This window comes from Ursus americanus, chromosome 17 (assembly GCF_024610735.1).
Source record: "Ursus americanus isolate L20-20 chromosome 17, mUrsAme1.1.p, whole genome shotgun sequence".
Lineage (NCBI taxonomy): Eukaryota > Metazoa > Chordata > Mammalia > Carnivora > Ursidae > Ursus > Ursus americanus.
The window spans coordinates 8713-148660 of NC_142143.1; the positions used below are offsets into that span (position 1 = coordinate 8713).

The 139948-nt window shown below is 51.7% G+C and overlaps 5 protein-coding genes across 18 annotated transcripts in view; 2 read left to right on the plus strand and 3 right to left on the minus strand.

Annotated features, from left to right (window-relative positions):
• The first annotated feature begins 3129 nt into the window (after positions 1 to 3129).
• On the plus strand, positions 3130 to 26966 carry RABL2B (RAB, member of RAS oncogene family like 2B). 8 transcript variants are annotated; one of them, XM_045815470.2, is made up of 9 exons: positions 3153 to 3193; positions 4516 to 4636; positions 4785 to 4947; positions 19939 to 19968; positions 21068 to 21147; positions 21848 to 21927; positions 24885 to 24996; positions 25319 to 25416; positions 25762 to 26966. In XM_045815470.2, exons 3-9 carry the CDS (start codon positions 4841 to 4843, stop codon positions 26116 to 26118), a joined length of 864 nt encoding a protein of 287 aa, XP_045671426.1. In that variant the 5' UTR covers positions 3153 to 3193; positions 4516 to 4636; positions 4785 to 4840; the 3' UTR covers positions 26119 to 26966. The 8 variants fall into 8 exon arrangements, with proteins under 8 accessions (XP_045671424.1, XP_045671427.1, XP_045671426.1 ...); XM_045815467.2 differs by having other exon boundaries at positions 3160 to 3216; XM_045815469.2 differs by lacking the exon at positions 3153 to 3193 and adding an exon at positions 3319 to 3586.
• A 19408-nt stretch (positions 26967 to 46374) lies between these two features.
• ACR (acrosin) lies at positions 46375 to 51920 on the minus strand. Its single transcript, XM_045815522.2, has 5 exons — positions 51844 to 51920; positions 50653 to 50859; positions 50146 to 50429; positions 47400 to 47545; positions 46375 to 46902 (listed from the first exon to the last, which is right to left on the minus strand). The coding sequence occupies exons 1-5, from the start codon at positions 51918 to 51920 to the stop codon at positions 46375 to 46377; spliced, it is 1242 nt and encodes a 413-aa protein (XP_045671478.2).
• Positions 51921 to 57915: 5995 nt separating this feature from the next.
• SHANK3 (SH3 and multiple ankyrin repeat domains 3) lies at positions 57916 to 106642 on the minus strand. 4 transcript variants are annotated; one of them, XM_087868570.1, is made up of 23 exons: positions 106504 to 106642; positions 104554 to 105216; positions 103988 to 104191; positions 103049 to 103120; positions 100890 to 100998; positions 100664 to 100815; positions 100401 to 100568; positions 100119 to 100235; positions 99650 to 99727; positions 98609 to 98675; positions 92775 to 93048; positions 89599 to 89801; positions 88361 to 88474; positions 83108 to 83183; positions 82729 to 82811; positions 82095 to 82219; positions 81867 to 81999; positions 80845 to 80925; positions 73151 to 73281; positions 72466 to 72550; positions 68609 to 70862; positions 61289 to 61316; positions 59861 to 60015 (listed from the first exon to the last, which is right to left on the minus strand). In XM_087868570.1, exons 2-23 carry the CDS (start codon positions 104845 to 104847, stop codon positions 59995 to 59997), a joined length of 4869 nt encoding a protein of 1622 aa, XP_087724696.1. In that variant the 5' UTR covers positions 104848 to 105216; positions 106504 to 106642; the 3' UTR covers positions 59861 to 59994. The 4 variants fall into 4 exon arrangements, with proteins under 4 accessions (XP_087724694.1, XP_087724696.1, XP_087724695.1 ...); XM_087868568.1 differs by lacking the exon at positions 61289 to 61316 and having other exon boundaries at positions 57916 to 60015; XM_087868569.1 differs by lacking the exon at positions 59861 to 60015 and having other exon boundaries at positions 60379 to 61316.
• Positions 106643 to 126089: 19447 nt separating this feature from the next.
• ARSA (arylsulfatase A) lies at positions 126090 to 129731 on the plus strand. 4 transcript variants are annotated; one of them, XM_045815502.2, is made up of 9 exons: positions 126090 to 126351; positions 126969 to 127222; positions 127416 to 127656; positions 127774 to 127992; positions 128067 to 128236; positions 128526 to 128650; positions 128743 to 128870; positions 129083 to 129185; positions 129286 to 129731. In XM_045815502.2, the coding sequence occupies exons 2-9, from the start codon at positions 127005 to 127007 to the stop codon at positions 129603 to 129605; spliced, it is 1524 nt and encodes a 507-aa protein (XP_045671458.1). In that variant the 5' UTR covers positions 126090 to 126351; positions 126969 to 127004; the 3' UTR covers positions 129606 to 129731. The 4 variants fall into 4 exon arrangements, with proteins under 4 accessions (XP_045671458.1, XP_045671456.1, XP_045671457.1 ...); XM_045815500.2 differs by having other exon boundaries at positions 126090 to 126284; XM_045815501.2 differs by having other exon boundaries at positions 126090 to 126254.
• Positions 129732 to 139105: 9374 nt separating this feature from the next.
• The window catches only part of MAPK8IP2 (mitogen-activated protein kinase 8 interacting protein 2), a 10737-nt gene continuing 9894 nt past the window's right edge, over positions 139106 to 139948 (minus strand). The window contains exon 12 of the mRNA XM_045815516.2: positions 139106 to 139859. Coding sequence (XP_045671472.2) covers positions 139787 to 139859 — 73 coding nt within the window. The 3' untranslated portion in view covers positions 139106 to 139786. The remainder of the gene's footprint in view (positions 139860 to 139948) is intronic.

Here is a 139948-nt window from a genome sequence, read left to right on the forward strand (position 1 = left end):
CAACCTTACAGAAAGGAAATGTGCCTTTTGGTCTCTGGAAAATACCCAGGACAAGAGAAATCAGAGGCCTCCTAACCCTATCCCAACGAACCCCCCCTTTCATCGGCTCCCTGGACCCAAAGCCAAGCCTGATACTCACCCTAACCCGTGCCCTCAACTCAGCTCTCCGGGAACTTTGACACAAGGCTTTTATATCAATCCTTCCAGCACCTGGGCCTGAAACCTTACCTGGGGTTTTGCTCTGAGAGGACCACCTCCAGCAGCCTGCCTCCAATTCCCCATTGACTGGGGACACCTGAGCAATACCACAGTACTCAGCCTGAGAACAGAAGGAATCGAAGCCATTTGCAAGTCTGGAAAATAATTAGAGCAGGAGAAATCTTAATGCCAATCTGAGTAATCTCAGCAAAACCACACTTTCAGTGACACCCAGGATACAAATACTAGTCACACTCACCCTAACCCACGACCTCAACTCAGTCCTCTGGGAAGCTCGCCACAATGCCCTCGGACCTGACCTACCATGCTTCTGGGCCTTAACTCTAACCCTAGGTTGGGTTCTGAGAGGACAACCCCCAGAAGCCTGGCTCTAAATCCCCAATTATTTGACACACCTGAGCCCAACAACAGGCCTCCGCCTGAAACCCCGCAGGAAACCGTGCGGTTTGGGGCACTGCAAGGGGTGCAGGGCAGGAGAAATAGGGCACCCCCCCCCCCGGAGGCCCTCCCAGCAAACCCGGACTATCAGTGGCCGCCCACGCCTAAACCCTGAGGCTGACGCGGGGCTCCCGGGGCCTAACCCTAACCCTAGGTCAGCTTCTGAGGGGCCCCTCCCCAGGGGCCTGGTTCCAAAGCCCCACGGACTGGGGACACTTGAGCCCCACCACAGGACTCAGCCTGCCACTCCGCAGGAAACCGTGTCGATTGGGGCGCCACAGAGCTTTCAGTGCAGGAGAAATCTGAGGGCCCCCCGAGCCCATCTTGGTGAATCCCTACTTTCAGTGGCCCCTTTGACCCACACCCGAACCCCAAACACCAACCCTAACCCTTAACCTGAACTCTAACCCCTAACCCTATCCAGTACCAGAATCCAACGGCTAACCTGAACCCTAAACCTATCCAAACCCTAAACCCTAACCTTAAACCAAACCCTGAAGTATACTTTGATACCGTAAACCGTACACCCTAACCTCTACCCTATTCGTCCTTGTGTGTGGAGTTCCCTTGTTTCAAACCACGTTCATAGCCTCCAGGCCAGTATAAGATCACTACCCTAAAATCTTTTTGAGTCACAAGCTTTAACCCAGCAGAGTTCAGTCCCCACTCGGAATGGATGCCTTGTGTTCTAGGGCCTACCTGTAATGACGGCTTCCACGTGTCCCAGTGAGGTATACTCCTGCAGCCCAAGTCGGCTGTGTCCTGGAAAGGCAGTCCAACTTCCTTCAGTGATAACTTCGGAGAGGTATGCACATTTTTGTAAGATATGGCAGGGGTCTCACAGGCCCAACAGCCTACACCCAAGACCCAGCTTTTCGAGATTCTTGCCCTATTCCAGGTTCCTGCCTACCTGGACCTCCATATTTTGTGCATACACAGTATGTACCTCTCCAGCCTGCTGGGGCCCTTCAGGCCTGTGGAGGGCAAACTTGTCCAAAACCACCTGCTTGGTCACCTGGCTGTTGGGATCGACTGCAACTGTTTCTATGGCTGCAGTTTTGATCTGGTGCGAATCAGTCCCAGGACTGGCTGCCTGATTCAATCCCCAGCTTCTTCAGCCCTCACAGGTGCCTTTTATAGGAAGATAACAAGTTATCTACTATTTAATCCAGCTGCACCCAGCAAGGAGGTCCATTCTCCTCCAGCTCAGCCTCCAAAGGAAACAGGTACACTTGTGTTGATTCCGGCTTAGAAATGGGTAGTTTCCACATACCCCCAAAAGCCCACTCCTGAGACCAAGCTTCTCCTGGCCTTTTCGCTCTACAGAGCCCTGGCTACATCAACCTGTGTGGGACCTGAGTGTGCAGTAGCGCTGATCAGCCAGCCTGTGTGTGCAGAGCCCTACAAGCCTCTGGAGTTCCAACTACCCCCCAACAACGTGTATGACTTTTTGAAAGTAGGGAGCCCGCCCCTGAAAATCTTCCCGCGCTGCCAGATTTAAACTGGCACCGGTCAGTCCACAATCGGAACCGCATGCTGGGCATGCTGACTTGCACAGCCATCAGTTTACTGGAGGGTCCCCCAGCAAGTCTGCGGAGCCCCGCCCTGGCAAGGCCGTGCGGCTTCCTCCAGCTCTGCCTTCGGGGGGAACATGTGCGTTTGAAAAGAGTAAGTCTTGGAATGAGGAAGATATCAGGGGCTCCAGGAGCCTGCTCCTAGGACAGGGCCTGTCCCTAGAGCTGTCCTACTCCAGCTCCCTGGCTCCCCGGATCTGCCCAGCTGGTGCGCGCGCACCACGCACCCTCTCAGCCTGCAGAGGGCGGCCCGAGTCCTACAGGTGCGCGGAATCAGGGCAAGTTTGAGCCACCTGCATACCTCCCGGGGAGAAGCTTACACCCCCGCAAGTCTCTCTCACGCAGCACCTGTAGACTGACAACAGTCAGACCCCGTTTGGACTGGGACACAGTGACCCAGCAAGACAGCACATTGTAAAAGAGAGTCTCGGCTAGTTAACAAAACGGAAAGTGACAACGAAATAATGCAGCACGGGACTTGGACTCGGCCTGCTTGATGAGGACGTAATCAGCAGCAAGTTATTCAAACAAACAAATGCAAATTTGTTTTTACACTTTTCATGTTTACTTTTAGTCTTTGCTTCATAAAACCACTGATAATTGAGGCATCTTTCTTTGGAGTACGGGATTTCTAAATATTTTGATAAAGAAGAAATGAAAAAGCCACAAACTACTTGGTTTGCCACAAATTCCTACACCAAAAAGGAAAACACAAGCGAGCTGCTTTTACCCGTGCCCCCGCCCCGCACACCCCCGCCCCGCGGGCCCTGCGGCAACAAGCCCGACCCAGCACCGGGCGACCGCGGGCACATCCGGCACTCCCTCCCGGCACCGCGCTAGACAGCCCGCGCCCCGGAGGGGTCCTTCAGGCCTCCGGCCGGGCAGCCCTCCTCCGGGTCCTTGCGCGGTTGCGTAGCAGCTGCGAGGACGCGGACCCAGCCGGAAGCGGAGTGCGGCGCCGAGTGAGCTACGGCTGGCCCGTGGGGTCCGAGGCGGGACAGGGGCGGAACCGGACCGGGGCGGGACGGGGACCGGGGCGGGACGGGGGACGGGGCGGAACGGGGACCGGGGCGGAAGGGGGTCCGGGGTGGGGAGGAACGGGCGCCGACTGGGGAGTGGCTGGCCGCGGGTGGGCCCACCTGCGGAGTCTGGGGTCGTACCTCGTTTCCCGCAGGTGGCAGGTCTAGCGTTGGGATCCACCATGCTTGGGCCCTGGGCGGGAGAAGTACGGGTCGTTGGGTTCGCGCAGCAGTGTGGAGGCGAGGGCAGTCCAGCCTGACGCGGAAGATTGCTTCCCAGATGTGTTGGGTGCCCAAAAAATGTTGGTTGAATGAAGAGAGCTTACGCAGTGAATGGTGAGGACAGCGACAGCCGTTAAATGTCTTGGCTTTGGAACAGGTCACCCTGCTCCAGGGGGGAGGCGGAAGGGCAGCCCCTCGCTATGCTCACCAAGCATCCGCCACTTCCCAGACACTGGTCATGAGACTGAGGGTACCTGGGTACGCAAAGTTCAGTCCCTACCTGAGCAGTGGTACAGTCAGGGAACTCTGGGTCCTGTTGGCAGTTTCCACCCCAACGGTGTGCCCACCCCTGCCCTAGCTCTTGCCACAGAAGGACCCCTGTCCTAGCTCTTGCCGACATTGTGTCTCCTTTCCTCTGAACCCAGCACAAGGTCTGCTCATGGTGAATACTCTAGGAGCCTGAAGGCATCGTTTCTGTGTGCCTCATTGACTCAGAACCTGTGCTATTGCTCCTTCCTAGTACAGTTTGAAAAGTTCTATTTGACAGTGAGGAGAGAAGAACACAGCTAGAGATGATGTCACAGCTAGGTGTTGGCAGTGGGTGGCTGGTGATGTCTTGTACAGACAAGGAATGTAAGGACTGGTGTTTGGGATGGGAAAGAATTAAGTATTTGTTTTTCACATGTTCTTTGTCCGTGCAAGGGAAGCAGCCTCGGTGGAGGTACAGATTTGGCATCATCACTATTTAGAAGATACTTGAAACTAGTAGAGATTGAAGTAAGCCTAGAGGAGAGGGTCTTGAGATGCCCACACTGAGAGAGAAAGAGGCAGCTACTGATTGCAGCAGGGTGAAATGTGAAGGGGAGGTGGAGGCATGAGGTAGGTGATCACATTAGACGTCTTTGGCTGTGTGGTCTGTCACTCAGTGCTAAGAGCTCGGGCCTACAGGGCACTGTCTCTGTGTCACATTGATTGTTTTTTTGTCCTGTTTTACTGGTGAGAAAGCTTGCCCGTGTACAACTTGTAAAATACTGTCTCTCCAGGTGGGAGTGGAAGATGTGGCCCTGAACATAGCTGCCATAAGGAGATGACATAGAGTAAACCACCCAGGGAGGATTTGGGTGGGGACAAGATTACAACCTCAGTTCAGCAAGTGGCAGCCAGGTTGGTAGTGAATAGAGAAGGATGAAAGTGTGTTCTTGGGCCTGTCTCTCATCAGCTCCTTCTCTCTCTTGTCCAGGAAGAGAAAAAGTAGATATGATCGAGGAAACTTCTCATCTCTTTAACAATAGCCTCTTCTTGATCTTCCCAGACAGCGACAAGACCCCACACACACGCAGCTACCCTGGGCTGAACAGCCAGGAGCCAATGGCCAGCGACAAAGCCCAACCCTGTGAGCTGGACCAAGAGAAATACGATGCTGATGACAATGTGAAGATCATCTGCTTAGGGGACAGCGCCGTGGGCAAGTCCAAGTATGTTGGGAGATGAGGGAAGAAAGACCAGGCCCAGAGCAGGTCGGGGTGACCGAGGAGCATGGCTTCTATAGGGGCAATAAGGGAGTAGTCTTAGCTGGAGCCCAGGTGTGGGGGCGGAGGGGGAGCAAGTCATAAGGACCGAGTAAATAGAGCTTTCTCCAAGAGTCTTGGCAGCAGATATGGGACGGGTCACCCTGGAGACTACTGAAGCAGTCCAGGGTGAGGCAGTGAGAGCTGAGGGATCCTGCATGTTCTGTGTGGCCCAAGAGCCTGCGAGTGGGAATGGATACCGATGACAGATTGATTGGAGGTAGTGCAGATGCCTTCTTGAAGGAACTCCCCAAGATGAAGCAGAGTGGAAGGAAATGAGGACTGACTATGGTCACCCTGGAGACTGGCTGACTCTTAACTGACTGTCCTGGCCATGTGCACAGTTTGGGACTTCCCACCTGGAGAGTTGAAGGGGGCTCTGCAGTGCTGGCACCTGACCCTTTCTGCCTTCACGGCAGGAGGGTAGACCAGACATCTGCTTGAGTCCTGTCTCCCAGGTGCTCCAGATCCACCTTGTCTCCAAGCTTCATCATTGATTCCAGGGGCTTTGCTGGTTTTTAGGCCATCTTCGTGAATTCGCATTCTCTCTGCCCCACCCCATATACACACACTGCAAATCTAGTTTAGTGTTTTACGGCTGCTTTGACCATCCTCAAGAACATGTCTGCACAAGGAAAATGAGAGTGAGTGTTGCACTTTGGGGAGATTGCACGGGAAAGAACACCCCCTATTTCCCAGCGAAGTGTAGTGTTTCTCAGCAAACAGCAGGATTGGCAGGCAGAGGAAGAGCAGAGGGGGGGCTTTGGAGAGCATAGCTGGCTGTGAGGCCCAAGGTGGTCTGCCTTGCTTCCTCAGCACTGCCCAACCCTAGGTTCAGTGCTGGTTTTTTACAAGCCTCGCTTCGGACAACAAAAAGTAAGAATCCGGGAGGTTAGCAGGACTCAAAGAGTGCCACAGCATTGGCCTCTACGGCCACGGCATCTGGAAACAAGCAGGGCTGTGGGGCAGAAGCACCAGGCTTTCTCTGAGGTGCTGTTGTTTCTCATGTAGCAGGTTCTTGCCTCTTGATTCCATTTCCTCTTTGTGTCTGTGTTTCCGGCCCCCCAAGCCTTTGTTGAGGATGGGTTCTAATGACCTAGCTCTCTCACTGCCTTCACTCCTGCACGTACCCCCTTCCTGAGTTGGATGCTACTACAAGATGTTCTCTCCTAACGACATCTGACCTGGCCAGTTCATGATCTGATTGTCTGGCCTAGGTCCACTTTCATGGACATTCACTCTACAAGTGCTGAGTACTACCAGGGTCACCTAGACCCTGCTCTAGGTGGTCAGTAAGAGCCCCTCTCTGTGTGCCCACTTATAACCATGTCATGTGGAGACCCTGCCAGTCCTCCATACATTTTCTTTATGTTTTCTGTACCTGTGGGCATTGCTGACCAGTACTGAGAGGAACCCATGCTCCCACTGTAGCTTCTCTTTCTGCAACTCAAGAAGCTATCGTCCCCTCGTGGGGGCGGGGGGAGGGGGGGCTTCAGGCTATTTTGGGCCTTGCCTTTCCTTTATGGTGTTTTTTTTAAGATCTTATTTATTTATTTGAGAGAGAGAGAGAGCAAGAGCAGGGGGAGAGGCGGAGGGAGAAACAGGCTCCCCGCTGAGCAGGGAGCCCGATGCAGGGCTCATGACCTGAGCCAAAGGCAGATGCTTAACGGACTGAGCCACCCAGGCGCCCCTCGGGCCTTGCCCTTCTTAAAGATTTCTTTTAACCCAGATGCTCCCTCTGCTTAATAACAAGACATGGCCTTTCTGTATTTGCTCTTTAAGAGATGTTAACTCCAGACATGGTTTGCCGCCTGACTCAACCACTTAAGCTCCTGGCCTCCCTTTGTGTGTGGGGTGGGTGGGGGGTGGAAGGAGAACAAGGCTTACTTTACAATGTTTCCTAAGTGACTAGCCCAAGATTTGACACGTGGTGGGTCTTCAGTGGGTCTTAGTTTTATCTTCCCATCTGCCACTAGTTTGACCTGATGAAGAAAATAAATAAATACAAATCTTTGTTCAAAAGCAGAATGGTTAGCTCCAGATGCATTGCCTTTTTTGAGTGCTGGCTTTTAGGATGTCGTTTTCCCCTTGGTCACTGTCCCCCATTGTGCAAAGAGGGCAAAGATGCACCCCCTGCTAGGGCCGTGTGGGATAAGCAGAGACTGGAGTTGAATAGGGGAGATTAGTAAGAGGGGAAATACACAGCCTGACCCCTGTCCCATGCCTTGTTATCCCCAAGGGCCAGGAGGAGATGGGCTGGATGCCTGGTGGAAGGGGCCTCCAGAGAGGGGCCTAGCGTCTATGGTACTGAACATGCTTCTGGGACAGGAGGGTAGGGACCATCACTCTTTCACGGCCCACTCTGATGAGACGAGTCTCTCGAGCTCTTCTTTACTCCTTCACTTCATGAGCACATGATCTCTCAAGGCAGTGTCTGAGTGCAGCTCTGTCTCAGGGCCCTTGGAACCTCTGGTGATGGTAATTTCATTGGGTGATTTTCCTACTTCCGCGTAAGAAAGTGGTGTATTTTCTTTTTTTTTTTTTTTTTTTTAAGATTTTATTTATTTATTTGACAGAGAGAGACAGCCAGCGAGAGAGGGAACACAAGCAGGGGGAGTGGGAGAGGAAGAAGCAGGCTCCATGGAGGAGCCTGATGTGGGGCTCGATCCCAGAACGCTGGGATCACGCCCTGAGTCGAAGGCAGACGCTTAACCACTGCGCTACCCAGGCGCCCCGAAAGTGGTGTATTTTCTTTATGATATGGATGCTGTGTCTTTTCAATTATAAACAGAATCTACCACCCTTCTACAAGAGAAGTTACAGTTTAAATCTTAGAAATACAAAGTCATGGCTAGAATGTATTCAATTTATACACAGATAAGGAGTGGCCCCTAATATGTGGGGGAAATGCGCAGTCGTAGTCTAAGGAGAGTGGTTAGGGCAGGCCTGTTTGTGAAGGCGACATTTGAGCAAAGGTTTGAAGAAGGCAGGGGAGCAAGCCATGTGTGGGGAGGAGCGTTTCAGCTAGAGGGACTTGACTAGTGGCTGGAACAGAGGGAGCAGTGGGAAGGCAATGGGAGAGAACCGAGCAAACAGGAGAGTCGGGGTGGGACTTGGGCTCTGAGCAGGGTTTGGACTGAAAGAAACGGAAAAACACGGGGTAGTTTGAGCAGAGGAGTGCCAAGTCTGAATAATTTCTTACCTGGATGACTGACCAAGTTCAGAATAGGTGTTCCTCAATCATCAGTAGATGAAGCAGGGGAAAAAGTAGAAAGGAGATATTTTGACAGCACGTTTATCAAGGTTGATTATTCATAAAGAGAGACTATATTTAAGACTTTCTAGAATGATGACTAATTATGAAGCGCACCTTTTCACTTCTTGGTGCTTATTGATGCTTATTGGTCATTGGAAATCCTCCTTTGTGAAATGTTTGTTTAAGCCAGTTGCCCATTTTTGTTGGGTTGTTTGTCTTTTTATTACTGACTTGTAGGAGTATCTTCAGACATTCTGAACCTTCTTCAGTCTGTGGCTTTTTACTCTATTACTGGTGTATTTTGATGAACAGAAACACTTAATTTTAATAAATTAAATTGTTAAAAAATTAAAGAAGATTTTTGAGATATGATTGATATTTAAGATTGTACGAATTGATGATTTCACACACGTATGTACTGCAGAATGATTGCCACAGTAAGGGTTGTTAACACATCCGTCACTTCACATAGTTACCCTTTTTTGGTGTGTGATAAAGACGCTGAGGATTTACTCTCTCAAGTATATGAGGCAGTGCTGTTAACTGTAGTCACCGTGCTGTACGCTAGACCCTCAGAACTTACCCGTCTTACAACTACAAGTGTACCCTTTGACCAACACCTCTCATTTCTCTGTGCCATGGAATATTACTGGACCATTTAAAAAGAAGGAAATCTTGTCATTTGTGACAATGTGGATGGACCTTAAGGCCATTATTCTAAGTGAAATAAGTCAGAGAAAGACAAATACTGTATGATCTTACATATATGTGGAATCTAAAAAAAAAAAAAAAAAGATGCAAGCTCATAGATACAACAGATTGGTGGCTGCCAGAGGTGATGGGTAGTGGCAGGGGTGAAGGGTGTCAAAGGTACAAACTTCCAGTTTCAAATATATAAGTCAAAGGGATGTCATGTATGACCAGGTGACTATAGTTAATAGCACTGTACTGCATATCTGAAAGCCGCTAAGAGAGTAATCTGGAAATTCTCATCACAGGAAAAAAAATTCTGGGGCACCTGGGTGGCTCAGTCATCAAGCATCTGCCTTCGCCTCAGGTCATGATCCTGGAGCCCCGGGATCAAATCCCATATTGGGCTCCCTGCTTAGCAGGGGATCTGCTTCTCCCTCTGACCCTCACCCCACTTGTGCTCTCTGTCTCTCAAATAAATAAATAAAATCTTTTAAAGAAAAATTCTGTAGCTGTGTGTGGTGATGGATGTTAACTAGGCTTTTGGTGATCATTTTGCAGTTTGAAAAAAGTCTTTAACTCATTTCGAGTTAGTTTTTGGTGAATAGTGTAAGAGATCCAGTTTCATTCTTTTGTCAGTGGATTTCTGTTTTTCTTAGCGCCACTTATGGAAGAGACCATCCTTTCTCCCTTGTATATTCTTGGCTCCGTGGTCAAGTATTTGACCATACGTGTGTGGGCCTTTTTCTGGGCTCTCTATTCTGTTCCATTGGTCTATGTATCTGTTCTTATGGGAGAATCATGAAGATTTCGTCCTATGTTTTCTTCTAAAAGTTTTTTAGTTTCCGCTCTTAAGTTTAGGTCTTTGATCCATTCGGAGTTAACTTCTGTATATGGTGTGAGGGTCGTGGTGCCCACCTTCATTCTTTGGCATGGGGATATCCCATTTTTCCCAGCATCATGGAAGAGACTCTTCTTTTCCCATTGAATGGTCTTTGGCAACTTGTCAGAAATCGACTGACCATACATGTGAGGGTTTCTTTCTGAGCTGTCTGTTCAGTTGGTATGTCCATATCTATGCCAGTACCATACTGTTTTGATTATTATAGCTTTGAATGAAGTTTTGACCTCAGGGAAATGTGCGTTCCTCGATTTTGTTATTCTTTCACAAGATTGGGCTACTTGGGATCCCTTGAAATTCTGTATGAATTTTGGGATGTGTTCTTTTATTTCTGCAAAAATGTCACTGGGATTTGGTTAGGGATTGCATTGAATCTGTGGGTTGCTTTTGGTAAAATTATCTACCTCGCAGCAGTAAGCCTTCAAATCCATGAGCACTGCTGTCTTTGCATTTATTTAGGTCTTGCTTGATTTCTTTCAGCAGCGTTTTATAGTTTTAGTGTACAAGTGTTACGTCGTCTTGGTTAAATTTCCTTTTCATATTGCTCATTGCTGGTGTATAGAAATACAATTTATTTTTGTGTGTGGATTTTATATCTTCCAACTTTGCTGAATTTATTAGCTCTATTACTTTTCTGATGGATTCTTTAGACTTTTCTATGTATAAAATTGTGTTACCTTTGAAGAGAAATAATTTTACTTCCATCTTTCCAATTTGGATGCCTTTCGTTTGCTTTTCTTGCCTAGGTGCTTGTGTTGAGGGCTTCTTGTAGCTGGTGTATTGAATTAAGAGTATGCAGGACCCTGATGGATGAGAAACAGGACCCACCCACACGGGGTCAGCAGGTAGTTCCCTCAGCATCTGAGCACCCACTCTGGAGAAGTGAAAACCTTGCGGTGGTTTTGACTGAAGGTGCACTCTCAGTATACCCACACGAAGGAGGTCAAGTCCCAAGATTCATTACTTTCAGATCCCAGAAGTGGGAGGGAAGTGAGCCAGGCAAGAGCAGTCTTCCATCCTGGGTCACAAGCAGGACTTACAGGGTGGTTGGGGTGGAGGTCACTAACTATTTGCAGGCTCAAATCTAAGTGGTTATTTTTTTTTTTTTAATTATTTCCTTAAGTAGGCTCACGGGGCTTGAACTCACGACCCTGAGATTAAGAGTCACATGCTCTACTGACTGAGCCAGCCAGGCATGCCCCCGAAGTGGTTATTTTAAAAGGTGCCAAGGAAAAGCAAAGTAGGGACTTGGGGCGGGCATCCTAAGCTCAGGTTCTTATCCGAATGTCCAGACTCAGTGTGAGCAGGGTGGTCGTGCTTGTCAGATGCCTGAGGAGCAGGCTTTCATTCTTCCACAGCTGAGTATGCGGTTAATTGTGTTTTCATATATGGCCTTTATCCTGCTGAGGAAACTACCTTCTGCTAGTTCGTTGAGGGTTTTTGTCATGGGATGGTGTTGGTTTTGTCAAATGCTTTTTGTGCATTTGTTGAGACGAGTACGTAGGGTTTTCCTTTCGCTCTGTCAATATGGTGTGTTTGATTAATTTTCTGAAATTGAGCCACCCTTTAAATCTCCCTTGGTCATGGTGTATAATCCTTTTAGTATGAACGTGGTTTGCTATTATCGTGTTGAAGATTTTGACATCTGTATTTGGAGATATAGTTTGCTCGTACAGCATTGTCTGCCTTTGGAATCAGGGTAATGTTGGCTTCGTAGAAAGAATTAGGAAATGCCGCCTCCTCTTCAATTTTTTGGACAAGTTTGAGAAGTATTGATGTTTGTTCATTAAATGCTTGGTAGAACTCTCCAGTGAAGCTACCTAGTCCTGGGCTTTTCTTTATGGGAGGTTTGGATTACTCCTTCTTTGGTATTGATCTATTCAGATTTTCTTCTACTTCTTCAATCTGTTTGGTAGTTTATAGAGATGTGTGCATTTCATCTGGATTACCCAGTTTGTTGGCATGCAGTCGTTCATGCTGTTCTGTTTAATGCTTTCTGTTTCTGCAAAATCGACGTTAGTGTCCACAGTTTCAGTTCTGATTTTGACCCTTCATGTCTCCTCTCTCTTCCCTTGGCCTAGCTAAAGGGTTGTTGCTTTGTTGATCTCTTCAGAGAGCTAACTTTTTGTTTCATTGGTGTTCTCCCTGGTCTTTCTAGCCTCTATTTTATCTCCACTAAAGTCTTCGTTACTACCTCCCTCTCACAAGCTCACGTTTATTTTGCTCTTTTGTGTCTAGTACCTTAAGATGTATATTTGTTACTGATTTAAGATCTTCATTTTTAAGGTATATGCTTATAGCTATGATATTTGCTCTGGGCACATCTTTGGTTTCATCCTTAAGTTTTGGTTTGCTGTGTTTTCATTTTCATTCATCTCAAAGCATTTTCTAAATGTCCTTGTGATTTCTTCTTTGACCCATTCGTTGTTTAATACTGTGTTGTTTAATTTCCACACAGTTGTGAACTTTCTGGTTTTCCTTCTGTTATGCATTTCTGGTGTCATTCCATATTTTTTTGGAAAAGATACTTGGTATGATCTCAGTCTTTTTAGTTTTATTACGACTTGCTTTACGCTCTCACCTGTGTTCACTCGAGAAGCATGTGTTCCCTGTTCGTCTGTTAGGCCTGACTGGTGTTAGTGCTGTACGAGTTCTTGGCGCCCTTACTGGTCTGTGTCAGTCGGTCTGCGCGTTACTGACGGTGGGTTTGAAATCTGCGTTCTCGTGCGGCTCCCTTAGCTTCTGTCGGTGTTTGCGTCCTTTCTTTGGGGCTCTGTTTCGGGTGCATATATGCTCATCACTTTTATATATTCTGGATAGATTGAAACTTTTATCAATGTGTAGTATCCTTTCTTTCACAACTTGTGACTGAAAGTTTGTTTTGTCTGACTGTACTAGAGCTGCCCCAGCTCCTTTTTGGATACTGTTTGCATGGATAATCTTCCTCTTTTATTTACAATCTTTTTGTGACTTTGTATCTAAAGTGAGTCCCTTAAAGATAGCGCATACGTGGGTCATGTATTTTAACGTATTCTGCCAGTCTCTCATTTCTAATGGGAGAGTTTTATCCATTGACATTTGAGACAATGATACTAAAAGTAATAATCAGTAAAGAAGGACTTATTTCTGCCATTTAGCTATTTGTTTTCTGTCATTCCTCAATTACCTCACTACTGCCTATTTGGTTTTTTATTTTTTTGAAGTGTGCTATTTTGATTCTCTTCTTCCTTTTTTGTATAATTCTTTATTGTTTCTTAGTGGTTACCTTAGAGATTACAATTAACATCTTAAACTTATAACGACCTATTTGAATAATACCAATGTGTTCTAACAGCACACAAACTCTGCTCCTAGATATCTTCATCCCACACCTTTGTTTTGTCTCGGCACAGACTGCATCTTTATACATTAAGTGCTCAATAACATAGATTTATAATTATTGTTTTATGTATTTGCCTTTTAAATCATATAGAAAAAAGGGGAGTTACAAACCAGAATTACAAGAATACTGGCTTTTATACTTACCTACGTAGCTACCTTTACTGAAGATCTTTACTTCTTCGCACAGCTTCAGATTGCCATCTCTAACGTCCTTTCATTTTAACCTAAAAAAGACTCCCTTGAGCATTTCTTACAGGGCAGGTCCACTGGTTATGAGCCTCCTCAGCTGTGTTTATCTGCGATGTCCTAACTTCATTCTTGAAGGGTCATTTGCTGGGTGTAGAAATCCTGGTTGACAGCTTTTTAAATGTGTCATCCCCCTGCCTTCTGACTTTAGTGGTATCTGATGAGAAAGTGCTTGTCTGTCTTAGTGAGGGTATTATCTTTAGGTTTCAACAGTTTGCCTATGCTGTGTCTCAGTGTGGATCTCTGGGTTTATCCTGCTTGGAGTTTATTAAGCTTGCTAGGTGTGTGTCCTCATGTCTTGCATCAAGTTTGGGAAGTTTGTTTGTTTGGTTTTTTTTTTTAAAGATTTATTTATTTGAGAGAGAGAGCCTGTGCGCACATGTGTATGTGTGTGCAAGGGGAAAGGGGCAGAGGTGGAGGGAGAGGGACAGCAGACTCCACACTGTGCACAGAGCCTGATGTGGGGCTCAATCTCATAACCCTGAGATCATGACCTGAGCTGAAATCAAGAGTTGGAGGCCCAATCGACTGAGCCATCCAGATACCCCAAGTTTGGGAATTTTTTAGGCATTATTTTTTCAAATCTCTCTCTTTTCTTTATGATGCATATGTTAGTATGCATTATGTTGTCCCACACATTCCTTAGGCCCCATTCATTTTCAATCTTTTTTTCTTCCGCCTTCTCCAATGGGTAATTTCAATTGCCTTATCTCAAGTTTGCTGATCCTTTCTTCTGCCTGCTCAAGTATGTTGTTGAAACCCTCTAGAGACGGTTTTGTTTTGTTTTTTTCATTTTAATTAATGTGCTTTTCAGATCCAGAAGTTTTGTTGGGTTCCTTTTCATAATTTCTATCTCTGTATTAATATTCTCATTTTGTTCATACATCATTTCCTGATTTCTTTTAATTCTTTAATTCTTTAGCTGTTATTACTTAAGCTAGTTACAATGTCTATATTTTTTCTGGGATTGTTTCTGTCCAGTTCTTTATTTGTGTGTGAGAATGGGCCATATCTTCTCATTTCTTTGTTTGCTTTGGCATTTTTTTGATGAGAATTAGACATTCTGAGTATTTTAATGTGGTAACTTTAGAAATCAGACCCTCCTACTCCTCAGGGGTTGCTGATTTCTGCTTGTTTGGGGCTAGAGTTACCTATTTGTAACTTTGCCAAACGATTTTTGCAAGGTGTGTCTTCCTTGTGTGGAAGGAAGTGTGGTCACTTATGTTTCTCTTGTACTATCTGTGGTCATACCACAGTGACCTGACAAAGATTTCCTTAAGTCTCTGGCTCCAAAAAAGGAAAGGAAAAAGCAAAGGTGTTCCTAGCCCTTGAAATCTCCAATGGATGCCAGCAAGGTTACCCTGAAGCCTGAGACAGCTGAGACCTAAATGTGCAAAACGTGCAACCCAGACTTTTTGAGGGCAGTATTTCTACTGTCACCCCTGACCCAAGCCTGACACTTGGAGCACAGGCCGCGAGGTGAGTGCAGTGGGCCTGAGGAGCGGGTGGCGGCAGCTGCTTGGCATGTGTTGCTCTTCCCCCCAGGATCAGCCTTCTGCTTTCACGTAGTGCCCTCCTGCTTGTTGTGTGTCCAGTCAGATTCCAGGGTTAGGAAATGGTTGGTTCTTATCAATTTTTCCAGTTTACTGGAAATATCAGTTGGGGGTTGACCCCCTAGAACTTCCTGCTCCACCATTTCATTAACAGCCTCAAGGTTCATTTTTTCCCATACAGATAGTCAGTTGCTTGGACACCATTGATTGACGAGAGTGCTTGACCCCGCTGAACCGTAGTGACGCCTTTGTCCTCACTGCAGTGAACGCACGTGTGGCGGCACGTATTTTAAGGGCTTGTCTGTGGTCTGTCCTCATCCACTATGGTGTAAGCTCCATGAAGACAGGGCTCTTCACCTGTTTTGTTCAGTGTTATGTCCTGGCGCCTAGCACAGTGTCTGGCAAGTGGTAAGCAATCAGTAAATTTGTTTTAGCGAGTTTGTACTAAAATTATTTGTCTGTTCTTCTGTTGAAGAACATTTATGATGTTACCCTCGTTATGATACTAAACCCAGTACTGCAGTGAGCATTTCTGTGCCTGCCGCCTGGGTGCACACGAGGCCTGGGGGGAATAGCTCCAACTTCGGGGTACCCAAATTGCTCTCCAAAGTAGTTAGGGTACATTTACACTGCTTCCAGCGCAGTATAAGACTTTCTGTGCTTCACAAAATCCCCAGCATTTGGTGTCACATGACTTTCTGAATTTTGCCCGTCTACAGGGATGTGAATGCTCTTTCATTTTGTTTTAATTTGTATTAAAATTATTAAATCATTAAATTAAAACACGGAGCATCTTTTTATATATTTGTTACCCATTCATCTGTTCATATTCTTGGTACACGGGTCGTTCGTGTGTTCTCTTACCAGAGCTGTTTATATTTTCTGTATATTAATTCTTGTCAGCTGCTGGCATTGCATAGATCTTCTCCCTGTCTGTGTGGGTTTTGTTTGCTTTTTTTCCTTAACTTTTCATTTTGAAATAATACCGATTCACAGGATGTTGCAAAGAGTGGGTGCGGAGAGGGCTTGTGCGCCCTTCCTGCGGCTGCCGCAGTGACAGTAACTTAGGTAACTAGAGCAACACCGAAGTCGGGCACGTTGGTATCGGTTCTGCGTGTGTATAATTCTGCGTCGTTTTATCACAAGTGCAGATTTCTGTAACCATCATCAGAATCAAGGTGCAAAACTTCGGTCATGCTTCCCATTTCTGGTCACACCCACCCCACCTCACTTCCCACCACCATTAACCCCGGTAAGCACCAGTCTATTCTCCATCTCTACAATCATGTCATCTTGGCAACATTGTGGAAGTGGAAGTATACAGCCTGTGACCTTTTTCACTCCACACAGTACCCTTAAGACCCATCTAGGTTGTTGCACTATCAATACTTTGTTCCTTTTTGTTGCTGAGTAGTATTCCATGGTGTAGACGGCCACAGTGTGGTTTTCTAGACTGTTCGAGTTACCTGTTACGTGACATTTGAGTTGATTCTGGGTCTTGGCTATTACAGATGAAACTGCTGTGAACACGTGCGTGGGTTTTTGTATGGACATGAGTTTTCATTTCATGGCTTGATCGTATAGTGAGTATATGTTTCATTTGTTAAGACTCTCAAATTTTTTTTCTAGAATGTCTGTTTTCCCACCGGCAATGTATGAAAGACATGATTTTCCTGCACCCTTGCCAACATTGAGGCTTGTTGCTATTTTTTATCCTGCCTGTTGTGACAGGCGTGTAAGGATCGTTCATCGTGGTCTCGGTTTCTGTTTCCCAGGTGCTTGGTGACGCGGAACACCTTCTCCTTGGCTTATTTGCCGTGTGTGTATTCCTCTTTGGTTAAATGGCTCTTCGTGTCTTCTGTGCATTTTCTAATTGAATTATTTTTAATTGTAAAGTTTTGGTGTTCCTTATTTTCCCAGAAACTGGTCTTTGTTGGATGTGCTCTTTGCAGACATGTTCTTCCCATCGAGAGCTTGTCTTCCCGCTGTCTCATGACAGGCTTTCTCATGAAGCAGAGGGTTTAGTTTTCATGAAGTCCAGTTTGCCACTTGTTTCTTTTACAGATCATGCTTTTGGTGTTACCAAAGTCATGGCTTTGATCTTCGCCAAGCCCTGGCTCCAAAGGATCTTTTTACTATGTTTTCTTCTAAAAGTTTTCTATTTTTACATTTTATACTTAAGTCTGTGATCAGTTTTGAACTAACTTTTGTTTAAGGTGTGAGGGTTTAGGGTAAAAGTTTATTTTTTTCCTTATAGATATTCAGTTGGCATCGTCTGTTGAAAAGGCTATCATTCCTCCATCGAATAGCTTTTGCAACACTGTTGAAAATCAGTTGGCTCTACTTCTGTGAGGCTATTTCTGGATTCTTTCTTTTGTTCCATTCATCTATGTGTCTGTCCCTCTTCCAGCGCCACAGTCTTGACGAAGGGAGCCATAGCAAGTCTTAAAGTTGGATAGAATGATTCTTCCCACTCTATTCGTTTTCAAGTTTGTTTTAGCTTTCCTAATTCCTTTGCCTGTCTACATAAACTTTCCATAATCTTGACAATACCTATAAAACATCTTGCTGGAATTTTAGTAACCCTTGTGTGTATCTGGGTATCACTTTGGGAGAATCGACATCAGTTTTATATGGGGCTTTCAGTCCATACGCATTTATTCAGCCCTTCTTTAATATTTTTCACCAGTATTTTGTATTTTCCAGCGTACTGGTTCCCCTCTATTCCTGTTTGTTTGCGTGTTTTATTGTGAATGGTGTTCTCTTTTTCATATGTATTTTCTCCATTGTTGATATGATCCTGTGATTTTCTTCTTTAGCCAGTTAATGATAGACGACATTGATTGATTCTCAAATACTGAACTAGCCTTGCACCCCTGAAATAAATCATGCTTGGTCATGGTGTACGGCTTCTGTTATATGTTCCCAAGTTCTGTTTGCTAATATTTTGTTCATGCCGTGTGTCTATATTCATGAGGGGTATTGGTCTGTAGGGTTGTTTCTCCTTTTCTGTACTGTCTTTGACAGGTTTCGATATCAGGATAAACTGACTTCATAAAATGAATTCCCTCTTCTTCTCTTCTCTGGAAGAGGTTGTGCAAAATTGATATTAATTCTTAACAGTGTTTGGTAGAATTCTACCCTGAAACCCTCTGGACCTAGAGATTTATAATACTAGGGCTATTCAAATGATCTGTTTCATATTAGGTTAGTTTTGCTTATTTGTGCTTTTAGGAATTGGCCCATTATTAAAACTTTCTGTATTTTCATTTATTTCAAGCACATTGTAGTTGTTCATTTATTTATTTTTTAAACATATTTATTTATTAGAGAGCATGCGTGCACACAGTGCAGGGGGCCGGTGCAGAGGGAGAGGAAGAGAGAAACTGCAAGCAGACTCCACGCTGAGCACTGAGCACAGAGCCCAGTGCAGGGCTTCATGTCACGACCCTGAGATCACAACCTGAGCCAGAACCGAGAGTCGGCCACGTCATTGATCGAGCCACCCAGGCACCCGTACTTACTTGCTCACTTATGACAGCTGCTCTAGAAGCTTCTGTTGATTGTCTGTTTTCATTCATTTTGAGGTCTTCCTGATTCGTAATACAATAAATTATTTTTGGTTGAAACTTGGACATTTTGAATATCATGTTATGAGACTCTGGATCTCATCTAACCCTTCTGTTTTAGCTGCCTCCCTGTGGTATTGCTTCAGCGGAAGAAGGGGGAGAGACAGCACTTGTGGTCTCCACAGGCACCATGCAGTGGGGGCAGGGGTCTCGTTGCCATCTGGCATGGTAGAAAGTTCCAGCTCCCTGTGTGGCCTTCTTTGACCCCAGTGCAGCTCGGGGCTGTTGTTGAGGCGCTCGTTATGTTCTCAGAGGGTGGAAATCTAAGCTCCCACTGAGGCTGCAGTTTTTTGTATGTGTTTGCATGCTGGTGATGGTCTAGATGTTCTTGTCCTAGGCACTGGTGTGCAGCAACAAACTGAAATTCCCTAAACTGCTCTCATGGGCAACCCATTCTGGTTGAGAGGAATGGACTGTCGATAAGTAAAATACTGAATATTTCTGTTGGGATTACCCTCAGGGCAGAGATCGAGTACAAGGTGAGATAGAACTTGCCTGTTACAAATAAGATCATCAGGGAAGGTCTCATTGCTCAGGTGACATTTGAGCAAAGCCCTGTAGGACCTGCAGAATATTAGGGAAATGGTTTTTGGGCGGAAGGCACAGCCCCCCCCCCCCCCAGCATCAGTTTCCCAGGGAGAAGCAGGAGCAGCTGTGTTTGTCAGCACTATGCAGCGGGTCAGAGGCCCTCACATGGACTGTTGTATATACGTGTAGTCACGTAGGCTGTTCTGTTCTCAGGGGCTAGTAATTCCGATTCCAGGTTCCAGGCTTGGAGAATGGGGTGATGCCCCAATTCAGGGGCAGGGACAGGGTCCGGGGTTAAAGAAACTCACTTTTAGATTTGTTGACTTTGTGGTTCACACAGACTTCTCCAGTGTAGATACATGGCAGCACTCCAAAAACAGGTCTTTATTTCTTCAACTAATATTAGTGCCCAGCTGTCTGTCGTGGTGCCCAGAAAGGAGCAAGGTGGAGTCCCTGCCCTCAGGCAAAGCAAGCTGTGAGTGCTGGATCAGTGTTACAGCTCAGGGGTGCCAGGAACTTAAGGGGGGTCAGGAAGAGAGCAGGTGCGCAGTTCCTGAGCATTGTCCTAAAAGGAAACTCTGTGGCTGTGGAGTGAATGGGGGAGGGCGTCACATGTGGCCCTAGGCTGTCCGCCTGGACAGGGGTGATGCTGTGGGGCGAGGAGGAGGGGAGGTTGGAGGGTGAACCTGACCACCTTGCACACTGTCCTTTCAGACTTATGGAGAGGTTTCTCATGGATGGATTGTATCCTTCAAGGTTTGCAGTGTTCCTTGTTCCTGTGGCCCTTTCCCCCTCACGCCAGCTCAGCCTCACTGTTCACCCCTTGCTGCAGTGGTCCAGAGAGGAGGGATAGGTGAGTGAACGCACAGGTTTCCTTCATGCTTGTTTCCTACCATCTGGCAGCATTCGTTACATGTGCTTACTCATATCTGCATCTGCTTTCTACCAGGAAGTCAGTAGAATGGCTAATAGCACCTGGTCATATGCCTGGATTCCAATGCCACCTCCCCCTTACAAGCTCTGGTAACCTCTCTGACCTCAACCCTTGGGCTGACATTTTACAGTCCTCTGGTATGAACGAACTTCGTAAAACAAGACCCGCTCCCTCCCGCCGGGGGTTGTCCACATTGTCTAGGTTTGGAGTGAGACACTCCCTGGCAACCGGGATGGTTTTAGAAAGCTTCCCAGGTGAATCTACTGAGAACCATGGCAGAAAAGAACCCTGGAGCGACCCCACTCCCTCCCCTGAGCCTCCCCCTCGGTGGTGTCTGAGTATGTCTTGCTTCACCTCACGTCACGAGTCCCTTTGCGCCCGCCCACCCGCCTCCTGCCAGCTTGCTGGTCCAACCACTCTGCACCTTGCAGCGTCAGGACGTCTCATTTCCCAGACTTTCTGCAGGGTTTCACACACAGTTCATAAACAGTTTCTCAGCTGTCTGGCTTCTGGAGGCTTTTTTCCCTGGAATGGTCACATGCCGCCTAAGGCTGGGTTTCCTCTCTGGCCTGCAAAAGCCCCATCCATGAAGGGACTGGGTCACCCACGGTTGCATTTTCCAACTACATGATGCTGTTGATGACGGCTTCTCGTAAAATTCCATTCCGTGTTGTCCCTGGTACTTAGATGGCCAGGACACACCCCAGCTTCTCCTGCCTGTCACCTGTCCATGGAGTTTGTGCCAGTGATCTTTGAAGCTGGTCCTCTGTCTGCAACATTCATTCAACTTAAAGTATGAAGAACTCCAGAAAGAAAAGGAGAGGGCCAGTTTCATCACACCTGTGTCCCCACCCCAAGCACCTTCCCTGCCTGCCTTTTTTTCATCTCTGTTCCTTAACCTGAATGCAGTCGGCCACAGCAGCTGTCCACGTACGCCCTGACCCTGTACAAGCACACGGCCACGGTGGACGGCAAGACCGTCCTTGTGGGTGAGCAGCACAAGGCCGGGCCATGGACTCTCAAGGGGGAGGAGAGGGGAGGGGAGAGAAGTCAGTGGGAGAGAGTCAGACAGGAAGGAAATGAGACCCCCAGCAGATAATAGGGGTGGTAGGGAGGAGCCTGGGAGCCCAGAGCCCGGGGAAGGGGGGAGGAGGCACACAGTTCCAGCTCTCTGACCTGGTATTCTAATTTAGCCAGTGTAAAGAAATAACAACTGTGGTCTGAGTATTATCTTCCACAAAAGGTCTTAACTTTCTGTGACGTCACCACCTCCTGCTTGGCTAGGCCACGCATCCTGCCTGGCTGTGTCTGCCATCTGTGGTCAACACACTTGGGAAGTCAGCCTGGTTTCGACCTTGGAAGGCCCTGCATCTTGTGGGCAGGAGAACGGGGAAACCTACTTTCTCCCTTTTGGGACTTCCTGTCTACATTCTCCTTCCTCCTGGCCTGGCCATGTGTTTCCCTCTTACCCACTCCCATGCACACACACGTACACAGACCTCCCGTGGCACACCCAGGTGTGTTGTGTCCTGATGACGCACACCTGCGATCTGTGTGGTCTTTGTTTCTCCCTGTCCTCCCCACATGTTGTGTTTCCGCACACAGAGATCTGTGCAGAGATGCTCAGGGTGTCCGGGTCTCTCTGCCCTCCGGCTGCATCAGACAGTCAGAGTTGTGTTCATGTTGCAGACTTTTGGGACACAGCAGGCCAGGAGCGGTTCCAGAGCATGCACGCCTCCTACTACCACAAGGCCCACGCCTGCATCATGGTATGAAACCAGCTGGGCAGTGAACAGAGTCTCTGGGCAAGCTTGACAGGTGACCCAGCAGTGCTGAGCCCTCCTCACCAAGGCTGGGTACTGGGGGACAGGGGATCAGGACAGCCTGGGGAGGTTTCTGAGTGAGAACATGCCAGGTGAGCTTCTCTTCAAGCGGAGCTGAATGAGGAACCCCCATCCAAGGGGTGGAGCATACCCAGGGCCTCGGCATCAGGCATGGCATCTAAGAGGCAAACATAGTCCTTCCCTGGGGGGAGCCGCCACTCTGACAGGGTCCCGAGGCCCCCCCCCGACCGTCACCTGCTGCTCCCAAACCAACCCCTCTACTCTGTGCTGTCTAGAACACAGCCCTTGGGGGCTCCCCATAGCCACAGGGTAGAAGTGCCATAAGAGGACCTGAGGGAGAACTAGAGAAACACAGGGGAGCCATGCAAGCCTGTGTCCATAGGGCCTTCTTCCCGGAGCCCTGGCTACATTCACAGGCTCCACTATCCCTTAACACAAAATCTTTTGAAATTTTCCTAATTGTAGTATTCTTAGTACCTGTAAGAGGAAAGAACGAGAAGGTGACTGGGTAAGGCCCTGGGGACAATGCAGGCCAGCAGTCTCAGCTGGAGGCTCACATAGTCAACATCTCTGACCCTGGAGAAGAGGAGAGGGGGAGCCCAGCCACGTCTGTTTCAGTTCTGCACTGGCATTTGGAGCTCTGAGCTTACCGCCACTCTCTCCCTGGGAGTAGCCTCCTCCTGCCTCTGATACCTCTCCATTGGCTCCATTCGACCCTCTTCTGAGGCCTGGGGGTGTCTTTCCTGCCAGCATCCCTACATGACTGTGTCTGCAGCTGCCTGCTGCATGGGGCCTGGCAGGTAGAAAGTGCTCACCGTGTGGTGCCCATACGGGGATCTGATAGTCCCACAGGGAGCTCCACTTTGAAACCCCGATCGGGGTGCTCCTCATCCCCGCCAGCTCTTCCTTAGCTCTCAAAACAAGGAGAGGTAGCTCAGGAAATCAGACCTGGATGAAAGGTGACTGATGGTGATCATGGGAGGCAGGCTGGTGTGAAGCAGATTCCACAAGATTCATTACAAGTGTGCTTTGTAAGAAGTCTTTACTGGGGATTCAAGACATCGTGGTCATTTGTTGAATTGGGACCTGTGTGTGCCGTGGAAGAGACTCCCAGGTGGACCTCCTGCTGCCTCGCTGTGACAGCGGATGACCCACGCCCACTGCCATGCACAGCAAGCCCCTGGCGCTAGGTGAGGTCCATTCGCTCCCATGAAGGGCTGGGTGGTTCAGAAGGAAGAATAGCCATTCCAGCACGTTACAGGGTTGTCCGCCTGGATCCACGGTTGTGCTGGGGCAGTTTGGGCCTGTGAGTCCATCCCAGAGAGTGGCTTGGAAGCAGGAGGCTGGCCTTTGAGGAGCTCCTGCCAGGGGTTTGAGGGACCCATCCCTGCAGCAGTAATTCTAAGCGTCTCAGGACTCCTGGCCTCCCCTGCCCTTAGAGCGCGTCTGCAATGCTCATGCTTATTGCTAATATTTTAAAATAGGTAAAAACTATAAATCGTAAAATGTGAATCAAATTACAAGCTACAAAATAGTAAAACGTAGTCTTGCCAACTCCGGCCGTTGCAGTGAGAGGAGCTGCTGCCATGTGCATTCGCCTGCAGTGGATGGTGGCACAGAACTACTCCAGCTGCCTGATCAGAAGGAACAAACAGGCATAGAGCACTGAGGGCTCGCAACTCCTTCCCTCACTGGTCCGATTCACCTCAAGACTGTGAGCATGCAGTAGCGGCCGAAGACAGGTGTAGAGGTGGTCGTGAAGCAGAGATCCGGCCAGTGAAAACCCACCACCTCCTACATGCAGTCCACCGTCACCAAGAATGCCCGGGCCGCCCTCAGCAGCGTCAGACGCGGGATCTGCAAGAACAAGTACCAACCAGATGGCGCATGGCTGCCGCTTACAGAGTCAGGGGCCGTCCTGCGCAGCCCGAATCCCGTGATGGTGAAGAGGAAGCGGGCCCGCCCACCAAGAGCTCCTGAGCACCTGCCCCCCACCTCCAAAGCAATAAAGGTGTCAACCACCTCCAAATAATAATAGATAAAAATGACTTTTAAAAGGTTTGAAATACAAAATGAACAAGAGATTAAACAAAGGTTTAAAATTAAAAGTACATCGATAGTGGGCACCTGGGTGGCTCAGTCAATTGAGCATCTGACTCGTGATTTCAGCTCAGGTCATGATCTCAGGGTCATGGGATCGAGCCTCTTGTCAGGCTTGTGGTCAGCGTGGAGTCTGCTTGAATTTCTCTCCCTCTCCCCCTGCTCTCTCTCTCTCTCTCTCAAATAAAATCTTTATTTAAAAAAGTCCATTGATAGTAACTACAGGGAAATTTTAGAGGCATTTGAAATTATGACAAAGGAATTTTTTAAAAATATATATTTATTTGAGAGAGAGAGAGCATGTCTGTGTGGTGGAGAAGGGAAGGGCAGAGGAAGAGGAAGAGAATCTCAAGTACCCTCCCCACTAAGCACAGAGCCCAATACAGTGCTTGATCTCATGACCCGAAGATCACGACCTGAGGCAAAACCAAGAGTTGGATGCTCAACCGACTGAACCACCCAGGCGCCCCACAAAGGAATTTCAAGACAAAGTTTAAGCAATAAAAATAACAGACTAAGAAAAAAACCAAAAAATTTAGTTTGCAACAGACTATATTGATTAGTACAATGATACATCTTGGTTAAAATCGGTACACAGGATTAGATGGCAAGATAACAAAAAAGGAATAAACATTTTAAAAGCAACTTTGGGGTCTGGAGGTTTTGGGGGCTTCCCTGAGAAGGGCAGGCACAGGGCCGCTCACCTGCTTGTGTGTGTGTCAGGTGGGTGGTGTGCAGACACTGACGCACCTGAGCTGTTTTCCTTCCTCTGTTCATTGCAGGTGTTTGATGTGCAGAGGAAAGTAACCTACAAGAACCTGAGCACTTGGTATACAGAGCTTCGGGAGTTCAGGCCAGAGATCCCGTGCATCGTGGTGGCCAATAAAATTGATGGTGGGGCCATCCCTGCATCTGGGGGACCCACCACCACGCATTTCCTCCTCCATCCCTGGGGCAGTAAACCTTCAGCGATCTGTCCTTCCCAAAATACAGCCCTTGTTTGCTTGCCATCGATCTCTTTCCAGTAAAGATGCCAACTGAGCCAGTCTTCCCTCTTCCCAAGACACACATCCCTGTTAAATGAACTCTTTCTAGGACATGTCCCCTGATTGCCCCTGCCTGTCCCATTTTCTGGGTCACTTTCCAGTCACCCACCCTGCAAAACCCTCTCCCTTTCCCTTGATGGACAGGTCAGTGTCCTACCTTCTCTCTACAGCAGACATAAAGGTGACCCAAAAGAGCTTCAACTTTGCCAGGAAGTTCTCCCTTCCCCTCTACTTTGTCTCAGCTGCTGATGGTACCAATGTCGTGAAGGTAACGGTGGACTGCGGTGGTTAGGATAGGCCAAGTGGCCAAGGGACCAGGGAAGCTGCAAAGAGAAGGGCTGGCTGTGGGGATGGAGGAGAGGACAGGCATTGCTGTAGGGGCCGTGAGTGGGCAATCCAGAGCGAGTGGTGGTAGGAAGGGGTCGTGGTTTGTTCTGACAGTGGGGGAGGTGATGGGCCTGGGCTTGGTGAGAAGAAGTACATTGAGAGAAGGTGAATTGAGGGGTGACCTTGCTGGCTTTAGAGGTGGAGTGTTGTGTGAACGTATGGCGGGGACAGGGTGCTGGGACCCACTGCCATGTCTTCCTTCCCACCACCTCCACCTTACCCCTAGCTCTTCAATGATGCGATTCGATTAGCTGTGTCTTACAAACACAACTCCCGGGACTTCATGGACGAGGTTTTGCAGGAGCTTGAGGTAGGTCAGGTGGAAATGTTGGACGGGACAAAGAAAACAGCTTCTCTGCAGAGGGATGCAGAACATAAGCCAGTAGAGTGGCTCCTTCTGGCCGTTGTGGGCAACACACACTCATCATGCATGCGGCCCCTAGAACTGTCAGAACTACCGGGGCAGGCACAGGGCAGGCCTCACCTGCAACCTTGTCCACAGAACTTTGATTTGGAGCAGAAGGAGGAGGAAGTGCCAGACCAAGTGCAGCGAGGCAACATCGAGAGCCCCTCCCCTTCCTGAGTCAGAGACAGAAGCCTCTCTCCTCGTGGACTTTGAGGAGGGGGGGTGGTCTTTCAGAATACCCTCCCCTCCACAACTCTCCAGCTATGAATTGAAAAATTCTTGCAGGCCATCTACCTCCTGCAAGCCCACCCATTCTGCTTGCCTCCCCCACTCCATGGCCCATGATTCCTGACCCTTCCACACTTGTCTCTTCCCCTGTACTCAGGGTCCAGGATGGGGTCTGCACCAGCAAGCACCCTTGACAGGTGTGAGAGGTCCACAGCAGACCCTGAAGCAGAATTGGAGATCAGTAGCCCCCCCAGGTGTGTGGAGGCAGGGAAGAGCTTCAGGGAGCATGCTTTGTGTGTCTCAAAGGAAATTGAGGTGTTTTCTCTCCCAGAACCGACCTCAGGGCTTATTCATTGCCTTTCCACCAAGGGAATGATACCCTCTTCCCACCCCTACAGATCAGGGGGGCTGCATTCTTTTTCCTCTTTAGTCTCCCAGCCAACTTTTTTTCAGAGATGGTGTTGAGCAGACAGCTGTTCCTATCACCGGACAGGTTTGCTATTAAAGCTCAGGGAGACAGGTGACAAGTCCTGCCACCCTTCGCAGTACCACGAAGCACACCCATTTGGGTTATAAGAAGAGCTTCCCTTTGAAGTCCCTGTTTCAGCGGATGATGCTTTCCCGCCTTTTTTTTTGAGGACTGTTGTGGGTGCTGCCTTGTGGGGCTGGGAGAGGGGCCACCCTGCTGCCTTTCCCACTTCTCTCCGGGACTCGTGGCTGACTGGGTGCTTGTGTGGTCATCTTGTACCTCATCTCTGTTGTTTTCATTTTTACAGTAAAGCTTGAATTAACATAAACCTTGCATGTGTGTGCTTGCTTGTGGGTCTGGATTTCACTGAGCAGAAAGCCACAGAAGAACTTGTAATCACCCGCCAGATAGTGAGGGAAGTGCCGTGATCTGCCGTGCAAGGGCAGCCTGGTCAGCTCTGTTGTAATGGAGACCACTGCAATGGAATTTAGCGTTTGGGTGTTTGTGTTTTTAAGATTTTATTTGAGAGAGAGAACATGAGTGAGGGGAGGGGCAGAGGGAGAGGGAGAAGCAGGCTCCCCACTGAGCAGGGTTAGGACCCTGAGATCATGACCTGAGTGAAAGGCAGACACTTAACCAACAGAGCCACCCAGGCACCCTGGAATTTAGTTTTAAAAAGAATGAGGGGCGCCTGGGTGGCGCAGTCGTTAAGCATCTGCCTTCAGCTCAGGGCGTGATCCCGGCGTTCTGGGATCGAGCCCTGCATCGGGCTCCTCTGCTGGAAGCCTGCTTCTTCCTCTCCCACTCCCCCTGCTTGTGTTCCCTCTCTCGCTGGCTGTCTCCCTCTGTCAAATGAATAAATAAAATATTTTTAAAAATAAAATAAAATAAAAAGAATGAGTATTTGGGAAGAACAATAAACAAGAACAAACTTTATTTGCCTTTAAATTGCTAATACTTAAAATTTCAACTGAAAAGATTTACTTGGGATTTTGAGGAATGTGTTACCCTCGTGAGGTGGGTTTTTAAAAACTACCAAAAAAAAAGCCCTTTGGTGTTGTAAATGACTAGTAAGTATTTTTTTAACATAATGGTTTTATCAATATATCATTCAAATACCATAAAATTCACCATCAGTATTAGTTTTACATAACCATTTTGCATCAGGTTCCCTAGTGAGAGGGGAGCAGGAGAGGGCCGGAGGCCAGAAGCTAAGCAAGGGTGTGGTCTCCCCTGCCCCAGGGGAGCTCTGGAGGACAAACTGGAGACCCAGGGGGCTTTTTGTGACAGTCAGCCAACTGTGGGAGGAGGTGGGGGTGATGGCGCCTAGCCCAAAGTGGCTCCTGTGTCAGCAAGGGCAATTCTCTGGGGAAAAGGGAAGGTTTATCCATCAACTCTCAGAGCAGTCAGGGAAGGAGTGCTCAGGCAGGGTGCCAACAGCATCCATGGCCACCCACCCTCACATGCTCAGATCCGCCTGCTGCTGAAAGTTCATTCCATCCTGACGTACAGGGAACACCACCCCTGGATCTTTTTTTAAATATTTTATTGAGGTGAAACTTACATAACATAAAATCAACCATTTTAAAGTAAACGGCGCAGTCCCGTTTTGTACAATTACAATGCTGTGCAACTATCCCCTCTGTCTGGTTCCAGAATATTTCCATCACTCAGAAGTAGCAGTTTCTCCCCCATACCCTCGCCCTTCAGCCCCTGGCAAATTCTAATCTGCATTCTGTCTGGATTTATATATCCTGGATATTTCACATAAATGGAATCCTACACTGTGATCTTTTGTGTCTGGCTTCTTTGACTTAGCGTAATGTTTCCAAGATTCATCCGTGTATTAAATACTTCATTCCTTTTTAGGGCTGAACAACGTTCCATTGTGTGTATATCCCACAGTTCGTTTATCTGTTCCTTCGTTGGTGGATACGTGGGCTGTTTCTACCGTTCAGCTATGTGGGTAGTGCCGCTACGAACGTGCTCGTCCGGGGACTTACAGGAGGCGCACGGTGTCCGCTCTCCCGGATGTCTTAGTCCGCACAGGCTGCCATCACCGACTACCACTGACTGGGCAGCTTACGACACGCATGTATTTCTCACAGTTCTGGAGGTGCCAGCAAGGCTGGTTTCATTCCGAAGCCTCCTTCCTGGGTTTGTCCGCAGCCGCCATCTCACTGAGTGCACACATGCCGCCTCTCTGTGTTCAGAGAGAGCTCTCTTTCTCTCCCCCTTCTTAAAAGACCACACACCCTTTGACATCCAGATTGGGCCCCACCCCATGACCTCATCTAACATTAATTACTTTTCTAAATACTTTGACTCCGAACACAGTCACATTGAGGGTTAGGGCTTCGACGTGGGAATTCTGCGGGGCGTAATTCAGACCAGGGGACACTGTATCTAGGAGTGGACTTACAGGATCATGTGGTAATTACATGTTTAAACTTCTGAGAACTTCGATCTTTTCCAAAGTGGAACCATTTACAGACCTATAAGCCGTGCACAAGGGTTCCAATTTCCCCACGCCCTTGCTAGCCCGTGCTGTTTTCTATTTCAGCCATTCCAGTGCTTGTGAGGTGGTACCTCATGTGGTTTTGATTGGGATTTCCCTAATGACATGGTGTTGAGCCCCTCTTCGTAGGCTTGGGAGCCATTTGTAAATTTTCTTTGGAAAAATATCTGTTCAAGTACTTTGCCTGTTTTTAAATTGGGTTGTCTTTTTTGCTGCTGAGCTGTAAGAGTTCTTTATATGTTCTCGATCTAAATCCTCATCAGATTTATGATTTACAACTATTTTCTCCCATTTTATAGAGTGTCTTTACACTTTGTGGATAATGTCTTTGATGCACAAAAGTCTTTTAATCTCTAAGAAGTCCAGTTTGTCTTTTTTTTCTTTTGTGGCTCATGTTCTTGACATCATATCTGAGAACCCATTACCAAATCCAAGGTTGTGAAGACTTACCCTTTATGTTCTTTCTAAGAATTTTATGGTTCCAGCTCTTATATTTAGGTCATTGATCCATTTTCAGTTATTTTTTGTCTATGTCATGAAGTAGAGGTCCACCGTCATACCTGTGCATGTGGATATCCAGTTGTCCTGGCACCATTTGTTGCAAAGACTATTTTCTCTTTGAATGGTTTTGCACCTTCGTCAAAAATCATTTGGTTGCCGTTGTATGAGTTTATTGCTGGGCTTTCAATTCTGTTTCGCGGTCTAGACGCGTATCCTTATGCCAGTACCACCCTGTCGTAATTAGTGTAACTTCACAGTACAGTTTTGAACTTGGAAAGTGTGAGTCCTTCGACTTCATTCTTTTTAAAGATTGTTTTGACATCTTAGCAATATTAAGTCTTCCAATCCAGGAACATGGGCTGTCTCTCCCTTTATTTGAGTCTCTAATTTGTTTCGGCAGCGTTTGTAGTTTTCGTGTACGAATCTTTCACTTCTGGGTTAGCGTTATTTCCAGGTATTCTGCAGATGCTCTTTCCTTTTCTGATTGCTCATTGCTGGTTATAGAAACACAGCTCACTTATGTGTGTTGATGTTGTGCCCTAAAACTTTGAGGAATTCGTTTAATAACTCTAGTAGTTTTCTGTGGATACTTATGCATTTTCTATAAATAGAATCATACATGCTTATGGAAAAAGTTTTACTTATTCCTTTCCAATTTGGATGCTTTTTGTTTCCTTTTCTTGCCTAATTACTCTGACTAGAACTTCCAGTACTGTGTTGAATTTAAGTGATGAAAGCAGGCGTCTTTGCTTGGATCCTTATCTTAGGGGAAAATTTTTCAGTTTTTCACTGTGGAGTACGCGTTAGCCATGGGATTTTTCATACGGCCTGTATCATGTTGAAGTTCCTTTCTGTTCCTAATTTTCTGAGTGTTATTATGAAAGTCTGTAGGAATCTGGCAACTACTTTTCCTGCATCAACTGAGATGATCGTGTGGTTTGTCCACATCCATATTACATTAAGTTTTGTGTATTGTCCCACTCTTGCATTCCTGTGATAAACCCCACTTGTTCGTGGCGTCTAATCCTTTTAAATATGAGGTTGAATGTGCTAGTATTTTGTAAAAGGTTTTTGCATCTATATTTATAAGGGATTTTAGGGATATTTTCTTTGCTTGTGATGTAGCTTTGATATCAAAATAATGCTACCCTCTTATAAGGCGTTACAAAATGGTCACTCTTCTATTTTCTGGAATAGTTTGGAAAGATGAGTGTTAATTCTTCTTTAAACGTTTTTTAGAATTCACCAGTGAAGGCATCTGGTTCTGAACTTTTCTTTCCTGGGAGGTATTTTTGTATGTTTGTTTGTTTGTTTGTTTTCCAAACTGATGCAGTCTTTTCTTTTCATAGGTCTGTTCAAACTTTCCATTCCTTCTTCCTGTTTCTTATTTAACCAGTTTGGCAATTTGTGTTTCCTAAGAATTTGTTCATTTCATCTAGGTCATATAATTTGGGAGGCATGTACTTGCTTGGAGTATTTTCTTATATTTCTTTTTATTTCTGTGTAATTAGTAGTAATGTTAGTAATTTTCTATTTTAACTATTTTCACCTTTCTTTTTTCTTTATCGTTACAGCTAAAAGTTTGTCATTTTTCTTGATCTATTCAAAGAACCAACTTTCGGTTTAATTATTCCCTCTCTATTGTTTTCCTATTCTCTATTTCATTTATTTCTAATATTTATTATTTCCTTTCTTCTGCTAGTTCAGTTTGCTCTTCTTTTTCCACTTCCTTAAGGTGTAAAGGTAGGCTACTAATTTGAGATCTTTCTTCTTTTTTTAACATAGACATTTATTGCTATAAGTTTCCCTCTGAACACTGCCTTTGCTGCGTGCCTTAATTTTTTGTATGTTGTGTTTTCATTTTGACTTGTCTCGAAGTATTTTCTATATTCCCTTGTGATTTCTTCTGTGAGCCATTAAGCATGTTTAAGAGCATTTCTTTAATTTCCACATATTTGTGACTTCCCCAGTTTTTCTTTTATTATTGATTTCTGCTTCACCCATTGTGGTCAGAGAAAATACTTTGTATGATTTCAGTCTTTTTAAATTTATTGAGAGTTGTTTGTGGCCTAAAACACGATCCGTCTGACAGAATGTTCCATATGGGTTTGAGAAGAATGTGTATCCTGCCGTTGGGGAGAGTGTGCTATGTTTGTCTGTTCTAGGTCGTGGATCGACGGTGTTGTTAAAGTCCTGTGTGTCCTTGTGGACTTTCTGTCCAGCTGTTGCATCCACTGTTGACAGCGGAGTGCTGGTGCCTCCCGATAGTGCTGGAGCACCGTTTGTTTCCCTTCAACATGTCCGTGTTGGCCTCAAATATCTGGGGGGCTCTGTTTAGTGCATATGGGCATATATGTGTTTTAGAGTATCTCTGTTTGTATTTTATCCTTTATGTTTAGAATTATCTTCTTGATGAACTGACCCTTTTTTCAATATTTAATGCCTTCTTTGTCTCTTCCAAAGGTTTTGACCTATGGCCCACTTTGTCTGATATGGGTATGGCCACACCACATCTCTATGGAGGATCTTTTCTACCCTCTCACTTTAAACCTCTTTGTGTCACTGGGTCTCGAGTGAAGTTACTGTAGACAGCGTGCAGCTGGATCTTGTCTTTTAAACCATTCTGCCAAGCTCTGCCTTTAACTGGAGACATCCGCTCATTTACATTAGAAGTAATTTCTAATGTAAATGAGAAGGAAGGACTCACTTCAGTCATTTCCTATGTGTTTTCTGTGTCTTAAACTTCCTTTCACTGACTCAAGATTTATTTCCAAACTTGAAAACATTTGGACTAATCAAAATGGTGCTGCTGTAATTTTTTGTCGTGCTTTAGTACTTCATGTAGAGATTTTCAGATGCAGACACAGTGACCCAGCAAGACAGCACATTGTAAAAGGTACAGAGCCTCGGCTAGTTAACAAAACGGGAAGTGACAACGAAATAATGCAGCACGGGACTTGGACTCGGCGTGCTTGACGAGGACATAATCAGCAGCAAGTTATTCAAACAAATGCAAATTTGTTTTTACACTTTTCACGTTTACTTTTAGTCTTTGCTTCATAAAGCCACCGATAATTGAGGCATCTTTCTTTCAAGTACGGGATTTCTAAATTTTTTTTTTAAGATTTTTATTTGAAATAGAGAGTGAGCAGGGGAAGGGGCAAAGGGAGAGGGAAAAGCAGCCTGAGCAGCGGGGAGCCCGACGTGGGGCTCTCCATCCCAGGACCCGGAGATCATGACTGGAGCTGAAGGCAGATGCTTTACCGACTGAGCCACCCAGGCGCCCTGGGATTTCTAAATATTTTAATAAAGAAGAAATGAAAAAGCCACAAACTACTTTGTTAGCCACAATATTCCTACACCAAAAAGGAAAACATGACCCAGCTGCATATATCCATGTCCCCGCACCTCAACATCGGTTTTAGTTATTTTGCTATATACTTTGTAAATGTCTTTATTGCAATCAGCTCATTAACTTATGCAAATTAGGGAAACTAATTTATAATATCACTTTTAAAGGTATCTTCTATATACTTCTCTCCCCCCCCCAGAGGCCCACCAGATCTGTTGCTAAGGTGAACGATGATGTAATCAACTGTTTCAGGAGCCCAAAGCAGTCTGTAATCTTAGCTTCCTAAATATGCAATGATCTCAAATTTCTAAAAGTGTAAACAAAAAGACTCAAGTGTTCAAAAATCACATAGTTGGGGCACCTGGGTGGCTCAATCGGTTAAGCAGTTAAGCGTCTGCCTTCTGCTCAGCTCATGATCCCAGGGTCCTGGGATCAAGAGCCCCATGTCAGGCTCCCTGCTCAGAAGGGAGCCTGCTTCTCCCTCTCCCTCTGCCTGCTGCTCCCCCTGCTTGTGTGCTGTCTCTCTCTCAAATAAATAAATAAATAAATAAAATCTTTAAATAAAAATCACATAGTTGAAGAAAAATGTATCCGTATGAAGATTATTTAACTACAACTTTATTATGCCTTTCTTTCAAGCTACAAACTCTCTTTAAACTGTCATCAAATTACAGTGCATACACACCTATAACAGCTTAGACTTGATTAGGAACACGTCGTTACATTAAAATAAATAACCCAAATATTTCATAAATTAATTGGCTCTTAAATAGTTTTCCCAGGGGGAAAACAAGCATTCTGTGTTCTTTGAGAATTGGATATATAAGTGAACTGCTATGTATTCATTTAAAGCCGGAAGAAACCTAAAGACAAAAGTTTGTTTCTAATAATGCAATACAAATACACGTGCTCATCATCATTAATACAGTGAAAGGATGAGCTGGTACAGAGTCAATCTCTCGTAAGTAGAGTCGCAAAATATTCTAAATGGAACGCTGACACAGCCATTTCAAGGAAAGAAGAATCTAAGTCAAGAAAATGTTGAAGAACGAGAATAGGTACTCTGACAAAGGAGTGAGAAATGTTAACACAAAAACGAGACCTATGGAACAAAAAACAGTCATTTTGCTTTGTCTTTAAAAAAATGGCCAAACGTGGAAGAAGGAGGGAACCTAGATTATTTAGAATTGAGGCAGAGCTATACCAACAGGGAACGTGCTACAATGCTTTGATCTCATGAAGGAAATGAATAAAATGAAATGTCGCAGGTCTTTACGTCAATAACAAAACATTAATTCGAAATACATACAAAATGCAAAGTCCGGATTGTTCCCCTTAGGTTTGTAATAAACTTGAAACCTCTGTTCGGAGGCTTTGCTTCCCTAAGCCTTCTCTGTGTAGAGCACACACTGTTCAACGGCATCCGTGCTGGATTTTATAGTTCTCAACTCAAATTAAAAACTTGCCTTTTTACCTCAACTTATGTACATTTTATTTCCATCACAAGGCAGTTTTAAGACCTTTCTAGTGGTAAATTTTAGAAAGATTTTAAAGGGTTTTTAATTAACATATAACATTAAAAAAATTCTTGGTTTCTTAGGATGACTCTTTTTAGTACTGACACATGATGGATGTAACTTAAAGCATAATATGGTAACTACATTATACTGTTTAAACCAAGTCACAGCTTTAGGGATATAACCGAAATAAGTTGTGTAGTTATAAGCAGTGAATGAATACATAAGATAGATGATTTCTCCCCAGTGGCCATTCATTAGTTTGCTTTAGGAACCTGGAAGACATTGTCTTCTTTGAGTTTCGAATGTTCTGGTAAGTCTAGCTGTTTCTCAGCTTACTCAGTATCACCTCGAATTGCTGAAGTAGGAGACTCTAAGAATCAAAGTTCTTTTCCGATCTGAAGCAGTCAGAGGTGGACACGTTGAAGATATCCCCAGGAAAGTCCTCTTTAAAGGTATTCTTGGCATCAGTTTTCAGGGAGTTTTCCTATTCTTAACCGTCTGGGTGCCTTCCTCTGCTCACCACTAACCCTGGACCTCTCCACTTGGAACACTGGCCCAATCACAGTGAAGGCCAGTGGGTACATCAACTGCAGGATGACCACCTGTTCAGGAAAGTTAACTGTGCAGACGCCTAGCTCCTTGGAGCAGCTTGCCTGACCCACATCTGGAGCAGCCCCACCCCACCAGCAGCACATGGCCAGTAGCATGGGTAGGCGCACAATGCAGGGGAGGCATCTATGACAAACCTGTCCTATACTTTTCAGTCCCTCCTTTTCTCCATTCCTGCATTCTTTTGTATTTGATTTTTTTTGTAGTGTAAATTTTTTCAGTTTTTTAGTTAAACTATTTTTAAGTGTAAAATTTGGTGGCATTAAGAACACTCACAGTGTTGTGTGACTACCACCACTATCAATTGCAGAACTTTCTCGTGATCCCAAACAGAAGCTCTTTAACTATGAAGCAATGGCTCCCCATTCTGCCCTCCTCTGGGCACTGGTAACCTCTATTCTACTTTCTGTCACTATAAATTTCCTATTCTAGATAACCTCATGTAAGTGGAATCATACAATATTTGTCTTTTTGTATCTGGCCCATTTCACTTAAAATATTTTCAAGGATCATTCATATGGTACATTGTATCAGAACTCCGTTCCTTTTCATGGCTGAATAATATTCCATTGTGTGTACAGACAGCATGTTTATTCACTCATCTGTTGATGAACACCTGGGTGGTTTCCACTTTCTGGCCATTGCAAATAGTGCTGCTACGAACACTGGTGTCCAAGTGTCTTTGGGTCCCTGTTTTCTTCTGGATATGTACCTAGGAGTGACATTCCTGGGTAATATGGTAATTCTACGTTTAATTATTTGAGGAACTGACAAACCATTTCCAGAGGGAATGCGCTATTTTACATGCCCAGGAGCTAAGGGAGCATCAGTGGTATAATGGTGAGCATAGCTGCCTTCCTAGCAGCTAAGAGGTGTAGGATTTAGAGGAATTTAGGGGAATAAGAATGTTCTAAAATTGATTGTGGTGATCGTTGCAGAACTCTGTGAATCTACTGAAAGGCATTGAATTATACAGTTTAGGTAAACTGTATGGTATGTGAATTATTTTATCAATGTAACTGTTGAAATGTATATGGTCTACAAGAAGTAGACAAATTTACAATTCTATTCAGAGATTTCAGTAACCTTTCTCAATAATTCATAGAACAAATGTATAGAAGATCAGTAAAGATATAGAAAATGTGAACACTGTCAACTGTCCTGAACTAATTGACATTTATAGACTATTCCACCAAAAACAGAACAACATACCTCTTTTTCAGGTACACCCAGAACATTTATGAAGATAGACTACATCCTAGGCCATAAAGGAAGTCTCGGAAAGTTTACAATGAATCAAGCTATTCAAAATATGTAGTCTGACCATAATATGGAATTAAATTATAACTCAATAACAAATATTCCCAGCTATCTGGTAACTAAATGACATGCTTCTGAATAATTCATGCATCAAATATGAAATCAAAAGGGAAATTAGGAAGTATTTTGAACTAACTAAAAATGTATAAAATGTGGGATGTCACTAGAGTGATACTTAGGGAGAAATTTATAGTGTTAAATACCTATATTAGAAGAAAAAGAAGATTTCGAATCAATGGCCTCAGCTTCCACTTTAAGAAACTGGAAAAAGAATGAGTTAAGACCAAAGTAGAAGAAAAGAAATAACAGATTAGAGAAACTAACCAAGGCGGGGAGGGGCGGGGGGAGGAGGAAAGACTAAAAATTACCAATATCGGGAATTAGAAAGATGACATCAGTACAAATGCAGCAGAGAGGCAGCCATTAGAAGGGTAATAAGGGAAAACTGAACAATCTCGTGCCTGTAAATCTGACTAGCTAGATGAAAGGGATAAATTCTTTGAAAGGTAAAACCTACCAAAGCTCATTCAAGAAGACAGATGGCCCAGACTGCCTACTAAACACCTATTAAAGAAATTGAATTCCCAATTCCACGCTCTTCCACAAAGTGGACTCCAGGTCCAGATAGCTTTACTGGCACAGTCTACCATGCAAGGAAGAAATAATATTAATTTTACACTAACTCTTCCCAAAAGCTGAAGCATGGAACACACTTCCCAACTTATTTTATGTAGCCAGCATTATCCTGATAATGAGATTAACACAAAGAAGTTGCATGAAAAGGAAACTACAGACCAATATTCTTCATGAATATAAATGTACCCATTTATTTTTAATTTTAGCAAATGAAATCCAATAATATATAAAAAGGATAATACACTATAATCATAGTGGAGTTTATTCCAGGAATGCAATGTTTATTAAACATTCAAAGATTGGGGTGCCTGGGTGGCTCAGTTGGTTAAGCATCTGCCTTCGGCTCAAGTCATGATCCCAAGGTCGTGGGATCGAGCCCCACATCGGGCTCCCTGCTCAGTGGGGAGCCTGCTTCTCCCTCTCCCGCTCCCCCTGCTTGTGCTCTCTCTGTCAAATCAATAAATAAAATCTTAAAAAAAAAAGAGTTAAACGTTCAAAAATTATTCGGTATAAACAAGAAGTGAAGGATAAAATGAACGCTGTGGTACCAGATTTGAGTTGGAAACAGCAGTATGAACTCCTGTTTAACATATATGCAAATGGATACAGAATCAATAGCAGGTATGCATGTACATGGGGGTTAGGATACATGCCTACATTACCTAGTTTTGTCTTACCTAGCTCAGAGGGCCTAAAAGCAATGACGTCTCAGTAGCAACAAGCATGCCTTGTTTCTAGATCTTGGTTGCCAATTAACATTCTCCAATTAAAGGAACTAGGTCATCTTAGAGAAATGACTGTTACCAGGACTGAGTCAGGGAAAATACAAGATAAGCCTGGAGCATCTTGTAATATGAAAGTAAAGATATATTCAAAAAATAAAATGATGGGGTCACATGAAACAGACACAGTAACCATGGGAAAGCACCCCCAATGGCCAAAGCTAGAACAATGTAACCAGCAAATTAAATAATACAGTATTGGGTTATAGTCCAAAGTATAAAATAAATATATGTGAGTCTATACTGTGAAAATAATAAAAAGGGGAAAGAGGCAAATATTCCCTACAGAAGAATTCTAATTTTTTAAAGATTTATTTATTTTAGAGAGCGAGCATGCAAGTGGGAGGGGCAGAGGGAGAGAATCCTCAAGCAGGCTCCACTCTGAGCACAGAGCCTGATGAGGGGCTCGATCCCACGACCCTGAAATCACGACCTGAGCCCAAACCAAGAGTCGGACGCCCAACGAACTGCACCACCCAGGCGCCCCAGAAGAATTCTAAGTAATAAATGTAGATACCACACCTTGCGGGAGCTGACGCTTCATCGACGCCACCCCCAAGGGTGGGCTAAACAGAGCAACTCGATTTCAAAGAATAAAGGATGGAAAGAGAACAGTGAAGAAACCTGGAAAACACTACCCTGCCCAAGTGACCAAGGTTTACTTCACCACTGATGTCACATGTACATCATGGACTCCCCCATAGGAGAGAGGAGAAGGGTACTTCATCTCTATGGGATTCTTTCAAAAACTCATAATCCCAACAATCCTGAGAAAAACATAAGACAATTCAAATTGAGAGACATTCTACAAAACATCTAACTGGTGTTCCTCAAAACTGTCAAGGCCATATAAAGCAAAGCAACACTGAGCAACTGTCCCAGAGTACAAGAGACTAATGAGACCTGACACACAGAAGCAATATGGCGCCCTGGATCGGAGCTTGGAGCGGGAAGACGACAGTAATGGAAAAACTGGAAAAATAGAAATGAAGTCTGGAGTTTGGCTAATAATAATGTACAAGTGTTGATTTCTTAATTTTGACCTACATACTGTGGTAATGTAAGATGTTAATGACAGGGGAACCTGAAACTGGGTGAAGGGCATCTGGGAACTCCATACTACTTTGCAACTTTTCTGTAAATCTAAAATTATTCTGAAATAAAAGTTTATTTTAAGAAAGAAGTCAGTATAATTCACCAGATTAACAAAGTAAAACAGAAAAGCTATATGACCATTTCAATAGATGCAGAAAAAGTTTCTGATAAAATCCAACATTCATTCTTGATATTGAAAAGATAAATAAAAATTTCTTAGCAAAGCAGGTGTAGAAGGGAACATCCTCAACCTAATAAAAGGTATCTGTGAATAAAAATCATGCTCAACAGTTAACCTTACTATTAACATCGTACTTAATGATGAAAGGCTTAATTATATGCCCTTCAGATCAGAAACAAGACAAGTATTCCACTCTCAACCCTGCAGTCAACATTGTTCTGAAGGTCTGGCCAGTGCAATAAAGCAGGAAGGAAAGGAGGGAGGAAGAAGGCAGGCAGGCATCCAGTTTGGAATATACATACATACATATATCTTATTCACAGATGACTTGCTTTTCTATGTAGAAACCTAAAGGAATCTACAAAAAGCCTGCTTGAGATGGTACCCAGACACATGAAAAGATGCTCAACATCACTAATGACCAGGGAAATGCAAATCAAAACCCCCATAATAAGATATCACCTTACCCCTGTCTGAATAGCTAAAATCAGAAAGACAAGAAATAACAAGTTTTGGCGAGGATGTGGAGAAAAGGGAACCCTTGTGCACTGTTGGTAGGAATGTAAATTGGTATACCGTGGAAAGCAGTATAGACTGTCCTCAAAAAATCAGAAGTAACATATGATCCAGTAATTCCACTACTGGGTATTTACCTGAAGAAAACAAAAAGATATATGCACCCCTATGTTTATTGCAAGGTATTTACAATAGCCAAGATATGGAAGCACCACAAGTGCCCACTGACTGACGAATGGATAAAGATGTGGTGTATAAACACAACGGAATATTACTGAGCCGTGAAAAGTAATGAGAGTTGGACATTTGTGACAACGTGGATGGACCTCGAGGGTGTTGTGCTAAGTGAAATAAGTCAGAGAAAGACAAATACCACATGATGTCACTTATATGTGGAATCTGAACAACAAAACAAACCAAAAGAGAAACATAGACCCATAAATACAGAGAACAAACTGATGGTTGCCAGAGGGGTGGGCGTGGGGGGATGGGCAGAATGAGTGAAGAGGAGTGGGAGATACAGGGTTCCAGTTATGGGTTACATAAGTCATGGGATGAAAGGTACAGCGTAGGGAACACAGTCAGTGGTATTGTGATAGTATTGTATGGTGACAGGTGGCAGCTACACTTGTGATGAGCATAACATAGAGACTTGTTGAATCGCTAAGCTGTACACCTGAAACTAACGTAACGTTGTGTCAACGGTACTTCAATTAAAAATTGTAGGACAGGGGCACCTGGGTGGCTCAGTCGCTAAGCGTCTGCCTTCGGCTCAGGGCGTGATCCTGGCGTTGTGGGATCGAGCCCCACATCGGGCTCCTCCGCTGGGAGCCTGCTTCTTCCTCTCTCCCACTCCCCCTGCCTGTGTTCCCTCTCTCGCTGGCTGTCTCTCTCTGTCAAATAAATAAATAAAATCTTTAATTAAAAAAAAAAAACTTCCATTCTGAAAAAGACACTATTTAGAGAATTTAAAAAGCCACAGACTGGGAGAAAATATTTACAAAGCATATATCTGATAGAGGACTTATGTTCAGTATATAAAAAGAACTCTCAAAACTCTAAAAAAAAAAAGACAATGAAAAATTTTAAAAAGGCAAAAGGTTTGAACAGACCACCAGAGAAGATGTGTAAATGGCAGTCAGCACATGAAAATACGCTTCACATCACTAGCCTGCAGGGAAATGCACACGGAAAACTCACGACTTCCAGGCTGGTGAGCTCACAGCAGTGCTGGGAGGTGGGGTCCTGGGAGAGGGCGAAGCTCCACGGCCATTCCCCCACATACATCGCCCCATTCATCTCTTCCAACTGGCTCTTCCTGGATTGTATCCTTTTAACTAAGCCACAGAACAATCCCCAAACAGAAGAGCAAATCGTCTACGGTGAAATGCCCAAAGCCTGAAGAAGGAGATTCCGTGCTGTAACTTTCTGAGACTGGCAGAGGAAGAAACGCCCAGATAGTGCTAGCCACAGACCCTGATGGCCATGGCGGACTTCAGGACACTGGCCACCGGAACGCTGTCACGCCAGCAGCTTTGTTAGGGGATGGGTATTTGACTGCAGGAAGAAAAATGAATCCAGAAATGCTGATGTGAAGGCTGTGTACGTGTCAGCCACCTCAGTCTCTTCCAAAAACGTGAAGCCAACTGCACTTACAGAAGGGTTTCATTTTGAAGAAACATTCACAGGTTTTAAAGGGGTTGGGGGCTGGATAAAAGGCCTCGTGGTGCAACGTGGTGATTGCAACATGATATACAGGAGAGTAAGTCCTGGCAGTTCTTATCCTACGGAAGACATGTCTCTCCTTTCTTTTCTTTTATTGGAAGAATCATTCGACCCTAGCCACACCCCTGAATCTGTCTGAGCGTGATATTTGGCATGAATTCGGCAAAGCGGCACACAGTTGCCTAACAAGGTCAATTTGGTGATCGCTCAAGGCAGCCAGGAGAGAGGCAAGTGCTGGCTGGTAGGTCCCACCCCTGCGCTCTGCGTTGTCTCTCTTCTTCTTTGCGAACCTGTCGTGGACATGAATTCTCACTGAGCGTGCAGATCAAAACTGGGATTTTCCAGAGCTTTGGGGAGTAGGAAAGAATTAGTGGGGCAAGATCAAAGCATACGCTGGAAATAAATGAACCATGTGAAGGTCAGTACGATGGCACAGGGTGCTTCTCGTGAAGGGCAAACCTTTCATCACCCTAAAAGTGCAGGATAAACTGACTGTGGGCAAGTTGTTGGCTTGTGCTAATTTGCGGGGGGGGGGGGGGCTTTAGTATCTTTTTAAAAAGTAAGCTCTACACGGCAGCATGGGGCTTGAACTCAGGACCCCAAGATCAAGAGTCACACAACGCACTCTCCTGACTGAGCCAGCCATGCACCCTGAGGATTTTGTTTTAAATATAAAGTGTTTCTATTTGGGTGTAGTAACCTCAGCAGACAGGAAGCTCTGAAGTTCGGGTACTTTAGAAATCTTCATACAGGATAGACCTAGCTTACTGGAGAAATTGTTCTATGACCGTTGCGACCGGCATGTCTTTCAGATGTTTTCCATCGGTGTTTGTGATGCTTGAAAAATCCTAATTCTGTTTGAATTTAATTCTGTGCTTTTCTCTCTGCCTCCTCCTTTCCCTCGGTGGCCTCCCGTATTTTGCTACTGCCAAAAGTTACTGCCCTATTACCTCATGATAAATCTTAACCCTATTCATTTAGAATGCTTTAAATGTGTCTATAAACTACACTTGTGGATAAGAACCCCACGCATGACATATCACTACACACCTATAAGAATGGCTAAAATTTGGGGCGCCTGGATGGCTCAGTCGGTTAAGCATCTGTCTTCAGCTCAGGTCATAATCCTGGGGTCCTGAGATCAAGTCCCGTGTAGGACTCCCTGCTCAGCATGGAGTCCGCCTCTTCCTCTGCCTCTGCTCATGCTCGCTTGGGCTTGGTCTCTCTCCCTCATAAATAAATAAAATCTTTAAATATTTTTAAAAAATTAAATCAAAAAGACTGAGCACACCAAGTGTTGGCAAGGAGCTGGAAGAACTGGAACTCTCAGGTCCCGCTGATGGGGGTGTAGGGTGCCGAAACCACCTTGAAAACACATTTCGGCAGTTTTTAAACGTGCTCACCATACACCTACCGTATGATCCTGCATGTAGGCATTTACCCAGGAAAAACGAAGGCATATGTCCACACAAAGACGTGTGTACAAATGCTCATAGCTGCTTTATTTCTAAGAGCCTAGAACTGCAGCCCGCCACAAGCCCATCACCTGGTCACCAGGAATGGACCGTGCTGCAGTCACGCAGTGGGCTGCTCGGTGGTGACGAGGACTAGACACAAGGACTGTCCAGTCCACAAGGTTGGAACACACTGCCACAGGGATAAATGATTATGCTGCGTGAAAGAAGCTAGAACCAAAAAAAAGCACTTGCTGTATCATTGCATTTATTTAAAAATTTTAAAATGCAAACGAATGCACAGGGAAGGAAACAGCAGAAGTAGCTGGGGCCGGGGGGGAGGGGCTGGAGGGAAGACAGAACGCCACGAGGAAGCCTTCGGAGTGATGGACAGGTCACTATAGGGACTGTGGTGCTGGTTTCCTGGGTGCATTCATATGTCAGAACTTACACCTGCCATATAACCCAGCCATTCCCCTATTTGAGTACTTACCCAAGAGAGGTACACAGGCCCAGCCATAGTGACCAGAAGCAGGTCACTGAGGATTCTTTACCAAGAACATAGTTTCTGTAGAAAACTCCATTAGGCTAATTTCTGTTTCTTGATCACTTTTCTACACATTAAAGAGGAACTACCTCCATTTTTTCCACTTACATTTAAAATGTACTAAAATTATATTCATCGAGATCAGTTTTTTCCTTGCAAATATAAGATTTCTTATATTGGGGGCACCTGGGTGGCTCAGTCGGTTGGGCATCTGCCTTCGGCTCAGCTCATGATCCCAGGGTCCTGTGATCGAGTCCTGCAATGGGGTCCCTGCTCAGCAGGGAGCCTGCTTCTCCCTCTCCCTCTGCCTCCTTTCTCTGCTCAGGCTCTCTCTCGCTATCTCTCTCGCTCTCTCTCAAATAAATAAATAAATAAATAAATCTTTTTTCCAAAGGATTTCTTATATTGATCAAATTCACAATTAGGACTTGTGCCTACGTACATCGTAGGTCTATTATTCCCAAATGCTCAGGAACCAGGGTTTTACCACGTGCGCAGGCTTACGACTGTCAAATCATTTTGTTACTGTTCCTAGCAATAGAATTCATTACAGATTCTGTTTTTTAAAAGAATACTCATCATTTGCCTAAACCATCCCACAAGGAAAGAGTGAACATATCCCTCAGTTGCCCGCATGCCCCTTGGTGCTGGCTCATTGCACAGCCTGTCCATTTCCCCCGTTCTTCCTGTGTCCGTGTGTGTCTGCTCCAGGACCTCTAAGCCATCTTCAAGGTTAGAACATCCGCAAGCATATGAAGGCAGATCAGAGAGTCTCACTTCACTTGCCAACAACTTCGTTCATAATTTTTAAAATGAAAATTAGAACATCTATTAGTTTTGCTAAAATAAGTGATTTTGATATAAACCGGTATTGGCTTATATGTGAGGGAAATGGGTACATTGAGGGAAAGCTAAAGCAGGCCCAGATATCTCCTCCCAGGAAGGCAATGTGGCACTACATCTCGTAAGTACCCCTACTGCACAACATAATAATGTGGGCTAATATGAAAACATCTCTAATTTGCTAAATGAAAAAGGAAGTCAGAGTTGTATGAACAGTGAATGAATAAGAAGGGTATTATACATAAATATATTCATGGGCATGGAAAGTTTCCAGAAGACACACAAGAAGCCATCACTCAGATTCTGTAGGCTCTACCCAATCCATGGCCTCCCATCAGTGTTCCCTGAGCATAAGCCCTGTCTCTCCAGGAAGGGGACCCAAGTGTCAGCTACAGATGACAGGCCCAAGGAGGAGAGAAGGGAAAAACTAAGGACAAGGATTTGGGCAGGTGAAAGGAGAGTGCGCCAGGAGAATCCGTTCTGGATCCTGGGAAGCTCTGACAAGGAGGGATGACCTGTAGGTGGAAGGAAACCACTGGTGCTATAGCTCCTCCAAGTTTGCCCCAAACCCTCCACACCCACCCCTACTCCCTAGCGTGAGCACACCTTGCCCCTCCATTCCCACCTGCAAGCTCGGGGTTCAGGACAGCCCAGGAAGGGTGAGGGCAGGTCCTGAACTACTGCCATGACTGTTTCTGCTCTTTGGACCATGTGGCCTATGGCTTGGTTTCTGTCTCGCTCTGTGACTGACACTGAGTTTTGTTCAGTGTTTAGACGATAACTGGTGTCTGACACCAGGGCACAAAGCTTATATACCCAGTAGGGAGATTAAGAAACTGGCTTTAGAAGAGACAGACCAAAGCCAACAAAAAGAATCATGGACATGACAACTCTTAGCCAAGGCAGATAAAATTTGTTTTTTAATTTAATCAAATGTTGCTACACTACAGAGCTATGGGCCACCCAGGTCAATTTGCAAGCCCTCCTAGGTAGCCTAAGCTTTCCAAGGGTCATAAGTGCACAGACGGTGTTCACTCAAGTGCCCCTGTGTAAGCATCAGGTTACCCAGCATCTCATCAGCAGTTGGCTCTAAATTAGAGCCCACATCTATAAGCATGTGTAGCATGTCATGCTCTGCTCTGAAAGCTTCCCATCTGTCCTAATTTCATTGTCACACAACCCTCTGGCCATATTCCCAAGGCCACATAGCTAATGAGGGATAAAGCTGCGGGGTTGTTTGAAACCAGACAGACTGACAAATCCCGAAAATAAAGACTCCTGGCTGCTTCATCAGTCCCTGGAGCAGCCCCAGCAGGAAAAGGGCAGGGTCCTTGGTCTTCCTCAACCAGCGTTCCTCCCTCATGGTCCTGCCCCCTCTGCCATCTGTCTTTGCAACCAGAACATAGGACCATCTTGCCCTTGAAACACGCTCACACAGTGACCAGGTGACCGGGTATGAAAACTGTTGCTTGCTGCACAACAGCGCAGCCAGGAGCCCAGGGGCTTCTTTCCGGGGCCTGCCATCTTTAATCCTCAAGTGGCTACGCCAGCATTTAAGCTTGACCTATGCCCTGACCAGAGTGGGCAGTTGACCTGAGCCCATCGAGATCTCTTAGGAATTCACAAATCGCCATGAGCAGTTCTGGATGAGGGCAGACTCCTGCCTGGGGTCGGCCACGTGGACTGAGCATGAGATGGCCACGCTACACAACTTCAAACTGGGATCATTCTTCCAATGGACTCAGACCCACACCACTCCTTCTGAGTCAGCTCACCTCACAGGAGTGCTTCCAGGGCCCACCCCCATTAATTTAATATGCAGAGACTGAGTGTGAGGTCCAGACCATACCTGGCCTGCCGCCCCACATCACCTTGTTCCAACTTCAAAAATCAAGATTTAAGAAACCACAACTGCCATTGACATACAAGCAATTCCACCTTGTTGGAGAGTGACAGAGAGAGGACAGATTTGCTGGGGGGGGGTTGGATTGAGTTAAGGAGGGCAGGTAGGAAGAAGTCCAGAAAGCATCTCTTCATGGATATATATTTTTATATATATTTATAGTTATAGTTATTTATTTCATCTTTGTTTTCTGGGGAGTGAAGGGCTCACTGGGTCTGTTGGGAGGGGGTGGGATCAGGAGACGGCGGTCAGTTCTGGGAGATCTGTGGTCTCCATTTCGTAATACCCCTTTGCGCTAGAAAAGGTCTTCCCCTTCAAGATCTCTATGAGTTGCTGTAGTCGCTTGGCAAAAGAAAGTACTTGGGGAGGTTTAGTGATAGGTGGGGGTGCGGGTGGGGGTGGGGGTGGAGGTGGGGGTGGGGGTGGGGCAGGGGGTTTGGGTCGAGGTCGAGATGCAGGGGGGCTGGGGGGAGGTGGTCGAGGAGGGCGTTGGAAGTACCAAGGAGGGCGAGCGGAAGGGCGGGCAGAGGGGGGTCTAGCCGGGGGTGCTTGAGAAGTCGGACGGGGAGGGGTGGGCAGTTGAGCCATGTGCAAGGCATTAGAACCGATCTTGGAAGCAATCCAGTTCAGATAGGGCCAGGTGGCCGTGTAGACTCCGGGGCGCTTAGCTCGGGCACAGCCTACCCCCCAGCTTGTGATTCCCACGACCACATAGGTGTTTGCCACGTTGTCTCTGCACATGAGAGGCCCGCCGCTGTCCCCCTGCCCAGAAGGACACAGAAGTCACTCTCTGTCTGAGCCACTTTTCCCCTGCCCAGAAGGGCCATAGACTCTGGAAGGACAGTTTCTGCAAGCACATGGCTTCTTGCTGCCATGAGCACAAGTGGTGGTGGTAAACTGAGTTGGCATCAAAGCTTCCAGTGGGTGTGAGAAGGGTACGGATTGTCATGGGTCTCTTCGCAGTGAGGAGGGAAGATAAGCCACCGTGTGTCCACGTATGAGGCTTTATGCATGCATGGGCATGTGTGTACAAGCGGACGTGAAGGCTCTGTATTCTGGGGAGGAGAGGTAAGCATTCTCCTCGGGGGTGGTGCTTGGGTGGGGCGATCCCTGTGTGACGGTGGACAAAGCTCTCAGTGTGGTGACTGCGACAAGATGGGACCAGGGAAAGGCTCACTGAAGCAGGGCCCCGGAGGTAGTGGAGTTCAGGGATTCAAAACAGGTGTCGGCAGGGAACGGGGCACCCGAAGGGAAGTTACCTGGCAGGTGTCGATCTTGCCTTCAGGGTACCCTGCACACGCATTGGTTGAACGAATGCGGCCATTGTACCACTGGGTGGAGTTACACAAGTCAAGGTCGATGAGGTTCACACGTGCCTCCTGCAGTGTCGGCGCGATCCTGTAGGCTACAGCCGGGCAGCTCAGGGGTCGGCGATCACAGAAGACCCGTGCCGGGAAAGCCCTGCCTCCTCCCACCACGGAACCCCCGTCACCCTGAAATGCTCCAATTAACCCTAAAATCCGTGAAAGTCACTGCCCCCCGCCTCTCCTTGGGTACTTCTGAAGGGTGGAGGGTGGAGGGACGAATAAGCAGGTGGAGAGGAGGGGCGGTGCATGGAGGGTGAGCACACGCAGCTGAAGGAGTGTGTGTTGATGCCAGACGATTTTTCAGTTACAGCCAGGATGGGTCACCCCACCGACACCCCACAGCGACCTCCTGTGTCCAGCACTGTGACTGGCCTTTCCTCCAACCAAGAGCTTGGAGCAGCACTTGCCCAAACATTCAGGTAGGGACATGGTACAGCTTGGGCTCGGACCAAGGTTTTCCTCCATACACTCACTTCACTCCCCTAGAGTAAGGCTGTAAGTCCCCCTCCCTGCTTCCCCCCCCCCATTAGGACCCCTCCGCTCAGCTCTGGACAGGACCTGCTGGGACTGGGCAGATGAGTCCCTCCCCATGTGCCTCCCATCCATCCTGAAATTACAGAAAAGGAGGAGCTGCAGGATTGCCCTCACACGCACAGACCGCCAGGGGCACGGGTGGTGGTTGGAACAAGCTGAAGGCAAGGGACAGCTTTCTTTACGGCCCCAGGCGGTCTGTCATGACCTTTGGGTTGAGAAAGGCACAGCCCAGGCTGAGCCTCCATCAGCCAACCTGGCGCCTGCTACAGGGGCAGCGACCCCCTCCGTCAAGTGGCCTCCCCACCCCCCCACCCCCCCACCACAGCAGCGCCCACAGCCCAGCCGCAGCTGGTGGGTAGGTCTGACACCACCTGTATCCTGGTGGAGAGGTTAGGGAGGCCAGGGCCAGAACCAAGCGGAGCAAAGTGGGCGGAGCTAGGCACACAGCAGGGACCCAGTAAACAGCTGACTGTGCGCACGTGCCGCTTCCACTCTGTCTCCAGCCCCTTCAGCTCAGTTTTTCGTGCCACCAAGCAGAGGGTTAGTTTTATACTTGCACTGCCCCCAAGGCAGGGGTGACACTGAAATTACTGCCACAACAAGCCTGGTCGTTTATGGTGACCTTTTAGATTTACGTAAGAGCCAGATGACCTGGAAGAGAACAGGGTTTTCTCAATCCCAGCACCTTGGCTTTGAATGACAAATGTTAAAAAGTCCGCAAGAACTTGAAAGTTCAACAGAAAAGAAGGAGGACTACCCCTGAAGCATATGGGCTCAAGGAGGGGGTAGGAAAAGGGAGGTCTCAAGGAATGTCACAGAAGTTTGGAGGCTGGGGATTTCTTTAAGACTTGGCCTTAGCGGTGAGGGGTGTATTCACCAGAAGATGCTAGAAATCCCATTAAGTTGAAGAGGGTTCTAGAACAAGAGAGGCCTTGTGTGATGTCCAGGGTGTAGCTGGGAGCCGATAACCCTTCTGAGCGATAGGGTAGCACAGGTGGCGGTAGGGGTGGGTTTGTAGACGGGGACCCTGAGATCAGCCCCCTGGGGACTACCCCGGGACACTGCACACATGTTCGGGTGGGTGGGCAGAGCAGGGTAGGCTGGGGGACTGGAGAAGAATAATGTTCTAGAGGCCGAGGCAGAGCCATGGACATCAATCGCCAGACAGAGGTGGACACCCCAGGCCAGGGAGGGAAGGGCCAGCAGAGGCCAGCGAAAACAGGGGTGCCCGGGAGGAGAAGCTGCCCCATCAGAGAGGGGAGGCCAGCCTTGAGAGAGGGAAGAAGAGTTACAGGAAGCATCCTGAAACTACCCAGGTTATGTCATCAGAAAAGGCTGAGTTTTGAACCCCAAATGACTGAAGTGCCTTGAATTAGGAACCCTCAGTTTTCCATTATGAAGGGACAGAAAAACTTTCAGTCTCTCATCACATCCCCAGTGTGACGGGGTGAAAAGTCCATGAGGTCACCTGTGGGAAGCTGAAAGGCCTAACCGACGTGTCAAACCTGTGCTGCCCACCGCTGACCGGCAAAGAAACCTCTCCCCACGTCCAGAGAAAACGAAGTCACTCAGATGGGGAGGGTGTGTCCTGGCATTGTGACCACCAAGGGTGGGGGGCAGAGGTTCACGGAGGTCAGGAGGGCTGGGCTCTGGGGTCTCAGAGTTCAGAGACCACGGGACGTGGCCCTTCCACTTACAGACGGGGAAATGGAGTCCAGAGAGGGGAGGAGCTGGCCCTCAGCCCCAAAACCCCATCTAGAGCTCTTCTCCAAGTGCCATTTCAGGAGACAATCCCCCATTTCCAGAAGGTAACAACCGGAGCTCCAGGCCCCAGATACAGACACGGCCCAGACCCCATTCTAAAACTGCCCGGGTTCTCCCGTGCCTGTATGCACCCTTCCCTCAGGCAACCCCACAAGCCATCAGTGGTGAGGCCGTGGACAGGGGACTCGGCTGCCGGCTTCTCCCGCTATAAACGGGGACAGTGTCCAGCACTCTGGTGGACATCACCTCGAGGCACCACATATGACCCCCTCACTTCAGAGACCACCGAAGGAATGACCCGCAGTGCCCCCACCCCTGTGAGAGCCCTTCCCGAACTCACCTTTCTCTTTCAAGAATCCCCAGCCAGCCACCCAGCAGGCCTGGGGAACTCTAGGCGGGCCCGCCCTGAACTGGGGCAGGCAGCCCGTCCCGATGAACTGCCCGCAGGGAACGGGAGGGGTGATCTTTACGAGGGCGATGTCGTTGTGCTCTAAGCTGGGGACGTATTTCTCGTGCATGATGATTTTCTCGACATATCTCTCCTGTTGAGGTGGCTTCGCAGGCTTATCATTCCCATACACAATTTCCCTTGCTCCAAAAATCAGTCTCCAGTCGTATACTTTTCTGTGGGCACAGAGGCAAGCCAGGTCCTCCTCAGAAAGGACTGGCTGGAAAGAAACCTCTGGGGACCATGACCCTCAGAGCCGTCCCCCAGCAAGGGTCTGGGCCCACCCACTGCCGGTCTGGTTGCCACAAGGCCCCGAGATGTGCCCAGAGAGCCCTGGAGAATGTCCCTTTCTGGGAAGGGCCTTTCTGAAGACCTCCCCCCGCGAGCACCCACACGTACTTTTTGGAGACAAAGCAGTGTGCTGCAGTAAGCAGCCAGTGGGAGTTCAGCAAGGTGCCTCCGCATGCATGATACCTTCGGTTATTGTGGGAAGTGAAAACTTGCAGGCTGACCATCCAGGGCCAGGCCCCGATCGTTGCATCCTGCCCTCCGACGATCCGGCCACTCCCCTGTGGGTTCTGCCTGAACCGTAACCCACAGGGGCCACTGAGGAGAGACCGGGGCACAGCTCAAACCAAGAAGAGGCACAGCCTGTCCTCGCACCTGCACGGGTGGGGCAGGCAGGGCTGGGGGTTGGGCAGTGTGGGGCAGCTGGGAGTGCGGCAGGCCACAGGGGAGCCGCTGCAGAGAGGCGCTGTTGGGGCACTGGCGAGGCCGGAAGCTGCAGGCCCCAGGACATGGTTTTGAGGAGTATGATTTCTGGGGTCTTGTGGGTATAGCCACAAGGTGGGGAAAGACGGGGACAATGGGAAGCAGGACATTGACAAGGGCCCTAGAAATATGGGAGAACCCTAGGCAGAGGGAGGGCTAGAGGTGGAGATAGACAGGTGTAGTGTCTTGAGGTCTTTAGATTCAATTCTGGGTGGGAAACTCAGGGAACAGCCACAGGGGTCTTGGGGCTGCAGGGTAGGGGGATGGCGTCAGGAGGAGGGAGCGTAACCAAGGCAGGTCCAGTGACCCCAGGTGTGGGGAGGAGGGGGAGTCCAGGGGTGGAGGTTCTGGGAGCTGGGGGGAGGCCACAGTAGTTTGGGGGGTATCTTAGGGGCTGTCGGAGTCTAAGGTGAAGGGGGGATCCCAGAAGAATGCCATGACAATACCCTGGGATCTTTGGGGTCAGCCACAGGTGGGGGCACCTCAGTATCTGTGGGAAGAAAGAAGCTTCTAAAACTTAGGCCTTGCTGTTCTGGAGGCAGTGAGGCCAGGCTCTGACTGAGGAAAGGGCCCCAGTGTCTGTGCTATGGGAGGCACAGGGGCACAGGGGTCAGCCCTGGGGGCTCTGGGCTAATGAAGCTGGGAGCAAGGATGGTCTGAGTTGGGGATGTGGGTCACACCTGTGAGACCCAGGGAACTCCTAAGGCCGGAGCTTGGCCTCCTCCCTCACCCTGGACAGAGGGCGTCTGGGTGGGGCTTGCTATTCAGAAGACATTCTTTCCACCCCCCCCCCCCCACGGAGGTGTCCCTGACACTTACTCACACGTGGCGTTATCTTTGGCAACCACAGACACTGCCAAGACCAGCAGAACGGCAGTTGGCAGCATCTCCACCATACTCCTGCCCCGGCTTGGCCTGGAAGCCTAGTGACCTCACAAAGCTCTGTGGTTTCCTGGCCAATCAGCAGGGCTACCTCCCCGCCCCCCCCACCCCACCCCCAGGCCAGGCAGGAGCACTTTAGCTTAACTGGCTCAGGCTGCAACAAGATCCCAGCTTTCTGTACAGGCTCCCCCCACCCCTCGGGTGATGGGGGCTCATATGCAGCCCCCGGCCTCTGTCCCAAGGCCAGGGTCTTCTTTCCCAGTTACCTTTCTAAGATTCCATACCATCTGAGGGTCCAGTTTTGTGCAAGTTCAGGGTCTGCCCTCACGCAAGCTGTAACCACAGTTCCTGTCTAAATCATGGGTCAAGGGGCAGCTCTGTCCCTCTGTATCAAGATGGCGCAGCCTGTCAGCGGTCACAGGGTGTCATGCTCACCAGATTAATCGGTCCTTAACACTGTATGGGACAAATGGTCTTTCCCTCTTCCAAGTACATACTATCAGCACATTTTTCAAAGAGCCGCTTTGAATTTCTGTAATTTAGGACTACAAAGCCCACCTTTCTATTCACTGCTGAGTATCGCAGGGCCTGGTGTTTTCACCTGAGTGTCTCCAGGTCTCCTCTCAGGAACCCACATGCAGCAAGGTGTGCCTCCTGTCCTCAAGGCTCATCACTGTTATCTGAATATCCTGAGGTGTCGCTGAGACAGCATCTCACCTCTGGGAGGGGGACAAATGCTCACCTCACATACCTGCGTGTTACGAAGTCTCACCTTCCTGCAAGAGCGCGAGGAGGTCACCATCCCGCCTGCGTGAAGGGCACTGTCTCCTCCTGTACCTGAGTGAAAGTTCTCCACTAGCCCGTCTGAGCGTCAAGAGGTTGCCCCTCACCCACCTGCGTGTCAGGACACCTCACAGCTCCCTCCTGAGTGTTACGAGTCTTCTTCTACTGTCTTCTCTAAGTGGGCATCGTACTTTCTCACCTCACGTAACTTTCAGGAGGTCACGTCGCCCTCACCTGAATACGCAGCAGGTCTCCTACATGAGGGCGAGGAGTAGGAGGGGCCATCGCCTCCTTCTCCTGAATCTGAGGATGTCTCTTTTCTTCCATCTCAAGGCCAAAGGCCTCATCTCTACCACCCGAGGGTCACTTTGTGGCATCTTCCCTACCTGAGAACGCAGAGGTCTTCTACCCCTACCTGAAGGCCAGGAGATCCATGGCGCCTACATGAGGGCACTGAGGCGTCCTCGGCCACACTGAGATGGCGGGAGGTCTCCCGCCCCCACCCAAAGTCATGAGCTTCTACCTTCTTCTCTACCTGAATATCACAAGGTCCCCTTTACCCAGTAAATGTCTGACATCCTCATCGCCGCTCCCTGACTGTCCAAAGGGTTCTGTCTCCTTCCCGGGGGTCTTGAGGCCTCAGCTCCCCTGCCTGAGGGTCATGAAATCTCCTGCCTCCCGTTCGAGGGTCAGGAGGTCTTCTGTGCCCCGCCTGAGTGTCGGGAGACCTTGTCTCTCATCTCTTCCGCTACGTCTGGAGGCTCCGGCTCTTATCTCTCAGTGACCAAGGGATGTCCTCTCCCCTATTTGAATGCGCCAAGGTCGTATCATCCCTGCCCGCAGGTCAGGTGTTTCCATCTCTTCTACTCAATTGTCAGATCTCTCGTCTCCTCTCAGTGAGTGTCCCCAAGTCTACTTGCTTGGTCGGAAGATCTTGCTTCTGCTATGATGGGGTGTAGGGGTGCTGACGATACTGACTCCGTCTCTGTTGGTATTGCTCAGTGGCCTCTCCTGGGGCTCTGTGCTCCAGGCCCCTTGGAGACTGACATATACCTAGAAATGCCTGCCAAGGCCAGGCTGGGGGGAGGCTTGTTTTTGCCACCCAAGAATCTGTCAGAGAGCCTGGTCGTTCCCTTGCCGAGGCGCAGGTGGTGGCACCAGCTCTAACTACAGGCTAGCTGTCAGGTGCGAGCAAGTCCTCTGAGGTGCGTGGGAACTCTTTGCTCTCACTGCAGTGCCCTGCGTGTCCCCTCGCTCTCTAAAATCTGTGGACTGAGGTCTGGATTTTGCGGAAAATCACTCTGCAGCTGCTATAGACCGTCCTCTGCCCGATGCACCTGTCAGTAAGGTACCCGGGATGAAACTCGGCAGACGGCGTGGAGTGGTCTGCTTGGTTTTCCAGTCTCAAAGGGCCTTCTCCGCGTGGGGAATACTTTCCTGTCCCTCCTGCACCTTCTAACACTGGGCCAGGACATCTTATCTTTGTTTAGCAGGGAGTGACAAGGCAGGATGATTTAACTCCCCTGAATTTTGACATTTTTATTTACATTCCTGCCAAGCAACAAGTTGTATTTCCCCTACACGAATGTAATTGGCCTCAATCACATCACCTTTGTGAGTGTTACAAGATTTTTACCGCTGCTACCGGCATGTCAGGAAGGCGCCCTCTTCTTCACCTCAGTGGAAGGAGGGTGGACGTTTCAGGGCCCTTGTGTGCGGTTTCTTACTTCTCAGACCTGAGTGTCACAGAACACATCTCCTCCCTACCTGCTTCAGGAGGGCTCTGCTCCTATATGTGAGTGTCCAAGGCCCTTTCTCTCTTTCTTTCCTTCTTTCTTTCTTTCTTTCTTTCTTCTTTCTTTCTTTCTTTCTTTCTTTCTTTCTTTCTTTCTTTCTTTCTTTCTTTCTTTCTTCTGCAGCCTTTGTGTCTCCTCCTCTACCTCAAGAATTCCTAGTTCACCAACCTGAGTGTTAACAGCTTGCAACTCACCTATCGAGTGTTGGGAGGCCTCCTATATTATAACTGAGTGTCAGATTGTGCCTGACGAAATAACCAAAAAGGGTTTGGGTTATAGCTCAAGAAATGGCAAGAGGAATTCAAGATGTGATCGTTAGCGTGTTGACTGTTTAAGAAAACACCTATTCAGGAGTTTCTGCAGGGTTTTAATGGACACAAAACTGATATGGTATCTAGGTTCCTGAGAATCATTTAGCAGGATGATGTAAACATTTATATTGATGCCAATATGTACAATTTTCCAGAAATCACCACCTTTGCAAGTATTTAAACATATGATGAAAATAGGGCGCCCGGGTGGCTCAGTCAGTGAAGCGTCTGCCTTCGGCTCAGGTCATGATCTGAGGGTCCTGGGATCGAGCCCCACATCAGGCTCTCTGCTCAGCGGGGAGCCTGCTTCTCCTTCTGCTGCCGCTCCCCCTGCTTGTGCGCTCCCTCTCTCTCTCAAATAAATAAATATTTTTTAAAAAATTTAAAAAAGAAAGAAAACGTTATAAGCTTCAAGATGAAAAGTAGTACCTAGTTTTTCAAAACACTTATGGTCACGCAATAACACAGTTAAAGACCCAATGCCTAGATTCTAGAAGACAGCCTCTGTCTGACTCCACAGTGTAACACTCACTTCTGATTCTAGAAGGGGCTGCTGGTCACAGCACCAGCCCCCGTGGCCACAGGAATGGGTTGAGGGATAGACATATGGCCCACCCAGGCTTCATTTTGTCGTTAAACCTAATGGAAGAAGCAAACATCTCAAATAAGAGGGACTTGTACACTCTGTTCCAAAGCACGAGGGAGAGAGATAGGAAATTACCAGACAGTTAGGACCCTGGGGCCAGAGCATGCGGTCCCAACGGCTACGGGGGCTTGACTCAGGCCAGGGTGAAGCTCCCAGCACGGGGAGCGGGATGAGGGGTTCCCCATCCCCACTCCCCTCCACCTCACCTCCCTCCCTGCCCTCCTCCATCCCCACTCCCACATGCCCTCTGCTTACCCCAGCCTGCTTCCTACTCCTCACTTCCGAATCCCTACCCCTGCCCACCTGAGCAGTCCAACTCCCACCCCATCTTTCCTCACTCTGATCCCTAACCCTTCAGGCTCCCACCCCTCTCCAGCAATGCCCTCTGCAGAGCAGACACCTTGTCCATCCATCCAGCCCAAGTGTCCAAAGGTCCTAGGGCAGGGGTGGCTGGGGTGAGGCAGAGTTAGGGCTACGGCCTCCAGACTCCAGAAAGAGTTTTGGTGAGTTGCTTATGGGCCCCAAAAGGACATCCTGAGGCCATAAGGAGACCTTAGTCCTGAGCGAGAATGTCTTTGCCCCAAAGCATTTGGGGCTGCAGCTTCCCCAGCCTTGAACCTACGATTTCCTCTGCCACGTCTGCTCTCACAGGTGGTGAACGTTCTGCCTCCTCTTCTGAGGCATGGGGAAGATTCCTCTTCTCCCCCAAATCTCTTGGGAGCCAGAGTGGGTGTTGCCGTTTCCATGGAAGGCTTGTTGCCTCTGCCTTTGCTCTTCCTTCCTTCTGTTGAAAAGCTGTACTTACCCCAAGCTCTGACCCAGGCCCAGAGCGACACAGGGCTCCACGTGCAGCTCAGAGGGTACCAGCCCCCCACCCCCAGCACAGGCTCAGGCCCAGAGCAAGTCAGGGTCCCAGCTCCACCCTACACTTACCCCCCAGGTCCGTGCGCCCTGACCTCCTTCATCTCCTCTTCTGTTTGATGACCACAATTTCTAACTGGAAAGTGAAAATTAACAACCTGAAGAAGTTGGAAATTTAAAACTGCAGGGCTTTCTAGATAAGCCGCAAGCCTCGCAAGACCCGAGGCTCGCAGGGCCTTCACCATTCCCTACCAGGCCCCCCAGACCTGCACTTGCTCCCTCAGAGCACCTCTGTCTGCCCCCCACCCCTTCTCAGTGAACACACTGGAGTCCATCCCTCTTCCACACACTTTTCTCCCTCTGGGATCTTCATGCTTTCCTGGTGACATCTCCCAGTAGCCCCGCCCCTGACCCAGCAATAACCCAAGTCAAGGTCCACATTTATCACTGTGTCCTATCTGCGCCCCACCTTGACCCACCTTGACCCAGTACAGCCAGGCTCTGCAGGCACTGCCCCTCCGAAGACCTCGCCATGTGACTGGTGCCTGGTGTGTCTGCTGGCACGTCACTGCCTCCCCAGCCCTCTCTCGGCTCCCCCTGGCCCTCCTGTGCCCACTCTGAGGGAAAATGCCCACCCACTCACCGCACTGTGAACCCTCCTCTCACCCGTGGAGGTGCCCTTCCTGTGAGAGGACCACCAGGTGCCACACCGGACTTGCCACACCATTGGCCGGTAGCAGCTGGCTGCTCCCGTGACTCAGCTCAGAGGAGAGGACAGCCTGAACAAGGCAGTAGCCATGGGGGCAGGACAGCGGGGACAGACAAGGGAGGGTTCAAAGGCAGGAGCAACAGAATTCAGAAACAAAGGGACGCGGGGTGGGGGGGGGGCCAATAGGGGCCACAGAGGACAACTGGGCTTCTAGCCCAGGACGGCTGCTCAGGGAGCTGATGAGCAGACAGAGAAGTTTCCAGCTCAGGAACCACACCGGTCAGGGCGCAGCAGCCGTGCGGAAGAGAGGTGAGAACCCTGGCCTGTGGACACGGAGGTCAGCAAGGACACCGGGTCCGAGACCAGGATCTGAGAGTCACCAGTGCATGTGGCTGAGTACTCGTGGCAAGGCTGAGAAGGGTTGTGTCACCTGTCGAAGGGACAGCAGGTCGTGCTCCTAAGAGTTCCTCAAACAGGCAACTGAGAAAGTTTCATTTCTTATAAATTTATTACATAATAATATTATAATAATTATTATCAATAATAATAATATAAGAAACATAGATCTCTGTGGGGTGTATCACAACGTCAGGGTCAGGAGGCCTCAGGACTGGAGCAGGGGTGAAATCCCCTGGATGGAACTCCATACAAAAGGAGGGGTGAAGCAGAACTGACCCTGTAAAGTTAAAAACCCAAATTGAACGGAACCAAAAACCCACAGGTGAGTGTGAGACCGAGTGTGTATGTGGCAGTCTGTTACAGTGACTGCTGCTGTGTGTGACCTGGTCTGTTGGTGAAGGGGTTACTGGGTGTGACTCTGCCCAGGGAATGGGGCCGGTGGGCCAGGGCGGGGCAGGCGGGCACAGACCGGCGTGCCAGGCCCCTGGGCTGTGAAAACTTCAGTTTTCTGTTTTTTTTTTTTTTATTAAAAAAAGCTAGAAATATAAACAGAAACTTGTGAGTGACGTGGATGGAGCTTAGTCCAGACTCCAAACCCTAGGTTTAAAAACGTCCCAGGGCCCCCCACCCCACAGGTCATTGCTGAGTGTGAGGAGTCACAGTAAGGGGGGCTGGGGTGTCCTCTGGGGTCTTTGCCTCTCCCCAGGGCTTGCGGTGGCCTGACTCTAGGGGTCCTCTATGATCGCCCCAGAAGCCCAAGGTTGGGGGGGGAGGGCACTGCCTCCAAGGGCCCTTGGGAGCCTGTCCAAGCAGCAGAGCTTCACCAAGGAGGCCTGCTCAGGCTAGAGGAGGCTCTGGAAGGACAGGCTGGGCAAACAGCAGGTCCTAGGGTGCCTCTGACTTTCTTTGGAAGTGGAGATGGGGTGCTTTACAGGCACATACCCATACATGCACCCTGTTCACACTGCTGAAGCCCCCACACTAGTCCAGAGTGGCCCCTTGGGACCACGCTCCAGTCAGGCACACACAGGGCTCCGATGCACTCAGCCGCACCCAGAGTTTCACACACTCGCACATGTGCGCGCACACACAGGGCAGGGACAGGAGACTTTGGGGTCTGAGGCAGGGAGGCTTCTCTGCTGTGGTTGCCCAACAGTGTGGGGAGGAGGCTAGACCCCTCCTGGGAAGGGGCCCTGTGAGGGACTTGGCTGGGGGGCGGACGCCAGGGCTCTGCCCCTCCCCAGGGCAATGGTCTCCCAGGCCACCTGACCTTGCTAGTGCCCAGCAGGACTCGCCGCCTGCCGCCCCTCCTCCACGCAGCACCTGAAGGGTCGGTGGGGCACACTATAGCTCAGCGAGGGGAGAGGGCCGAGCCGGGGCCCCAGGGCGGGCTACTAGGACCCTGGCCAACCCCAGACCAGCTGGAGCGTCCCCCGCCCCACGTGGGGTGGCAGTGGCAGTGAGGGGCCAGAGATGGAAGACTGGGCAGCAGCAGCGGAACCACTGGGGGGCTGGAGGGGAGGGGAAGGGAAGCTGTTAAGGACAGAGATATTTGTTCCTTTTCTCGTTCCAAATATAGAGTGGATTAAAATATGCAAAACAGGGGGGCTCCTAGGCCCCCAACCGAGAACCCCAAGTCTCCCCCCTCCCCCCGAGTCACCAAGGTGTGTCCTGACCTTGCATGCTGGACTAGGTCCCCCCCTCTGGGAGAGTAGCCACCAGGAGCTGTGTGGGAGATGGTCAGGCCGGAGCACCCCTCCCCCAACCCTCTCCCGCTCCAGCCTCCCTGGCCCTCGCCCTTCCTGACCGTGTGCTGGGTGGGACTCGCCGGCCGGGGAGGGCACTAAGCAATGTACAGGGCAAGTCTCCGAGCAACAGCAAACAGGACGATTCATGCAACATTCCTGGCCCGGGCGCCGTTGTGGGGGGCGGGCCGAGCCCGCGGCCCGGGGGTGGGGGTGGAGGGCCCTGCCGGCAGGGCGCGGCTGGGGCGTGGGGAGGGGGCGTCAGCTGCCGTCCAGCTGCCTGAGCGCGCGCTCGATGTTCATGCGGTGGCCCACGCGCGTAACGCCCAGCTCCACGAAGTCGTCCTTGGTGAGCGCCGGCAGGTGCGCGCCCTCGATTTCGTGGTCCTCGAAGCGGTCGCGGTGCTCGCCCAAGTGGATGCTCTCCAGCCAGTCGCCCACGTCGAACTTGCTCCAGAGCTGCAGCGGCTTTTGTTGGAAGGGCCGGCGCGGGCCGGGGGCCCCGGGGCCGGGGCCGGGGCCAGGCGCTGGCGAGGGCAGCGGCGACGGCGAGGGCGAGCGGCTGCGTGCGCTCACGCTGCGCACCACAAAGCGCACCTCCTTCGGCTCGTGCGGGATGGAGAGGCTGGACGACTTGAGGATGGTGGGAGGCGTGAGGCCGAAGGGCCGCCCCGCGCCCCCCGCGCCCGCCCCCAGCCCCTCCACCCGCTCCAGCGACGCGGGCTTCACTGGGCTCGGGGCGCGCCGCGCCACGGGGTAGCGGCCGCCGGGCCGCACCGGGTAGGAGGCCCCGCCGCCCGGGCCCCCGGGGCTGCGCTGCGCTGAGATGGAGCTCAGCTCACCGAGGCTGCTGAAGAGCCTGCGGAGGGAGAGGGGGTCAAGGCCAGGTGAGGGGCGCCAGGAGACGCGGGGCAGGCGGAGGGGAGCGGGCCCGGTGGCCAGCAGGACGCTGGGGACGGAGCTTGGGGCTGGGTACTGGGGCTGGGGGTGGGTAGGCGCCAGGAGAAGAGGGGCAGGCGGTGGGGAGCTCGCCCAGAGGCCAGCAGGACGCTGGGGACGGAGCTTGGGGCTGGGTACTGGGGCTGGAGGTGAGCAGGCGCCAGGAGACGCGGGGCAGGCGGAGGGGAGCGGGGCCGACAGCCAGGAGGACGCTGGGGACAGAGCTTGGGGGTGAGTAGCCTTAGGGCCACCGGAAGAAAGGTGGGATCCTAGGATTACCACGGCCATTTTGTTTGGCCCCCAGGGTCAGAGTCAGGGCCCTGTTGGGGGAGAAGGGGACTACACTGAATGGAATATAAAGAGTAAAACCAGTGGCCCCCTTTGCTCCATGGGGCCTCCAAGAGCAGCCCACCAGAGGAAACGCAGCCTTTCACGGCAAAGGGAAGACTGCCCCACCCCTGACAGCCTCCGACACTGGCTCTGGGTACTGCCCCATCCGCCCATGCCCTGGAGGGTAAGACTCTGGCACTACCCCTCACCACTCCCACACACAGCTCTGCTCTCCTGAGGAAACCCAGAGAAACCTGGGCGGGCTTCAGGGATGGCTGAGTCGTGATGAAGGCTGGTGGCTGCACAAACTGACCAAGTCCATGAGTCAGAGACAGACACCAGGCAGCATTCGTGCCCACGCAGAGCAGCGGCATGTGCAGGACAGCTGTGAGGCAGCGACACACCCAGGACACTCGGCCTCCCTGCCCAGGACAGCACGCAGCAGCCGCAGTAGCACCCACACGTGTCACAGACATGCAGCAAGGTGGCAGGAACGGCAGTGGACTGCTGGTGACAGACGCAGCAGCCCGTGTGCGCGCGTGCGCACACACACACAGACACACACACACACACACACACACACACACACACGGTGCCTCGCTACCCAACGTCACCTGACAGGACCCCAGACCTGCAGCCCCTCTCCAGCATGGCCACAGTGGGGGGCCTACCTGGGAGGACCTCCAGAGAAAACCCACTCCCTATTCCACCCCCTCCTTTCCGTTCTTAGCCCCAGCTGTGCCCAGGGGAAGCCGCAGGGGGCTGTCAGTGGGACGGAAGCCGAAGCCAAGCAGAGCAGAGAGCAGGGTGGCCAGGTGCAGCGCACGGACAGTGAGAGGCATGGGATGGGCATGCTCACTTACACAGCCGGCGCTCGGGACCACCGCGCAGCTAGACAGCGCAGCCACATGCAGATGAGCGGGAGAGAGCAATGAGAGAGAGTGTTAGCAGCCCAGGCCCACACGGCAGGCGCACGGCCCACAGCCACAACCACGGTATGGCAGCCAGGTACAGGTCTCCCTGGCCAGACACCCGCTGGGGGAGAAACTCAGGTGCGATGGGAGGGAGCCAACCTGGAGCTGCCGGGGAAAGGGAACTGCAGGCCGGGCTTGGGCCGATCTGGGTGGACTCCTGGTCTGCCTGTGGGACCTACTTCCCAGCTTGTGACGGGCAGATCAGGGCAGTGCCCATCCACCGGCTTACTTAGAACACTGTGCAGCAGTGTTCAGCAGACACTTGGCACTTGGTGACACTTTGTGTCCCCTTACACTCTCGGCCCTCTGACCGGCCTCTCTCCAGCTGCCATCCCACCTCCCTCTCCCTGCCCCTGCCTAAGCTGGGCTAAGGCCCCTCCCCTGGGTTCCCCCATCCACCTCTTTGTTACCCTGATTGGAGCCAGTCAGTCCCACATCGCACAGGGCACCTTCAGCAGCCTTCCTCCCCTTAATGTGGGTGTTGTCTTTTCCTCTCCCACCTGTGCAAGGTCAACCTCTCCCTGGAGATCCAGCTCTGTCTGTCTCTCCCAACAACCTCAGTTCCAATTTCCAACCTCCATCACCTTCCACTGGCTTCTCTCCTCAGCCTCTGTCCCTGCTGCCTCCTCCCAGTCACTCAGACCCACAGCAGAGCCTCTTGAAGAGACCAGACCCGGCCTTCCCCCACCCCACCCCCAATGGAGAGGGGCTCCTAAGGACACCTGGGGTGGGCTCAGGGAACAGGCACCAACCAGAAGAAACCCTCCCTGTTCCCACCACACTTGTCCTCCCTGGCACCACCAGGGGTTTGGGGCAAAGTAGGGCAGCAGTAAAGGGCGAGGGGGAAGATACCCAAGGGGATGTTGTGGGGGCAAAGGGTGGATGCCCAGGTGGTGGTGATTGCTAGGGAGAGGGGGGCAGTGCTGGGTAAGATGCTGAGGGAATGGTGCCCAGGATAGCCCCACAACGGCCTTCACACAATGACCCCTGCCTAAGGCCCTGCATCTCAGGAGGGAATCCTGCCTAGCCCTGCCCCGAGGGCTAAGTTTCAGTGGAACCATGTGGGTGTGCCTGGAGCCTCGGGTGTGACAGAAGCATACTGACAAGTTGGCAGGACCACAGCCAAGCTGTGAAGGCAGAGAGAACAGGGTGGGTGCTGGGTAGTGCAGTGGAGAGGCTTGGCCTGAGCCCAGAGCAGGGTCTGGCTTCCAGGAGGCCTTTCTGGCCAGTGCTGGAGCCTTCCTGCCTGGCAGAGGGATGAGCTGGCTCTAGCAGCACCCAGAAAGACCTCCTGAGGAGAGGTGCTGGGTGCAAGATGAGCACCAGAGAATATGGCTGATGCCAGGAGGTGCCATGAGTGACGGACTGAAGTGCCATGTTCCACTGGGCTGGGAGTGGGGGGAGAGCCGGTCCTAAGGATGCCCAGGCATGCTGGACATGGCAGGAGGCCTAGAAAAAGAGCCTAAGGAAGTCTATGCACTCCCAAGGCCCCAGGACACAGCAGAGAGTTGCCGAGGGGTCCCCATGGCCCAGGTGCCTGTTCCTCCTCCCCTTCCTCTTGGGGAACATGGAACTGCCCACATCGTCCCCTGGGCAGGAATCCCAGTAGTATCCATGATCAAGTTTCCACACCCTTCGGCACACCCATCACTGTCCATTGCCGCTCTCAGCTGTCTGACCACCTCCCCAGCCAGGCCCCAACCATGGTGTGGTCCCATCACAGCACCCACCCAGAGGGCGTCTGGGCTACCCACCCTCTAACAAATGGTACCTCACCAGGCACCCCTGAATGCCGCCGGCAGCCTCCTCCAGATGGCTCAGCAAGGCTCCATGGCCCCGGACATCTCTTCCACCAACGTCTGAATGTGGTACTGTCTCGCTGCCTCGTGACTCTTCAGCCACTGAGGTCTGGCCTTGGCCCCCTCCCCCCCACACACACCCCCTGCAGTTACCAAAGCAGTAGCAGGACCCCTTGCTGACCTTTCCTCCACCCCTTCCTTCCTAGATGGGTTTCATGGGTTCTCCTTTTGGTTCCCACTTTCTCCTGAGCCGTGTGGTCCACTCCCACCCTTGGCTATGGCTGACCTGTGCAAAAATGCTACATGTGAGGCCCAGCTAATCTCCTCTGAGCTCCAGACCTCTACGGGGGCCGCCAAACAGGCTCTCCCTTCCCCCAGTGCTCCCCATACCAGGGACCTGGGAGCCACCATCAACTCCTCCTCCTTTTCATCTGGAGGGCTCCTAGCATTAACCCAGGTCATCCTCCTCAATCCCCAGCCACCTGAGGGTCCAGTCATTTCACGGTCTCACTCAGGACCTCTCCCCTCATTTCCTAACTGTCCTCCTTGACTTAGTACTTAGCACAAAGCCAGGAACACAACTTACACTGAAAAAATATGTCATCACACAAGAATAATTTGACATGTCTCTCCCAGGCTTGACTGCCTGTTGGCCCACTGGTACCAACAGACAAGAAAAAGCCCAAGCTGTGGTCCTGGCCTCTGTCTCAGGCCTTCTGCCACTGCACTCATGCAGGGCAGGTCTGGGCCTGGGGGCTTTTGCAGTCTGGGAGCCCCATTCAGGGAGAGAACACTCAACAGCAGCACAAAGCTAGATACAGACTCGTAAGCTTCGAAGCTCACTCTCTGGTCGTGGTGTCTCCAGCCTTCTGCCTTCTCACTGCCCATACCCGCTCACGGCTCCGACCTCAACACACTCCAGATGTCCCCACATCCCCTCATCTGTGAGCCCTTCCTGCTCTCCCAGCAGAGCTCAGGGCTCCTGAAGCATGTGACCCAGTTTCATGGGACCTGCGAGGACAAAGTGTACCCTGGCCCCAGGGCCCCTGCACCGGCCGTCACACAACAGGTGTCAGGCCAGCTGGCCTTAAACACCTGCAGCCCCACAGGGCTGTATCCAGATCACTGCCAAACGTGTTGGCAGAACAGGGCCCACAGAAGGTCACCAGGGCAGGGTTTCTACCCCATCAGAGGAGAGTGTGTCTTCTGCAAGACACTGATCAGTCGTCTACCAAAGGAGCTGAGGCCCGACAGGTGTGAGGCCATGGCACAAAGCACATCAGGGGGTTAAGAAGGGTGCAGGACAGACACCCCTCCACTTCGTATTTCCAAAGCTATGTCTCCATGAACGTTTTTCAGTAAAACCCAATGTGAGGGTCAGACAGATGTAAAACTGAGAGCCACAGCAGAACTCAGTGTCCCTGTGGTGCTCAGAGCCACCGTGGACTTCAGACCACGTGCAGGATTCCAATCCGCCTGTGCAGCGCGGGAGACAAATGGAGTTGGGCGCATATGTGGGCCTCAGAGACCGTGGTGGGGCTCTGGGAAGACGGATGTTCTGTCTGTAACCAGGGCTAGACCCGAAGCTGGAAGCACAGAGCAGGTGGACAGTCTGGGATCAATGTTCCAAAAAGCCAGAGGTCCTGGACCTTCCACCCAGAAAGATGGCCAGTGTAGGCGAGCCAACAAGTTCCTGAGACTCAAATCTGTGGCACACAGGGCAGCTTAAGTTGCCCGAGAAGACCTGAGGCTGCAGAGTGTCTTGGGCTGTCAGTGGGGAAGTGAGCAGAAAGGGGTGTTTACTCTCCTGTGATGTCCATTGGGTGAGGAGAAGGACAGGCCTGGAGGTGAAATCAAGGGAACCCAGGGACCAGGGGACAAGGCTCAGAGGCGTGGCCCTCCAGGTGGCTCTCTGGGACCTCTGCCAGGAATGGTCCTGCGAAGGAGGCAGCCCCATGCAGATGTCAGGACTTGCCACACTCTGAACATTCCTCTAAGACCCAGTGTCAGTAGCAGTTCAACACAGAAGGAGAGATGAGTGCCAGATTGTAGCCACAGCGAGCTGCAGAACAAGAGGCGCCCAGCAGCCCAGGCAGGCACCACGGCCACTGCCAGCCACATGGAGGGCCAACTCAACGTGGCCACAGCATCCCCTGCTCAGTCCCCTGCCTGTAGGCACAAGTCAGGGTTGGGCAGTGGGACCCATTTTGGAGGGCCGTGGTTTCACCTGGGTCTGAGGGCAGGAGGGGGAGCACAGAGGGAGAAAGGAAGTGTGAGCGGGAGCAGAAAGGAGTGCAAAGGGAAGCAGAAATGGGAAGGCAGGCAGAAGGGGGGCTCAGCGAGGCTGGACGGATCAAGTAGCCCTGTGTGGACTCAAGGAGAAGTGATTTCAGAATACACACGCTCTCTGTGATGCACATGACTGATAAATAAAGGTGTCGGTCTAACGAAGAGGTGTGCATGTCTATGGGAGGGGATTACTGCACAGAAACCCAGTGTCTGTCCCAGACGGGGTTCAAAGACAGAGGCTCCAGACTACAGTGAATGAGACTGGGGCTTCGGGCCAGACGGACACCACTTACTGGCTGCAGTAGACCTCTTCAGAACCTTAGTTTTATTGTCTGGAAAATGGAGATTATACTATTGTCCACCTAACAGAATGGTTGTAGAGGTGAAATAATATGGCCTGATGTTTTCTAGTGCAGTATCTGGCACTCTTTTAAAAAAAAATTTTATTTATTTGAGAGAGAGTGAGGGAAGGGGCAGAGGGAGGATCTCCAGCAGACTCCCCACTGAATGCAGAGTACAACACTGGGCTCGATCCCACAACCCTGAGATCATGACCTGAGCTGAAGTCAAGAGTCGGACGCCCAAACGACTGAGCCCCCCAGGTGCCACTAGTATCTGGCACTCTTATTTCCCACAAAGGGCCTGGCTGAGTGCACACATAGTGAGAACCCACCATGCTGTAGCCCTAAGCCCAGTGCTTCAAGGTGACGCTGTGTGTCACCCTCATCATCTCACAGGGGAAGGACTGACATTCACAGAAGTTAAGGGGCTGATCCAAGACTACAGAGCTCAGAGGCAACTAGCTGAGAGTTGAAATCCAGGGTCCTCTGACCCCAAGCTGATGCCAGGGAATGAAGCAAGCTGCTGAAGTTGCTAAGGGCCATGTCACAGGGCACTTCTGTGGTTTAGGTCACCTGGCATCTGGAACCCTGGTAAAGGACCTGATTCTCCTCTGGAGAACCACCTCCCTCACTCTCAGCACCTGTTTGCTAGGTGGGGTGACCCCATGGCCTGGCTACTAGGAGAGAGAGGACTCGGGCCTGGCCATCGGCAGCCTTACACCTCCCTGATGCCAGTGATTCATTCAGAGGAAGGCAAGTGGGACCCACATGAAGCCAGTCAGAGGCTGGAGTTTTGCAAGAACTACCGACTGAAAGAGGTTCGCTTTCCAGTGGACCCGTGGAATAGATGGGATGTAAAGTTTGCAGCTGCGGGTCCTGCCCTTCCCCATCCCACGTCCAAAAAAGAAAACACATACAGCGTCCTGGCGCAACCCAGAGCCACGGAACAAGACAGAGGAGAAATGCTGAGGATGCCCAGCCGCCCCGTGGGAGCCAGCAGAGCAGAGGACAAGACCCGGGCTCACCTGAGCCTGATCATGGGGTTCGACAGCCAGTAAATCTGAACAATGCGCCTGTCCTTGGGTGGTATTTGTCCTAAGCCACCTCCCTAGATTTCAAATCACAAAAGACAGTGCTTGCATTTAGCTTAGCTCTTTCATCTGTTCAGCAAATGTTTATTGAGGGCTGGCACTGTACCAGGCACTGTGCTGCCCACTTTAAATGGCTTTGATTTTCATTGGGACCAAGGGACACACAGGAATGGAGGGCCTGGCAAGGGAGCAGAAGCAGAGATGAAGATGGGGGCTGGTCAAGGGTGGGTCAGGGAACCCCCACCCTCAGGGGTCAGGTCCTGCAGAGGCCCAGGATCCGGGCTGCTCATCCCTAACAGACACCCCTGGCTATACCCATGCCTACTCTCAGGGCTCTTTCAACATTGCCTTGCTGGAAAGAGGGCCTTCCCATTCAGCTGGGAGTTGGAAGAGGCAAAAAGGGGAGAGGGCCCCAGAGATGACAGGAGCTGAAGGACAACATCCCTGGACTATTTAGAGAGGCACCATGAGCTTCCTAAGCCCCAGCTTATCTTTGGAATGCTTAACTGGAAGAAGGTTAAATCAGACAAGTCTTTGTGAGTAAGACCTGAACCCTCTCTGCTTTGTGAACTCTGCCTTCCAATGCCGGCAGGAAAGGGCCCGCTAGGCTAGTCTTCAGGGAGCAAGAAGGAGGGGCAAGGTGGAAGCACCCCACACACTCCCCAAAAGCCAGAAGAGGGAGGAGGCCTAAGAGGCACAGAAGGCAAAGGCAGTGTGAGGAGGGCAGACGAAGGCCGGCCAGGGGATGACCAACTCCGCCTCAGACCAGCACCGGTGGGCGGGAGCCAGCTCTCCCACGTACCCACTGAGCCACGGGCCCCAGGGGACTCCCCTTCAGGAGCAGCGCCTTGGGAACGGGGTCCTCAAGGAAATATCCAAGGGTTCAGGCCAGGAGCTCTGGCAGGTCTACCAGAGCCACGCCCCAGCCGCTTGCTCAGCCCCTGCCCCCAGTCCTCACCCTGGGTAGGACGTAGGAAGAGAAGGCAGACAGACCGACAGGGAAGGTACGGAGAAAGCGAGAGGGCACATGGAGGGTGCGGAAATGGTGTGACTTCCACCAAAGAATGGCTTCTAAATGCACTCTGAAAATCATACACTGCAATCTGTGTTTAAGGGACACTGAGGCAGAGCTGAGAGGCAGAAAACAGGAAGCTGGTGGTGGGTCCCAAAAGGAAAAGGAGTCCATGTACTCTAAGCCTCAAAAGGAAGCAAGGCAGGAGGCAGTTACAGGAATGGTGGCACCAGCCTTGTGGCCACAGCGGGTTGGGAGGGGGTTGGCAACTCCAGAATGGACCATAGAACAACCCTTAATAGTAGAGGCAGTTTTGGTCAGGAGCAAAAGAGTGAGTGCTCACACGAACCCGAGGCAGGGCGTCTTCTGGAGGGCTGTGGAGGTGCTCACGCCCTGCCTGGGTCTCTCACGGGGCCCCAGCTCCCACTCCCAGCACCAACAGGGATGGAGAGAACAGCAGCCCTGATATCTCAGATCCCTGAAAGAGACTTCTGTCTCAGACAGACAGCAAGGGCGAATAAAGGACAGAAGTGGACAGGGAGGGATGCCACGGACAGGTGAAGGATGGGGTAGAATGGACCGGGAAGGGGAACAGAGGAAACCGTGGATGCACAAGAGGAAGAACACAGAGGGGCCACGGACATGGGACAGGACCCTCCCCACACTGCCCTGCTCACCGAGCTGCCGCGATGGGCGACTTCTTGGCAGGGTCCAGCAGACCGCCCAGGCCACCAGCCGGCTCTTCCCCCAAGGAGCGTGTGTCTTTGTTCAGCTGCTGCAGGCGGGAGCTGAGCTCACTGATCACAGTTGGTTTGTCATCTTCGGGCCCAGGGAGCCCCCGGCTCTCCATGGGGTCCCCCCACAGCTTGGACCTTCTCTGGAAGAGGTAGCGAGGGCGAGCAGGTCCGGCAGCGGAAGCCAACCCAGCAGAGGCGGCATGGTGCTGCTGGGCCATGAGCTCGCTGTCCGAGGACTGCTTCAGCAGCGGGTCCCTGAAGGTCACCGGCCCCTTCCCCAGCGGGGACTTGAGCTTGGGCTTGGGAGGCACTGGTGGCTTCTCGAGTAGAAAAGTGTGTCCATCGGCGAAGGAGGTGTGGGTGTCGGTGAGTTCCCCACTCTCCGAGCTCAGGGTGGACATGCTGGACACCGTGGAGATGGTGCTTGTGGTCTCCAGGTGGGGGTCGCTAGAGCTGCGTGTGTCAGCCTCCTCCACCCCTGAGTCAGCCGCAGACTCGGGGGCAGGGGGTGGCTCGCTGCTCGGCTTCCCTGAGGCCGGGCCTGGCACCGTGGTGGGCGAGGGACCTGGGCCAGGAAGTGGGGTGGCCAGCAGGACCCCATTGGCAAACTCTTCAGGAGGCGGCACCAGCCCAATGCGGGCCAGCTCCTCCCTGGTCTCCTCATCACTGGAGGACAGCTGGGCAGGCGGCAAGTTCACAGCAAATACCAGCTCTGGCTCCTCCTCGGAGCTGCCCTGGCCTGGCCCAGAGTCTGTTGGAGGGGTGCTGCCAGGGGGCTGAGCCCGGGGGCTAGCCAGGGGCTCTGCCACCACTGCTGACTGTGTGGGGGCCGGGGCCAGCTCTGGGGTGCCTGGACGCTCCTCTTCAGCCCCCAGCCCGCTGGGCTCCTGCCCATTGCTGGTGGCATGCACAACGATGAGGCCGGCTGGCCGCTGCAGGGATGTATCCAGGACGCTGAGGATCATGGACTTCTTGTCCTCCGGCGACTTACGCTCCTCCCGGGGTGCTTTCTCCGGCTCCCTGCGAGCAGGCACAGGAACCCAGGCGGGGCTCCTTGGGGAGAAGGCTGGGGAGGCCAGGGCCCCTCGCTCAGAGTCGCGGGCCTGTACATCCACAAACAGAGGCCCAGGGCGGTCAGCATCAGGACTGTGCACAGGCGTAGGGGACCGTGAGGGTGCCTGGGAGGCCAGAGCCCGCTCACGGGCAGCCAGGGCGAGGGCCAGGGGAGAGCTGGGATCCAGGGGTTTGCCGGTGAGTGGGTGGATGAAGGTGGAGCCTGAAGGCCCAAGGCTGGGGCCGCTGACCAATGGCTTCAGAGCAGAGACGGGGGAGGGCAGGAGCAGGTCACGGCCGGTGGTGGGGCCGGTCCCCAGAAGGCGCTCATCGATGGAGCGGGAGGGCTGCAGGGAGGGCAGGTCCGCGCTAGGAGGGCTGCCCTCGATGGCTCCCACCGACAGGAACACGGTGGAGCGGCGCCGCTCCTCCAGCCGCCGGTCCTTGGCCGGACCTGGGCCACCAAACGCGAGGCCGGGGCTGTCCGCAGGGCCGTAGTCAAGACTGCTCGGCCGAGGTCCGCGGTGCGTCGGGGAGGGCTCGCGGGCGAAACTGCCGCCGACTGGGCCGGGGCTGCCCACAGCCAGGGCTGCGCGCTCCTGAGCATCCTCCACCTGCAGCTGCTTCACCAGCGGGCTCTTGCGGCGCTGAGGCTTGGAAGGCGCAAAGATGCTGGCGCTGAAGGCGCCCAGGTTGGCATAGGGACTGTCGGGACCTGGTGGCCTCGGCCTACGCTTGGGACGCTCTGGTGGGGTGGCTGCGGGAGGGGGCCGGGGGGCGTCGCCCACCTCCGGCGCAGAATCCTGCAGGATGATCATGGACCGCGCACGCTTCTGCCGCTCGGGGTAGGGCAGCGGACCCAGGGGCACGCCGGAGTCATACAGGCCAGCGGCCCCGGCGCCCAGGCGCGCTTCCAGGCCGGGTTTGAAGCTGGAGCGCACTGTGTCGTAGGCGCGGCCTGGAGGGGGCGGCGGCGAGAAGGCGGGGGGCGGCCCGGAGTCAAAGTAGTAGGGAGCGGGTGGGGGTGGCGGCGCGGTCTGCGGCGGGGGCGGGATGCCACGGCCCTCGCGCACCGGATCTTGCATCGATGTACTCCTTGGGAAGCGTCCCTCCAGCAGGGACGCCAGCTTTTCATCCTCCCCTGCGGACAGAGGGGATCCAGTGAGACAAGGCCCTTGCGGACTCTAGCGCCCGCCTTCTGCAGAGGGCAGCCATGGTCCCAGACGCAAGGGTTGCGAAGACGCGCCCTTAGAAATTGGCGGGAAGCGCTAACCAGACTGGGAGGACGGAGTCAGGGAGGGCGTGGAGGCAGGGGTTGGAGAGCAAAAGAGAAGGCGCGGAGCTCAGAGCACGGAATCTGAGCAAGGCCCCTCAGTCTGGGCTCCCCTCCGGACACCCAGGCTCTGCACCCCAACCCCAGTGCTGGCTTGGGAGGGCTCTTGGGAAGACTTGGGGAAAGGAATTAGCTCAGATACAAGGCAGAGGAGGGCTCCACCAATGGACTGAGAAAGGACCCAAACTCTGACAGGTATACCCCGTCGGGGCCAAGACCTGCCCAAGCCCCCCCCCCCCCGAGAGGGCCCAAAGAAGGGTCCTCAGTCATGAAGACAGAAGTGCAGAGCAGACGCAGGTGGCTGGCACAGGGCTTCCATCCAAGACTGAGCAAGGCTACATCACAATAGTGGGACAAGCAGGCGTTGCTGGGAGTTCCTTGGTGGCAACCAGAGACGGGAGGAAGAGAGATGGCCAGACGCCTAGAGTGATGAGCAGTGGGTGGGGCTTGGGAGATGACCCAGTCAAGAGAGATGGCTAAATGTGGGGTGTGACTGCAGCGGTGAGGTATCATGAGGTCCCAAGGAGACAGGTGCAGAAGGCAAAGAAACTAAGGACACAGCCTTTAGAAGGATCCACATTAGGTGTGGTACGTGCGGGGTTTTTTTGGGGGGGGCGCATTAAAGACTGAACAGGTACAGCCTGAGAACTGAGGGAAGAACCAAGAAATGTTGTCCTAAAGCCCTGGGGAGGCGAGTGTCACAAAGGAGGGAACAGAAAAATCAAATGCCAGTTAAGGTTAGAGAGGGACTGGTCATGTGTGCACTGGAAGGAATGCCCTGGAAACCACTGGTGACCCTGGTGAGAGCAATTTCCGTTTTGGGTATGGACAGAGCTAGCCTGACTCAGGCTGAGGAGAAGGCTGGGGAGAGGAGACAGCAAGTATAGGTGGCTTCTGGAGAAGACTGGCTGTGAAGGAGAAGGCAGACACAGAGCATACCTGGGACGGGGGGCAGGCAGGTTCAAGGGAAGGTAAGTCTAGGGTTAGAAACTTGACATATATTCACTCTACAGAGGGAGCAGCCAGAATGGGGGTAGAAGACCCAGGGACAGGGATGCTGGTGTCTATGGAAGGTACAGGAAGGTGGCACCAGTGGACAGGAGGGGGGCACGGACACTGGACGCGGAGCGTGGTGGGTGGGGGTTGCAATCTGGGTAGGGAGCAGTGGATCGTGTAAGGAAGCCTCAAGGGTTTCTTTTGGCACAGTGTCTCTGGATTGGGGGAAGGACTGACCCCACATATGTCCACCAACAAGGAGATGCCTAGGCTGTGACCTAGGAGAGGCAGTTCTCAGACAGAAACTGGAAACTCCAGTTGAAGGGTTGGGAGAGAAAGGGTCCTCCAGCCCAACATCCACCCCAGCCCCAGCCCCATTCCTTCCGGCCCCGTGCAGCCCCCAGCCCAGCCATACCTACAGACTTGGTCCGAGGAATCCCCTTCCGCAGGGAGCCGGGCAACTTCTCTGGGCCTGGGAGGCCCTGGCGCTCAAACAAAGACTGTGGGAGTTGGGGGGGTTATACGTAGGTTCTGGGGCACGGGGGCCCCCAGTTCTCCACCCAGGCCCAGCCATCCTCCTAAACCTGAGATCAAACACCCCATGCACTAATTCCAATGGTACTGGCACCGATGGGGCCTGACCCAGGACTCAGACCCAGGCCCTGAGGTCTCCAGGGAGCAGGGGCACAGCCAGTGGATGCCTGGGCACAGAGTACTGGGTAGGGTTGATGTGGATGGGGCCCCGAAGATGCCAAGTGAGAGGAGTGGCAGGGGGACAGAGACACGCTGCACTGTACCCTCGTTAGGGCTCGGTGCTCTAAGTGGTCCTGGGTGTGGCTACGCAGGAGGTACTGAAACCCACAGCCAGAGGAGTGAACACAGCACTACGTTAAATGTGGCCATTCTGGGGCTAAGATTTCCCCACGTGTAAGAGGAGAAGCCACGGGGTCCTTCACCCCCACCCTTGGAGATAGGGTCCAAATAATGGACTTCCACCCCAGAAAAATGCATACACACCCAGCAGGGGACATGGAACTCCGACCCCCATGCTCCCCCTGCCTCCCCACTCTCCGTACGCCCCAGCTGCTGGGATGACTTACACTGATCTCAGCTGGGGTGATCCTCCGACTTGTGGGCCGCTGTTTGACAGTGGCGGCTCTTGAGTCGGCGTCTGCGATGTCTGGCCTCAGTGTAGGCTCCGCGGCGGCTGCCAGGATCTCATCCAGTTTCTCTGCACAGCCAAGGGAGGCACCATCTCAACCACCCGGACCCTGACCCGGCTCCATCCCTGTGCAGCCCCACTGCAGAGTCCTCCCCGCAAGGCTGGTCCACCTGCTGCTGCTAGTGGAGCCACTGGACCCCGCCCACTCCCTGTCCCTTCCTCCAGACCCAAGACTGGGGAGACTGGGAGCCAAGCAACATGCAACCCATCTGAGTCCCACGGCCGTTCTGTCCTCAGGGGCTGGTCCAGGTCACCCCCTCGAGCCCCACTCCAGGAAAAGCCCGACTGACCATTAGGGAGAGGACCAGGGGAGACAGCACTGTTTGGAGCCCGGAGTCTTCCTGAATTTCCCTTTGCCCTCTCCCTCTTCTCCTCAGCACCTGCCATTTCTCTTCAGTCTGTGGCCCCTGCTGCACCAAAAGATAAGCTGCTCCTGGGGGCTGCAGCCCGAGGACAAACCCTGGTGTACAGCAGGTGCCCGTTAAAGATGCGAATAAGATGAGTAAACAGGACCCTTCTGAAACAGAACTCACAGTCCCAGGCTGAAGTCCTAAAAAAAACGGCCCTAATGCAGATTAGGAGGCCAAAGAACCTTCACCCCAGAAAAGCAGCCCCACCCTGGGTGGGAGGTGCCAAGAAAAGAAGAAGATATTGGGAGGGTTGATGCTGAAGGGGCGAGGAGGGAGGTAAGGAAGAGGGGCCGACAGAGACCAAGGCCCAAGAAGGGAGCAAGGCACCAGCAGGCCTCAGGCAGCATTCAAATCCATCATAAAGAAAAGCTATGTTTGCTTGTTTTTACTAAAGCTATTTAATGTTTTTAAAAGTGGTGTTTTTGGTTGTCAAAATGACTTGGAAATCTTGTTGAACACGTGTGTCTGGGAGCAAGCAGCTCTGCTTGGATGACTGGGGTGGTGCACTCAGGGCCAGCATGTGGGGTGCGGTAGGGGTTGAGGCCAGCTCCTGTGCCCACAGTGGCCCCACCTCACCCCACTCATCACTCAGGCTCTGAATCCCCAAGCCCCTAGAGGCTCTGCCCAGCCCAGAGGACTGTGTGTCTGGTCATGCTTGGCCTCTCATAAAATGCCCCCTGTCAGAGGACACGGTCAGCCCCAACACCTCCCACCAGCACCTCCTGCCTCTTCCACCCCCTCAGCAATTGGGGAAGTAAGTCCGCTCCTCCCAGCTGGTGGGCACCCAACCCAGACCAGACCCACACCACGTTCCCACCCTGTCCTGACTTAACCTCTCTGTGACTCAGTTTCCTTATCTGATCAAGTGAGCATAAAAACGGCAGCTGCTTCAGTGTCTGTTGCAAGAACTGGCAGGGACATAAGAAGGCCTGGTTCAGGGTTAGCACTGAAGACACACTGCTCCTCATCTCCCCAAAGAGCCTGTGGGCTCCCAGAATCTCCTGAGTGTCCAGCCTGGGCCCTGAATAATACAGGAGTTCAACAAAAGTTACAAGTCACCAGCAGAACCAGCTCCATCTACAGACTAGCTCGCAGGTCCTGTGCGTGGCTCCCCGCACCACTGGGAGGGCTCGTGAGAGAGGTCACCGTCTTTGTTTTTGGAACGAAGCAGATCATTTCCCTTTGGAAGCCGAAACCACCATCACCTCCCTTTGTTCAGTCCCTGGTGACTTCTGGTTAGAAGAGCTTGCCGTGACCCTTCTCTCATTCCTCAAAATCATACAAAGAAGATGCTGACAATGCCCTCATTTTACCAAGAAGAAACTGAAGGTCTGCGAGAGAAAGCGCTCCAGATCACAGATCCAGTAAGTAAGAGATCAGACTTAACAACCATGTTATCCAGAAACCGCAGACGTGAGCAGAGAAGAAACATTTCCACGGGGCACGCGCTCACCTGAGCTGTGGATTTTAGAAGCTGCATCTCTAGGTCCAGAAGAACTGAATCCCAGAAACCAGAGCAGTGTGTACATGAATGTTGTTGGACATGGGGAGGGGGTGCTGGGGCCAGGCAAGAATTATTTCCAAAAGGGAAAGAAGCAAGAATTCTGCAAACTATAAGCTGGTGAGGGGGACAACAATCCCCACCATTATTAGAAATGCATTCTGAAATAAATTACTTTAGATACTTAAAAAAGACAATGAAGCCCATTAGGAACCAGGTCTAGGGCACTGGGCCTCACATACACCAGCTCTCAAGATTCCATATGCGGTGGGGACACAGCTCGGGGTGCAGCTGCTTAAACAATCAGAGCCCAAGCAGGAATGAGGGGCCGCGGGGACGATGAACTGCCCATCACTTCCCCTACAACTGGAAGAAGTACACAGACCACAGCATAGCACCCTGGGAGCCCTGCTAATGAGCTAAGGGACAGAACCAAAATATTCCAGGAATAGCTTGTATGCCTGCCTCATAGGGTGAAGAAAAGGGTCCCTAGAGAACACCTAGTTTTAATACCTCAAAAGACACTGGGGAAAGCACCTAACCTGGGACTGGGGCAAGGAGCAACAGGAGAGCTCCGAAGGTAAGACTGTAGGCCATAATGAAGAGCCAGGGCCCCGACAGTCGGGGCCAGCGCATCCCTGGCACAGCGAAGGCCCTGTGGATCCCAGAATAAGGGATGGGTGGGCCCCAGGCACACAGACGAAAGAGTGAACACACCTGCCTGGGGCCACAAAGCCACCTCAGGCTTCCATCAGGCTCTGACTCCTATTTAGCCGAAAGAGTCCCCTCTCCACTCGAGAGAGAGGGAAGAGGCTGGCAGAGGCCAGGCCCTGAGATCTCACCAGAGGCTGGACCTCAGACTCTGCCCCCACATGGAGGCGGCATCCCTTACAGCAAGGCTAGACACACAGAACGTAAAGGAAGGAGCCTCCAAGGGTACAGGTGAGGCCTGAAGGGAGCAGCAGGGGATGGTGAAGTCAACAGCCTGGGCTATGTTGGGCAGAGGAGCTCGGAGCTCCCTCCCCAGTGCTGTGGGGCCCAGACCCCTGCTCTGAAGGGACAATCACCAGCACCGGGCCTGACCCCACAACAGGTTAGCCCAGAAATGGGACCCACACACCAGGCACAAGAAGCCCCCAGGAAACAGGCAGAAAGGAGCAACATGGGCCAGAGCTGAGCACCCAGTGCTCCCGCCCCCACTGGCCCAGCCACCATGCTCCCTGAGGAGACCCACAGCTGAGCCCTCTGAACCCTTCCCCTACCCAGCTGCAGGACATGCACATGCTACGCCCTCCACTGGAGACCCTCCCAGCGCTGCCTCACCGGCTGCCTCTGTGGCCCTCACACCCCACTCCACCCCAACTCACCTGAGCCCCCAAAGCCAATGGCTGTGCCTATCACACCCCCACAGAGCCACAGCCCTGGGAACTCCCCATCCATCCTTCCCCAGCTCCCTCTACTGTGCCCACACCAGATTCCCAGGGAGAAGGCCAACAGGAAGGTACAGCCCAGGCTTCTAGACCACCATGACTTGCAATGGAATCTCCTCACATATCAGCACTTCCCTAGACAGGGATCAGGTAAAGCTGGGGGCCTGGGGAACCAGCAGATGACTCACCCCCTTTCCTTCTCCGAATGGAGGCTTGCAATCAAGAAACAGAGCAAAGGGGGTAAGAGGCAGGCTTCATCCCTTGGCATCCGGGCCCCCTTCCCATCCCCATTTCCCCATCTTTCCCACTTACCACCCCTCCCAACAACCAGGACCTCCCAGATCCCCTACTGCCCCTGGCGTGGCAAATGTGCCCAAACACCAAGTTGATACACGGCTTGAAACTCAAGGTGGAAAAAACCACAAGCAGGCACATACGCTTGTGTGCATGCATATCCGAGCACGTGCACGCACACACACGTGCATAAAGGGGTTCATGCATACACATCTGGAGATGTCCACACACGACCAAATCATACTTGGTTCAATCAATTGTTTGTTCAGAAATGAAGGCACCCCACACACACAAAAAAAAAAAGTTCAGAGGCTACTAATAGCTTCAGCGGTCACCCCTGAGTATTCTGTGCACGGTGTTTCCAACAAAGGGCAGGTCAGTGTGTTCGCCAGACCACGGCCATTCAGGGACCAGACACTGGCACGGCACCTGCCCCGACATTCTCATCACAAAAGAAAAAGGGACCCCAAAGTTCCAGACTTCTCATGGGAAAGCCAAAGAACAGGAGGGGCTCAGAGCCACCAAGGCCCTCCCTGGTCTGAGTTTCCACCAATCTCTGCAGCCCCAGCACATTACTGGTCCAAGCAGATGAACATGTGGTGACCACAAGGAGCCCCCCATGCTGAAGGGCACTAGGAGTGTCCCACCCTTCCTCCTCCTCCCACCACCTGACTCAGGAGGAGGGCTCCTATCCTAACCTGTACAGCTCAATCCCATTTCTGCCAACCACCTCAGGCCTTCGTTTTCTGGACATCCCTCTACTCACACCACCCCCCACCAGGACGCTCTTTACCTCCTCTCCCTCCTGCAGGACCTGGCTTCTCCCAGACACCCACCAAGCAGCAAGCCACCGTCTGGGCGTGAGCCCCCACCCTTGCCACCTGCTTTTTCTGTGGGCTCACACCTGCCTTTCTTTCCATATGTTCAGGTCATCTTCTCAATGGACTACAGCATCCTAACAGGCTCTATCACTTCTCAACAATGTGACAGAGAATTGGCATGTTTATGCTGCCGATAAACCCATAGGTCTAATTTCTATCTTATAAAAGCACAAACACTGGATCGTGGGATGATCCCTTAGGTGCTTGGGGAAGCCCTGATGCTGGCCTGGCTCCCTCAAACCTAGAGAAAGTCAGCCAGTGGTCTGACTTCCCAGGACAGCTATCCCCTGGAGGCAGTAGTGTCTTCTTCTCTGAATGCAGCTATATAAAGAGTCTGGGTCCCGCTTCAACAAAAGCTATGACCCCTCCTCCCTCAGCAGTATGGATGGAGACTCTGTGCTAAGCTGTCCCTTTGTCCTCCCCCAGATTCTGTTAGGGTAAAAACTGGTGGAAACAATACTGGCCTGAGGCAGCAAGAGTGAGCCCCTCTAGAAGACAAGGGTGTGCAGAACAACCCTGTCACACAGCAGCAGGAGTACCCCACATGAGTGCAGAGAGGAAGGAGGCTCTACTATTCACTGGTTTCTTCAGACAGAAGCATCCCAGAAAGCAGAAGGCAATTCTGTTTCCACAGGGCTCAGTCCCCTGATCCCTGGATGTCCATGCACCTCTTCGTGCAGAACTAGGAGGATCCCTTCTGATCATGTACCTGAACATGGCTATGTTGACAGCCTCTGGAAGGAACTCCTGGGACCCACCCACTACAGCCTTGGTCTACTGTCTAGCCAGACCCAGCTGCCTACTGGTACTGGTTTATTGATCAGTCTGGATTTTAATCAGTGTGACAGATCAGCTCCCCATGACTAGTCTTGGACCCTTGTGACCCTGGGGCTTCTCTGCCTCACTCTTCAATGAGCAGGTTTAGTGGGGTATAGAATTCTAGGTGGAAAAGCATTTTGATTCAAGACTTTTATTTTTCCATTGTCTTCTAGCGTCTACTACTGCTGATGAGAAGTCTGCTGTCGGTCTAACCATGGTTTCTTTTTCTAAGTCATCCAGCTTCTTTGGTAGTTAAGATTTTTCTTTTGTCTATGGTGTCATGAAGTTTTAGTATGACAGGTCTAGATGTAGATTTGTTTTTATTTCCTTGCTTGGAACTTATACTTCTTCAAAATGGAATTTCATGTCCTTGTTCAATTTCAGAAAATTCTTAGCCACTTACTCTTCAAATATTGCCTCTTCCCCAATCAGTTCATTCTTTCCCTCTGGAGCTTTCATTAGACTGGGATTTTCTCACTTGTCCTCCATTATCTCTTATCTGCTCTTTAATAGTTCGCATCTCCCTATCTTTCTGAGCTGCATTTTAGGGTAATTTCCTCAGAATTATCTTCTAATTCACTGTTTCTTTCTTCAACTGAGTCTAGTATATTGTTTATCCCAGTCATGGATTTTTTTAATCTCAGTGACTATACTTTCTGTTTCAGTAACAGTTCTTTAGGGATCCTTTTTAAAAATCTGCATATTCCTTTGGGCGGGGGCAGGAGGAGAACTGTCCTTTATGGGATGTCATAAAGGGCTGTCCTTTATGAGTTCTGTTACTTCCTTAAACTTTGTATTTAAACACCTCATTTCGTGTCTTTCTTATTCTTCTATGATTTCCAGCTCTTTTGATGCTAATGCCAGTCCCTGGGCTTGGTTCTAGTTTTCCCACTTCCCATGGTCCACAGCCACATCTCTTGGCTTTGTGGAAGCATCAGAGCCCTAACCCCTGCCCTTAGGGTCTATATACTGTCCTGAGCCCTCCTGGACTATGGAAGCATTATCAACTTCCTCTCACTTCCTTAACTGATTTTATTAACTTTATTCTTGAGACCTGGGAAATTCCTCTTCCTTTATTTTGAGTTGGCTATCTATTTTTGACTTTTACTTTATTCAGAGTATTTATGGGGAAGAAAAGTATGACCATGTCAGCTTGGTCTATCTTGGTGGCTGTCCTCCTCCTCCTACCCTGCAGTCAAGAGTACCTGTTTGGAAGGGGGGTAGCTCAACCTGTGGCCAGGACAAGGTCAAGAATCACCCTATTAGTAAGGTCAGCAATAATTTGGGGGGACAAATAAGTGTTCTTTCTATGGCTGGGGAAGAACAAAGCCTGAAGCCAGGGTTGAGGGCCAGTCTAGAACCAGGATCAGGGCCTTTCCTGTGGCCAGGACTAGGTCAGAACTCAGCCTAGGACCAGAGTGAGCATTCCTTTCATGGCTAGAGCCATAGTAAAGTCTGGGACTAGAACTGGGTTTGAATTACAGGAAGATAGAGCATGTTAGCTGTCATGTATATCAGGACGTGCCCATTGTTAACTGCCACATATGTCAGGACATGGTCGTGTATATCTGGACATGCCCGTGATGAGGCTATTAATGGTCACATATATCAAGGCATGCCCACAATGAGGCTATTAGGGGCCATCCTGGGATCATGCCCACAACATGCCCCACCAAAGCCCTGACACACTCTTATTTGCCTCTTGTAGCTCACGAGGGCCTATCCCATCATCATACTAGCGATGTTCACACAGCCCTGTCAGGTCAGCAGCTCACTGTAACCCCTGCTTAACTGATGAGTGAACAGGTGCTAAGGAGGCAAAACTAAGCACAAAGATAACACAACTAGTGCCAGCAGAGCCAGGCAGAGCCCAGGCCCCCTGACTCCTGCTCGTTCCTCATTTGGGTGAAATGAAGGAGCGAAGTCAAACTGGAGGCGTGCAGAGCCAGAGGCAGCAGGCACACATGCATGCAAACACACTGGAAGGCCAGGTCCTGCTCCCTGACCATCAGTCCTGGTTGGTTCACTGTCCATCTCTAGCCCTCAGGCCATCCACGTGTCATCCCCCTCCTCGCCACTTCGGCACCCACCCGTTTACCTTTGACCCTCTTACCAGACCTCCATACGTTTGTCTGTCTGTCCTTCCTCCCTTCTATCTCTGCCTGGCTTTGGTCCCAGTTCACACTGCCTGGCTTCCCACCTGGGCTGTGTGCCCACCGTCCACCCCTGCTGCTCACCAAGTTCCTCAAGTTCAGCCGTCATGGACTTGGAGCGCAGGGTCAGCGTGGTGCTGGGGGCCCTCTTGGGGGGCGGCGGGGCTGCAAAGAAGAGGGAGGCCTTGGACCTCCTGTCTAGCAGCAGGCAGCGCGGCGTGGCCAGGTGCAGGTGCCACTTGCGCTCCACCGCCTGGATCTCCTCGTACTCCCGTGAGGATGAGTCGCACTGCGCCAGGATCTTGTTCAGGCTGCGGCTAGATGCAAACTTCTTCATGGCGCTGGGGGCTCAGGGGGTGCTGAGGGCCCGGTGGGGCCAGGGTTGTTGGGGCCTCAGGAGGTAGGTGGTCAAGGGCCCCAGTGGGGGTCACAGTGCTGGCCAGCTCCTGCCTGAGTGCCCACCCAGTAGGCTCCGAGGGCTGAGCCAGGGGGCACCAGAGCCATGAGGTGGGGGCTGGGAGGGGTCTCCCGGCAGGCGGAGCTCCCGCTGCTCCAGGGCTCCCCCCAGGCCCTGGAGGCCACTGCCCCTCAGGGGACCGGGGTGTGGCTGGCCGAGCCAGGACCTGGGCTGGGCCGGCCCAAGCTGGCAAAGCCTCCTGGGCCCGGGCTGTGCCGCGACGTCGCGGGGAGAAGACGCTTTTCCTCTTCCCTCAGGTGCCGCCTCCCCCTTCCCTCCGACAATAAGCGGCGGCAGCGTCAACCTCACAGTTGCTATGGCAACCCCGGCCTCCAGGCAGCTGCTGGCAGTGTCGGGAAGGAGGGCTCTTCCACGCCAGGGGCTGGGGGGACGCCGGGAAGGAGGGGGTGGGGATCTGAGGAGGGGCAACCTGGGGTCAGGGGTCAGAGGCTGGGGGCCAGGGTTGGCAGTCTAACATCGGGAAGGTACCCAGGCCATGAATGTGGCCATTTCACCTGGTTTAGGCACCTGACGTCAACAGTCTGGGGTCAGGGGGTGGGGAGCGGGGTGGGGGCCTGGGGTCAAAGGTCTAAGGTCAGGAGTCAGAGGGGGACGTCTGAGGACGGAGGTCTGAAGCCTGGCCCCTCACCTCTGCGCCGAGCCCCATCTTCTTCCGGCTTCCTCGTCACAGATACAACCTTCATGACGAGCCGGTTCCCGCCCTGGCGGATCAGAGCCACCACCTGCTTGTGCCCGACCTTCACCACGTTCACCCCGTTCACCTGGGACAGACAGGCGGGCGGGGGGCGTTCCAAGTGTGTCCTCCTCAGGACTCAGAGGGCAGCACCCCACCTGGCTGCACAGGTACCGGCCTCACCTCGATGAGGAAGTCTCCGGTGCGCAGCCCCGCCCTCCAGGCCACACCCTCCACGTCCACCGACTCAAGGTACTGGAGCGCGGGGAAGGCGGGCGTGGGCGTGAACTCCTCGATGGGGGTCTCTGCTGCAGGGGAGCGCAGTTAGGAAGGGGCTCCACCAGCGTGGTCCAGGTGCAAACAGTGCCGCACCGCCACCTCCCCCAAGTGTTCACCATGCTGAACCAGGGACAGTCGAGGCAGGGTGTCCTGGGGCCGCCGCCGGTAGAAACCCGCCCTCAGGCCCGCCCGGGGGGGACTCCCATTCCATGAGACGCGCTCCAGCAGGGATCTTGGAAAGCAACAGGGCCAAGACACTACTGCCTTGTACTGAGACGTTCCAAACCAGGATCTAGCCGGAGCAGAGGGGCAAGGCAGAGTGGGGCCAGAAAAAGAGAGGGTCAGGGGCAAGGCAGGGGCCAAACTAGCAGGGAGAGAGGGAGTGGGGGAGGCAGGGCCAAGGGACTGGGCAGGGGTGAGGTAGGAAGGGGAGCAGCGAGGAGGGGCAGAGACAAGAAACACCCCAAGCGGGGCGCAGCCCCTGCCAGCCTGACACCCCAGCCCCCCACACACTCACGGGGCGCCTACTCTTCATTACCTTTGGCTCCACGGAGCACAAAACCGAAGCCCTCGTGGTCCCGTTTCTGCAGGACAGCCACCTTGTCGTCAATGACATAATCACTGGTGGAGGAAAGCAGGGAGGGATGAGGAGAGCCCCGTCAGAGAGAGAGCACAGCTGGCCAGGCTGACCCCATGTGTGCCCCAAACAGGATCCCACAGTCACAGCCCACCCCAGAAAGTTGCCCTTGGACTGACGCGGGAAGGCAGAAGACAGCGGTGGGCTGGGTAGCACCTCCCCTCCTCTGACCTCTTCGTCCCCAGGCCTCCTCGACCAGCTCTGTCCTCCCTCCATATCCGACGTCCCATCCGCATGCACGCCTACCCTTGCCCACCTGCCCACCCACCCCCACCTGTACCTGTGTGAAGTGAGGCTGTCATAGGAGCCCACTGTGTAGTGGCGGAAAAGGCGCTTCGTCCGGTCCTCCCGGGTTTCTGAGGGGAGTTTAGGAGCTGATGGAGGGCCACATCCTCCAACTGGCCTGAACTGCCCCTCAGCCATGCTGCTTACCAGCCTCTGCCCACACACATAGCCCTGGCCTGGCTGTGCCCACATGGAAGTGGGGGCCCAAAGGTCCATAGGTAAGCAGGCTGAGGGGACCATGCTGGAAATCCTGGCCTCTGGGGGTCGGGGTCCATAATGGGGAGGAGCTTCAGCTCATCTCTCCTGAGTGGCTGCACACAGCAGACGGGGCAAGACCAGGGCCATCTTAAGAGTCAGCAAGCCCCGAAGCTAAGAGCAAAGCAGGCGTGTACGTGTGTGGGCATTCGTGTGTCACCTGGAGTCACATGTAAGTGCTGTGTTGATACAGGCGTGTCAGGCTGTAGACCATATACACTGGCATGAAGTGTCACCGGGCCCTCACTGAAACTCTTCCAAGGAGCCCACGCACTCTCAACGTCCCAGGGTCCCTTCCTCCGGAGCCTGCCTCTGAGTGGGCAGGAGGTCCGGGTGTGGGGCTGGGTCCCCTTCCCTGACGTCACTGCATCCCACAAGAGCCTTGCCCCCATTTGTACTCTTGATCTCAAAGTCCCTCGCAGCTGTCGCAGGGCTGGCCAGCTGTGCCCCTACTGCCCCACCCACGGCCTCACTGACGTCCTGTAAGCCTGCAGGTTCCAGTCCACACCTGCAGCCACAACCCTCACCCCCCGCTCTGGGCTTTCTTCCCCAGCAACCTGTAGGTAAGAATCTCCTGACCCTCCTGGCTTCCAGCTTTCCAGGACCTTGGAAGGGCCCCAAGACAGCTCCACCACACCTCACATTACATCCACAGCTCCTCTCTCGTTCCCTATCATTCTAGCACTTCTCAAAATTAACTCATTCATTCAACAAGTATTTAGAGGGCGCCTACTGTGTACCAAGCGCTGTTTGTCTTAGGCCCTGAGAATACAGTGAAGAACAGAACAAAGCCTCTAGCCTGTGGAGTTGACCACCTATTTGAAGAGAGAGGACAGAAAGACAGGAAACAGGTATGTGCGTGACGTGTCAAATGCTGGCAAATGTTAGGAGAGAAGTAAGCAGGACAGGGGTGCAGAGAAGGTCTGCAGTTCTACAGTGGTCACAGGAAGGCTCATCAGGAAGGGACAGTTGAGGAGAGGCACGCAACGTTAGGGAGCAGTCCGAGGACTCTGTGGGTGCAAGGCTTCCTGGCAGCAGGCACACACAGGGCAAAGCCCACATAGCAGGATTGGCTTGGGATGTCAAGGGACAGCAAGCAGCCTATGCAGCTGGAGCTGAGAGAGTGAGAGAGAGGAAATGAGATCAGAGAGGGAACCTAGGATTGATTGTGAGGTCCTCCTGGGTAAGGACCACGTCTCATGTACTTCTATGATCCCAGCACCTAGTACAGTGCCTGGCACATAACAGACCCTCTAAATGCTAACTGGAAGGACAGATGGGTGGACAACTGGCTGAGTAGATGGGTGGACGGATAGACGGATGGAACGAGATATAGGTAGAAGAACAGATCAGATCAAAAGTAAATAGATATAGAAGTGGATGGAGGGAAAGAGAACGGGCTGGGAGGGTAAGGATGGATCAAACGATAGTAGATGGGTAAATGGATGGATAGGTGGGCTGGGGGGGTTGACAGAGAGGGGACAGCTGGATTGGTAGATTGATGAATGTATTGATCAATAGAGGGTTAGATGGTTGGCTAGGTGGGTAGATGGAAAGAGGGGAGGGCTGGGGGGTTGACAGAAGAGTAGATGAATGGCAAGAAAGGTGAGTAAGTCAAGGGATAGATGGGTACAAACGTAGACGGAGCAGTGGCTGGATGGAAAGAAAGAATTCCTATTAGTATCAGAAGACACAGGTGTTAGGAAAAGTACTGGTCCTGCTTTTTAGGGTCCTGCCACTAATATGACTCTCAGTAAGTCAACAGACCCCTTTAAGCCTCCCCTTGTAGAACAGGAGAATTCTCCTTGGAGGGTCCTCTAGGTGGTGATGGCCTGTAATTATCACCCGAACCTCCCAGTAGCTCCTCTGCTCCCTTCTCTTCTCTTCCCACACATTGCCTGTCGTGCACCTGCACCCACCATCCTGCCGTTCCCAAGGCCAGAGCAGGCCAGGCCTCGTCAGTGCTGGCGGGGGGGGGGGGGGGGGGGCGGGGGGCATCAGACCCCTTCTTGCCTCTGTCACACCCTTCTCCATACTGACCCAACTCCTAAATGTTCATAGCACCTGCCTGCGAATGACCCCCTCAAACTCACAGTTCATTAGCCTGCAGTTTTTAGATTTAGTCAAATTATATTTATTACATAACACAAATTCATTTTCCAGTTTTATTAATCAGACACATAGAAGCCAGCTGAAGTGAAAACACACAGCATGACCCCCCAGTACTGGAAAGACAGGGAAAGAGGGAAGGAGGGGGAGGAGGCAAGGAGGAAGAGGAAGGGGAAAGGGGAGGAGCTGGCCAGAGCTTTCCAGGTGTCCTACAGATCCTTCTATGCGCACAGGACTTCCCCTCACTTCTCAGCACTCTGCCTGCAACTGCCCCTCTTACCCCTTCTGCTCCGGACAGGTGCCTGGGAGGTACGCTCTCTGATGACCCTGGGCATCAGCCTGGCCCATACATGCTGACACAGTGTCCCCTTTTCGGTCCCTAAGTCCTTCTCTGTCCCCACTCCAGTCTCAGAAACAGATCTTTCTTTGGATCTGGGCCTGTTAGAAGCGGGTTCCCACTCCTGGGCTGCCCTCTGGCCCCTGGCAGAACTCAGCCCCTGGGTCCCAGATCAGAGACTATATAACCAGAGCAGCTAGTGGCTGGGTCTTTAGCTGAGGACAGAAATGACTCCTAGCCCTTGCCAGCAGGCAGCCCCCGCAGGCCTCTCTCCATCTGCCCATCCATGAAAGCATTCCATCTACCCAGATACCTTCTGACGCTCTTCCAGGTGACAAACCCCACAGCCACCCTGGTCTAGCAGCCCTGCAATTGCCCCAAGGCCTATAGCTCCTTCTCCGGGTTACTCCTGCACTCTCCCATCTCCAGAACTTCAGCCCACCCCAGCCCTCTCCACCTCCTCACTCTTTCCTGCCTGGGCCTTTGCCCCAACCCTAAATGACATGCACAATCAAGACAGCATCCCCCAGTCTCCTGCAGCACTGCCATAGCTGCAAAGCTCCACCACCAGGTCCCACGGCCATCTGACCGGCATCACGCTCCCCACCCCAGCCCTGCCACTTCTCCATGCACACACACAGAGCACCTGAAGTGTGGTGGTTACAGCACAGACCCTGCAGCCCACTGCCCACGTCACACATGAGACTGCCCTCCTAGAGATGAACTAACAACTGCCCGCACCTCCTAGACCCGCTGGGACGAGTCAGAGAATGCTCCTATGTAAAAGTGCTGAAAACTATGCCAGACATCCTGACGCAGCTAGGGGCATGCTAGATGCCAGCACGTGTGGATCTAGAACAGCAGGCCATGTGCCAGCAAACAGGCTCTGCCCCATCCCATCAGCTGACCACCTAGCCGACTCCCAGCTGTCCTACAAGGCTGCTCTCCGACTCCTTCCGGCCAACCCAGGGGGCTCCCCTGTGCTCCCACCCGTTACAAGAACACACCAACACCCCTGCTGTAACTATTGTGCACACCTGCTCCTCTCTGGGCAGAGAGCCGCCTCTGTGATCTCGCTCCTAACACAGGGCCCAGCACACATCAAACGCATAATCGAGATTTGCTGTTCTCAAATCCCAGCTCCCTTCCCGGCTTCAAACTCAGCTTCTGGATCCACACAGTTCTCAAACCGGAGACTTCACTGCCCTCCCATGGATCAGCACAGGACCCGGTCCCTACTCAACAAGTCCAGAGGCCCCCTTCTTCCCCACCCTCCTCCGTGAAGTTGGTACCAGGATCCAAACCTCTGAAATCATTCCCCACCTGGACACACTGCCCCACCTACTCTCCAGAGGCAGAAAACGGGGTTGGCGTCCCTTCCGTGCTCCCAGCCACCAGGAGAGCCGCCAGGGCAAGACAGGGAATGCTTGAGTAAAGGAGTAAACACAGCTGCTCAGGAGCAGGTCAGCAGCCGCACTCCTGCCTCCGTGGGCCCCGGTCACGTTCCACATAGGGCAGAGGTCCAGGCCACACAGGGGTTGGCTCCCCTTGGGAACCCCTCAACCCAGGGCAGTGGAGCACAGCAACACTGGGCCCAAGCCCTCCGTGAGCAGAGAGAGGGACGCGTGCACCCTTGGTCTAGACGCACCGCTGGCAACTACCACTGGTCACCACTCAGGAGGGGGCTCCCTTGTGACACCAGTTCTCCAAGGCAGAAATAACACTCATAGGTCTGGGGGCCTCCTAGGACCCCTGAGTCCTCACTGCAAGGGTATACCCCAGACACACAGCCAGCCCTGGCCTGAGAGCCACAAAAGGAGCAGCCACTGCTTTCTACTGGCAGGACCACCTCAGATCCCAATACCCAGAGGGACCCTTTCTGGAGGCCCAGGCAGTCAGCAAGGTCTGACTAAAGCTGCCCCCAGGCTTAGAAACTGTAACCTTTGCCTTCACATCCTCCCTCCAGGCTAAGGATGCAGCCATCCCCCACCTGCTGCCCTCAGACCATCCTGGCCCCAAGGCACTCACGACAGCCCCTCTGGGCCCAACTGGCCTCATTTCCTCTTGGCTAGTCCAGGCCTCCCTGCACTGCCCACTTGGACAATCTGTCCACTTTGGAAAGACGCCTCTTTTCTCATCCTGACCTCTTTACTTGTCTGCCAGCCACAAAGGAATCTCGCACTCCAAACACCCAGGATTTCTGTGGGGACTATGTGTGTGTTGGGGGGTGTGGGTTATGGTCACTGGGAGTCACATGTGGGATCACAGAGAGATGTGGGGTCACACGATCATACTGTGTGTCCTAGGAGCAGGTCCCATGTGTCTCTAAGGCTGTGAAACGCCCCCACGTGCTCACAAGTACGTCCAGGGTGTGTGCACGCTGTGTCCATCACGTCCACAAGTTTCTGTCCACTTTGAACGTGTGTTTGAGTTTACTCTAGTCTCTTCTCTGTGAATATCCACGGATTCAGCTCCAGGCAAAACCAAAGGGGAGCAGGAAGGGGCAGTGCCCCTCGGGAGCTGCTCGGGGGATGTGGGGTCACTCACCGTGCCGTGTGTCATACTGTCTCATCTGCACCTCTTCCACGCAGTCGGCCGGGAACCAGCCCGTGCGGCCTTTCACGGTCCCCTCCCAGAAACCGCCCTCCCCAATGCTGAGCACTGGAGGGACAGAAGCCAGACAGCTGTCAGGGTGCAGCCGGATACCCAGGAGCCCACCCCACCCACCACCACCTCAGGCTCAAGTGCTGCCCACCACCCCCCTCCTTCAGCCTTTCTCTCCTTCTCTCCCCTTTTCTTCCTTCATCCTCCTGGCTTTTTCCCTGGGAAGATTTTGGGATCCACACAGCAGACAGAAATGAACAGATGGACACAGCACAGGATAGGCATGTGGAGGACAGAGAGACACACAGATGGACACACTCGAGGGGGGACAACAGGCAGAGGCAGGGGCCACAAGCCTGCTCCTGCCCTCCCAGTTGACCCCTCTCCTCCCACCTCTTGAACCAACCCCATCCTTGTTCTGTTGTCCACCCCAGGAGTCGCTGCCGAAAGCTCAGGGTCATTGTGCTGTGGCCAAGAGGTCAGGCCACATGATGGGCCAAAGGAAGGCTGACCTCACAGCTGTCTCCTTCTCAGGCTCCCATGGACGTAGGGCACCCATGAGGATAGGACCCCAATAATGACAGAGGCCCCTATAATGAGAGGAGCTTGTCATGGCAAAGGATCCCCCCAAAACACAGAAAGCGTCAGGGATAGAAACCTTCATAATACACAGACACCCACATAATTGTCGCAGATATCCTCCACAATGGGACAGGGTCCCCACATATTAGGAGGATTTCCAATGAATAAGTCCCAGGAGTGACACAGGAATCCCATAATTGGAGGAAGGTCCCTGATGGGATAGGGTCCTTCAAATACACAGAACCCCAATGACACCAACCTCCATCATGACACAGAAACACCCCCATGATGAGAGGAACCTCTATGGTGACAACAGGGAACCCACAGTGGCAGAGGATCGAGAGGGACCCACATGACAGGACCCCCGTAAAGACAGGCACCCCTCCTTGACACAGAGCCCTTCACGGTGACACAAGGAATCCCCAGTGGCAGATGCATCCCATAATGACCACAGCGGCTCAGAGTTCCAGAGATACCCCCAATGACAGAGACCCGGAAAATAGCATCAGCCCTTCCACGATCACGGAGGACCCCAATCGTACACCCGGGAGTGGTGCCCCCCGCGCGCCCCGCGACCCCGCCCCCCGCGCCCCCCTCACCCTTCACGGCCTCGCCGCGGTGCAGCGGGATCTCGCCCTCGCCCTGCGGGCTGTGCGCCTTCACGGCGATGAACTTGCGGCCGGGGACGGCGCTGTAAAGTTTCCGCTTCGGGCCCCGGGGCGGCGGCGCGGGGGGCGCGGGGGGCGCCGGGCCGGGGCCGGGCGCGGGGCCGGGGCCGCCGGGGCCGCCGGGCCCGCTCGGGCTGTAGACGAACACGTAGGTGACGGACGCGATGCCGGGGGGCAGCGGGCACGCGAAGCCGGCGCCCGGGGCCTCCATGGCGCGCGGCCCGGCCCCGCCGCCGGCCTCACCGCAGCCGCCGCCGCAGCGCCCGCCGCCCGCCGCCCGCCGCCGCCCGCCCGCCCGCCGGGGGCCCGGCCCGGGGCCGCTCCATGGGCCGCGCCGCCGCGCCCGGCCCGCTCCCGCCAGCGCACGAGCCGCGCCCGCTCAGGGCTCCGGGGCCGCGGGGCTGCGCTCCCGGGCGCGCCGGGCTCGCTCCATGCCGCGGCCGCTCCTCGCGCCCCGCCTCCTCCGCGGCCGGGCTCCTCCCTCTGCGGGCGGCGGCGGCGGCCGGCCCTCCTTCCTCTCCTCCAGCGGCCACCTCACCGCGGCCCCACCACGGGAAAGGCCACCGGGCGAGGGGCACTGCCGCGCACGGAGGGCGGAGGAGAGGTCGGACTGAGGAGGGCGGGGAACGCGGTCAGCAGAGCCAGGTGGGAGCTGGGGAGGGACTGGGGGGGGCGGCTCCGCGGCCAGGAGGGCTCCCCCAGCGGTCCGCCCCCACCTCCCTGCTCAGGCCTTGGCCTTCTCCTCCACCTGGCCACTGCCATGTGCTGGGCGCCCAAATCCTCCTCCAGACCTGTGTCTTCTCCTCCTCGACACCTGTCTCTGATGCCCATGCCCACTCCGTGCTGACCACCTTCCCCGGACGGCTCCCCGACCTGGGCACCGAGCCTGAGGCTCAGAGGTCCTTCACCTTGGCGCTGCTGTAAAGCCTGCACTGGCTCCCTAGTACCTAGGCAGCCCAGGTCCCCATTCTCAGGCAACAGCCAGGCTCTCGGATGTGAGAACTAGCTACACTCCAGCCGCATGGTTGGGCATCTTCCTTTTCCTCCTCTGGGCTATTCATGATGCCGTCCACAACACTTCAACTATTCTAACCCTACTCATCTGTCCAGTTATTAAGTTACTGTCTCTCAGCTACGACCCCATTTTTCTCTGCCCTGCTCTGTGATGCTGGGGATACTCTGCCACACATTGCGGGGAGCTAGGGGGCTTCATGCCAGGCTCTGCCAACAGGGGGCGCTGGGGGGTGCAGACTGGGCCTCCCTCCACACATTCCCCCCAAAACACCCCCTTGCCCCGCCTGCCCCCGCAGCTCAAATGCCACCCTCTCTCCTTTAACCAAAAGGACTCTCCTCCCCTGAGGTCTTCTCCCTCCATGGTGCACCAAACTTCCTCAGTACCCTCCTGGCCACTCACAAGGAGCTTCCCTTACCTGAATCACTGCCCATCTAACTGCCTCTTACTCCTGGGCCCCAGGGGTCAGTGTCCTGAGACCTTTAGGACTCCCTGCTATTATCTCCCACCATATCTGGCACTCTAAGCACTGACTAAATGTTTGTAGAAAAATAGTAATAACCCTGCTGTCCCACACACAGCAGGTCTTAGTTCTATGTTTGCCAAAAGAATAAATGAATATACAAAAAGTAAATGAAAACAGGGTACCTACAGGCTTTTGTTTCTGCAAAACTGAAACATCCCAAAGTTTATTCTTTTAGCCACTGGCTGTCCTACCCTTAAGAAATCCATGGGACATGCAAAAGCTTCAGGGGAGAACTGAGGTGATTTGGAGGAAGACAGACAGCCTTGGAGTCTGGGCAGAGACACGGAGAGAGAGGAGACATCACAGATTACAGCTGCACAAGTGGGGACAAAGGCAAAGGAAGAAATTGCTTTATAAGCTCCTGCTGCACCCCAAGCCCTCTGCTGAACACTCAGGCTTAGAAAATTTGGGAACCAGGTCTACCTGGGGCCCAATTATGCTGCTTCCTAGCTCTGTGACTTTAGACAAGTCACCTACCCCATCTGAGCATCAGGACCCTCATCTGTAAAACAGTGTTAATAGAGCACAGCCTCATGTATGGCCAAGGTTAAGAGAAACGATACACATATGCTGCTCGGCCCAGCTGTCATCTTCAAAACAAAATGCTGTTTATGTAACTCATTCAACAATGTCTCCTGAGCACCTTCTGTATGACTGGCTCTGGCAGGAAGACAGCTCCTGCCCTCAAAGTGCCAGGAGGAGAGGTGCCTTAAGCAGCAGTGGCTGGACTGTGCTGTGGGCCAGGGGATCTCAGTAGGGACCCCTCACCTGCCCAGGTTCTGGAAGGCTTCCGAAGGAAACAACTGTGTGAAATTACCCCTACCTGACTGATGAGAAACCCAGGCACAGAGTGATTAGCTGACCTGTCCAAGGCCACAGTCAGCAGGCGCCGGGTCTGCACTGGACCCCAACTATCTATCTACAGAGCCAGTGCCCACCTTCCTACTCCCCACTGTCCAGCCCATCGAGGCCAGTGGTGCTTTAGCCCAGGCTTCCACCTCTAAGTTCTGGGGATGCCAAGTCCCTCCGATGTCCCCGGTTCTCAGGGTCCCAGTGCTAATGGTACAGGGTCTTGTGGTCCAACAGGGCTGGAGAGGTGGGGGAAAGACAAAGACTTCCCCTTGGAGACAGGGCTAGGGGTCACCTATAGGTTTCAAGCCCTCATGGAGATGAAGCTCCATTCCCTAACCCTTACCACACACCACCCAGCCCTGCCTCATCTCAGCCTTTACCCTCCTTCTAGCACTGCAAGAACCTTTGTAAAGCACAGAGCTGGCCAAACCCTCTCCTTCAACATCCTCCCTGAGATCGCCTCAGGACAGGTCCAGCTCCAACCAGATCAGTATGGGGGAGCCTGCTCCAGCCAACAAGGCCTCACTTTCTTCCCTTTCCCATCCAGGAAGGCCTGTATGGGGGGCCTGGCAGTCCCCCACCCCAAGCCTCAGCCCATCACTGTAGAGGTGCCAGGCACCACTAGGTCTCTCCCTGCCTCTCCATGCTGGCTCCTCCTGCTGGGTCCCAACACCCCACCCACCCAGACCCTGCCAGGGCCTCCCAGACCCCTCCTACCTGATCTTGCTCTGGCTGCCCCTGCCTGCTGTGGGGCCACCGATGTCATTCTCTTGGTCACCATCCCGATCTCGGTCTTTCTCCTCCTGCAGCCGCTGGAGCAGCAGCTGATGGGGGAGGCTTCGCAGCGAGGGTCCAGGAGAAGCTGCCGGTTGCACCTCACCCTTCAGGTTGATGTCACTGGCTGAGCGCTGCAGGGGCCGAGGGGAGGCCAGGCCACTGGGGCCAGCCAACCGCCGCCGCTTTGCATAACTGGGGGTTTCCCTGAATGGTACTGGGGTGGGAGTGGGGGGTACAGATGAGACTCTGGGCAGCCAGATAGGATGACCAACTTACCCTGGTTTGCTTTCCAGATTTTAAAACTAAAATCCTATGTCCCAGGAACTGCCTCAGTCCTGGACAACCAGGACAGTTGGCCAGCCTATGACTGAAGCTACCATTGGGGGTCACATCCCAAACTGCCTCTAACTCTAGCTTCAGGGGTGAAGCCTGCTCCTCCTGTCAGCTAAATGAGGTCTTGGGCATGCTCAGATCTGCTCTTGGAACTATCCATTTCACAGGCTTCAGCAGAGGCAGAACAGGCCCCGTGTGACAAATCTCACCAGGCTACTGCTATACTGGACCATCTATAGTTAACTACAATGAGGGAAACCATAAAAGACGTTCTAGACCAGGGTTTGGCAAACTTCTTAAAGAATCAGACAGTAACGATTTCAGACTGCAAGCCATATAGCCTCTGTCCTGAGGACTCAACACTGCTGCTACAGCACAAAACAGCCACGGAAAACGTATAAGCAAATGGGTGTGGCTGAGTTCCAATAAAACTTTATTTAAAAAGCAGGTGGTGATTTTAAAAACATGATCCAAATATATGCTATTTACAAAAGAATCCCTTTGGATCCAAAGACACGAGTAGGTTTAAAATAAAAGAATAAAGGAAGATATTTCATGTAAATAGTAACCAGGAGGGCTAAGTAGCTATATTTATATCAGACAAAACAGACTTAAAGATAAAAAATATTACAAGAGACAGAGGACATTGTATATTGATAAAGGTGTCAATTCATCAAATATATTAACAATTATTAACATATATGCACCAAACAACAGAGCATCAAAATATATGAAATAAACATTAACACATTTGGAGAAATAGACAGTTCCATAATAATATTTAAGACTTCAACACCCCACTTTCAATAATGGATAGAACATCTGGAGGGACAATCAATAAGGACATAGAAGACTTGAACCAATTAGACCTAACAGGTATGTGTACAGAACACTACAGAAAACAAGAGAAGAATATATATAATTCTCAAGCGCACATGCAACATTTTCTAGGACAGGCCATATGTGAGGCCACAAAACAAGTCTCAATAAATTTTAAGTGACTGAAATCACACAAAATATCTTCTCCAATCACAATGGGATGAAGCTAGAATTCAAGAACAAAAACAAACAAAAAAAAAAACCTGAAAAATTCACAAATACATGACAATTAAACAACACTCTCTTAAACAACCACCACGTGACAAAACAAATCACAAGGAAGTTAGAAAACACTCAGAAAATAAAAACAAAAACCTGCCAAAACTTAGGGGAGACAGCAAAAGTGGTGCCAATAAGGAGATTCATAGTTGTAAAACATCTATATCAGAAAAGGATAAAAGTCTCAAATCAATAAGCTAAGTGCACCTCTTAGGAACTAGAGAAGTTCCTTCTCTTAAGGAACTAGAAAAAGAGAAGCAAACCAAACCCAAAGCTAGCAGAAAGAAGGAAATTAGGATAGACAAAGATAAATGAAATAGAGAACAGAATATAAAGAGAATGAAAACAAGAGTTGTTTGTTTGAAAATATCCACAAAACTGACAACCTGTAGCTAGACTGACTCAGAGAAAAAAGAGAAGAGAGACACAAATAACTAAAATCAGAAGTGAGATTGTGGCGTTGCTACCAATCTTATAGAATTAAAAAGGATTAAAAGAGAATACTATGAACAACTGTATGCCAACAAATTAGATCCAAGTTAGATGAGATGAACAAATTTCTAGAAAAACACAGATTACCAAAACTGACTCAAGAAGAAATAGAAAATCTAAACAGACCTGTAACAAGCAAAGAGATGGCTCAGTAATCACAAATCTCCCAACAAAGCCAAGTCCAGAGAGCTTCACTGGTGAATTCTCCCAAATACTTAGAGAAAAATTAACACCCATCCTTCTCAAATTCTTCCAAAAACTAGAAGAGGAAAGAACACTTCCTAACTCATTCTATGAGCAATTAAAAAGTAAGCAAAAGACTTAGTATTTCTCCAAAGAAAATATACAAATGGCCAATAAACACATGAAAGGATGCTCAACATCCTTAGCCACTAGGGAAATGCAAATCAAAACCACAATGAGATACTATGTCACACTGACTAGAATGGCCGTAATAATAATAATAATAATAATAATAATAATAATAATAATAAACCGATGATTACAAGTGTCAGCAAAGATTTGAAGACTTTGAAATTCTCCTACATTACTGGTAGGAATGTAAAATGGTGAAAAACAATTTGGCAGTTTCTCAAAAAGTTAAATATAGAATTATCATATGGCCCAGCAATTCCCCTCCTACGTTTATGCCCAAAATAACTGAAAACAGGTATCCAAACAAATTTCACACATGTTCTTAGCAGCAATATTCATAAAAGCTGAAAGGTAGAAATAACCCAAGTGTCCTGTTGAAGAATGTGTGGATAAACAAAACTTTATACATACAGATCATGGAATATTATTCAGCCATAAAAAAGAATGAAGCATCCTACAATATAGATGAAGCCTGAAAACAAGCAGAGTGAAAGAAGCCAAACACCAAATGTCACATATTGTAGTGTTCTAGTCATGGGAGCATCTCGAATAGGTAAATCTATAGGGACAGAATGTATGTTAGGGTTAAGAGAGGTTAAGAGGGAGGGGAGTGTGGAATAATTACTTCATGTATGCAGGGTTTCCTTTTTGGGGTGATGAAAATATTTGAAATTCAATAAATGTGGTTGTATAATACTCTGAATGTATTAAATACCACTGAATTATTCGACTTAAAATAATTAATTTTATGTGATGTGGACTTAACTCTAAATGAAACATAAATCCTCCATTTTAAAGCCTTGATTTAAAAAAAAATAGAAAGACTGTGGGCTGAATTTGGCCTGTGAGGCCTCACTTGCCAAGCCCTATTCTAGACTCCTGTCAGCAAAGTGTGAGCCGTGGACCATCAGCCTCACCTCAGAGCTGAAACTCTTTGGAAATGAAGACACTCACGCTCCACCCAGAGCCACTGAGTCAGAATCGACATTGAACAAGACCCCTAGGTACGGTGTGAGAACTTCCCTCTGGCCCTGTGGGACAGCAAGTTGGTGAGAACATGAAAGCACGTGTGTGAGAAACAGTGGGGGAGAATGTGGACCCTAAGTTGGCCCAAGAAGACAGAGGGGAAGACACATCGGTAGCTATTCCCAGGCCAGGATCTCTGCTTCAGGCCTATCAATCTAGAGAGGGCTGCCAATGGGTTTCAAGGTGTCCTGTCCCTTGAACAGTAACAGGTCCCAGCCTACCAGACCCTCCACAAGGGCTTCCCTTCCTGAGGAAGAGGAAGGAGGATGGATGGGCAGAGCCTCCCTCCAGCTCTTCTGTGTGCAGGCCCATCCCGGGTCCCTGAGCTGGGGTAAGACATGGCAACTGACCGTCACTGAAGAAGTGTCCCTGGAGTGAAGGTGTGCAGAGGGAGTAGGGGTGACAAGGACAGGTCCAAAGACCGCCTCTGCCCTAAACCCCCTTTATAAAAATGAACTAATAATAATCACTCCTTGACGGGTTGCGGAGAGAGTAAACTAAAATAACAAGGCTCATGAATGTATTACCTGTAGCTCAGGGACATCTGGCTAGGTCATCTGAGTATATGCATGATACCTGAGCAGACTAGGGTCCATAGCCAGCAAAGCCAATGGCCACACAGAGGCCAACTGGTCTGGATGCCTGCTCCGTACCTCAGCTCAGCAACGACACGCCTAACTCCAACCTGGAGAGCATACTCAGGGTCAGCCAGACAGTGAGTCGTAATAATGGTGACCCTAGGAGCCCTAGTATCTCTGTCCACTATCAAGAAAATGAGGGGCAGCTGGAGACTTCCTCTCTCTTGGCCACGACCAGACACCCTCCTCCCTCCAATCAGCTGGACCAATGTCACCGGCCGGAGTCTAGACACATAGAATCAAATCCCACACAAGGTCAGAGGAGGGAAGGGTATTCAAATAACCATAAAAAAAACATATTTTACTTAAGAGAAACTGAGGCACAGAGGTCCTAAGCAGCTTTCCCACAGTCAAACAATCACAAGATGAGAGGATCCCACATGTCTATGAACCAGGGTTCTCCCAGGCTAACAACCACCTCCAAAACACTCACCAGCCCCAACCAGACCCTAACGGAGCCCTCACTCTGTCTCTTGTCCCTAACTCAAACCTCAAACCTTATCATGGTTCTCTGCCCATCAGAACCTGGATCTAAACTCTATGCCACGTCATTAGCTCAGTTGTTTACTCAACATGTACCTACTGATACTCGCTATGCTGCAGCTGTGGAGTCTGCCCCCACCCCAACCTTAGAGACTCAACCCATGATCATGGTCCCCTGGCCTTCCCAGGACATGAGAGACTCATAACCAAGCCTCAGTGGAGGAGGTCTGTTCAGGGTAGACTCTACAGAGGAAGAGTCCTTAAATGTGAACTTGACCTTAATCTCAACCCCAGTCCAAAATGCAACCCTAGCCCTGACCATAAGAGAACCAAGACCAGCCCTAGCCCTTTGCTGTCCACTGTCACTTAACCTTTTGGGGGTTTTGTTTTGTTTTTTAATAGGGACACTACAACCATGGCAGACAGGGGAGCCTGGGAGTCTGTGTTCCAGAGAGAACCATGGGCAGAAAAACCTGGCCCACCCAGGACAGAGGGAGCTAAGAAGGGAGCCCCTCTGTGGTCAGCTAGCTGAAGGGGTCGCCTTTCCAAGAGGGGAGACCTACCCTCTCCCATAGCCCTACCCACTTCACACAAGAGAGAGAAGGCAGGATCCCAAGGACAGGTCCCAGAGCAGCCCGGCACCCACCACCGACATGGGAGTGGGTGGGGACCTCCTTGAGGCTCCAGTGTGGTGGCTGTGCCCATCCTCCTGCCTGCCCTAGAGTCAAGACCAGGTGGCATCTCCTGGTTTCCCCTTCAGGACCATGAGTCAGGCATATCCTGGGCTCCCCTGGTACACTGGCTCAGAGCTCAGTGCCCTGAAGATAGCTCTTCCCTTCTCCATTTGCATCCTGACCACTGTATTTTGTTTTCTTTACATGATCTTGTCCTACTGAAGCACACTATGGGCTACTTAAACCAGCTCTTGCTCCAGGCAAGAGTGACACACCGAGGGTCAATGGCTGAGATTCACTGCCCCATGTCCCCAGTGACCTAACAGGAAATGAACCTTGACCCTCACTTCAACAGCACTCTCAACCTAAGTCGACCCCTAAACTCAACAATGGCTCCAACCCACAGCCCTAACCTAACCATGCTCTCAACCCTTACTCAGATCCTTTGTCCACTCCACACAGGCCCTTCCCTCGGCAGATTCCCCATACCTTCAGGGGCCATTAACGGACCATTGACCAAAGTATAATTGCAAGGAAGAGGCTCAGGGTATGGGGGGCTCCCTTATACCAACCCCACTGACCCCTGTACCTGTTGGGGACATGACAACCCCCACAAATCCACATCCAACAGGGACCTGGGTTGGGCAGAACTCACCAACATCTGAGTCTTTATGGGTTTTGATGACCTCTGCGAGCTCAAAGTTCCCTGCGATGATGGCCACCTGAGGAGGGAGGGTGAGAGAGGGGACTCAGGGGTGCCAAACCTGCCCCCCTTGGCCACTGTGCATCCTGCCTGGGCTCCTGTGTGGGGTCTTCCTTGGTTGGGGGCCCCAGGCTCAGACCCTGGCCCCTGTCTAACCCACCACCCTAAGGGATTAAGAGGTTTCCTGGGACATGAGACTTTGAGCTAAAACCAGGACAGTCCAGGCCTATGGGTCACCCTACTGATTCTCTTAACAGCCCCTCCACACAGACCATCGCTCCTGTCTCAGCCATGGTCCACCATTGCCTCATACCTGTCACCCTCCTTCTTCCCTTCCCTTGTCTCTGCATCTAGTCATCCAACAGGCCCTTCCAGACTCGCCCAAACCCACCAGGCTCTTCCATTGCTGTGTCTGTCCCCTGACTGGACAGCCACAGAGGACCTACCTGTCTTCCTCACATCTCTGAGGAGACCTCTGAAGGCCCTCATTTCCACTGAGAACAGAATCCCAGCTCCCTCTGAGGTCGAAAAGTCCCCATAACATGGTCTTAATTCCCTCACCCACAAATTCCAGGCCACAGAGAAACTCATGCGCCTGGTGCCAAGAACCAAAGTCCCCTGGAGAAGGGGCTCAGAAACATCACCTGAATTAAGTCAGGGACTGGAAGTAATCCTCTCACCCCTGATTTGGCCTCTATACTCCACCTGTCTCTGGCAGGTCAAGCCCACACTGGTTCTCCCCTGACCCCAGAGGACTATGACCCTCTTGTTTCCCTGGAAGGAAGACAAGGGAACCGTCCACAGTGAATCCCCCCAGTCCACGAGCTGGGCGCTGCACTGCCCACCCCCTTCCTCTATCTCACCCTGGGCCAGTCCTGGAGTGAGAGCTCCCTTATTGCCTTACAGGGTAAGAACCACGGTCCAGAGAGATCAAGTCACACAGAGACAGACACCCAGGGGTCAGCCTCACGCTCCCGTAAACCACTCTTGTACCTGGAAGGCTGTCTGGCTATTGTAATTGCGGACATCCTTGTTAGCTCCACGGAAAAGCAGGACTCGAGCACAGCTCTCCTGTTGGGAGGGTTGGAGTGGGGGTCACAAGTGGGCAGCTGGAGGGGCACAGTCAGGATGCAACAGCACACACTGGGGCACATAGGGGGGTCCAGGGCACACCCACCCACACTGACATGTCCAGTGCCCGTATGCACTGGCTAGGGATGAGCAGGTCAGGTCCCGCTTGGCCCAGAAAGCCCAGATGTGCACGATTCATACCCGGTTGTTTGGAACACACATGTAACGTGTGCTCAGGCAACAGATGTGCACACATAGGCCTGGAAGGCCACAGTTCACAGCGGGCCACAGAACACGCACCCAGGAAGTAACACACAGGACTAGACAGGTAAGCAAGCACTGCACAGGAGCACCTGCACGCACCCATGCATGCGTACACATATAGTCACACCTGGTTATAAAGGGCACAGATGTGCAGGGCTGTATTCCCTGAGGCGTTCTGAGCCCCCATGTCAGCTCCGTAGAACAGCAGGTGTTCCAGGTGTTGCACATGCCCAAAGCGGCAGGCCTGGGGGATGAGAGAGATGCTGTTGGGTCCCCGAACAGAGTGCAGGACCCTCAATCCTACCAATAGGGTCGGGAAAGCCCCCACTGCCTCACAGAGCCAGGAAGCTCCCTCCTACCCCCAGACAGAGGCTGACACTCCCCCTGCCCCTTCACACTCCCTGCCCACCTGGTGGATCTCCTGCCAGCCGTTCTCATCTGTGGTCCCCAGCTGAGCATGGTCGTGAAGAAGCAGCTCACAGCAGAGGGCATCCCCGCCCCCCAGGGCACTGTGGTACAAGGGCGTCAGGCCGCGGCTGTCCTTGTAGTCAGGTGAAGCGCCCAGGTCCAGCAGGGTCTGAAGGCAAGGAGCCTCAGCATTCATGCGGGACCCAGCTTCCTCCCCGCGCTGGGCCATGCGCCCCTCCAGGCCAGGGCCCCGCCCACACTGACCGTCAAAGCTGCCGCATTCCGCTGGCGCGTGGCACAGTGCACAGCAGTGAGCCCATCTCGAGTGCGGAAGTCCAGGTGAGCACCGCCGTTCCTCAACACCTTCAGCAGGTCCGTGGCATTGTCCAGCTGGGCCGCAAGGCTCAGAGGACACTCTGAGTTCAAGAGACAGATGAAGGTTAAGGTCCCAACCACTCCAAAGCCATGCCCTTCCTGCTCTGCTTCTCACCTCCTGTGTCAGGATCGTGGAAATTGGGGTCCAGCCCCTTGTCCAGTAGGCGGGCCACCTTGTCCGTGCTGTGCAGCTGGACGTAATCCATGAACTTCTTCAGGTTTGCCTGGAATACCCAGCCGTCCTGGTCAGCCCAGCACCACAGTTACAATCATCTGCCACCCGCCTCCCACCAGTAAGCCTCAGGCCACCGGTCACCCTACAGGAGCAGGTACTGCCCCACCTCCTCACACCTGTCACCCTACACCATGACCTTGTCACCCAACATATCACCTTAAGTCCTGTACTCTCACATGGCCGTCTCAGCTCACTGGGCCCAGGTGCTGCTTAAAGTCCTTCCCTGCATCCCCGGCCCACTGCAACAGTCAGTCTCAGCCCAGCTAGCCCCTCATCAAGTACAGGTTGCCCTGGTCATGCCCCCAAGCAAATTTCCTACCCCAGCCTCACCACTGCTCTGACTCCTCTCCTCAGCCATGCTGCCCCAAGCTGCCCAGCCTGGAAGAGCCCAAGGCACCCAGGCAGGAGCCACCCCCACCACAGCCCACAGCCCCATCACTCCCAAGGTGGTCTGTTCCTTCTTCCTCATGAGATCACCCAAGGCAGACCCCTATCCCTGAGGCCCTTCCTCACCTGTGGGTGGCCCCTCCTGTGACATGACTTTGCCTTTCATTCATTGACCTAGTCATGCATTAATTCACTCTGCAAAGCCTCACTGAGGCTAATGCTACAGATGCTGCCTGCAAAAGGCAAGCTGCCTTGGCTGGAGGCCCCGGGTCTTCTACAAACACTCAGACTGCATCAGAAATAGGAGAGAGCACCATGGGAACCACTTCACAGGAGGTGTCCTCCTAAGGTGAGTCTAGACAATCAAACAGGAGGAAGGGTGCTCATGACAGGGGGGAGATGTCAGCCAGACCCAGAGGGGATGGTGTGATGGTGAGGGCTGGTTAGAGTCCAGGCAGGCAGAAACATGCTGGGCTGGGGTAAGGAGTTGAAACTCAATCTAAAACCCAGTGGGACTCACTAGAGGTCAATAGTCACCAGTGTCCTGTGGGTTGCTCGGGACAGTTTTAGAGAAGAGGTAACCATTTGGGGAGGAACCCAGAGTGACAGGGTCACAGTGGGCCAAGTGGAGAGCGAGGGCAGTCTCTGTCCAGCCAAAATCATGGCCTCTATCCCCATGTGCCCCAGGGGCAGCAGAAAAGCCCGGCATGGAGGCTCCATGGTCACAGAGGGGTCACTGCACCCAGAGGTGACAGTGCTCAGATCCTTCTCCTAAAACGAGACAGGCTCCAGAGACAGTCAATGAAGTGTCCAGTAAGCAAACGTCCCCTGGTCACTGGAACCTGAGGTGGGAGCTGAGGGGTCTGCCTGTGGGTAGGGGCCGTGACACCCACATTACCTCTCCTACATTCAGAGAAGGCAGTGAGGTGGCCCCCAAAGAACATTCGGGGTCAGGCCCACCTAGCAATGATGCTCAGTAGGTGTCCCTAAGCACAGGGCCCCAGCGTCAGACAGATCTGGATTCAGCCCGTTTCACTGGCTGCACACCTGTAAGCAAGTCACGTCACTTCTCTGGGACTCAGTATCTTCATCTGGAAAATGGGATAATGATAGTCCTTCCCAGGAGAAAATTGAGATGCCTAATTATGAGTGCCCAGCACTGGCGGACCACTAAGTGCTAGGCTCCTTGTTCTCCCCACCCCCTCCCAGTTCCCCTAACTGAGGACATCAGGTGCTTGTTCACTTCCGTTCCATCCAGGCTCTCACCAAGACACCATACCCTATCACACTCCACCACCACCCCCAGCCAGGGGCCCACCAGAGGGGTGAGCAAGAGTCTGATCTGACTGAAACCCATCACCAGACCACGCACACAACAGCCATGGTGCTGGAGTCTGCACCCAGCCCTCCAGCTGCCCCAACGCCTACTCCGGGGCCCTGACACAAGAGAAAACAGCCTGAACCAAGCTGGAGGGACTGTGGTCAGTCCCAAGCCAGGGTGGAGGATGCTGGGAGCAGAGAGAGGGCTCTTGGGAATTTTTAAATGACATTGTTGATATCACAAAATCCAGTCAAGGCTGGGGTGAAGCGAACACTGCTCATGGGGGCCAGGAGGTAACCTCTGGAGTCCCTTCTCTGTGGCCCCTCCTTACCTTAGTGTGAAGCTTTGCAAACTGCTTGTCATCAATGAGGTTCTGGGCATAAACTCGCCTCTTGTATCGAAACTGCTCAGGTAAAGAAAAGGCAGAGAAAAGGCACCCGCCTGGGCTGAGTGAGCGAATGCGTGCACAAAACCAAGTCCTACTTGCTCACCCGGCCAGCCACACAAATCTCATACGGACTACCATGGACATGGATGGGCTGCACGCCTGCTGTCCCATCACCTGCAACAGCCCCTTCTCTCTCATTCCCACCCCAGGATGCCCTGGAAAATGCCACTCCTTTTCCAAGACCTGATTCCAGGCTTACCTTCCTAGACATGCCCTGAGTAGAACTAACCCCATTTCCCTGTGCCACCAGAGGCCAAGCCAACTTTGAGCTCAACCACCATAAAGCTCACTTTAATGCTCATTGCACTTGCCACCACCACCCCAAGCTGTAAGTCTGTCCTCACACCTGACAGTGCACTCAACATCCTTGCCATTATGAATGGGTGCACAAATGAGAAAGACATCGGTCTGCCCTCAGAGACTCCACGGCGGGGGAAGGGAACAGATGTGCACACAGGTAACTCGCTGGCTTACCCCACACACTGCTCTGCGCACTCGCACCCCGCTCCGCAGAACCACTCTGTTCCCACCACACAAGACGCTGACTGCAAACACTGCACGCCACACACAAGTCTCGCCGCACGAACTGCTCACACCTCACACGCTACACACACCGCACACTGCGCCCCGCGCACACACTGTATACACCGTTCACTGCGCTGGGCACACACAGACACCCCCACACACACACACACACGGCTGACTCCTCCGGTCCGTGTCCCTCACTGCCGTGCCCTTCACTGCTCTTGTCCCGGAACTCCGTGGTCGCGCCCCAGGCACTCGCCTCCCGCCCCCGGTCGCGCGCCCCCACCCGCCACTCACCTCCAGGTAGGGCAGGGGCGTGTCCAGGTTGGGCGGGTACTCCTGCAAGAGCCGCTCCTCGTCCAGGAACTTGCCGGCGCGGCCCCGGGAGGGCGGCTGGAAGAGCCCGTAGTTGAGCGCGTCCTGGAGGCTGTGGTTGAGGGCGCAGAGCACGCGCTGCTTGGCGGCCCACACGGGTGCGGCCGGGTCCAGGCGCAGACACTTCTGTGGCGGAGCGGGCTCATGAGTGCGGACCGGGTGAGCGCGGACCGGCCGCGCCCGGCCCGGCGCAGGGCGCCAAGTCCCGGGAGCCCCCGTAGGAGTCCGGGGCTCCGGAGCCCAAGCCCCGGACCCCGCGCCTCCGCGTCCAGCAGGCGAGGACCCGCCCCAAGGGCGGTGCTTCCCCGGGCCCCGCCCCCGCCCGGGTGGTGGGGAGGGTCTCCGCGGAGGCGGCGGGGGAGGGGTGAGTAGCCGCGGGCCTGGGGTCCCGGCACCCGCCTCAGAGCGCGCCGGTGGGGGGGGGGGGGGTAGGGGGGGGTTGGGCGAGGAGGGCGGAGGCGCTCCCGGGACGGGGCGGTGGGGCTTACCGTCTGCTGCAGGTCCGGGATGCCGACGCGCACGACCACGGCGCTGGCCCCGGGGCCGTCCATCCCCGCGCCGGCGCCCGGGCCGGAGCCCGGGCGGCTCGCGGCCGGGAGCGGAGCGCACTGGGGCTCCGCGCGGCGCCCCGGCCCCCCCTTCCCCCCCGCCGGAGCCCCGTCGGCCGCGCTGCGCGGGAGGGGGCCGGGGGGGGCCGGGGCCGGGGCCGGCGCGGGGGACAGCTGCGCCGAGGGCTCCGCAGGGGCGGCGGCGGCGGCGGCGGCGGCGCGGCTCAGCTGCATCGGCCCCGGCTCAGCTCGGCGCCTGCCTTCCCCGGGGGCGGGGGCGGCGGGGGGAGGGGGCCTGAGCCGGGAGGGAAGCGGGGGTGGCAAGGGGGCTGCGCCGGAGGCGGGGGCCGGGAGGGCTCAGGGCCAGCCGGGGACCGGGGGCGAAGGGGACTGTACGGGTCCCGGGGTGAGGTGGGAGGGTTCGTGCGGTGGGCCTGGGCCGCCCCACAGGGCGGGGGCCCTGGGGGCTGTGCGGGGGGTGTGGGGAGTCCTAGGCCTTGGCGTGGGGGGAGTGGCTGAGCCGCGAGGGCCGCGCCGGCCTTCGGCTGCGTGCGAGCATCCGCGGACCACCGAGGAAGATTCCGCGAGGCGGGGGTCCTGAAGCTGGGGTGGGGTCCGCGTTGGGCACAGGGACCAGAGAGGGCAGGAAGGGGAGAGAAAAACGGGAGAATTAATTTCCGGGGGTGGCAGCTTCTCCCCCATTCTACCGACCTCCCTACACCACTCAAGGCCCGGGGGAGATGACGGTGACCAACCCTGCCCCAGTCCTGGGTGTGAGACGGAGGAGACATCGGGGCCAGGGAGGGGCTAGGGGCTCTCCCACAGCAAGAGCCAATTAACCCTCCGACTTAACCCTTACGACCACCCTGAATAGTGTTCAGCGCGGCTTCCCGCATCCCCAGCCGAGTTTGGGGAGTTCTGTCTGGACTCCAAGGCCGCCTCTCCTCCTCCCCACCCTCCAGGCCCCCTGGTCTGCCTAGACCAACGCCTGTCGCCCCCTTTCCGTCACCTTAGCGACGACAGGATGGGGGCGCGACCTATGAGGACAGCCTTAGGGGAGGGGGCGCTACTAGTCTCCACCTGCAACGGGGAAGTGAATTTTAGTTTTACACGTTGTCGTGGCAACGCGGGAGGGGGTGATGAGTGGGCGGAGAAGAGGGGAGCGCAGTAAAGAAACTAGCTCAGGCACCACCGCCCCATTGGAGCATGCCACCCCCCCAACACTAATAAACCTTACAGAACTACCCCAGTGCTGCGAAACCTGTGCCCCCAAGACCCCTGAGAGCAAAGAGCAGCCCCTAAATGTCGGAATATCCCTGATCTCCCGAGAAATAGCTCCTGACTCCCACAGAACTCCCGGCCATGCCTTGACTGTGCCCCCAAAGAAAGGCCCTGACCCCCATAGCGGAGCTGCTCGCCCTCTCGCTGGACGTACTTGATAATGTTCATAAAACAACCAAGCATGGGCACACCCTCTGGTCCCTGGCAGAAAAGAGTCCCTGCCCCCCCCCCCCAGCCTCACCCAGTCTTCTCCAAGAACAGTCTTGGATCCCCCGAGGCTCCCAGGAATAAACTTGAATGAACCCCCTACACACAGAAAACCTCCCTACTCCTCCCCATGACAACCTGGAAACACCCTAACCCCACACGAACAGTACTTGGTACCCCCCTCCAAGAACAGATCCCTCCCCACACAGCCACCTTGACCACCACCTGCCCATCACAAAGCCCCTCCCCCCGCAATACCCACCCCTCTGCCCCCAGAACCGTCTCTGATCACCCCAGAGCAAGGCCCCCTTCCCAAGGACCAGCCTTAACCCCTGAGAGAGCCTCCTCTTCCATCCGCTACCCCTTTAGGAAAAAATCTCTGCCTCCCAGGGCTCCACTGACCCCACAGAGCCGAATCTCCAGCGCTGTCTGTGGGTCTGGTCCTGCTTTCTCCTCAAGCTTGGGCGGACCCTCCCTGCCCGGAAGTGTGGCCCCAGGATGCCCAGACCTCCCACCCCCTTGTCCAGACTCTTCCCAAGGCCACTGGCCTGGCTGGACTGGGGTTGCTGAGGGTCCCCTGGGGACTAGGGCAGGATGGGAGGGCTGGGGAAAGGGGGGAGCAGGAAGGGGCCTGTCAGAAGGCCACTTTATCTGCAGGAAGCACCTTGGGAAGCACGAGGGTTGGATTTCCTGTGGCCCAGCCCTGGAGAGAGGAAATTAGTGCTTCCCAGCCCCTCTCCTGTCTCCACTATCTTCCTGCCCCCATCCCCCACCAAGTCACCAGCCCCACAATTCCTGCCCACCTTACCCTCCCCATCCCTCCCACCACAACCCCCACCTGCCTTTACTCCCAGCTCCCAGCCTTTCATCCCACTGTGGCTGGCTGCTAGGTCGGGAACATGCTTGCTAGAGTCCTTGGTTCGTGGTGGACGAAGGAAGGAAGCCAGGAGGAGGCTGCACCTTTCCTCACCACCATTCCCAGCAGCCCAGACCTCTGCACTAGCCCTGCCAACCTGCCCACCCAGCCTGGACCTCAAGGGAGCCCCTTCGGCCTCCCAGGCCTCCCCCTACCAACCTACTGCCCTGGATGAGTCCCACTTCAGTCCCGCACTGCAGCCATAAAATCTTTTGGGAGAAAATCTCATGTTTTGCTGATCGGCAACCAACAGATTTTTGGTCTCCAGGCTCAGCTGGGCCTGGCACTGCCCAGGGAGATACCAGAGCTCTTGCTTGGTTCTTTACTGGTTCGACAAAGTGCCTGGCACATAGGATGGGCACATAATGAATGAATTCCAAGCCTGCACATTCCCCCAGCTCTACCACCACCCCAGCAAATAGCAAAAATAACAGAACCCAGAAGCACTTTACCCACATTACGTCCTTCCATCCCCGCAGCATGGTGGGTTTACAGAGGATGAAGCCAAAGGATAGTGGGTGTCTTTGCCCTTTATTTTGTTGAGAATAAAAGAACCAGGCCCCTCACCACCTCCCCTATAACTCCTGAGCAGCCCCTCGTCCAGCAAAGTCCACCACCCAGGAAAAGCCACCCTTTGCCTGCCACTGCCCACCTCCCTGTCCCAGCCCAGCCCCCTCTGCACTCCTATCTCTGTCCAGTCACCAGACCCATGGCCTGCTGCTTCCCACTCCTTCCGTCCAGGCCAAGATTCCAGAAAGACGTTTCTCACCCTCCCTGCTTCTTTCCCACATTCTCCCACCACACGTTTTCAGACGCAAACAGGCCTCATAGGGCCTTGGGGAATTCACGTGGGCAAAGCACCTAGAACAGTGCCTGGCACATCCCCAGATGGGCCCACAGGCCACACACAGGCCCTTGCCTCACCACAGCCTTGCCCACCCACCCCACCCTATGCCCTCTCCCTGCTTGGCCTCCCAAACGTCAGTCATTGGTGCCCCTGATTTCGTGCCCTGCGCCTTCACGTTCTTCAGCCCCGTCCGGCATCTGTGGTCCACACCCTCCTGGCCCTTGTGGTGGGCTCCTCTCCTGGCAAAGTTTTTTGCCTCCTTTACCCCCTTTTATTGCCCCTCCCTCCTTCCACACTCCTGGGGCCCGCTTCCTCACCCAAATCCCAACCCTGCCCTCCCTCAGCGGCTTCTCCCAACTCCCCCACTCCCCCTTGGTTTCCATGACAACCTGGTGGGGCATTCTGTTCTCAGCCCTCCACTGACTGCCCTTCTTCTCTTCTGTCTACGCTTTTCTTCCTGTGCTCCCCCCCATCTGTTTCTCTTTCTTCCGCAGCACCTATGCTAACACACTCTCACTCACTCACTTACTGTTCACTGTGGTTCGCGGATTGTCCCAGGAGTAGTGCCTGGGGCACAGTGGGTGCTCCGCATATTCCCAACCGGGTGAATCGAAGCTTCAGCCTACAAGCTCTTCACACCAAACTTTCTCTGAAGATCAGACCCTCTCCCAGACTCCAGAGCAGTTTGTGGGAGGCAGGAATCCTTGGACGTCGACTTGAACGTGAAACTGTCTGGGTCTGGTGTAGTTTTTTGTAATTCCCTCTACTTATTTAATGTCTATCAATATATTTAGGTTCCATTTCGTCCTGAGTCTGATATGTTAAGTTTTACTTCTCTGGGAATACAAATTATTTCTAAAAAATCAGCTTTTTAGGGGCGCCTGGGTGGCTCAGTCGGTTAAGCGTCTGCCTTTGGCTCAGGTCATGATCCTAAGGTCCTGGGGTCTAGTCCATGTCCAGCTCTCTGCTCATAGGAGAGCCTGCTTCTCCCTCTCCCTCTGCCTGCCACTCCCCCTGCTTGGGCTTGCTCTCTGTCTCTCTCTCTGTCACATAAATAAATAAAATCTTAAAAAAAAAGAATCAGCTTTTTATTTTGCTAATCATCTGTATTTTCTATTTTGTTTTATTCAGTTTAGTTTATCTCTACTTTTTTATTGTGTTATGATTCTTTTTCTAATTTCTTGAGTTGGCTGTTTAATTCAGTTTTTAGTCTTTCTCTTTTCTGAGAGTAAGCATTTAAGATTATACATTTCCAAGTGGCACTTTAGTTATGACCCTGAAGTCATGATAAGTAGTATTTTCAATTTCACGTTCTGATTTTCTAATATCAAATTTTTTTGGCTTGGGAATTGCTGAAAGTACACTTACTTACATTTTCAAACGTATACTACTTTTTTTTGGAGGGAGGACTAACCTTTAGTTACTGATTTCTTATTGCATTATGGTCAGAGGAGGTGGTCTGCATAACACTCATGTTTTGGGATTGTGTGAAGACTGTCTCTGTAGTCATGTACACGACCTATTTCTGTAAAAGTTGCCTATCCGTTCGATAGGGATTGTTGGATGCAAGGAGATATAGATAGATAGAGAGAGAGGTATATATATAATCTCCGTTATACCAAGCTTGTTAACTGTATTACCCAAATGCTCCATGCCTTTTCTGACTTTGCATCTACGTGATTTATAAATTACCAGAAGAAATGGGTTAGAATCCCACTACTCTGATATTGGTTTTAGCAATCTCTCCATGAAATTTGCCAGTTTTGGTTTTATATTTTTGAGACTTGGTTTTTAAGTCTAAGAGTTTTAGGATTATACCTTCCTGATAAATTATCCTTTTGTTATTGTACAGCACCACTATTCCTAATAACGGTTTTTGCCTTAATTTTGTTTTTTCCAGTAATTAATCTACCACAGCCCTTTTTTGTGAGTAGTGACCTCATATTTCTTTTTCCATCCTTTTCCTTATATCTTAGGTATGCTTCTGATATGTAGTCCATGTAGCTAGATTTTTTTTTTAAATCGGTCTTATAGTTTTCAGCCTTTAATGGCGTGTTTATTGTGATTGCTGATAGGTTTTAATAGATTTTTACTATCTTATTTTGTGTTGTCTATCTTTTTTCCCTATGCTGCTTTTTCCTTCCTTTCTGCCCTCCGCTGAATGGATCAGGTGTTCTTTACTCCCCTTTCCCTCAACCCGTTTGGCTCAGAAGTTGTGCATTCTCTCACTTGCATAAATATGCTTAAATTTTCAACATGCATAATTAACAAGTTCTAAAGTCAACTACTGTCTCTACCTCCCTTCTGTGTAGCAATAAGAACTTCGAATACTTGCACTGCGATCCCTCCTCTCACCCTCCAGGTTCTTGACCCTGTCATTTTTGCCTCCCGGTTGGTCATTCTCACCGTGACTCTGTCGCGTTGCACGCGTGTGCAGATTTGACTGCAGGGTAGCCTGTCTCTTCACTCACTCTTCCTTTGGGGTTGAAGTCTCTTCTTCCTGAAAGCACATACTTGCGATATTTTTAATGAATGTCTCGTAGTGAAAAATTCTTTCAGTCTCTGAAATGTCCTGTTTTGCTCTCTTTCTTGAGTGATAATTTAGTAATGTAGATATCTAAATCGACAATTATTTTCCTCTCGGTACTTTTTTTTTTCCTCTGTGTGTGCTCTATTCTGGGTAATTTCCCAATTCAGACTTCCACCTCATTAATATTCTCTTTGTTTGTGTTTAATGTGCTGTTAATTCTCCCCATATGTTTTTTTTTCCATAGAGTTTTCAATTTCAATGACCATAGATTTCATTTCTAGAAGCTCAATTTGGTACATTGTCAAATCTGCTTACTCTTTCTTTATATTGGCTTTTGTCTTTTTTTTACTTAATGCGATTTATAAACATCTTCTCTTGTCTTTAATCATTTAAAAATATTTATTTTTAAATTTCTAGTCAATAGTTCAATTATATGGGGCACCTGGGTGGCTCAGTCGTTAAAGCATCTGCCTTCGGCTCAGGGCGTGATCCTGGCGTTCTGGGATCGAGCCCCACATCGGGCTCCTCCGCTGGGAGCCTGCTTCTTCCTCTCCTACTCCCCCTGCTTGTGTTCCCTCTCTCGCTGGCTATCTATCTCTGTCAAATAAATAAATAAAATCTTATTAAAAAAATAGTTCAATTATATGACCTTTTTGGTCATCTAATCTTGCTCTCTGTAGTGCCTACTGACTTTCACTCATGGCAGATTATTTCTGTGAGAATTTTGTAATTTGCAGTTATGAACTCCGTTGGGCCTGTATTTATGCGGGTGTCCTAAGCAGCCTAAATGTGTCCCTTCAGAGGAGTACCACTATCCCAGGACTACTTTTATGTTAGTTTCTTGGTTTAGAGGTCCTGGAGACTACAAAGAATAATATAACTCAAACCCCAAAACTGATGGGGGCAAGCAAGGGTTACAGCCTCACAGGGAGACTTTTCTACAGAGAGACCACCACAAAGCTTTATGAAAATTGCTTAAATAAAAAAAGAAAACTGCAATAAGAATTATGAAAATAAGTTACTTACTGAGGTATTTGAGCACTGCATGTCATTCACTGAACCAGCCACTGTTAATGTTCTCATGACACAGATGAGGAAGCAAAAGTCATCAAGAGGAAGGAACTTAACGTGTCCAAAGTCACGCATGGCTAGACAGTACAGAATCCGGGACTTGAACCATGGCACTGGGCATGTGACCCAAGCAGGGCAGGTGATAATCCTGCCCTGGGATTTTTTTTTTTTTTGAAGATTTTATTTATTTGAGAGAGGGAGAGAACACAAGCAGGGAGAAGGAGAAGCAGGCTTCCCACTGAGCAAGGAGCCAGACGTGAGGCTTGATCTCAGGACCCTGGGATCATGACCTGAGATGAAGGCAGCCACTTCACTGACTGAGCCACCCAGGCGCCCCTTGCCCTGGGATTTTACCTCTTGTAACTGTTTCTCCACCCTTGGGTTACATAAGAGATGTGAGCTCAGTAGCTACTGGTGACCAAGATTCCAGCCAGGAGAAGAGAGCAACAATGAGGGAAGTATTGGGGGACAAGGGAGGCTCTGAAGGAGTAAGTCCCTAAACACTCCCTGAACTCTGAAAGCACTTCGGTTTTTCTTGAATTTGGTTTCAAGAGCCAATAAATTTCCTTTCTAGGTTGAGAGTCTGTCCTTGGAGCAGGTGCCTGGATTAAAACCCCAGCTCAGCCTCCAAATACCCACCTGGCCTAGAAAAGCTTCTTAGCTTCCCTGTGTCTTTCCTATGTCTCCGGAGCGCCATTCCACACTCTGATAAGTTGGGGACGATGGTAGGGATTGTATCATTCTCCCATTTATCCTGGCCACATGCCAGGTCCTGTTTCAGTCGCTGGGTATGAGGCAAGCACTTGCCTTCAGAGCTCACAGGTTGGCTCCTGGCCTTCTGGGCCATTGTGCAGGCTCGATGAGACAAGTGAATATGAAATGCTTACCATAGGCCTGGTACACAATAAACACTCTAATTTTTATTAACATCATAAAGCTAATTCAGAGTTGGTTTCTATCACCTCAACCCAAGAGTGCCTTCTAATGAACATTCTTCACATATTGTGGCAAAACTTGGAGTGATGTGAAGGGATGACTGATCTTTGTTGTATATTCTTCGAAAGAGCATTAGATTATTAATATTACTTTAACAGTGAAATTTAAAGTCAGAAATAGCTGCCTAATTAGTTTCACATTTAGGATTCCAATTACCTTTTCTTTCAAGACTATGAGTTTTACCCACATGTTTACCTCTCCCCCGCAAAGAACTATGTGGGTTTTTTATTATTATGGTAAATAATACATAACATAAAAGTTACCATCTTAACCATTTTTAAGTGTACAATACAGTAGTGTTAAAAAGAACAATGTATATTTTTAAATACAGAATCCATCCCTGTATTGGAAGACAGGCATGTGGATTGCAAATGAAATAGCAGTTTAAGGGGACCTCTAGAAGACATGATGCAGACGGGGTCAGAAAATGGAAAAGGCGTTGAAAGCTGAATCGTTGACTACATAGCCACAAAGACACGAAGACTGCTGGAGAAGAAAGCTGTCTCAGCACAGTGGGGCCCTGCTGGAGTGGGGTGGGGTTCACTGAGTCTAGCTGTAGGGCACAGACCTGGTCCCTAAGTATAGTGGAGGGGGCTGGAGAGACCTTTGGGCGAGAGAAGTGGACTATCACTGCAGAGAGGGCTTGGCTTTAGAAACACAAAAAAACAATGATTCCTAGCCCCTCTTCTCAACTTTCTCAGTGACAGGGCAGCTCGGGCCTACTTTCTACCAGAGTACCCTTCCACCTACTCATCCCTGCCCTCCATCCTGAAGGGAAGCCCATCTAGGGATGAACTTCACTCTTCATTCTTTTCGTTCTGTGTAAGATTCCATTTTATGAAAATACCACATTTGGGGAAACCTGGGTGGCTCAGTCGGTTGAGCATCCAACTCTTGATTTCAGCTCAGGTCGTGATCTCAGGGTCGTGAGATTGAGCCCTGCGTCAGGCTCTGTGCTGAGAGTGGAGCCTGCTGGGATTCTCTGTCTCCCTCTGCCCCTTCCCCTCTCTCTTTCTCTCCATATAAATAAATAAATAAATAAAGTTATTAAAGAAAAAAGAAAATACCACATTTTGCCTATCGGTTCATCTGTTGAAGTGTATATTTGGGTTGTTTCCAGTTTGGGACAATTATGAATAAAACTGCTATGAACATTTGTATATAAGTTTTTGTGTGGACTTTTGCTTTTGTTTCTCTTGGGTAAATACTTAAGATAGAATGGCTATGTCTTAGGGTAGATGTATGCTAACTTTTTAAGAAATTGGCAAGCAGTTTTCCGGAATGGTAGTATCATTTTAAATTCTAACTTTTTCCATTTCCTCCACATCCTTGCCAACACTTGGCATTGACTGTTTTTAATTCTAGCCATTTTAATGGCTGCGTGGCAGAATCTCCTTGGGTGTTTAAGTCTGCATCTCCCTGATGATTTTGAGCCTCTTTTGGCATGCTTCCAGACCATGCACATGTCTTCTTGTGGACATGTCTGTTCAAGTGTATTGCCCATTTTTTAAAAACTCAGTAGTTTGACTTACTGAAATTTAGTATCTCTATATATTCTGGACAAGTTTTTTGTCTAAAGTTCTCTAATTTTGTTGCTTGCCTTTTCACTTTTGTAATAGTCTCTTTCAAAGAATAAAAGACTTTCATTATTATGGGCTCAATTAACATTTTTTCTTTTATTTGTCATGTTCTTTGTGTCCTAAGAAATCTCTGCTTACCACAAAATCACAAAAATTTTCCTCTGTGTTTTCATCTAGAAGCTTTAGTTGTAAACATTTACATCTACGATTAATTTCAAGTTAGTTTTTATTTGTGATGTTAGAAAAGATTCATGTTTGTGTTTTCCATTTTGGGATGTCCATTTGTTTTGGATCATTTTTCAATAACATATAACATAAAATATACCATTTTAACCATTTTAAGTGTATAGTTCACTGGCATTAAGTACATTTGCGTGATTGTGCAACCACCGCCGCCGTCCGTCAGTCTCCAGAACTTTTTCATTATCCTCCACAGAAACTGCCCATCACACAGTAACTCTCCGGCTCTCTTTGCCCAGCCCCTGGACCCACTATTCTGTCCTCTGTCTCTGTGGGTCTTACTGCTTTAGTCCTCCCAGCACCACTTTTGAAAAGACTTTCCTTTTCCACTGAATTGCCTTTCCACCTTTGTTGAAAATCAGTTGGTCACATTTATGCGGGTCTGTTCCTGATTTTCTATTCTTTTCCTTCGATCTACATTTATACTTTCACTAATACCAGATTTCTTAATTTCTATAAGGTCTTGAAATCAAGTAGTATAAGCCCTGCAACTTTGTTCTTTTGTAATCTTGTTGGCTATTCTAGGTCATTTTCATTTCCATATAAATTTTAGAATCAGCTTGTCAATTTCTACAAAAAAAATTTTTTTTAAAGATTTTATTTATTTATTCGACAGAGATAGAGACAGCCAGCGAGAGAGGGAACACAAGCAGGGGGAGTGAGAGAGGAAGAAGCAGGCTCCCAGCGGAGGAGCCTGATGTGGGGCTCGATCCCCCAACGCCAGGATCACGCCCTGAGCCGAAGGCAGACGCTTAACCGCTGTGCCACCCAGGCGCCCCTCTACAAAATTTTTTAAAAAGCTGATGGGAGGGGCGCCTGGGTGGCGCAGTTGTTAAGCGTCTGCCTTCGGCGTTATGGGATCGAGCCCCACATCAGGCTCCTCCGCTGGGAGCCTGCTTCTTCCTCTCCCACTCCCCCTGCTTGTGTTCCCTCTCTCACTGACTGTCTCTGTTAAATAAATAAAATCTTTTAAAAAAACATAAAAATAAAAAAAATAAAAAGCTGATGGGAATTTTATTGGTATTGAATTACATCTATAAATATATCTAGAAAGAATGGATTCTTAATAATATTGAATCATCCAATGCGTGATCACGGTAAATCCCCTCATTTATTTTGGTCTTCCTTAATTTATCTCAGCAAGGCTTAGTAGTTTTCAGTGTAGAATTCTTACACATTTTTGTTAAATTTATTCCTAAGAATTTTGTTAGTTCACGTTATTACAAATGAAAATTCCATTTCATTTTTTATTTTTAGAATTTTTAATTATTTTTTAACATGTAGTATTATGTTAATTTCATGTGTACAGTGATTCAACATTTCTATACATTACTCAGTGCTCATTGTGGTAAGTGTACTCTTAATCCCCTTCACCTATTTCACCCATCCCTCTACAGCCCTCCCTTCTGGTAACCATCAGTTTGGTCTCTATAGTTGGTACTGTTTTTTTGTTGGTCTCTTTTTTTCTATGTTCATTTGTTTTGTTTCTAAGTTCATTTTATAGTTAGTATATACAAATACAACTGATTTTTATATATAAACTTTGTAGCCTATAAACTTGTTCAATTCACTTAGTTCTAGTAGCATTTTTATAGGTTCCTTAGGATTTTCTACATAATCAGGTCATCAGCAAATAGCAAAATACTTTCTCCTTGTGAATTTTCTACCTTTTATTTCTTTTTCTTGCCTTATTGCAATGGCTAGGAGCACCAATACAGTGTCTTATAGAAGTGGTAAGAGCAAGCAGCCTGGCTTTGCCCTCAGTCATGGGAGGAAAATGTTTGATATTTCACCATTAAGTATGATAATATCTGAAGGTTTTTTATAGATGGTCTTTACTAGATTTAGAAGGTCCTCTTCTAGTTGTCATCTGAAGAGAGTTTTTCATTATGAACATATGTCTGACCTCCTTATGGAATTTTTTGAAACCTTACTCAATAACTCTGCTTTATCTCATTGGCCTGATAAATGGGTCTGGCTGCAAGTGAGCTTAGGAAATGAAGTTCTTTCTTAAGTGAACACATTACTGCCCCCCATCGAAATCAGGGCTCTGTTAATAAGGAAGAAAGCATGATCGATATTAGAATAGGCAGCTAGCAATCTGTCACCCTGCGTATACAATTCTAGATTAACAGTTATTTACACCCCACATTTTTAACTTCCTATTCTATTGTCATCTGGGTTCTACTGCTGACATTGAAATAAACGCTGTTTTAAGTTGTTATTCTTTATGTAGGTAATTTATTCTTTCTGGATGCTTTTAAGAGCCTGTTGTCTTTAATACGATTCAATTTCAATTTATACGTAGGTGTTGTTTTAGTTCTAGTTGTCCTGTTTGGGATTTGTTATGATTCCGAGCCTTAGGGCTTATGTCTTTCATCAAATCTGGAACTTGTCTGCTATTATCTTTTTAAATGTTATATCTCCTCAGTATCCTCTATAAAAATATGTTAGATTTCATGGGTGAACCTTGAAAACATTATGTGAAGTGAAATAAACCATTCACAAAGGGACAAATATATGATCAACTTGTATGAGGTATTTCAAATAGGCAAATTCATAGAAACAGAAAGCAGAATAGAGGTTACCAGGGGCTGGGAGAGGAGAGAATAGGTAGCTATTATTTAATGGGTACAGATTTTCTGTTTTGTATGATGAAAAAATTCTGGAAATGGATAATGGTAACGGATCCACAACATTGTGAATATATTTAACAAAATTGTAAGGTGTGAAATTTTTTTAAAGATTTAAAAATTTTTAATTATGTTAGACCCTCTCATTCTAAAATATTCTCATCTCCCAGTCTATTTTGTATTCTGGGTAATTTCAGTAGGCCCATCTTCTTTTTTATTTTTAAGATTTTATTTATTTATATGAGAGAGAGAGAGAGCCCGAGAAAAGGAGGGGGAGGGGCAGAAGGAGAGGAAGAAGCAGGCTCCCCACTGAGCAGCAAGCCCAGTGCAGGGCTTGATCCCAGGACCCTGAGATCATGACTTGAGCAGAAGGCAGAAGTTTAACTGACTGAGCCATGCAGATGTCCCTGTAGGCCAATCTTCTAGTTCAAGAATTCTCAGCTCTGTCTAGTTTGCTGCTTAATCTGCCTACTGAAATTTCAATTATATTTTTGTTTTCTAAAGTTATATTTTGGGGGCACCTGGGTGGCTCAGTCAGTTAAGTGTCCGACTCTTGATTTCGGCTCAGGTTGTCATCTCAGAGTCCTGGGATTGAGCTGCATACCAGGCTCTTCACTCAGTGGGATGTCTGCTTGAGATTCTCTCTCCCCCTCTGCTCCTCCCCCTGCTTGCTCTCTCTCTCTCTCCCTCTCTCTCAAATAAATACACAAATCTTTAAAAAAAATAGTTACACTTTGTTCATTTTCAAATCTATCAGATTCTTTCCTTTTCCCTTTTTTCTATCTCTGATCCCTTCTGCCACTTCTCATCTCTTGTTCAGGTTTCCGATTGCATCTTTTATGTCTGTGAACATTTTTAGCAAAAACTTACGTGGTTTGCGATTTTAGATTGTGATCTTATGTTTGGCTAACCCAGTCTGTGAGAACCTGGAGAGACTGAGTTGAGACTGTAACCCTCCAGAGGTGATTTGCACTCACTCCTGCTAGGTGCCCCAAAGCTGCCAACCTACAAGCACTTCAACTCAGTTCCAAACCACCCAGGTAGTATATATGTAAAACCCACACCCATTTGAAGGTAAGTCTATGCTTATGAATTCTGAGGAGAGATTTTATTTGCATCGTGTGGTGAGATCATTTCAAAATCTTTCATTTTTCTTTTTGAAAAGCAAATTTTTTTAGTCTTTCTAGCCTATCACTGAAGTTATGGGTCTTTAAAAGTCCTGAGAATGTCCCCGATATCATACTTTCTTACCCTTTTGCTTTTAGTTTCCATTTCATTTAGTATCTCTGGGGATATCCCTTGCTTTCTTCCAAGCTCAGCTATATACATTTAAAAGAATGCTTATTATATTTTAGTGAACATTTCCAAGTGTCTTGCATTAGATTATGTTGTTGGAAATGTTTTTCTTTTCTTTTTTTTTTTTTTCTATTTTCTTTTAAAGTAACCTCTACACCCAATGTGGAGCTTGAACTCACAACCCCAAGATCAAGAGGTGCATGCTCTACCAACTGAGCCAGGTGCCCCAGAAACGCATTTCTTCTTCAGCCACAGCAGTCAGCGCATATAAGTGTTTAATGATTGTTTGCTGGACAGATGTTAGATGAATGCATAAATAACAGAAGGACATTCTATATTTTAAAATGTTTATTATAGACCCATACACACACAAACACACACCAAAGTATGAGGCACTGGGAATATGGTACTGTACAAATGGGTCCCACCTGGTCACCTACACCCTCTCATTCACTTAGGACTTTGGCATCTTTTTTTTAAGTAGGTTCCATGCTCAGCGTGGAGCCAAGTTCAGGACTTGAACTCATGACCCTGAGATCAAGACCTGAGCTGAGATCAAGAGTCAGATGCTTAACTGACTGAGGCACCCAGGCGCCCCAGGGCTTTGGCATCCTGATGACAGGTTGCTTGCTCACCCCAGGTTCTGACATCACCCATTTCCCTCCAAGTGATCCCTCACACACTGGCTTCCCAGTTCCCCAACATCTCATCTCACTGACTGCAAAAGCTAGAATTTGTATATAGATTACAGACTCACATACAGCTTATTTGAGCAGAAAGGGATTTAATACACCAGGATTGGTGCCTACAAAGTCATTGGAAGGACCGAAAGAGAAGCATCTCATCTGAGCTTCTAGAAATGCACTCTCCTCCAGCAACACCATAGAACTGGTCCTCTAGGGAGTTACTCTTTTTGCCACAGTTGACAAACTGAGATGTTGGAAAACTGGTGCCCCAACTGCTGGCTCCAAGAGGCCATACCTCTCAACCCTTTTTGTACCTAGGTAGGGCCATGTCACAGAGTTCTGGAACTGATCTGGGTAGAAATAATATGTGCCTCCTGCTCAAGCCTGCGTGCTTTCTCTTCACCCTTCTGCTTGCTGGACGTAGGTGTCCAGGATGACTTTACATCCACATGTTGAGAATGGCAGCACTTCCTTTGTCCTGGTCCCTAAATGACTATATGGAGCAGAGAGCCCCCACCCCCACCCCACCATTCCTGCCAATGTTGTAAACTGGACTTTCTGTAAACGAGAAATAAGCATCTGTTGTATTAAGTCCCTGATATTTGGGGGGCTAGCTGTCAAAGTAGCTGGTGTTTCCTCAACTGATATAAGAGGGGGAGCTCTAGAGGCCTCCTCGGGCTTCCCACCTTGGAAGTTCTTGCCTGGACCAGCAAGTAGTGTTGCGTCGGCTGCTCATATATCTCGACAACTGGGGAAATTAATGCAAGATAGACCCACATATCCGCTGTGTCCACTGTGAGATGGACTGTGGCCCAGAATGCATATCTCACCTGACTTCCAAAGCCCCCTGCTAATCAGTGGACTATAGGGACATCAGAATGTCTGGGAAATGGCTGTAGTTCGGAACCAGTACCCAGCAATCCCTGAAAGCTTCAAGTGCCCCCCCGCACCCGCCCAGTGGATAGCAATCTTGGCAAAAGGCCGCACCTCCCTGCAGGGGAGGCCATAGGGAAGACTTAGCATGGCCTTGGGTGTTTCCGCCAGGTCTTTCCTTCTGGCAGAGGGCTGGAGGTCTGTGAATGACTCATGTCCAGGAATTGGAAGAGGAGCTGGAGCGACTTTCTTGCATTGTGAGTCAGGTCCAGGCCGGTTCCTGAGACCCAGGGTCTTTCCACCACCGCCCAAACCTCCACTGACACTCCCCTCTGTGTCCTGGAGGGTGACTCCGTTGTCAATGAGCCAATGGTCTCTGAGTCCATACTGTTCTGTTTGCCATCATGATGACCACACCTGCCTAGTCGTGTGGCCTCTGCCACCCCATTATCTCCTTATTTTGTTTCATCTCCGCCCTACAGCAGCCAGCCTCCCCAGAGCCTTTCAGGAATGTTGCTCCCCTCCTCCCTACTCCAAACTACACCCCTTAATATCTTGGTGAGGGGATGTCCTCCAAGCCCTCTCAGAGGACATTTAGGGGACAACTGAGCAGGTCAGCACAATAGCAGCTCAGTCTTTGGACGCCTTTTTCTCCATTGCTAAAAAGAAACCACAGGCTCCAAAATGGAGTCACTTTTGCTAAGCCCCAGCAGGACTTAGTTTCAGCCTCTCCCAGTAGTGGAATTTCAAACCAGTCAGTCTGGAATTTCCTCGTCAGCACCGCGAGGTCATCTGCGTGATAAGACCCCTGCCTTCCCTAGAGGAAGGTGACCTTGCCTGAAGCAAAATCCACTCTTTTAACTTCCTCGTCCCCCTTTCTTCTGCCTCTAAAATCCTTCCATTTCGTACAGCTCCTTGGAGCTCCTTTCTCCTTGTTGGATGGGATGCTGCCTGATCCAAGAATCACTGAATAAAGATAATTAGATCTTTACATTTATCCAGTTGAATTTCGTTTTCCAACAGCATTAAACCAAGGAGTTTTCAGCATCTCAGCTTCATCACACGGGCTGTTGTGAGCCCCGGTTTTCATTACTAGTGCACAACCAACACCACCCCACTCCCTCAGATCCAGAACGAATGCTCACTGTCAGTTCTACCTAATTTAGGGTCATCTTCCTCCATTATCCCCTCCTTGGGACTGTGCTGAAGGAGATGTGCAAAACGGTGCAATTATCTTGGTGTCTAAATCTTCTCTTCTGTGTTCACATTAAATTGCCCCTCTTGCCCCGGAAAGCTAGACTGTGACCCCCTGAGGAGCTTACACCACAGCCTTATCTTCCTCAAGCCCCGGGACTCATGCAATAACAGCTGCCCCCCCCAACCCCCAAGGGCAGACCTGCACCAGGCTCTGCAGTGGGGTGTCCCGGCTGCCATACTCATTGAGTCTAGAGTTTGCTGCTAAATATTGGATCTCCTTGAGAAGATGCTCATTCTGAGCTCCATCCAGTCCCTTGAAAGCACTGGAAAGGAAAATTGTCCCACACCTGGTCTGGGCAGAGCTTCAGAAATCAGCTTTCCTGATGAGATGCACATGCAATGATCTGATGAACTTGAATGATAGCATCATGTTTTGGGAACCAGTCATTAGCCCGGCTGAGTGTCATTCACAGGTAGGTGATCTGTAAACAGAGGTTGTTCTGTATCTAGACTAACAGTGACTCTCCTTCCTGCCCTGAGTGAATCATTGAAGTGGTCTCTCAGAGGCTTTCCCCTTGCATGCAAGACTGAATAAAACTTGACAAACTTGACCCCTGCTGGTAACTCAACTCAGAGGTTGTCTTCATCTCTCCACCTTGTTGTCACCCAGGTAAGTCTTATCTTCCCTAGCCACCTGTGGAAGACCCTCCCTGTATGGAAATCCTCATGGTCCTGGCCCGGCACCACTGTATGATGAAAATAATGGTAAGAATAATAATACAGACTTGCCACATGCCAGCCAAGGCTAAGTCTTGCTTATGTCAACTAGTTCATGCCCTCACCAACAGAGCACAAGGGCAGCAGCTCACAACTGGGCAGAGGGGTGGGAGAGGGCGCTTGGACACCAAGGAAGGACTCGCTGAAACAGTGACATCCCAATGGACCTGAAGGAGGTGGGGAGCTAGCCAGGCTGATAGAAGGTCAAGAATTTCCGATCGGGAACAGCAAGCTCAGAGGCCTGGGGCTAGAGGATATCCTACTGATCTGCAGTGAGTGGGGCAGGGGCAGAGGGACAGTGGCACCCAGAGACATACCACTTCACACCAGCCACAGCACTCCTGGGCAGGAAATCTCCCATCTGCTCAGAGCTGCACCCCCTTTCTCGGAGCCCTCCCATCCCCCTCTCCATTCCAATGGATGCCATGAGAGCCTCCCAGTCAGCACCTTGTTAAAGAAAGAATTATTCACAACACTTGTTAAAATGGTAAGACAGTTGGTGAGAATGCAAGCTGGTGCAGCCACACTGGAAAACAGTATGATGGTTCCTCAAAATGTTAAAAATAGAGCTACCCTATGACCCAGTAATTCCACTACTGGATATTTACCCAAAAATATTCACTAATTCAAAAGATAATATGTACCCTGTTTTTATTGCAACATTATTTACAAAAGCCAAATTATGGAAGCAGCCCAAATGTCCATCGACTGATGAACAGATAAAGAAGTGGTGTGTGTAGATATACACAACGGAATATTACTCAGCGATCAAAAAGAATGAAATCTTGCCATTCGCAACGACATGGCTGGAACTACATATTATAATGCTAAGTGAAATAAGTCAGAGAAAGACAAACACCATATGATTTCACTTATATGTAGAATTTAAGAAACAAAACAAAGAAAAAAAGAGACAAACCAAGAAGCAGACCCCTAACTATAGAGAACAAACGGATGGCTGCCAGAGGGGATGGGGGTTCAGGGAACACCGACCACGATGAGCCATGAGGGATGTGTGGAACTGCTGAATCCCGATGTCGTATGCCGAGACTAATTTAACAGTGTCTGTCCACCAACCGGAAGTTAGAACAGTAAGGCGCTTCATTCAGGACCCTCACAGCGGGTACACAGGCCACTGTGATGGAGTTTCGTGGTGGGGCTCCGTTCTGATTGCAGCGTGCGCAGGTGGGAATCCATAGTGACGGGGCTCAGAACACGCTGCCCCAGAACATGACCGCTCACATGCTGACTATTCTAAGTTGCAGTGGTTTGAGAAAACAGCAGAAGCCGGAAGGTCACTCTGACCTCCCCCTCCCTTGTCCCCTGAAACAGGCCATCAAACCCTCCTGGGAGAGGTACCCTCCCTGTTCCCCAGAGAACAGGAGCACCCTTGTGCCAAAGACAAAGGGAAGAATCCCAACAAACTGGCCTTGCTGAGCTTCCCCCGTTGACTACGCGAACCTCATACCCCTTAACCTGCCATAGTCTCCCACATCTGTCCAGTCCCCATCAAACCCAGCAGAAAATACTCAGGTTTAACTGTTTCTTTGGGTCATTTCCTTATGAAGTCTCCCATGTCAGGTAAAACATAAAATTAAACAAATGTGGGGGCTTTCTCCTCTTAATTTTTGTCAGTTTAAGTTTCAGACCTAGCCAGGGACCCTATGAGGGTCAAGGAAACTTGACCTACAATAGCCAAGCAGCACGTGGGGGTCAGTGGAGAAAACTGACTTTTTGACTAAGAAAAAAACACCAGGGATGAGGGGTTTCTGGGGTTTCTACCAGGATTCTGGCCAAGAACAGGCCAAGTGATCAGACATCAGCTGGGAATGGCAGGGGGATCAAGAACCTGATCAGAGGGGCCTGGCTCAGTTGGTGAAGCATCTGCCTTCAGCTCTGGTCATGATCCTGGGGTCCTGGGATGGAGCCCCCGTCAGGCTCCCTGCTCAGTGAGGAGACTGCTTCTCCCTCTGCCCCCCCCCCCCTCTCTCGGCTCGCTCTCTCTCAAACACATAGATAAAATCTAGGGGGAAAAAAGAAAGAAAAGAAAAGAAAGGAAAGAAAAAAGAAAAGAAAGAACCTGTTCAGATATCGAGGGTGGAGGATTCTCGCTAAAACTGGGATTTACAAGGAAGTGCATAGATGGGCCTAGGAGAAGGTTCAGGAGCCTGACTAAAGTTTGGTCAAACAAACCTCCCTCCCTCGGTTGAGCCATGCACCCAGCAGCTGTGCCCTTCTGGAACTGGGTCCAGCCACAGCACATCAGGGCAGCTGTAGGGGAGGAAATACAACCTGGGTGGGCCGGGTCAAGGGTCAGAACAGTGGTTGCTGAGGCAACGAGGGAGGATTTGGAGGCCTGCACAGATGGCGTCTGATGTCCTGTGTCCCCACATCAGCCAGTCCCAGGAACCACTGCAGAATCCCTTCATGTGGGGGTGTTCTCACTGCAGCCACTCACCCACCCCACCCACCCCACACAGACCCAGGAGACAGAGGCCTCTCCGCCCTTGTCCTAGGTACAGAAAGACAAGACCAGCACCACTCACTGCAAGGCCCCTCTCCTAACTGTGGGCGTCAGTTCCAAATTAGCAATGTCCCAGGCGTCCAGAGCCACATCATTCGCACTGGCAGGATGCCTCCCGTCAGGGCTCTATCCCAAGCTGACCCTCCTGCCAGCTCCCGCAGCAACGCCAAAAAAGAACTCACATCTCCAAAAGACTCAAACCGCCTGCAGAGGCTTGGCTTTGAACAAACATAGCCGGCAGCACGCAGACCTTCCCCCTACCTAGAGGTCAGGGCTGGGCTGGCTCAGTGGTCCCGTGTGCACACACCTGAGCAGCCTTCAGGAACCGCAGGGGAAGATGCCAGCCATTTGCATAACATTAAAACCACAGGCAGGCTCTGCCCAAGAATCAGGGCAGGTCCTCGCTGCCTGGGGTAGTTTCCAGTTTGCTGCTGAAAGGGAAGAAAGTGCTTTTGGTAGACTCCTTTTAAACTCCAATTCACAGCGCCAACCAGCTGTGATAGCTCCAATTACAGGTTCAAAGATTTCTGGGCCATGGAAAAACTTCCTGTCCTGGCCACTCAACCCCATACCGCTCCCACGCAAAGGCCCAGAAACCGCCCTGGACTGTGCCACCAAGGGGACGGGTTGCCAGAGACTGGACCCATCCTCTCCGCACAAGGTCAGCAGCAAGCCTTGACCACATCCCCGGGCCCATCTCTGAGAGTTCCTGCCCTTCGAATTTTGCTCCCCCACACTCCCTTGTCTTGAGCTTTCATGTTTCATCGGGAAAATGCCAGCTCCCCAGCCAGGGCTGGGCTTCCGTGGAAGCTGTGTCCTGGTCCCCCACCCCAGTCCCCAGAGGCCATTCAGGGTGCTGTCCACTCTCCCACTGGTTCCAGGGTTAGGAGCCACAGAAAGCCCCCCCCCCCCCCCCAGCCAGAAACCCAGGTCCTGGTCTTCCCAAGGTCAGAGGTCCCAAAGGGATGCCCTGAGCTTGTGGGGGAAACTGAGGCCAGAAAGCTGCCCTGGAGAATTTCCTGGGGTAGGGGGAGCTGCCCTAGGGGAGCTGCTGGCTGGGGGCCCCAGTTACTGCACTGAATAAAACACCCACCGAACCATCCTCCTGGACACTCCCTCTGACTGACACAGCCAAACCAACTGGGGACCAAGAAGCTGAAGTCATCTGTCCCAGCTTATCCAGTGATGGAGCCAGAGCTTACTCATCTCCTCTGCCAGTGCGTTCTTCCCATCGTGCAACCCCAAGGCAGGCCAGACCCCCGATACCCAGACACACACACATACACACCACACACTGACACACAGACACGTGCACGGAGGGGAAAGGGCTTGAAAGAATTTGCCGTCTCGTGCGTCGAGAAAAGCACCAGAAGTAACGCTGGGGAAAAAGCCAGCAGTCGGCAGGCTCCACGGCCTTCGCTCCGCGCGGCTCATCCAGCGATGCCCACAACACCCCCTTGCGCTCAGGGCCTTTCCGAAAGGACGCGAGTCCCCCAGCCCCAGAGCTCTGGGGGGCCCCGCCCGACCCCGCGCGCCGCCCCAGCCCGGCCCGCGCCAGCCCCTCCAACGGCCTTAGGGTGCTAAGCGGGGCCGAGCGCGCGCCCCCCACCCCCGCACCCGCGCCCCCCGACCCCGACCCCGACCCCAATCCCAACCCCGACCCCGACGCCGACCCAGTCCGCGCCCCACCAGGCCCCGCCCCCGAGAGGGGCCCCGCCCCCGAGAGCCCCGCCCTGGGCGGCCGCGCGCGGAGGGTCACGGGACCGCGGGGCGGGGACGGGGGCGCGGCCGGGGGCGGGGCGGGGACGGGGGCGCGGCCGGGGGCGGGGCGGGGCCGAGGCGGAAGCGCCAGCGGAGGGCACCGCTGCCCGCTGTCCCGACCCGCCCCTCCTCGGCCCGGTACTGCCCTCGTCCAGCCGCGCCGGCCCCGGGGGTCAGTGTCATGTGACTTCTGCCCCTGACCACGAGCCTGAGCCGCAGCCTCTAGGTGAAGAGGGTCAGATCGCCCGAGAATCAGGTGTCCTGGTCCCCGAGGGTCTCCAGGGAGTTATATCCCAGGCTACGGTCTCCTGGGTTCTGTTGAGGTCAGGGGTCTCCGGAAGTCCGCTGGGACTTCAGGAAGGGGTTGTCTGGGTCGGGGAGTATTTGGGTCTGGGGTCTCAAGAAGGGGGTAGTGCCTGGGTCTGGGGTCTCAGGGGAGAGGTAGTGCCTGGATTTGGGGTCTCAGGGGAAAGGTAGTGCCTGGATTTGGGGTCTCAGGGGAAAGGTAGTGCCTGGATTTGGGGTCTCAGGGGAGGATAGCACCTGGATCTGGGGTCTCAGGGGAAAGGTAGTGCCTGGATTTGGGGTCTCGGGGGAAAGGTAGTGCCTGGATTTGGGGTCTCGGGGGAAAGGTAGTGCCTGGATTTGGGGTCTCAGGGGAGGATAGCACCTGGATCTGGGGTCTCAGGGGAAAGGTAGTGCCTGGATTTGGGGTCTCAGGGGAGAGTTAGTGCCTGGGGTCTCAGGGGAGGATAGCACCTGGATCTGGGGTCTCAGGGGAGAGGTAGTGCCTGGATTTGGGGTCTCGGGGGAGAGTTAGTGCCTGGATTTGGGGATTCAGGAGGATAGCACCTGGATCTGGGGTCTCAGCGGAAGATAGCGCTTGGATCTGGGGTCTCTTGAGTAGAGCTTGCTGGAGCCAGTTTGCTTTCCCTCCCAGGGGTCTCTTGTGACAGCCCCATCTGTGCTGTGTGCCATGGTGGCACTGTGGGCCCTCGCTCTGGCCTTGGCCACAGGCCTGGCCACTGCTGGCCCCCCTAACATCGTGCTGATCTTTGCTGATGACCTGGGCTATGGGGACCTGGGTTCCTATGGGCACCCTAGCTCCACCACCCCCAACCTGGACCAGCTGGCCGCAGGGGGGCTGCGCTTCACCGACTTCTATGTGCCCATGTCTCTATGCACACCCTCCCGGTAAGTGAGGGGGCAGGGGAGCCCGTACAACGTCTCCCGGATTCACTCTGGGCTCCGGTGGGGGAGGCAAGGGGCTCTGTATCTTTGGAGAAGTTCACGTTTCTCTGTCTTCCTCCCCGCTCTTCCCTCCTCCATGTGTCCGTCTCAGCCTTAGTTTCTCTCTGTCTCACGGACTCTGTGACTTGCCCTATAGGGCTGCGCTCCTGACTGGCCGACTCCCAGTTCGGATGGGCCTGTACCCTGGAGTTCTGGAGCCCAGCTCCCGAGGGGGTCTGCCCCTGGAGGAGGTGACCCTGGCTGAGGTCCTGGCTGCCCGAGGCTACCTCACAGGGATAGCTGGCAAGTGGCACCTTGGGGTGGGGCCTGAGGGGGCCTTTCTGCCCCCCCACCAGGGCTTCCATCGATTCCTGGGCATCCCATACTCCCATGACCAGGTAGGAACCTCCAGGGCCCTCAGCCACCCTCCTCCCCACCTTCCACCAGTCCCCTTCCCCTTGACCCCTTGAGCCCCACCCCACAGCCCAGACTCCTGAATGGAACTGCTCCCCCAGGGCCCCTGCCAGAACCTGACCTGCTTTCCGCCGTCCACCCCCTGTGATGGCAGCTGTGACCAGGGCCTGGTCCCTATCCCGCTGTTGGCCAACCTGTCCGTGGAAGCACAGCCCCCGTGGCTGCCTGGACTCGAGGCCCGCTACGTGGCTTTCGCCCGTGACCTCATGGCTGATGCCCAGCGCCAGGGCCGGCCATTTTTCCTGTACTACGCCTCTCACGTGAGTGACCGTGGCCCTGTCCCCTGAGCTGCCCTTGACTCCTACCCAGCGCTAACTCCTGTCTCCGCCCACAGCACACCCACTACCCCCAGTTCAGTGGGCAGAGCTTCTCTGGGCGCTCGGGCCGAGGGCCATTTGGGGACTCCCTGATGGAGCTGGATGCAGCTGTGGGGGCCCTGATGACAGCTGTGGGGGACCTGGGGCTGCTCGGAGAGACGCTGGTCATCTTCACTGCAGACAACGGGTTTGCTGTGGCAGGGGGTGGGGAAATGCTGGTTGATACCTCACCGGCGGGTCGCTGGGATCTTCCCCTCCTGACTCGTGGCTGAGGACATATGGGCTAAGGGTGTCTGAGGAGATGCTGACTGTGTGGTGGTGACCCATGGGGCCACAAGTACATGGAGGTCCTGGTCTTGGTAGGACACGGAGGGGACAGGCACGTGCTGGCCATTTTGGTGCACCGCATGTACCTCTGGGACGGGGTCACCAGGGGTCACCCTGAGCATCACTGATGACCTCCTTGCATGTCCCAGGCCTGAGACGATGAGGATGTCGCATGGCGGCTGCTCTGGCCTTCTTCGTTGTGGAAAGGGAACCACCTTCGAGGGGGGTGTCCGAGAGCCTGCCTTGGCCTTCTGGCCAGGCCACATCGCTCCTGGTCAGTCTTCAGGCCCTCTCCTCATGAACCCCTGGCCCCACCTCCCCAACCCTGATGGCAAATGGAGTGATCACACAGCCTTCTGCCTCCAGGTGTGACCCATGAGCTGGCCAGCTCCCTGGACATCCTGCCCACCCTGGCAGCCCTGACTGGGGCTCCGCTACCCAACGTCACGTTGGATGGTGTTGACCTCAGCCCCCTGCTGCTGGGCACAGGCAAGGTAGGGCTCACAACCCCGAGACCCTGGCTGTCCTGCTCCACCCCAGAGAGCCTCTGTTGAGTGGCATCCAGATGGTGCTGCCAGTGGGGCTCCTGGGTGGGCAAGGAGCAGCTACATATCCAGGGTCTGACACAAGGCCAGTGGCTCCAGCTACGCACAGATGAGTGCTGGGGAACCCCTGCCCACCCTGTGATCCCTGACTTTGCCCCCAGAGCCCCCGGCAGTCTCTCTTCTTCTATTCGGCCTACCCAGACGAGGTCCATGGGGTCTTTGCTGTGCGGAGTGGGAAGTACAAAGCTCACTTCTTCACCCAGGGTAATTTCCTCTCCCCCAGCCCTGCTGACCCCCTTGTAGCCTCAGAGCCCGGCCCCTCCTCTCCCTCTTGCCCTTTGCACAGACGTGCCCCCCTCTCTAGGCTCTATCCACAGTGACACCACGCCGGACCCTGCCTGCCACGCCTCTAACCCTCTGACTGCCCATGAGCCCCCACTGCTCTTTGACCTGTCTGAGGACCCTGGTGAGAACTACAATCTTCTGGGAGGTGTGGCTGAGGTCGCCCCAGAAGCAATGCAGGCGCTGAAGCAACTTCAGCTGCTCAAGGCCCAGTTCGATGCTTCCGTGACCTTCAGCCCCAGCCAGATGGCCCGGGGTGAGGACCCTGCCCTGCAGATCTGTTGTCAGCCTGGCTGCACCCCCCGGCCGTCCTGCTGCCACTGCCCAGAGCCCCAGGCCTGAGAGTACTGGTGCAGGCCAGCCCACGTCCCCTCGCCCCAGCCAGGCGTGTGAGGTTCACTGCTGTGGTGTGGGTGTGCTGAGGGGGTCTGTACCTGATAATGCTAATAACACCAGCTGGTACTCCTAGGTGTGATAATTCATCTAATCCTTATGATAACCCCAAGGTAGGTGCTGTTCTGCCTGTGTTACAAATGAGGAAACTGAGGCATGGAGCGATCCAGCAACTTGTCTGAGGTCACCCAGCCGTTAGGAGGTTGGGCTGGGAACCCAAGCATTCTGGCTCCGGGAGCTGCCCCACCATTGTTGTGATTGTATGTGTCAGTGCGGGCTTGGTTCCTAAGTGTGAGCGTGTCCCTTCACGGAAGCCATAGTAAGTGCCTTTGTGTGCGGGAACTGGGTGGGGTGGGTGTGAGGGCATGGTGGGCACGCGACCCTGAAGTTGCAGTGAGCTCCAGGCACTCCCTGGAAGACGCATTCCTGGGGAGCTCTTACCAGAACCCTGTCTGAAGGCAGGTGGTGATTGCACATTCCAGGTGGGGATAAGAGGAGATAAGCTCCTGAGATAGCTCCCCAGGCCCTGCCTCCGCCCCTGCCAAAGTTCTGCATTTTCCGCCTCCCCACACGTTTCCTGTCTCCTGGCTTCTCCACCCAGCGGACAAAGGCATACCTCAGGGTTGGTTCCATCCCTGCTCAAAACTCTGCAGGCTTCCCATGGTGCTCAGAATTAAGTTCCAACTCCTTAGAGCCCTGTACCCTCGGAGGCCTGCCCTACTCCCCACACAACACCCCTCAGCCCTGGCATGCTGGCCTGGCTGTCCTCTGGTGGGGCCAGCGTGCTCTGTCAATGGCTCTACAGAGAGGACTCCTGACTGCCCGCCTGTACCCACACAGCGGTGTGTAGGCCTCGTCGTCACCTCGTGTGTGTGTGGGTGGCAGGTCCACGCGTGCCCCATGTGCTCCCTCAGCGCTGGCTCAGAAGAGCGTTGTCTGGGTGCTCAAGGGCAGCACCCACTTCCCTACCAGTAGACCCTTTTCCAGTGTCGGGCAGAGGCCCATTGACTAGGCGGTACAACTCCACCTGACCCAGTCACAATCCAGTCCAATGATTGCTCCAGGAATGGCATGTGACTAAGAGTCCTGGTCAGTGAAAGGTCAGTGGCAGTCTGCCAGGACCCCTGGGTCCCCCGCACATTCTTCCTCTGGGGGCAGTGAGGACGGTGCTCTTGCTGCCCTGACCAGACATCCTGCTGCTGCTAAGCCAGTGTCTGCAGCCGCCTACCTCCAGAGCTCACAGTATAATAAACCCTACATGTTTAAGCCACTGCTGGTGGGTTATCTGTTACTTTCAGCCCAGGGAAGTCACGTGAATGGGCCACGTGAATGGGGTGTATGGCAACCACGTGTACGAGTACGGGCGGTCTGGAGAGTGAGCGTCTGCTGTCAGACGTGGTGTGCTGGCTCTCCCATCGCTTCGGGGCTGGTTCAGGGGCCACACTGACCACGCCCCAGCTCCTGCTGTGTCTTGGGGCTGCCCCCGTAGGGCAGTGGCTTCCTCGGGGACCCCTGCAGCCTCTGATGCTGGCATTAAGAGGCCCCAGATGAGTTGGGCATGCTCTCCCCCTGTAGGCTGCAGCTTCCCTTCCAGTGGGGCAGTCAGCTCAAGGTGCCTTGGTTCCAGAGTGAGGACTGGGGAACTGGAGCAGGCGCACCGTCTGTACATGACCTCCAGAGACCAAACGCTGAGCAAGAACCGCACCAGCGCTAACGTCCACACACAGCCCCAGGCACAGGTGTCCTGCAGGCCTGCTGCCCACCTGGGTCGTTGGCTCACCACCAAGTGCTGTGCATAATGCTGGGGCACAGTCCACCAGAGGGGATGATCCCTGTTTCCGTGACACTTCCTGTCTAGCAAAGGGTATTGGCATCAACCCCGAGATCTCAGGTGGGATTCTGGCGTGATAGGAGCCCCTTCCTCCCGGGTGGGGGTGGGGGTATGTGGCTATTGCCTGAGAAGGGACACTAGGGGCTATAAATGTTCTCTAACTTGATTGGAGGGCGGTGGGTAAAGCAATAAAGCCGCAGGCTTAGGTCGTCACATCTGTACCCTAACCTCAACAGAAGTGAGAATTCCGCTGATACACACGGCAAAGGAAGAGCGCGGGTCCTGCAGAGTATCATCGTTGGGGGAGGGGGATGCAGAAATCATTGACTACATCAGGGATGCTTCTCTGTCGGCTGAAATCTGAGGAGGGCTGTCGAAACCCACCCTCTGCACCCAAGGTTTGCGAGAGAAGCACACTCTATCACCCTCTGAACCACTCTTGGTTTTGTGTGGTGCTTTTGCGAGCAGAGACGCTGGTCTGTCGTTTCAGCCGCGCCTCACCCGGTCACCGGTGTGCACACGCACTTGCAAACGCCTGCATACTGGCACATACATGTGAGCACGCAGCACACAGACGCACGCACACACTTGTCGTGGCCCCAGATGCTGTCCGCGATGTCCCTGCACTTCCCTTTCTTCTCTGCCACTGTTGATTTAAAAAACAGCCCCTTTTCCTGTGAACTTAAGATCCATTCCCCAGACTGGTGGCTTTCCATTCCCAAGCACGACCTCCTCCGGGAGCCCAGTGTCCTCTGGGAGGAGCTACGTGTGTTTGGAACGGACAGAGCAAACACGGTGGTGCTGCGTTAGGAAGGAAGAGGGGACGTCTGGAGCGGCCTGCGTGGCGGGCAGAGGGACAGCACCTGCCGGGAGACCACCCCTCCGCCTCCTCGCTCCCGGGCTCGCCTGTCCCCCAAGTGACCGGAAGGGGGAGCAAAGGGGATGTTTTCATGGAATAATGCTTAAATTTGCCTCTTCCCTGAATGTTTTTAACTACGAAAGTACCATGTGCTTGTTAGAGCAGCCCCGGCAATGCCTGCGATCCCAGTCTGAGTTCTCTGTGCTCATGCAAATCGTGTTTTAATCACGGCATTAAAGTAAGTGTACCCTTCCCTTGTGGCACCTGACACTGCCTTCCGGGGTCTGCCGTGTCCTGTCACCTCCTTGACCGCAGCCTGGTGCAGGGTTAAGTAACAGAGGGAGGAGTGCACTTACTTACGCCTCCCCCTCAGCCTCCTGGGCCCTGAGTGTGAGGATCCCTCCTTGGCCTGGGCACAGCCACAGGGGCAAGGCACGACAGCCTGCCCCCAGCACAAACTCCATTTTCCTGGCAGCCCCACACCCCCCACAGCAAGGAGGGGTCTCTCTCTTCAGGTGGTCTCAGAAGAAAGGGACCCAAGGGAAAAAGAGGGGTCTGGGGTGCCATCTGAGCTGACAGGAACCTCGGGCTCTGGAGAGAGCGGTTGTGGGGGGTGGCCTGGCCCAGGACTCCACGGCAAGAGTGGAAATATCTCCTCATTGTTTTGCAAACACTGTAACAACATGGTGTCCAGAGCCTGCCCTCCCCAGGGACCATCCAATGCCCTGTGGGAACTGCAGCCCCCCTCCAACCTGGAGTGGGGGCAGTCAGTCCAGCTGCTGGCTGTCACCCAGACATGGATCTCCAGGTGGTGGGGACCCACAGAACAGGAGAAGGGGCTTGGTTCATCGGCCAACAGCAGAGCTGCGCCAGGCAGGGGGCAGGAGCCGCTGCCCCCCCACGCCTGAAGCAGCCGCTGACCCTCTGGAGCACCCTTGTCGGCCTTCTTTTCTACCCTGGGAGCCCCCAGCTCCCTCCCACTACATTCCCTTTTGGCTAAGTCATCCAAGCTTGGGGACACCCGGGGGGCTCAGTCGGTGAGGTGTCTGCCTTCAGCTCGGGTCATGATCCTGGGGTCCTGGGTCGAGCCCCACGTGGGGCTCTGCTCAGCGGGGAGTCTGCTTCTCCCTCTGCCTCTGCTGCCCCTCCTGTTTGTGCGCACTCTCTCTGTCAAACAAATAAAATATTTTTTTAAAAGTTTTATCAATTATATTTGATTTCCTATATATACACCAACCTAAAAAAAAAAGTTATCCAGAGTCAGTGTTTGTAGTTTGGTCGTGACCACAAAATGCTCACTGATACAGAAGGAAATTAAGTACTAACCCCACCCTCCTAATCCCAGCGAATGTGGACTGACGGGGAGAGGAACGGTCCCCACCAGAGGGTTCAGTGTAATGTGCCGTGTCTGGGGTAGACCTGAGACACAGCCGGGGGGTCCGTCTGTGCCCGTTCTGCCACTCTTCGTTACGGGGAGGACCGTGTCTGAACAGCATGACCTCCTCCTTCTCCTTTGCCACCCTGACTGGACAAGTCACCCACCCTGAGATGCCTCCCCATGGGAGCGGCACAGTCCAGTCCCTACGTGGAGTCCCTGAGGAAGGACAGGGCAGGGTCCTGGCGGTGCTGAGCCCGCCCATTCTGCCCCCTCCCGCGGGCTTCCTCCACGCCCCTGTGCTGACCACAGTGCCTGTCAGCCTCATGCAGGGTGCCCCGGAGGGGTGCAGGGGGTCAGGCATGCCCGGCTTAGCGTGTTCTGTGCAGGTGAAGGCCAAGGAGTGGTGGGCCCACCGGGCCCCGAGTGGGGTTCTGTGGAGGTGGGGCTTTGCACGGGGCAGGCGCCAGACCCCTCTATGTCTGCAGCCGACTGCTCCAACTCTGCACGAAGGAAATAAAAAAATAAAATCCAGGTTCGCCTTTCCGCCATCCGCTCAAACAATGGCTGAGACAGCTTTCAGGGTGAACTGTTTAATCCTCTTCTCTGCCAGGTTCTGTGGATAAAAGGACTTCGTTCACAGGTACGAGGGAGCAGTACTCAGGGCAGCTGATTCAGTGGGCGCTACTCAGGACGGGAACCTGGATGTGAGACAGCCTGTCTGCTGGGTTGTATGCCAATTCCACAGAACGTGGCCCAGGCAGCGGGGTGGGGGCACATGCAGGGAGAGCTTCCGTGCTGCGTACCAACTCCTGTCCCACACGCACTTCACACCTGCACAGGTCCCACCACACCTGTGTCCACACCTGCAAACCAGGTGAGGCCAGCTCACGGTGGTCGTTTCAGGGGTGAGGAGCCTGGTAGCGCTGCTCTGCTCTTCAGAGGGGGTGCCATTTACTGCCTCATCCTGGGGTGGTCTTGGATCCCTGCTTGGCGGGTGGAGACGGGTCTTCCCACGGGCTCCCCGGTCATGGGTTTCGCTCTCTGTGCCTCTTTTGAGGAGGTCAGAAACATTGCTCAGCTTTAAAGGATCACAGGTTGGGGGCAGGTCTTCTGACCTCAGCTGTGGCTGGCTGGGCGATCCTAAGAGGACTTGCTTCTTCACTCTGCTCTCAGTCTGCCTGTGAGCTGCCCTGAAGAGCAGAGGGTGCGCACTCCCGGGGCAGCCCTCTGCCTATGGGGGCCAGGAGCCAGCAGGTGAGTGTTCCTGTTTCTCATCCTTTCGGTGATGGTTCAGGGAGGCCTTGAGCTTGGACTTTACACCGGCTCTTCCTCCCCCACCGCCTCTCTCCTACCCACTCCTCACTACAGCACTCCGTGGGACTTTTGCAAGATCCGCTGCCTTCCCATCTGCCCTTGTTTTTCCTCCTGCCCAAAACTGAGCACAGCGCTGGAAGATACAACAGCCCTCACGCAGTCATGAGGACAAAGGCCAAGCACCCAGGTCACAGGACCAAGGGAAGGAGCCTGCTGTTCTCCAGGGGGCCTTCTAGCAGCCAAGCCAGCCTTAACTCCTCCCACCCTGACTGATCAGGCCCATCTCCCTGGGGCTTTCTCTTAGAGCTGAAGGCTTGGAGTCACCTATCACGTGATCTATTGTTGATATATTTTCATTGACATCCAAAAAAAATGGTGTTATCTACATGTAGAATACAGAATCCAGTGTGTACGTGTGTTTGTTGTACCTTATTATTTTCAAATCCATGCTTTCCTCCTTTTTCTTGCTGGTCAAACATTTCTGAATCATGTATCTGTTGGTCTGTGTTTCATGACTAGAGACTCATGTACAAAGACCATCTCCCACTGCACACAGCTCGTTTCACAGTGACGTGGGCGACTTTGCTTTAATCTTCTTGCCATAAATTCTTCATTGGGTCCCCTGATCTCTCTCTCTGGTCATAAACAAAATAAAATAAAAACCCATATATAGAAAGGAGACTGGAGGGGACACCTGGGTGGGTCAGTGGTTAAGCGTCTGCCTTCAGCCGGGGTCATGATCCCAGGGTCATGGGATCGAGCCCTAAATCAGGCTCCCTGCTCAGGGGGGAGCCTGCTTCTCCCCTGGTCATGCTTGCTTGCTCTCTCTCTCTGTCAAGTAAATATTTACTTGACAGAGAGAGAGACACAGCGAGAGAGGAACACAAGCAGGAGGAGTGGGAGAGGAAGAAGCAGGCTTCCCAGCGGAGCAGGGAGCCTGATGCGGGGCTCGATCCCAGGACCCTGGGGTCACGCCCTGGGCCAAAGGCAGACACTTAACAACTGAGCCACCCAGGCGCCCCTAAATAAAACCTTTAAAAAAAGAAAGAAGAAAGAAAGAAAAAGAAGGAAGGAAGGAAAGAAAGAAAGAAGAAAGAAAGAAAGAAAGAAAGAAAGAAAGAAAGAAAGAAAGAAAGAAAGAGAAAGGAAGAAAGGAAGAAAGAAAAGAAAGGAGACTGGAAGAAAATACAGAATCAGCAAGAGTTGTCTTTGAGTTGAGAACTTTTTAACCTTCCTTCTATTTTCTGCAGCTTCCAAAATTTCCATAATGACCATGGGCTCTTTATAATGGAAAAGCAATACTTAAAAGTAGAGAAATTCTATTTTGTATAGTGTTTATGGTGACGAGCACTGACTTTCCAGAGTGCTGTTCTCGGCCTGGCTGGAGGGCAAGCTGGCGGACCCCTCAGCAGAGTCCTAAGACAGGCACATTTATTGTGGTCAAATAACCTTTTTTGCTTGCATTTAAGTAATGCCTTTGCTTTTTTATTTTTGGTTTTTCTGTACATGTTTCTATTTGCATTTGGGGGTCTCTAATAAGCACCAATAATACTTGAAACAATTAAGACATTGTACAGGAAAACAGGAAGAGAAACAGACTGTTAGCCTTCTTCACGCTCACTCTTCTCAACACCTAGTTTCTAGCATAGGTTCTGCGTATTTTCCCATGAGAGCATAACAACTATCTCCATATTACTTTTCTTCATATCTGCCCAAATTTCAATTAAGGAAATATACCTTTAGTTGGTCAAAATTTAGATTATTTTTATGCTTTCAATATTTTAAACAGGAGTGTGTACAAAGGTTTTAATTTAGGATGCAATCCTTAGCCAGATTTCCAGAGGTCCGAGTCCTGATATTAGAGGCTTGCTCACTCCCACAGGGGGGGGTCCGAGGGCTTGGGCATGCGCGCACCGCACTGGGCTCCAGGAGAGGGGGCATCAGCCGCGCCCCTGCTTTCTTGGACTCGTCTTCCACAGCCTCTGCCAGGGGAGGAGCCAGGAGAGACACCTCACCAACGCCAAGGCTCCGCGCCCCCAGCACCCAGCAGGAGGACAGATCACCCAGCAACATACAGAGGACAGCGGATGCCCACAGGAAGCTCAAAGGTCCTAGGGGCAGAAATGGGGTGGAGGGTGGGGGTGCCTGAGAGGGGCAGGGGCAGGGCAGTTTCCACAGGGAGTCACTGCAGAGTTCAAGAGGGAGAGTGCCCGCTGGGGTTTGTTCAAAAGCTCATCTGGTTGCAGGGCAGGTGGACGCACGGACGCAGGTGGACGCAGGGAGCCTGGAGGAGGCTTTGGACGCACGGACGCAGGTGGACGCAGGGAGCCTGGAGGAGGCTTTGGATGCACGGACACAGGAGGAGATTCAAGGTGGTTTGATCCAGGGAGGGGGGCGGGGTGAAGGGGCAGACTTGGGAGTGACGGGGTGGGGGTGAAGGTGGCAGCAATGAGGGATCCAGGGCAGCTCCAACTCAGGCGCCGGAGGAAAAAAACGTAGAACCCAGAACACAGCTGGACAGGAGCAGGTAGGGAAGTGCTCCTGTGAGTTCCAAGGGTCCGCAGCCCCTACTGGGCGGCTCAGGCCCTCTGCACCTCAGTGCTCTCATTAGGGTCATAACCCTAACCCACTGACTGGCTGAAGGAGTGGCCTGGAGGTCAGCTGGGGTTGGTGAGCCAATGCACACGCACACAGCAGAGCCAAGTGGTCTGCACAGGGAAGGCATTGAGTCCAAGGGAAGAAGCCAGGGAGGGGGTCTGCAAGACAGCTGAGCTAGAGGAAACCCTGAGATCCAAGGAGCAGAGGGAAAGGGGATGAGAGGGAGGTGCAGGAAAGGTCAGAGAGGTGGAAGGAAGGTGGGCTGTAAGGGAAGGGTCCTACCGAGAGGGAGTTGTTCCAGGGAAAAGGACACTCAAGCATGTCCAATAGCTGTCCTAAAGGGTCAGCTGGGGGGAAAGGTTAATGATACAGAAAAATGGGGAGAGTTGGAGGAGCTGAGGTGGAGGTGTGGGCAGGCATGCAGAGCCTTTCCTGAGCTGGATGAGGGCAGTGAAAGGGTGTGGAGAATTCCCACCTGACCCAGTGAAGGAAGAGCAGAGGGAGCGGGTGGGTCGGTGGTGGGTCCCCACAGTGATGCAGCCGGAGGGGTCTGAGGGCCATGCTCCCTGCCCAGGTGCAGAGGGGGGCAAGTCTCAAACATACACATCACGGGCTCTCTGTCTCTTTACAGCTTTAATCAGTAGTAAAGTCTTCTCACAGACATTCTACTTTGTCTTCTTGACAGTGGAGTTGGAAGGTTCCGGTGTGCTAGTTTACAAGCTGCCCGTCTGCTGAGACTGGTCTGGGTCCCCGTTCTGTTGGTGGGGCTGTCCACGTGCCAAAGGTCTGGGCCAGTTATTGATTCTTAATTCGAGTAGAGGCATGTGATTTTTATAGACACTAGTTTTAAATTCCTATGTAGTGAATCTGTCCTTCCCTTTGCTCACATTTCATAACCTTTACCTGTGGTCTTCCCAGGGTTGCACTGGTCCCAGGCTCTGTGGGGTGGACCCAGACCCACCCTCAGAAAGGCCCTGCCTACCATGCTGACCTCAGCACCCGAGAGCTGGGGCTCAACCGCAGGTCCGGGGCCAGGAAAGCCCTTTCTCTGGAAGCATCTACAACCTCCTAGAGGCTTAGTGAAAAATGGCCACCTCCTCTCTTCTGGCTTTCTGTGGAGAATTTTTAAATGCCAATTTTAAGATCTGAGCCGACTGGCCCCTCACACATACACTCACAAGTGTGCATATACTCCCATGAGCTCCCACACAGGCTGATCTGAGCCCTACCGGCTCCCCAGCCGGGAGCTCTGATGCAGGTGGAAGAACACATTTAGTGTGACCACTGCCCTTTCTTTCTGGCCTCAGTTCCCCTGCTGGCCAATCAAGTGCATCTGGGGAGAATCTCCAGGGCGCCGGTGGCAGGAGAGCACTGAAGGGGTGATCTTCTCGCGATTCCATCACCCTGGAGTCTTGGTCCCCACTGCCATGGGCAGCCCCTGCGCCCCCCCCCCCCAGAAACAGCCAGTGTCACACCAAGCAGAGAGTTTATTGAGGTGCTAGACTGCGGGGAGTGTTTGCAGCGGCAAAGCGGACGCTGGTGTGGCCAGGGCCAGGGTGGGCACCCTCCTCCTAGCATCTGGGGGCTCGGGGTAAGCATCAAGAGCTACTCCTAATCTTCCCCAGGAGCCTTCTGGGGAACCCCTCCCTGCTTCCCCCTGAGCTCCATGTGGGCCAGTATGGGGGGGGTGGGTTCCTCTCTTTGTCCCTGTGGTCAAGGATGGGATAATCCCTTGAGATTCACTATAAAAATTAAAATTCCTTTATAAATCACAGGGGAGGGGCAGGAGGGGATCGCCTGGGAGCCTGGTGCCACCTGTCACCTACAGCCTCGCCTTCCTCTACAACCCTCCCAGTTCTGACCCCAAGTAAAGAGCGGAGGGCGAGAGTTTGCAGGCAGAGAGAGGGGCAGAGACAGAAACAAGGAGATAGGAGGAGGTCAAGGGGCAGAAGAGGGTGACACAGAGAGAAAGAACAGACTGGAGGGAAAGTGGAGAGGACTCCTCTCTCCCGCAGCCCCTGGGGAGCAAGGAGGAATCTCCCTGGACATCAGTTCCCACGTGCCCCCAATCCAGTTCTTGCCAAAGCCGTGGTGGCTTCTGGAGACACGCCCAGCCCCAGCTGCCCCTGCAGCAGGAGAGCAGTGGGCGGCTACTCCAGGTAGATGTCCTCTGTGGGGCAGGCGTACTCCAGGTGCTCCTGGTAGTACTCGAGGAAGGCGCGGCTGGGGGAGAGAGAGTCATCGACTAGCCACTCAGAGCCGCCTGAGTCGCCCCCCCCACGCCTGCAGCTCTCCCTCCTCACCCACCTGCC

Excerpts from the sequence above, each read along its gene's own strand:
- RABL2B (XM_045815466.2), top strand. The coding sequence starts at position 3,562 with ATGAAGAGAGCTTACGCAGTGAATG. Across the intron at positions 4,948-19,938 it reads AGCGCCGTGGGCAAGTCCAA|ACTTATGGAGAGGTTTCTCA; the intron begins GTATGTTGGGAG and ends CTGTCCTTTCAG. Across the intron at positions 21,928-24,884 it reads AGGCCCACGCCTGCATCATG|GTGTTTGATGTGCAGAGGAA; the intron begins GTATGAAACCAG and ends TGTTCATTGCAG.
- ACR (XM_045815522.2), bottom strand. The coding sequence starts at position 51,920 with ATGGTGGAGATGCTGCCAACTGCCGTTCTGCTGGTCTTGGCAGTGTCT. Across the intron at positions 50,860-51,843 it reads AAAGATAACGCCACGTGTGA|TGGCCCCTGTGGGTTACGGT; the intron begins GTAAGTGTCAGG and ends GTCTCTCCTCAG. Across the intron at positions 50,430-50,652 it reads CACTGCTTTGTCTCCAAAAA|AAAAGTATACGACTGGAGAC; the intron begins GTACGTGTGGGT and ends CTGTGCCCACAG.
- SHANK3 (XM_087868568.1), bottom strand. The coding sequence starts at position 104,847 with ATGCAGCTGAGCCGCGCCGCCGCCGCCGCCGCCGCCGCCCCTGCGGAG. Across the intron at positions 100,816-100,889 it reads CCACGATCCTGACACAGGAG|AGTGTCCTCTGAGCCTTGCG; the intron begins GTGAGAAGCAGA and ends TCTTGAACTCAG. Across the intron at positions 72,551-73,150 it reads TCACCCCAGCTGAGATCAGT|TCTTTGTTTGAGCGCCAGGG; the intron begins GTAAGTCATCCC and ends CAACTCCCACAG.
- ARSA (XM_045815502.2), top strand. The coding sequence starts at position 127,005 with ATGGTGGCACTGTGGGCCCTCGCTCTGGCCTTGGCCACAGGCCTGGCC. Across the intron at positions 127,657-127,773 it reads TCCCATACTCCCATGACCAG|GGCCCCTGCCAGAACCTGAC; the intron begins GTAGGAACCTCC and ends CTGCTCCCCCAG. Across the intron at positions 128,237-128,525 it reads ATCTTCACTGCAGACAACGG|GCCTGAGACGATGAGGATGT; the intron begins GTTTGCTGTGGC and ends TGCATGTCCCAG.